Source organism: Bos mutus, chromosome 15 (genome assembly GCF_027580195.1).
Source record: "Bos mutus isolate GX-2022 chromosome 15, NWIPB_WYAK_1.1, whole genome shotgun sequence".
NCBI lineage: Eukaryota > Metazoa > Chordata > Mammalia > Artiodactyla > Bovidae > Bos > Bos mutus.
The window spans coordinates 24,396,826-24,541,004 of NC_091631.1; the positions used below are offsets into that span (position 1 = coordinate 24,396,826).

Below are 144,179 nucleotides of genomic sequence, written 5' to 3' on the forward strand. Positions count from 1 at the left end.
CCCTCCATGGTTATAAAATATTCTCCTGTAGTTCTTATTATATGTTCATATTTTGTATATTTATCTTGACTCTATAATCTACCTGGAATTGATTTTGTATATAAAATGAGATTGAGAGGGTGAAGATATCTAAATATAATTCTTTCAAAATGGATAGCCAGTAGTTTTTAAATACTGTTCACTGAAAGACCATCTTTTTCTCATTGATATGAAATGCCACTTTTATCAAAAGTAAAATTACGGGCATGTTTCTGGACTCTATCTTATACCATGAAAGTGTCTTCTATTCTTGTTCCAGGACTGTGGCTTTTGTTACTGCGACACAGTTTACTTTGACATCTGATAGGGAAGAAGCCCCCTTTCCTTCCCTGACTCTGTTTTCAGTGTTCTTGGCTATTCTTTAACATTTTATATGTACATGAATTTTAGAATTAACTTGTCACAGTTTATAAATGATCCAGTTGGAATTATGGCTCTAATTTCATTTTCTTATGAATTTGTTGAATGGAACAGAACTGACATTTTTATAATATTAAACTTTTACATCTAGCTCCATGGTGTGTCCACAGTGTTCAGGTCTTTTAAAGCTGTCTGAATCTTTCATGTTTATTTCTAGATTTATTTATACCTATATATTCTAGTTTCCTTTTAAATGGTCTTCTCTAGTTGGTACTGCCAGTCTTGTTTTGAGCAATATTTTACTCATCTGAGAGGAACTAATTTGTTCGAGTTACATAAGATTCTGTCATTCTGAGCAATGTGGTAACATTGACTCTAAGTATTGGGTTGGCCAGTGAATTCCTTCAGGTTTTTCCTTAAGATGTTATGGAAAAACACAAACAAACGCTTTGGCCAACATGATAGAAGCAAACATGCTAAAGTCACGAAACACAGGATTGCTCCCACCATTTATTATATATAATCATTTAAGGTTATTTTGGTTCCTGTTGTTAAATCCTATCTGTAAAATGGGAGCATTAATTTTAGCTACATATCTTTTCATTAAAACACTTGGGGGAAAGGTGAGTACATAGTTTTATGGTCTTAAATTCTGGAACTGAAATATACTTGCATGTTACAATCTCCTTGTAAGTTAAAGAAAAGTAAAAATATGTCAGAAACTTTTCCAAAAGTTCATTAGAACCACTGCATAGGTACATTATGAGAGCTTCACGCTGTATAACAGCAATGAGCATCTAGGCTCCACCATCCATAGGATTTTCCAGGCAAGAGTACTGGAGTGGGGTGCCATTGCCTTCTCCGCTAGTCAAAGCACTAAGCACTTTACATGAAAGTGAAAGTCACTCGGTCGTGTCTGACTCTTTGTGAGTCCATGGGCTATGCAGTCCATGGAATTCTCCAGGTCAGAATACTGGAGTGGGTAGCCTTTCCCTTCTCCAGGGGATCTTCCCGACCCAGGGTCTCCCACATTGAACCCAGGTCTCCCACATTGCTGGTGGATTCTTTACCAACTGAGCTCTCAGAAAAGCCCAGCATTTTACATATGTTGTTTAAATCTGCAAGGCAAGTATTATCTACATTTCAAAGATTCCTTCCTTCTTTCCTTTAGCTACACATAGAGTCATTATGAGTATACAGTGAGATATTATTTGAAATATGAATTATATGAATGTAAAGGATTATCAGTAGATAATCTTCATTTCAAAAGATTCCTTCCTTCTTTCCTTTCTTTCAAACTTACTGAACAGTTGCAAGAATAGTAAAAAGAGTATCTGTGTCATCTTAACTCAGATACTCCAAAAGTTAACATTTTACTATATTTAAATTTTCATTTTCCTATATGTATTTAATTTTTAATATCACATTATTTCTCAAACATTGGAGGATAATTTGAAGATAAAATGCCTTCTTACTCTGAAATGCTTCAAGGACCCTCTCCCACAGAACTATGAGGCATCTATTAGAATCAAATAACATTGATCTAATATTACTATTGAAACCCAGGCCCCATTTAAATTTTGCCTGTGGCTCTGTTATTGCTGTAGATTTGGGTGTTGAAAGGACAGGCCATGGTTTTCTCAAAGTAACAAGCCTGAGAACAAGAAGAGAACTTTAAAGATTTTCTCCAGTTTTTCTTCTCACTGCTTTTCAGACCACCTTTGGCCCCAGGCTGCACTGATCTGCATCTTCTACAACCCAGCCAAGACAGTCATCATGCTCTCCAGGGTTTCTCACATTTTCTTGATGAGTCTGGGAATCCATATTTCCTTTTCATGTCTATGGTTTTATCCGGTTTAACACTTGGCAGGGAGCCAGCACCAACCCTTGCTGGTTTTCTACTGACAAAAAACTTGAAAAACTTTTAAACGTAGTCAAATGGCTATCATTTTTGCTTTATACCATCTGGGTTTTCAATGCAGATTGTACGTGCCATTTCCTAGGTTTATTTTCAATATTTTATTCTTTTTAAAAAATGAAGGTCGTGTATCCATCTGTCCACCTGTAATTCATGTTTGTGGATGGTGTAAGATTAGGATAGGGAGGTCTCTATCTTTATTTTTCTAGAAAAATAGTTGTTTTAATCATCACTTAATATATTCATCCTTTTATTTCAGAATTGAGCTGTCATTTTATCATACAATAAATTATTTCACATAGTAGGTTTTATTTTTGGATTCTCTATTCCATTTCACTGGTCTGTTTGACTATTTCAGTACCAATGATGTAATAAATAAAGTAGCTTTGTTGTTAAGCTCTTGACTCATTTGTGACTTAGCTGAATTTATTCTCCAGACAGTCTCATCATCAAAGATGAGTCTCATATCCAGAGTCACTAATGTTGACTGTGGCTCCCTATTTTAATTTAGAAATACTTGCTGAATCACATTTTTATATGCCAAAATATTAAAAATAAAATTTGCCAATAATAATTAGCTTTTGATGAGCCCGGGTCATCTGGTTTGGTTGACTTGTTGATAGGCAAATTGTACCTTTTTCTGACTTTCTTTTTAAATACTACATTGTTTTTCAAAGTTAATTTAAAAGGCTACATTATTAATGGTTGCTGCTAAGGAAAAGAAGGTGGTATCTTAGATTGTCTTATTTAAGAGGTTTGCCAGTTGGATTCTGGTTTAGTTTCTTCAGCAGATAATCCCAGTGGGGATCACCTTGGTGATGATGTCACAGGAAGGCTTCTTCAAACTTGAGATCAGTTATTCCTTTAACTTCTGTTAAGGAGGATACATTATTTATCATCACCAATGCTTCAGTTGTATCCAAGAAAGAGTGCAGAACTTTCCAGGAATCATTAAATGCCAACTTTCACAAGGGTTTCATTTTAATGCTGATTGAACCCCACATTTCAAAGACACTGCCTAAAATTTTGAAAGCAAATTGTATGGGAGATAAACAGAAACCACTAAATAAGGTTTCTTAGCATGTGCATATTTATATTCATTGCATCCTGCTTCCCATCTGGCCTTGACCCATCACTGGTCCAAGAATTAAGTCTCTATGTATGTCTTAACTCTATAAACAACTAGGACTGCAATTTTGCCCAAGCGTATTAAAAAGGAAGTGCTTGATTTATGTCTTAAAAGAAAACCACATATCTATATGAATTGCATCTTCTGTACCCTACTTCCTCACACCCAATTCCTTTTCAAGAAATAAGTTTCTCTATATTGACTTAACTTAGAAAAACTCAGGTGGTAAGATCTGTAATTTTGCATAAATGTATTAAAAGAGAAATCTTGTGATTTATATTTTTAAAATACACAATGAACACTAAGCAGCTGGGTCAGCACAATAATATTTCTTGGAGAAAAACCATAGCAATATTTGAGCTCATCAAGCATCATTGACAGTGATATTTTCTGTATGCTTTCCAGGAAATGCAAAGCTTAGCTCAGTGCCACTACTTACATCATATATAAATAAGCCAAAAACACCCCTTTTGCACTCGTTGTAAATGTTTTCTCATTATATTGATTTCAGCAATTTGACTTTTATAGCCAGCATCCTTCAGCCACATCACAGGATAACTTTTGGAAATGCCACTTTCTCCAAAAAATAAAAGGAAAGGAAAAATTTCCTGTCTTCTATCTACTGAGTGTGAAATTTGGATTATTTTCAAAAGAAAAAAGTTTGTATCCCAAAGTGATACTTTGCTTGTGTCACCCGGGTCCCCTGTATACTGTGTTTTATGAGTGTAACAATGTCCAGGGAAAAAACCTGAATAATTAGTTATGCAGAAAACCCTGTAAAACCCTGTATTACAGCTGTGCTAAATGTTTCCAAGGAAATGTTCAGCTTATAAGGACAATGTATGGTAGACAAGAGGCTGAGGCTTCCTGGGACTGACAGACAGTAGTGGTTGCTGACCTCTGCTAATGCAGATAGGGTAAGGGGACCCTCTCTGTGATACTTTTCTGCTACTGGTATACCAGAGGAAAATAAAGGAAATCATTGAGTAAGGAAAGTGAAACAAGTGCAGATGCTGTCTGACCATCAAAAGTCCCAGATGTCTCTTCAGTAAGGGTTGTAATGCTTCTTCTGCACCACGTGATCCAAACACTGTTGCTTGAAATAGGATCCATGGACCACCTACCACCAGTTCCCTGGGATGTTTGTCAAATATCAACACTCCAAGACCTGGGCCTACTGAATCCAAATGGGTGTGTATTGGGAGTCAGCATTCTAAACAAGCTTCCCAGTGATTTTTACATGCTCCGTGATTTGAGAACTTTGGTACTCATGTCTATTGGACCCTCAAATGACCTTTGTTTGCATCCTTTCACTTTTGTCTCTGAATCAATTCTGGGATAACTTCACAGAAAAAGGAGAGTAAAGCCATTGGTTTTGGATAACTGGAAGCAGTAAGGAGCCAATCTAATTCTACATGAATTTAAAATCTTCACAGTATGGAAAAATAGAAAGAGACCTGAATGGGAAACCAAAATTCATGTTTGAACTCTGGGTCTGTCACTCACTTTGTATGATCATGGAAAGTAATTTATCCTCTTGCATTCTATTTGCTTGTTAATAAGATGATCAGAATTTTCCTGACTTCAGTCAATGAAGTATCACCTTGAAAAGAGTGTCACATATGCTATTAGAAATAGCTTTCTTCTAACGGTTATTAAGTTTAAGTAGGAAAAGGAACTTTACATCATTATCATAAACCCAATTATCACTATAATTAGAAAGTCATAAGTATAAAATATATAACAATTAAAAATTAAAAAGTCTATTCCAGAAACTCTAAAATAATCAAATCTACTTTTAATATTATTGTTACTATACTTGGGGAAGCAGTTAATTAAATGCTATTTAAGAGCATTTTCTCCTTTATAAATCTAAGTACTTATTGGAGTATCAGCAAATGGTTATTTCATTATTTCTGAGAGGAAAAAAAAATGTTTACACTTGAGAAGACAGTTCTGAAAAATCATCCTTGAGTTATTATAAGACAAAATATGACATTTAATGCTACTCAAATATTTAATGAAATGTTTATATTAAGTATACAGCATTTAAGCAAGAAATATTTTCCTTAATAGCATTTGCTAGCTCCATCTGTTTCTTTTTTCAAATCATTAAAACTAGATGGGAATTATAAAAAATAGTAGTTGTAGCAGGCATAAACTTCCAAATCTGTTCACAGAATGCTTTGTGTATCATTTTTTTCAACTTTATTAAGATGTAAGAGACATATAACATTGTGTAAGTTTAAGGTGTATAACCTAACATAAGCAGAAGATATTAAGAAGAGGTGGCAAGAATACACAGAAGAACTACACAAAAAAGATCTTCATGACCCAGATAATCATGATGGTGTGATCACTCACCTAGAGCCAGACCTCCTGGAATGTGAAGTCCAGTGGGCCTTGGGAAGCATCACTATGAACAAAGCTAGTGGAGGTGATGGAATTCCAGTTGAGCTATTTCAAATCCTAAAAGATGATGCTGTGAAAGTGCTGCACTCAATATGCCAGCAAATCTGGAAAACTCAGCAGTGGCCACAGGACTGGAAACAGTCAGTTTTCATTCCAATCCCAAAGAAAGGCAATGCCAAAGAATGTCCAAACTACTGCACAAGTGCACTCATCTCACGCTAGCAAAATAATGCTCAAAATTCTCCAAGCTGGACTTCAACAGTACGTAAGCCATGAGGTTCCAGATGTTCAAGCTGGATATAGAAAAGACAGAGGAACCAGAGATCAAACTGCCAACATCCGCTGGATCATCAAAAAAGCAAGAGAGTTCCAGAAAAACATCTATTTCTGCTTTATTGACTATGCCAAAGCCTTTGACTGTGGGGATCACAATGAATCGTGGAAAATTCTGAAAGAGATGGGCATACCAGACCACCTGACCTGCCTCTTGAGAAACCTGTATGCAGGTCAGGAAGCAACAGTTAGAACTGGACATGGAACAACAGACTGGTTCCAAATAGGAAAAGGAGTACATCAAGGCTGTATATTGTCACCCTGATTATTTAACTTATATGCAGAGTACATCATGGGAAACACTGGGCTGGAAGAAGCACAAGCTGGAATCAAGAGTGCCAGAGTAATATCAATAACCTCAGATATGCAGATGACACCACCCTTATGGCAGAAAGTGAAGAGGAACTAAAAAGCCTCTTGATGAAAGTGAAAGAGGAGAGTGAAAAAGTTGGCTTAAAACACAACATTCAGAAAACTAAGATCATGGCATCCGGTCCCATCACTTCATGAGAAATAGATGGGGAAACAGTGGAAACAGTGTCAGACTTTATTTTTCTGGGCTCCAAAATCACTGCAGATGGTGATTGCAGCCATGAAATTGAAAGACACTTACTCCTTGGGAGGAAAGTTATGACCAACCTAGATAGCATATTAAAAAGCAGAGACATTACTTTGCCAACTAAGGTCCATCTAGACAAGACTATGGTTTTTCCTGTGGTCATGTATGGATGTGAGAGTTGGACTGTGAAGAAAGCTGAGCACTGAAGAATTGATGCTTTTGAACTGTGGTGTTGGAGAAGACTCTTGAGAGTCCCTTGGACTCTAAGGAGATCCAACCCGTTCATTCTAAAGGAGATCAGTCCTGGGTGTTCTTTGGAAGGACTGATGCTAAAGCTGAAACTGCAATACTTTGGCCACCCCATGCGAAGAGTTGACTCATTGGAAAAGACTCTGATGCTGGGAGGGATTGGGGGCAGGAGGAGAAGGGGATGACAGAGGATGAGATGGCTAGATGGCATCACCGGCTCGATGGAGGTGAGTTTGAGTGAATTCTGGGAGTTGGTGATGGACAGGGAGGCCTGGCGTGCTGCGATTCATGGGGTTGCAAAGAGTTGGACACGACTGAGTGACTGAACTGAACTGACCTGAACTGAAGGTGTACAACATGTGGACTTGATACGCTTCTATGTTGCAGTGTGATTACCACCATAGTGTTACCTAATACATCCATCACATCACATAATTGTCATTTATTTTTGTAGTGAGAACATTTATGAACTAACCTTCTAACACCTTTCAAGTATATGATAATAATACAGTACTGTTATCTATACTCAGCCTTCCCTGGTAGATCAGTGGGTAATGAATCTGCCTGTGATGCAGGAGACCCCAATTTGATTCCTGGTTTGGGAAGATCCCCTGGATAAGGGATAGGCTACCCACTCCAGTATTCTTGGGCTTCCCTGCTGGTTCAGATTGTAAAGAATCTGCTTGCAATGATCAAGACCTAGGTTCAATCCCAGGGTTGGGAAGATCCCTGGAGGACTGCATGGCAACCCACTCCAGTATTCTTTCCTGGAGAATCTCCATGGACAGAGGAGCCTGGTGGGCTACAGTTCATGAGGTCACAAAGTGTCAGGCATAACTGGATGACTAAGCACACACATCTATACTCACAACACTGTGCATTAGATCTTCAAAATTTATTCATCTTCTAATTGGAAGTTTATACTCTTTGATTCACATTTCCTCATTTCTTCACCCTCCCAGTCCTTGGTAATGCTCTACTCTCTCAGCATTATTTACCACAGCCAAAATATGGAAATAGTGAGTGTTCGTCAAAAGATGAATGTAGAAAGACACACGCACAAAGGACTGCTATTCAGTAATGAGAAAGAAGAAAATCCTGCCATTGACAACAACGTGAATGGCTCTTGAGTGCATTATGTTAAGTGAAATAAGTCAGATAGAGAAAGCCAAATACTATATGATATGATTTATATGTAGAATCTAAAATAGCCAAATGTTTAGAAATGTCGAATAGAATGAGAGTACCATGTTATTATTATATAGAGAAAATAATTTCTCCTAAGGGCAGACCCTTAATTTCTGTTAAGAGAAACATAAATTTCTGGCATATTTTAAATGGTTCCTTTTCCCTCCCACTGCAGGAAGAGCAGGGGATATTTCTCTGATATTCACTATGAGAACGTATAAATCTCCTGAAGGTAAAACTTGCAAAAATGTGAAGGCCCCCCTGTGATTAGGGCTCCCTAGAGCTTTGCCCTTTTAGACATGTCCAAATTGAGTCTCCAGCAATTTGTCAATTCAGTTCAGTTCAGTCCCTCAATCATGTCTGACTCTTTGCAACCCTGTGGACTACAGCACACCAGGCTTCCCTGTCCATCACCAGCTCCCAAAGCTTGCTCAAACTCATACCCATCAAGTTGGTGATGCCATCAAACCATCTCATCCTCTGTTGTCCCTTTCTCCTCCCACCTTCAATCTTTCCCAGCATCAAGGTCTTTTCCAATGAGTCAGTTCTTCGCATCAGGTGGCCAAAGTATTGGAGTTTCAGCTTCAGCATCAGTCCTCCCAATGAATATTCAGGACTGATTTCCTTTAGGATGGACCGGTTGGATCTCCTTGCAGTCCAAGGGACTCTCAAGAGTTTTCTCCAACACCACAGTTCAAAAGCATCAGTTCTTCAGTGCTCAGCTTTCTTTATAGTCCAACTCTCACATCCATACATGACTACTGGAAAAACCATAGCTTTGACTAGATGAACCTTTGTTGGCAAAGTAATGTCTCTGCTTTTTAATAAGCTATCTAGGTTGGTCATAGCTTTTCTTCCAAGGAGCAAGTGTCTTTTAATTCCATGGCTGCAGTCACCATCTGCAGTGATTTTGGAGCCCCTCCAAATAAAGTCAATGTTTCCCCATCTATTTCCCATGAAGTAGTAGAACCAGATGTCATTATCTTAGTTTTCTGAATGTATAAAGACCAATGTACTTGTCAATTATAAATTAGGTTTCCCTACCCTGGCACTGGTCCTGTGGGAGTTTCTGATAAGTTGTGATTCTCTGTATTTGCTTGTTTGGCACTGGTCCTGTGGGAGCTCTGGTAAGTTATGATTCTCTGTATTTGCTTGTTTGTCTCTAGAGTTTTGGGGCAGTAGTTTGCCCTGTGACCTCACTTGTTTGACAGATCTAGGGAGTGTTATTGGTTTTTCAGTTTGTTCAGCTTTTACTTTGTTAGGATGGAGCAAGGACTTTGAAGTTCCTTGCAAGCTGGTCTGGAAATTTGAAGTTCTCTGCTGGTATGTTTTAAATTGGTGAATGGACTGATCCTGGAAGGAAATTAAAAAGCTTTTGAAGCTAAAATTGGATAAATGCATAGATAACATGTGTTATACAAGTGCAAGACAGAGAATACATGAGCTCTTGCCTGGTGTAAAAACTGAGGTTTTTCTAGATGACTGAGATTCTGGGGAAGTGATGTAGTTTCATCAAAGTTGTAAAGTGGAAAGTACTCGTATGCCCTAGCTTCACTCATGTATTCCACAGATACTGATATACTGGGGATACACAGATGAAAATATCTCTGTCTATAGAGTTTGTAATTTATTGGACACTGTTGGTTGGCTACTCAGCATCTAGACTCATGGCCTTCATCTCTTTCTTCAAAGGTACCACCTTACTTTCCATGTCAGAGCCCTTACTCTTTTTGCTCTGCCTGGTATGCTCTCCTTGCCTCCTTTTCCCCTTCACCTAGATAACTCTCTCTAGAGAGAGACCAGAGAAGATGTTGATGGTTGCCAACATGTCAACTAATCTTCATCTTCATCATGATGTTTTAGTTATTTGCTCTTCTCCACACAACGTGTGCACCAGTGATGGAGACTACTTCCCAGCCAGGGGGCAGATCCTGACTCATTGAAGTTAAACACGGAAGTTCTGTTTTCTTTTGTCAAAAATTAGTTTAAGAGAGTTTATGTGACAGAGTTGTGATTGAGAAGACATGAGAGAAAGCTTGGAGGATGGGTTCTAGGAATGGTTTCTTTGCTTCCAAGAAACAGATGCAGGAAATGTCAGAATTTTTGTTCCCTTCCACATAGTCGTGTCTGAATATGATGCCTGGAACTCTTGCAGCCATTTCAGCAGCTTGAGGCTGACGCACACACATGAAGTAAGGCAGAAGCAAGAGAGCTACAGAGGAGTGGGACTGAGGAAATGTGATGTGGGGAGCCTGCCTCATTCTGGGACTTAAAGTTTTGTGAGATGAAAAATGTCTTTATTGATAGGTTAGCAGTTTCTGTTGATTGAGGTTAAAACTATTATTATTGTATATCATTCTTCATCAAACAGCTCAAAAGTCGATTCCTCAGGAAAGGCTGAACACCACTCCCCTCATATTAGTTCTGTTCTTTTACTTCATGCTTTTGTAGCTTCTTAGACTTTTCATATAGAACATTTATCACAATTTCTAATCATTTACTTCTGTGATTACTTGATCAATGCCTGGTATTACCATTAGACAATTAGCTCTATGAGGACACTTGTGTCTGTCTTGTTCACCACTGTACTACCAGTGCCCTGAATAGTGTCTGGCATGTAGTAGGTACTCATGAATATTACTAGAATAAATAGATGAATATGCAAACATCTATACTGTTCATGGGGTTCTCAAGGCAAGAATACTGAAGTGGTTTGCCATTCCCTTCTCCAGTGGACATGTTTTGTCTTTTTGCCTTTTTGAGAGTGAAAAGGCTGGCTTATAGCTCAACATTCAAAAAACTAAGTTCATGGCATCCAATCCCATCATTTCATGGCAAACAGATGGGGAAACAATAGAAACAGTGACAAACTTAATTTTCTTGGGCTCCAAAATCACTGTGGACAATGACTACAGTTCAGTTCAGTCACTCAGTCGTGTCTGACTCTTTGCGACCCCATGAATTGCAGCATGCCAGGCCTCCTTGTCCATCACCAACACTCGGAGTCCACCCAAACTCATGTCCATCGAGTTGGTGATGCCATCCAGCCATCTCATCCTCTGTCGTCCCCTTCTCCTCCTGCCTCCAATCCTTCCCAGCATCAGGGTATTTTCCAATGAGACAACTCTTCGCATGAGGTGGCCAAAGTAGTGGAGTTTCAGCTTCAGCATCAGTCCTTCCAAAGCACACCCGGGACTGATCTCCTTTCGAATGGACTGGTTGGATCTCCTTGCAGTCCAAGGGACTCTCAAGAGTCTTCTCCAACACCACAGTTCAAAAGCATCAATTCTCCGGTGCTCAGCTTTCTTTATTGTCTCACATCCATACATGACCACTGGAAGAACCATACTTGACTAGATGGACCTTTGTTGGCAAAGTAATGTCTCTGCTTTTGAATATGCTATCTAGGTTGGTCATAACTTTCCTTCCAAGGAGTAAGCATTTTTTAATTTCATGGCTGCAGTCACCATCTGCAGTGATTTTGGAGCCCCCCAAAATAAAGTCTGACACTGTTTCCACTGTTTCCCTATCTATTTCCCATGAAGTGATGGGACCAGATGCCATGATCTTCGTTTTCTGAATGTTGAGCTTTAAGCCAACTTTTTCACTCTCCTCTTTCATTTTCATCAAGGGGTTACATGGAGTAACAGGCAAATTTGGCCTTGGAGTATGGAATGGAGCAGGGCAAAGGCTAATAGAGTTTTGCCAAGAGAACACACTGGTCATAGCAAACACCCTCTTCCAACAACACAAGAGAAGACTCTACACATGGACATCACCAGATGGTCAACGCCAAAATCAGACTGACTATATTCTTTGCAGTCAAAGAGGGAGAAGCTCTATACAGTGGGCAAAAGCAAGACCGGGAGCTGACTGTGGCTCAGATCATGAACTCTTTATTGCCAAATTCAGATTTAAATTGAAGAAAGTAGGGAAAACCACTAGATAATTCAGGTATGACCTAAATCAAATCCCTTATGATTATACAGTGGAAGAGAGAAATAGATTCAAGGGACTAGATCTGATAGACAGAATGCCTAATGAACTATGAACGGAGGTTCGTGACATTGTACAGGAGACAGGGATCAAGACCATCCCCATGGAAAAGAAATGCAAAAAAGCAAAATGGCTGTCTGAGGAGGCCTTACAAATAGCTGGGAAAAGAAGAGAAGTGAAAAGCAAGGAGAAAAGAAAAATATAAGCATCTGAATGCAGAGTTCCAAAGAATAGCAAGGAGAGATAAGAAAGCTTTCCTCAGTGATCAACGCAAAGAAATAGAGGAAAACAACAGAATGGGAAAGACTAGAGATCTCTTCAAGAAAATTAGAGATAACAAGGGAACATTTCATGTAAAGATGGGCTTGATAAAGGACAGAAATTGTGTGGACCTAACAGAAGCAGGAGATATTAAGAAGAGGTGGCAAGAATACAGAGAAGAACTGTACAAAAAGATCCTCACGACCCAGATAATCACAATGGTGTGATCACTCACTTAGAGCCAGACATCCTGGAATGTGAAGTCAAGTGGGCCTTAGAAAGCATCACTATGAACAAAGCTAGTGGAGGTGATGGAATTCCAGTTGAGCTATTTCAAATCCTGAAAGATGATGCTGTGAAAGTGCTGCACTCAATATGCCAGCAAATCTGGAAAACTCAGCAGTGGCCACAGGACTGGAAAAGGTCAGTTTTCATCTCACTTTGCTGACAAGGTCTGTATAGTCAGAGCTGTGGTTTTTTCAGTAGTCATGTATGGATGTGAGAGTTGAACCATAAAGAGGGCTGAGTGCCAAAGAATTGATGCTTTTGAACTGTGGTGTTGAAGAAGACTCTTGAGAATCTCTTGGACTGCAAGGAGATCAAACCAGTCCATTCTAAAGGAAATAAACCCTGAGTATTCATTGTAAGGACTGATGCTGAAGCTCCAATACTTTGGCCATCTGATGGGAAGAGCCGACTCATTGGAAAGATTGAGGGCAGGAGGAAAAGGGGATGACAGAAGATGAGATGGTTGGATGGCAAGACCAACTCAATGGACATGAGTTTGAGCAAACTGTGGGAGACAGTGAAGGGCAGGGAAGCCTGGCATGCTGCAGTTCTTGGAGTTGCAAAGAGTTGGACACGACTTAGTGACTGAGGAACAACAAAACAAACATTTATGTAAAGCTCAATGGGAGCAAGGGGAAAGATTTTTTAAGCCTGACTGGGAGAATCAGGGAAGGAGTCACAAGAGAGGTAAAACTTATACTAAATTTTGAAGGAGGAAGATAAATTTTGCAAGCATATAAGTTGGTAGGGAAGAGCGGTCCAGACAGTGGGGAAGTATGTGCAGAGACACAGAGGTATGTTATAAGCCATTACGTCCAAACGAATCAAACTTTCGTTGCAAGAACTTTTGGTTCAAATCTATTCTCAAAATGATATTTAACAACACAAAAGGGTATTTTTATTTATTAAGTCTCTCCTCTTTCTTAATTTAAATTCCTGGACAGAGAAATTACCCTCTGTGTTCATTAGCTTTGCCATGGATTTCCTCTTTTTGCATAAATCCCCACAAACGAAACTCATTTATTCACCTTTTAATGGTCCATTAGGGGGAGAAATAAAGACCAACGTAGATATCTTGTGACATGTCATTCTGGTGACCTGTGGAGTTATTCCGATTAACCAGCCAAGACGCTAATATTCTACAAGTCAATTCAGAGAAATAGAACAGACCGTAAGAGCCCACACTGCCAAAAGGGGGTAAATTCTAATCCAAGTTACATCAGATCTATTATGAGTTTGGAGGAAAGTCAAATCTTTAGACCATTATATCCAGGAAACCTAGTCATCTTCCGTCGGCACCAGCTGCTGTAGCCCATAATATGTCATGTCCTATATAACACTTCAGAAATTGTTGCAACAGCATCCAATCCTCTGTTCCTTCTTTCCAGGGCAGAAATAATTTTTCAACAGAGAAGGAAACAGCCAGTCTGTAGGATGCTGGTTTGGAATGCCATCTTCTAGGGACAAAATACAGTATGTAAGTGGTCTAGCTGATTTTGAATATAAGCCAGTATTGATTCTTTATGTTCAGGGTGTAACTAATTCCACAAACTAGGCCAATATCATTTGTTTATCATCATACCATGAGGCTTGTAATTTTGGTCACAATCACTAAAGGTCTCCAGGAAAGCAAGTAATGATTTCATCCATTTTCAAATACTTTCCAAATGCAGATCTCCAATCCAGGTCTCTGTCCTGAGCTGTATGTATATGTAGAGCCGATGGCCAAATAGATCAGCTCAAGGGCAATCCAAGTCCAGTCTGTTCAAAACTGTATTCATTCTCTTGCTCACAAACTTGCTTCTGCTTTTGTGGCTTCTCTCCTTAAGCACAGAATCACAGTTAACTCATTTTTCTTAACTAGAAACTCGGCAGGCATTTTGAACATCTTCTTCATTCTTTACATGCAGAGAAGCATCAAGTTCTCTAGATTTAGCCTCCTAAGTATCTCTCCATTTCTTCTCCCAGCATTCTAATTCAGTCCTTCTTAATCTCTCATCCAGCTTCCTACAGTAAGCAGATTTATAACCTCATAAGTAGATTTATAGCTTCTAGCCTTGCTCATTTACAATTTCCTCTACAGTGTAGCCAGATGGATCTTTAAAAATGAATATCTGACTAAGGCACTCTATTGTTAAAAAAACAAAAAGACAAAAAACCTTTAAGTGGCTCCTCATTGCTTTCAAGATAAAATGTCAACTTTTAAATGCAACATTCATTTTGATGTTTCATGACCTGGTCCTTATCTCTGTCTCTGGCATCATATATCTTGTCTCATCCTTGTCTATTCTCTCCCTCTACAACCTCTGTTGTTATAACTAACAATAGTTACCATTTATTGAGTACTTACCCTCACTTAGGAACCATGCTAAATGCTTTACATTTATATTTTCTAAACTTCTCTGATGATGTCTATCACCTGGGATGTTTGCTAAAGATACAGTTCTTGGTTCTTAGCCCAGATCCATCGAATCGTAGCCTTCACAGGATGAGACTGGGAAGTAGTATTACAGGCACACACACAAACATGACTCTAATCGTCTGAGAATTTTGAGAAAATTCTGCTGTCTGTGAACTTTTACTTAATCCACAAATAAATTTAATGAGATAACTATTCTTAGTCTCATTTATATATAGAAATCTGAGGCTTAAGGGAAGAAGTTGTTTGTTCAAAGACACCTAGTTAACTGATTATTATTATTACTCTTTGAATCTAGGCATCCAAACCCAGGCTTTACACCATTCCTGTGCTCTGCTCGTTTTTACTTGTAAATCAGCACATCCACTGTGATCACTCACAATTCTCTGTGCCTCTTCTACCTTTTGAGCTTGAAAGTAATTTTCCTATCTTTGCCAGGAAAACTACTGCTAACCCTTATTAAACTCAGACTGAAGCTTTCATTAACCTCTCCAATCTTGGATGCCTTCCTATGAACCATTCTGTTAATAAAACACATCATCATCTACATCCTTATCTGTTCCCCTACCAGACCATAAGTAGGTTCATCGCAAGTCCTTCTATGTCTTTAGTCTAGCACTGTGCCTGACATATACCTGATATGTGATTAAATATCTGTCAAATGAATAAAAGCATGACAAGTCACATTAGTGTTGCATGTGCCTGGAGTTTAGGTTTTGTAAGTGGATGGACCTAGGGTTACTCAAGAAATGTATTTGTTTTTAGGTATTGATTAAGTACTTTTTTTAGGTATTAGCTGCCCCTTCGATTCAAGCCGTGCCCCTATTGAACGTACCTATTTTCATTCTAGGAGCTCCTTAGAAGAAATGGCATTGAGAACCCAGCCCACTCCATTTGGAGTTTGGAAAAACCAAACATACGTGGTGTACCATAGTAGCTCCATCAAGAACAGATGATTGGGAAAGGGCAATGAACACCCCAGAAAGGGCCAGCATTACAAGGGAAAGAGGAGACTGGGATGGTGATGTGGACTTAATACCAGAGTTCAGAAAACAGAGGGGTGTGCTGACATGGGCCTCAGGCACTTTTCATCCAGATTCTCAGTGCCATCAGCACAGTGTGAGTGTGAAACTCATGGATGGAAGTAATATTTTCATTCAGTTATAAACCAACAGGTAGGGCTCTACAGCAGTGGCAATGATTAAGACTTTCAGAATAAGAGGCTTGATTAGGCCCCAAGCGTATAGACTAAAAATCTATATACTACCAGGATTTCAGCAAATGGAAATGCCAAGACTCCTTTTTTCATGAGACATGGATAAGGACTGGGCACAGTAGGCGTACTCAATGGGCACAACAGCTTTCATGGCTGGTGGTGACACCTGTGTTCCACCACTGGGGACAAGGCAGTGGCCATAGAGGAAGCCAAGACCAGCAGGTAAAGCTGTCCACAGGTGAGCAGACATCATGTTCATTTGTGAGTGTTGCATGCATCTTGGTTCTACTTTTACTAGTTCTTAGTTGAAGGCAAGAAGTGAAGGGAACAGATCAACAGACAGGGGTATGCTATCCTGGCAGTCCTTAGAGTATTTTGGGGCAAGAGCAGCTTTGTAAGGGCAGGCGACTATATTTTCTTTTAATTTGACATATTCTTGGGTTTGATGTCATAATTTAGGTATTACAAGAAAAGCTTAGCTCACCAGGTTGGTGAGGGCTGGAAATTTGGGTCACAGAATTCAGTAATAAAAGTAAACAAAGAGATCTTTAAAAATATGATCCCAATATGCTATGCTTGGGAAAATAGCATTCCCAAGCATGCTAAAGACAGTTATATGCAGTCATGAAAAACAAGACCCTATAGGCAACAGAGCAGAAACATGTTTCATTTGAGACAAGTTTTATTTGAAATGCAAACTTTATTGAAACAAAGCTTTATTCAAAAGAAGCCTTATTTGAAGAGAGAATTTGGTTTAGTGCAAGGTGATTTGAAGGCATTCTGGAGACTTCACAGGTGGGCAAAAGAGAGTTCAGGATGGGGAACACAGGTATACCTGTGGCAGAGGATTCATTTTGATATTTGGCAAAACTAATACAATATTGTAAAGTTTAAAAAAAAAAAAAAAGACAAGTTACTGTTAAAATCTTAAGAACATGATGTAAAGGATTACTACTGTTTAATTCTAGCCTGAATTTCTAGAATTTCTTTCTTTCTCTTAACTTGGTGGATTGCTTACAATGCATACTGTAATATGGCCTTGTGCTTATTCAATAATAAAACTGTTTCCCTCTTTTCTAAAAAAAAAAAAGAAATTAGATCATACATGCATCTGAACAGAAGAGATGCTTTATTTGAAAAAGAGGGAACATGGCTACATCTAAAAAGTTGGCATTGTATATGATTAGAAAGAAAAGAGAACTCTTGTGAGAAAGATGACATGTTCAGTGTTAAAGAGATTAATATATAACTGATATGGCTCATGGTCTGTGAAGACAAATAACCTTGTCATATCTTATAAAATACACTCATTGGACTCTTACTGAGGTTAGCAACAGGAGAGTCAGTTTCTATTCTGGAGACTCTGCCTTAAGATACGTAGCCTTGACATGACCACATCCCAGTCAGCATAAGCCCCTTCTAGATGGCGGGTTATCTCAGTTCCGGCTTCGTAGCTTCGTCGGCCATGAAGTAAGCGCCAGTTATCAAAGGTAATCACATCACCTAGACAAAGGATTTTTTACAGTATGAATATAATCTTACGTGTAAATGATTTGCTGAACTAGAAAATGTGAAATGCAAAAATAGCACTGCCATGTGGTTCACATCAAGAAACAATGTTTACTTCTTTACATAAAATTACATATTCGCTTTTTCATGCAAATCAGACCACTAGATGCTGATTGCTTTAAGCCTTTTGACATCTGAATTACATAGGCTGTCAGGCCCCTGTAGACACTTTTCTAATTCTTAAACTATTATCTCCATAAACTAAAACTTCTGAATTGTTCTTCCTGATTGTTACTTACCTCCTGCTCAGAAGTATTTTCTTTAAATTGAAATATAGTTGATTTACAATGTTATGTTAATTTCTGCTATACAGCAAAGTGATTCAGTTACACATATACATACATCTGTTTTTATATTTTTTTCCATTATGGTTTATCACAGGATATAGAAAAATTCCCTGTGCTATAGGGTAGGACCTTTTTGTTTATATATTCTATATGTAACAGTTTGCATCTGCTAACCCCCAGATCCCACCCCATCTCCCCCCAACCTTGGCAACCACAGTTGTTTTCTGTGTCTAAGAGTCTCTCTCTGTTTCATACACAGGTTCATTTGCGCCATATTTTGGATTCTGCATACAAGTGATATCATATGACCTTTGTCTTTCTCCTTCTGACTTAAGAAATGCTTATTTCTAGTTTAACAGCCTCAGATAATTATAGATAGTGACATTCTTGGTTTGTCTTTTATGTTCTTAGTATTTATGTATGTTATTTCTAAGCCTCATTAAAATCTTGAAGGAAGAGTATTATCTCATCTTTTCATACATAGAAAACTGAAGCTCTGAGAAGTTGAAGTACTTGTCAGAAGGTTTCTGCCATTAAATGGGGAAGCTTGAATTCGAACTCCTGTTTTTTGGGTATTTTTCTCCCATTTCATTTCCATTTTACATGTTACTGTTCTTAAAAATCAATGTGGTGTTGACTGCATAGCAGTGAATTTATGAAGATTCTAGTAGATCCAAAGATCCAAAGATCAATTAAAAAAAAAAAGGCACAAGAGAAAAGTATCTTTTACTTGGCCCAGTCAACAGGAGGGAGAAATTAGGCCTTTTATTTTAGATATCAAAAGCCTTGAATTTCATGTCACTTTATTAAGTAGAGATGGTCCACAGAACCCACAATGCTTTCTGCTTCTTTATCCAAGTGGCTGGAATATTTCAGTACGATTTTGTTTCAGGTAGCAATATGCCTGCCAGATCAGATAAGTGCAGTGAGTAAATATGACTCATGAACTTTAGAGTGAGAGTCATGGGGATGATTTTATCTGTTTACCAAGTTAGAACAACTAAGTATAAGCTTCAGTTTGTATTGATTGGCTATCAGAATAGAAAATGTGTTGTCAGTCTTCATATCAGATATGAGATTTTATTTGGCCTGTAGCTTGTCTTTCAGTATTTATTCTTTAGGTTAGAGGTTATTAAATTTTGATGTGTTTAAGGATTACCTAGGAGCTTATTTAAGAATAAGTATTTTAAAGTCAATTTAGAGCCAGGGTAGGAGCCAGAAGTCTGCTATTTAAGCAAGCTGGCTATACACCAAGACTCTGTTGTAAATTGTTCCACGTGCCTCGTCTGAGAAAAACTGCTCTAGATACTGTGCTCAGTGCTTAAGATTGAAGAAAACCCATTCTTTCAGTTGTTTGAGGAGGTGTGTTCACTGACCTGGATTCATCTTGAAAGTAAACTTGAAATCTTTACAGTTCATGAGGTCAACAAACTCCTTCAGAGCAGCATAGAAAGGCTGAACTCTCTCGACAGGTACATCAAATATCGTGTCTCTAGTTGCATTATTGAAGTTGATACGAACCACTTGATCTTTATCGTCTAATCTGTTTTTCAAAGAGAAGAAGTTAAAATATAGAAGTCATGAAGTATCTATTTACATTTGTAAGGGTCATTTCATCTTGGATGATGTTTCTGAAATACAGTATTAAAGAATCCAAACACATGTACAGAAAATATTAAGGTTATCTGTGATACAAAGTATTTATTGGTTTTTCATTTATTCATTTGGCAAGCGGTTTTGGAAATCTTACCATCAAAGTGCCAGAATGATTCAAATTACTTCAAAATAAATGTTTCTGAGAAATTTAAGTTAAAATGTTTATTTGTTAGGAAAATTAATTCATTCTTCACTCTTTGAAAAAGAGTTGCTTTTACATATTAAAATATGCCTATGTTATAATTCATAGATCAATCAACTTACATGTTTTATCTATTGGGGTTTTAAGTATGATTTTATTGGAGCATTATTGGGAAGAAAGACTTGTTTTTTTAAAAGCTTGAAATAATCTGTTTTAATTCAATCCCTAATTTATAGATGGGGAAACCAAGGCACAGAGAAAGTAGAGTCTAGCTGGAAGTACATTCTTTGGATCTTTCCATCTATATTAGCTATCTTAGTGTACAGGCTTCGAGAAGACTGATACTGTATTTCACTTAATGTTGCATTCCCAGCACTTACATAGAGCCTGGGCATAATAGGCAGTTAATAAATATTTGTTGCATATGTAACTTTGTATATTTTTTAGTACCTTTGGACAGTACCAAGGTCTTTTGAGCACCTTGAGAGATTCTAATATTGTGATCTCTATAGTATTTTTTAGAATGTAAATCAGGATCATGACAATATAACATAATACTGTTTTTAATGTAAGAAATAACAGTTCTAAATTTAAGTTTGTTGGTTATAATTAGCAAGGTATGAGCGTTGTTTAGACACAGAGACAGAGGAAGAAAAAACTTTTTTAGCTTATTAGGAAGACGGACTTTTAGCCAGTTCTAAAATAGCAACCAACTTTATCTTTTCTTTAGGTAGAAAGAGGACAGATAGAGAAAAACTTAAGGTGGGCAAGGATGGTGATGAAGTGCCAAGAATTACTCCTGGGTCAGCTTAGGAGGTGGTAATGTGAGCCAATAGCTGACTGATGGGTCAAATGGAACAGACTCTGGTACATGTTCCAGGGCTTGGTGACACTGATTTGGGGTCTAGATTAAACTTGGCTGGTTCCTCACACAGAGAGAACCAGTGGTATATAAAGTATGGGTACCTGGTCCCCACACTTTGTATTTCAGATTAACAGTCAATCCTGTGAGCCAATGGCAAGTATAATGATAAAAGCTCTGTCTAGTCAAAGCTATGTAGTCTTTTTCCAGTAGTCATGTATGGATGTGAGAGTTGGACCATAAAGAAAGCTGAGTGCCAAAGAATTGATGCTTTTGAACTGTGGTGTTGGAGAAGACTCTTGAGAGTCCCTTGGACAGCAAGGAGATCAAACCAGTCAACCCTAAAGGAAGTCAGTCCTGAATATTCATTGGGAGGACTGATGTTGAAGCTGAAGCTCCAGTACTTTGGTCATCTGATGCGAAGAACTGTCTCATTTGAAAAGACTCTGATGCTGGGAAAGATTGAAGGCAGGAGGAGAAGGGGACGACAGAGGATGAGATGGTTGGATGGTACCACTGACTCAATGGACACGAGTCTGAGCAAGCTGCAGGAGTTGGTGATGGACAGGGAAGCCTGGTGTGCTGCAGTCCATCGGGTTGCAAAGAATTGGACACGGCTGAGCAACTGAACCGAACTGAATGATAAACTCTTAGAAATAGTCATTAACAGCAACTCTTTGCTATTTGAGTAGTGACTGAAAACTACCTGTTGAACCCATATAAGGAAAGAAAGTGTAAGAAAGAAACAGGTGTTCAAAAAAGGCTCTTAGAACTTGAATTTATATATATTGATAAAAATACAAATATGACTGAATAGGCAGTGAAGTGCTCGCCCCTGCTGCCCCATCTTTTCCACATAGATAAAGGATGCGCTATAGCCTGCAGTTTGTAGTTTCATGAACAAAGAATGAAGAAAGGGGTCAGTCAGCAGAAGAGACTGTGGATCTTCAGGTTTGAGTGATACAAACCATAGAGCTTGAGACCTTTTGATTGATGTATTCATATTGCTGGTTTCAGACTCCTTTCACAGTTTCTGAGGACGTTTTGCCTTTTCACTTTATCTTTAAAATTCTAGCCTAACTCCTCCTGACACACATCCCTTCCTCTCACCTTGCATTATTTTCTGTGCATATAACAATAATGGACTTCCCTGGTGGCTCAGATGGCAAAGAATCTGCCTGCAATACAGGAGACCTGGGTTCGATCCCTGGGTTGGGAAGATCCCCTGGAAGAGGGCATGGCAACCCACTCCAGTATCCTTGCCTGGAGAATCCCCATGGACAGAGGAGCCTGGCAGGCTACAGTCCCTGAGGTCACAAAGAATCGGACATGACTGAGAAACTAAGCACACGTAACAATGACAGCCTTTGCGTCATCCTTCGTGTCACTGACAAGGATGTTACATCTTTGAAACTTCCCTTGGGACTCTTCCATCACAGCCACTCTGCTGATTTGTTTCTTTTTCTGCTAACACAGTGTACCATGGGATACTCAATGAAATCAGAATTGTGTATTTCATGGTACATTGTATTAAGCTTTCATTTCTGAGTTCATCTTTTGCTCACATGCTCAGTTGTGTCCGACTCTTTGCGACCCCATGGATTATAGCCTGCCAGGCTCCTCTGTCCTTGGGATTCTTCCACCAAAAGTACTGGAGTGGGTCACCATGTCCTCCTTCAGGGGATCTTGGCAACACAGGGATCGAACTCACATCTCCTGTGTTGCCTGCATTGGCAGGTGGATTCTTTACTAGTAGCGCCACCTGAGTAAGCCCCTAAGAGTTCATACATGTGGGCGAAAATAATCAATTCCTCTCTCTCTCTCTGTGTAGTACAGTCTCTGTTTCTTTTAACCTGGTGTTTACTTTCTATATGAGAAAATAAGTCACAAATTTGTTCTTTACATTCTAAGAAATGACCTGAGGAGAAATAGAAAGTAAATTTAGTTGTGAGATGCAGAGAAGATGTTATTCTGAGGATGGAAGAATGTTAGAGGAGATGTGTGCTTGGCTTCATGAGGATCAACTTAAAATGCAAAATTGGACCTTAGTAAGCAGGATATGCTGTAAGTAAAAAGAGGATGAAAAGTAAGTCTTGATGCAGGATTATATGCTGTTCAGTTCACTTCAGTCACTCATTCATGTCCAATTCTTTGTTACCCCGTGGACTGCAGCACACCAGGCTTCCCTGTCCATCACCAACTCTCAGAGCCTACCCAACTCATGGCCATTGCATCAGTGATGCCGTCCAACCATCTCATCCTCTGTCTTCCCCTTATCCTCCCGCCTTCAATCTTTCCCAGCATCAGGGCTTTTCCAATGAGCCGGTTCTTTGCATCAAGTGGCAAAATATTGGAGTTTCAGCTTCAGCATCAGTCCTTCCAATGAATATTCAGGACTGATTTCCTTTAGGAAGGACTGGTTGGATCTGCTTGCAGTCCAAGGGAATCTCAAGAGCCTTCTGCAACACCACAGTTCAAAAGCATTGATTCTTTGGTGCTCAGCTTTCTTTATAGTCCAATTCTCACATCCATACATGACTACTGGAAAAACCAGAGCTTTGACTAGATGGACCTTGCTGGTAAAGTAATGTCTCTGCTTTTTAACATGCTGTCTAGGTTGGTCATAGCTTTTCTTCCAAGGAGCAAGAGTCTTTTAATTTCATGGTTGCAGTCACCATCTACAGTGATTTTGGAGCCCCCAAAATAAAGTCTCTCACTGTTTCCATTGTTTCCCCACCTATTTGCCATGAAGTGATAAGACTGGATGCCATGATCTTCATTTTCTGAATGTTGGGTTTTAAGCCAATATTTTCACTCTCCTTTTTCACTTTCATCAAGAGGCCCTTTAGTTCTTCTTTGTTTTTTGCCATAAGGGTGTTGTCATCTGCGTATCTGAGGTTATTGATATTTCTCCTGGCAATCTTGATTCCAGTTTGTGCTTCCTTCAGCCCAGCATTTCTCATGATGTACTCTGCATATAAATTAAATAAGCAGGGTGACAATATATAGCCTTGATGTACTCCTTTCTTGATTGGAACCAGTCTGCTGTTCCATGTCCAGTTCTAACTGTTGCTTCCTGACCTGCATACAGGTTTCTCAAGAGGCAGGTCAGGTGGTCTGGTATTCCCATCTCTTTCAGAATTTTCCACTGTTTATTGTGATCCACACAGTAAAAGGCTTTGGCATAGTCAATAAAGCAAAAGTAGATGTGTTTCTGGAACTCTTGCTTTTTTGATGGTCCAGTGGATGTTGGCAATTTGATCTCTGGTTCTTCTGCCTTTTCTAAATCCAGCTTGAACATCTGGAAGTTTACGGTTGACATACTGTTGAAGCCTGGCTTGGAGAATTTTGAGCATTACTTTGCAAGTGTGTGAGATGAGTGCAATTGTGTGGTAGTTTGAACATTCTTTGGCATTACCTTTCTTTGGGATTGGGATGAAAACTGACTTTTCCATTCCTGTGGCCACTGCTGAGTTTTCCAAATTTGCTGGCATATTGAGTGCAGCACTTTCACAGCATCATCTTTTAGGATTTGATATAGCTGAAATTCCATCATCTCCACTAGCTTTGTTCATAGTGATGCTTTCTAAGGCCCACTTGCATTTTGTTCCAGGATGTCTGGCTCTAGGTGAATGATCACACCTTTGTGATTATCTGGATGATGAAGATCTTTTTTGTATAGTTCTCTGTATTCTTGAGGAGAAGGCAATGGCACCCCACTCCAGTACTCTTCCCTGGAAACTCCCATGAATGGAGGAGCCTGGTAGGCTGTGGTCCATGGGGTCGCTAAGAGTAGGACATGACTTCCCTTTCACTTTTCACCCTCATGCATTGGAGAAGGAAATGGCAACCCACTCCAGTGTTCTTGCCTGGAGAATCCCAGGGACGGAGGAGCCTGGTAGGCTGTAGTCCATGGGGTCGCACAGAGTCTGACATGACTGAAGTGACTTAGTAGTGTATTCTTGCCACCTCTTCTTAATATCTTCTGCTTCTGTTAGGTCCATACCATTTCTGCCCTTTATTGTGCCCTTCTTTGTATGAAATGTTCCCTTGGTATCTCTAATTTTCTTGAAGAGATCTCTAGTCTTTCCCATTCTATTGTTTTCCTCTATTTCTTTGCATTGATCACTGAGGAAGGCTTTCTTATCTCTCCTTGCTATTCTTTGGAACTCTGCATTCAAATGGGTATATCTTTCCTTTTCTCCTTTGCCTTTAGCTTCCCTTATCTCAGCTATTTGTAAGGCCTCCTCAGACAACTATTTTGCCTTTTTGCATTTCTTTTTCTTGGGAATCGTCTTGATCCTTGCCCCCTGTACAATGTCTCGAATCTCCATCCATTCCATAGTTCTTCAGGCGCTCTATCAGATCTAATCCCTTGAATCTATTTGTCACTTCCACTGTATAATCGTAAGGGATTTGATTTAGGTCATACCTGAATGGTCTAGTGGTTTTCCCTACTTTCTTCAGTTTAAGTGTGAATTTAACAATAAGGAGTTCATGATCTGAGCCACAGTCAGCTCCCGGTCTTGTTTTTGCTGACTGTATAGAGCTTCTCCATCTTTAAAAGAATATAATCAATCTGATTTCGGTATTGACCATCTGGTGATGTCCATGTGTAGAGTCTTCTCTTGTATTGTTGGAAGAAGGTGTTTGCTATGACTAGTGCGTTCTCTTGGCAAAACTCTGTTAGCCTTTGACCTACTTCGTTTGTACTCCAAGGCCAAATTTGCCTGTTAGTCCAGGTAGCTCTTGACTTTCTACTTTTGCATTCCAGTCCCCTTTAATGAAAAGGACATCTTTTTATATGCTAAGAAAGGGTGAAAACCCCAAAGATGGGGAATAACCAGCTAAATACTAGCTATGCATGCAGGACAAGCATTTAAACATAAACCAGCAACATCTTGAGTGCAAACTAGCAAATGTAAAACCTTATCAGTGATGTCCATAAAAGAGCCCAGTGAAGACTGGGGAATCATCTCCTATAATTCAAGTGTGATGCTGTAGATTCTCTTCATTAGTTAAAATATTATTTCTCATTGAGAGAGATACTATGGTCTTGCCTACCACATCACATGTTATGCAAGAAAATTTTATATCTTAAGAGCATCTTGCAAATTCATTATGATCCTGTCTTGCTTTGGTCATTAGAAACTCAGAGCTGAAATTAAAATCTATCACCAGTAAATAGATTGGATTATGAAAATGATAGCTAGCTAAAATTTATTCTGCTCTTTCTGAGTCAGGCATTGTGACAGGGCTGTCTGTATATTTTCTCTATAATTCCCACTGCAATTGTTATGTGGTAGGTATTAACACTGGCTTCCTAGGTCGCTTAGGTGGAAAAGAATCCACCTGCAGTGCTTGAGACCCTGGTTCAATTCCTGGGTCAGGAATTTTCCCTGGAGAAGGATAGACTACTCACTCCAGTATTATTTGGCTTCCCTGGTGGCTCAGGTGGTAAAGAATCCACCTGCAATGTGGGAGACCTGGGTTCAATCCCTGCATTGGGAAGATCCCCTGGAGGAGGGCATGGCAACCCACTCCAGTATTCTTGCCTGGAGAATCCCCATGGACAGAGGAGCCTGGCAGGCTACAGTTCATTGGGTCTCAAAGAGTCAGACAGCACTGAGTGACTAAGCACAGCACAGCACAAGAATTCATATCACTCCTTCTTTTTCTTTTTACTGACAATTATTCCTTTTTGTGGCTTAGCAAGCATAAGTCATTTGACCAGCAGCACACAGATAACAAGAGAAGGACTTGTGTTCATGTGGCTGGATTTGTAACCACTAGGTTGCACTGCCATAGCTTAATTGACCAATATTATTATTTTTTTAATCACCATTATTGTTTTTGTCCTGGTTTCTTTCTTTATTTTTTATTGTACTGCATGACACTTAACTTTCTCAGCAGCCTCCAAGATCTTTTTGTATTAAATAGGAAATAAGCATCTCAAAAGAGTGAAAAGATTTAACCACTAGGAAAATTAACCCGAACAATCAGGGTACTGAAACCCTTGATTAACTGAAAACTCTGTTTCATCTCCTGTTGTTAAAAACACATTTTAAGTGAATTAATGTTAAAACTTGATACTTTCTAGGGATATCTCTGAGACCTTGATAATGACCATATTCTGGAATTTCATTACAAAAAAAATAACAAAGCCAAATTATGATTCAGATGATGGCTATTTGGTTAACCTCACTCAATAGCCAAGGTTTTTTTTTTTTTTTTCCTCTATTCACTAGCCTTGCAGAATCTGTAATCATATTGTGTCACAACAACATGATAATTTGTAATGGTCTTTTAAATATTTAAAATGATCATGTTAAACCTAGGAATCTTGAGAGTTATTCCTTCCTTTTCCATTCTCGATGACTGACCTCTTGGATAATGTTACTTTGGACCAGGATTTATTTTTTTAAGTCTGTCTTCCTCTCAGACTTTTCATCCAATATTTCAGGGAAATATGCTGATTAAATACACAAAAATATATCCCAAAGAGGACTCTTCTCCACACTGCTGCTGTCCCCACCAGGACCACTTATGTTCGAGGTATCCTCGGCTCTGACCTGAAGTCCCATATGAGCTCCTTAGCTGGACTTCTTATTCCTGCCCTTGTTCTCCTGCACTATATTGAGCACAGCAGCCAGGGTAATCCACTAAAAATGTAAATAACTTTATATGAATATAGATGTCTCTCTTTTGGTCAAAATCTTTCACTAAGAGTGAAAGCCAGTATTCTTATGATGGTTAACGCAGCTTTATATGAACTGACAACCATCTGGCCTCCTTTCTTAACACTCTACCCCACAGAGTGGCTTCTTGTGGTTCCTTGACCACACCAAGCATCTTCTTAGGGTCATCCTAGGATCTTTGCTCTAGCTGTTTCTGGAAACTGCTTATCTTCTGGGCAAACTCCCTTACTCTTAAGTTTTGCTCAAATATCACCTACTCAGTAAAGCTTGTCCTTGAAACACTATTTCAGTTCAGTTCAGTTCAGTCACTCAGTCATGTCCAGCTCTTTGTGACCTCATGGACCACAGCACGCCAGGCTTCCCTGTCCATCACCAACTCCCTGAGTTTACCCAAACTCATGTCCACTGAGTCGGTGATGCCATCCAACTGTCTCATCCTCTGTCATCCCTTTCTCCTCCTGCCCTCAATCTTTGCCAGCATCAGGGTCTTTTCAAATGAGTCAGCTCTTCACAGCAGGTGGCCAAAGTATTGGAGTTCAACTGAAACACTATTTAATGATACAAATTTCATCCTCCCTAAGTCTTTGGCTCTACAGACTCCCCTAACCTGCCTGACTTGTCCTTGTTTCTTAAGCACTTAAAATATCTTAACATTCATTTCAATTTCCTCATTTATTTTAAAAATTTCTAATTCTCCCCTCCCCCATTAGTAAGGAAGCTTCATGAGAACAGGAAACTGTTTTGTTTACCAATGTATCCCATGCACCAACAAGAGTGAATGGCCTCAATAAATATTTGTTGAATGAATAAATGACGATCACGTGTGTATTTAAGAAAGCTGAGTTAGTATATTGGGGATTTGATTATTTATTAAATGAGTTTATTTCATATTATTTGGTTATTTCTCCTAAAAGAAGAATACAAAATCAACTGTAAAATTGAAACACCTCAAAATTCATTAAGGTCAGATTAAATCAAATATGTCCTAGAAAAACAATGTAGGATAACTCTCAAATAAAAGGATATATGCGTGGCCTTTGTAGATACTGTCTTATGAAATAATGCTAAACAAAAAAAGAACACAAAAAGTTCTGTGTAGGGAACATGTGATTTTTTGGCATCAATCTGGGGAGATGTTATTGTTTCTTTCTCTGCCCTGTGGTTCAGTTGAGGCTGACCTTTCTTTGGAGATGAACGTGTGATCCAGGACAGCCAATCAGAATTCTCTGACTTCCTAGCCATGGTGACTCTTCCAGGATAGATTTAAACATTCTGGGCAGCGAGTTTATACCTTTGCTGTAGCTATTGGAAAATAAGTATTTTCTGTGTGCTGTCATTACCAGCTCTAAGACAATGAAAACTTGGAGTTTCTACTGATTGTTTTTAAAAATGAAGCCGACACTTCATTTTTGGATGTGTTGGCTAAGAGGTGAAGGAAAAAATAAAAGGTCAATATCAGATGATACTTTTCAACTGCTAGACTATCCAGTTTGAGTTATAGTCTTTTACTTCTGAAAGGGTCCTGATTAATACAATCACACTGATTATAATTATGCAGAATTTATAGTTTAAAAATGAAGAATACATTAAGTCTTAGTTACTTATATTGACTAAGAACAGAGATTTCATAGAGTTTCATATATTTTTTTTTTTTTTTTTAGTGGTGACAGGGTTCTTTCTTTTCGCCTTCATTCGAGAACTGGGCTAAACAGTTAATATAAAGTAAAGCCGAGAAGTGTATTGGATTTTTCTGTTTAAGCTTTAGGTTAATGAAGCTTTTGCTGTCAACTGTTTTACTGAGAGGAGAAACTTAGAAACAGTACTTACTCTATAATTTTGTGTTTGGATTGTACAGAGAAATCACAGTAATCCACTCCAATGTCTGTAAAGTCCACGAAGGTGGAGGACAGAATCTGGAATGCTCGAGGATTTTTTTCCTTGAGCTTTTGGCATACGTTGAATCCATCTACAATTTCTGACTCACCCCCAGTGACGGTTTGCTTTATGCAGTGCAAAAGCTGAACCTAGAAATAAAAACAGAGAACCATGTTTTAAAATGGTGTGCACCTACATTTTTGACAGCTTTAAAGAATGATTCATAAAGGTAATATACTTTTATATCTATCACTTGTGTCAACAGAGAAAGAGGTTAGGGAAAAAAGTTGCTTGAAATCAAGTTTACTGTTCAAATAGTGTTACAGTTTAAGACAAGGATGCAATCAAATAATGTTTGCAAACAAAAGGCACAGATCATAAAAGCAGTAGGGAGTGAGCACTTACTGTTGGCTTTACAGAAGAAGTGGAATTTAATTTGGGTGAAGTTGAAGGGATAAGATTTTGTATACGTAGACTAGAACAGTGAGAGCAAATCACTTGGCAGTGTTGATGGGTGTGCAAAAACACACACTTCACTGGGTCTCAAAATATCTGGCTTCAGTAGAGGGTTACAACTGGAAATAGTAATCCACTTGGAAAGGTAATTTGGGATCTAATCAGGGGAAGTCTTGAATGTCAGATGAAAGATTGGACTTTCTTGTGCACAGAGAGGAATTGTTAAAGGATTTTGAATATGGAAATAGTGTAGTCAAGACTGAGTTGAAAATTATTAGTCCAGTGGTGTTAACAAGGGATACAATTTTTTAAGGGAGAAACTTATAAGAGAGTAACTACTTGAGAATCGAATGCAGTGAAAGTGAAAGTCACATAGTCGTGTCCAACTCTTTGCGACTCCATGGAGTATACAGTCCGTGGAATTCTCTCCCAGGCCAGAATACTGGAGTGGGCAGCCTTTCCCTTCTTCAGGGGATCTTCCCAACCGGGTTCAAACCCAGGTCTCCTGCATTGCAGGCGGATTCTTTACCAGCTGAGCCACAAGGGAAGGCCAAGTCACAAGGGAGGTAGTTCAAGTATAATGATAAAGGAATGAGGTAGGATGAGGCTATGAGGATGAATAAGCCCCAGAAATACTGGGAATGAGAAACCAAAAGGATGGTAAGTGTTAGTTACTTTTACTAAAATTTAGAGAAAAATGCTTAATATGATTTCTTTTTGGAAAGCTAAATGTGGTGATATTTTAAACAATATTCTTTTGAATGGAGTTATTTTCCTTGGTTATGTGATTCCTTTTAGTAAGTCAGCATGGGTGGGTGATTTTGAATACCTAAATTTAGACTGTGATTTTCTGCATAAAGAAACTAACACTCTTCAGCTGTGAAAACTTCCTTCTTCATGAAATAAAAATAAAAACCAATGGCTGACAATTTTTATACAAAGGAAGAGGCAAATATGATAAAATACACAGACTGGGGGATACCAGTGTAAGTGGGAAAAATATCCATTTAGCTTGGCTAACTCTGAAGATTGCTAGGTCAAGTGCTGCCCATTAGAACTTTCTGTGATGATGGAAATGTTCTTCCATGAGCCCAATGTAGTCATCCCTAGTTCTGTATGTGTATTGTGCACATGAAATGTGGTTAGTTTGAGAAACTTAAATTTAAACTTTATTTAATCTTAATTAGTTTAAATTACAACTTAATCCTGGATGACTAGTGTCTACTGTATTGGATAGTGCAGATCTAAAATAAAAATCCTTTTTTAAAATTTTAACTTTTTAAATTTAATTTTTATTTTATATTGGAGTATAGTTGATTTTACAATGTTGTGTTAATTTCAGGTGTACAGCTAACTGACTCAATTACGCATATACATATATACATTCTTTTTCAGATTCTTTCCCCATGTAGATTATTATAGAACATGATGAATGTTTACAGGTTTTTTTTCCCCCCAAAAGAATATTCTATCTTTTTTACTCTCCCTCTGCCAGCAAGCCACTCCCTCTGCCTGGAATGCCTGCCCCTAGTCTGTGCCTGACTGATCTCAGAACTTCAGAAACAAGTTCACTTCTTCTCTGAACAGCCCCCACTCTGCATGACCCAGCCAGCATTTGGTATCTGTGTTTGTTCAGGAAGCTCTTGCCCTGGTGCTGATTCTGCTGTTTTGGAACAGAATCTCCTCTGGTCCATCTCTTTGTAAACTGTGAGCTCCTGGAGGGCAGAAACAACATTCCCCACTCTCCTTTGACTCCTGCAGAGTGCCTCATCCGTAACAGATATACAATGAATGTGTGTTCAGACAAACCAAATGTGTCAGTCTGAAGAGGCCACATGTGACTTCTCCCAACATGTGGCTGTGAGAAATCCTGCCTCCTTCCAAAACCATACAAAAGTTCTATTTAAAACATAATATACATGTGGTCTTAAATTATGGTGTTGGGCTAGGGGAGAAGGAGGAGACAGAGGATGAGATAGTTGGATGGCAACATTGACTCAATGGACATGAGTTTGAGCAAACTCTGGGAGATAGTGAAGGCCAGGGAAGCCTGGTGTGTTGCAGTCCCTGGGGTCTCAAAGAGTTGAATACGATGGAGTGACTGAACAACAAATGCGTATTTATTCATTCCCTACAACAGTCTTTAGAATTTGATAATTTCATCTCCATTCTGTAGAGGAAGAAACTAGGACTCAGGTGTAAAACTGGCCAGCTGGTAAGAACTCTGCTAATATATGGCAAAACTAGTGTTCAAACCTTGGCCTTTGTGCTTTAAATCCTCAGACAGCAAGTTCCTTTCCTGTGAAGGGAGAAGTCCCTTTACAGCACTGTTACTAATTTAGTATTGTGTGGTGTGTGAGTTGTGTTTTGTAAACTTAAACTTCCATTTTTAGATTGATGACACCTCATTTTCTGTGGAAAAGTTAATGGCACCCCACTCCAGTACTCCTGCCTGGAAAATCCCATGGACGGAGGACCTGGTAGGCTGCAGTCCATGGGGTCGCTGAGGGTTGGACACGACTGAGAGACTTCACTTTCACTTTTCACTTTCATGCATTGGAGAAGGAAATGGCAACCCACTCCAGTGTTCTTCCCTGGAGAATCCCAGGGACGGGGGAGCCTGGTGGGCTGCCGTCTATGGGGTCGCACAGAGTCGGACACGACTAAAGTGACTTAGCAGCAGCAGTAGCAGCAGCAGCATTTTCTGCTATTATGAGAGAACTGACCTAAATGAATAATCGCTTATCCTTAAATTGATGTCTTCTTTTTGAGCTTGAAAATATGTGCATAAACTGGCCAAGTCATTGTAGAAAATCGACTCATTGCCAAGGCAATGAGGGGTGAAGCAGCATGATTAAAAATAAGATGAAATGGAAATATCAACCTCAAGCCTCTCAAACTCCAAGAAGGCAAAGCAATAACATAACTTGGTCTGTGGTAGAATCTGTGTTCTTCAAATCCTTTTTAGACTCTGCCATAATGAAGTCACAGAATATTTTAAATATAAATCTTTAAAACAAAGGTCAACTGATGTCTTTTACATATGGCAAGGGCAACTAATAATCTTCTTTTGTATATGTACATTTTAATGCAATCCTATGAAAGAAAAAAGACGATGGACCCAGACAACACTTTCATTGCACATTCAAAAGGTAAATATATGCCTGGTGTGTATAAAACCCACAAAATTTGATGTCATGTAAGTCATTCAGAACCAAAATATTTTCTTTTTAAATGTTACTTTATGGCAGCATGTGACTTCTGGCCCAGAGACAGTGAATGAAACAACATCTGTGTTTCATTAAAGATATGTCTCCTTATCCTGCCCCATGTGATTGAAACTGATCAAACTGAACTCTCAACAGGTAACTCATTATCCAGATCATTTCATCTGTACTGAAAAGAATATTGGTTTATTCTATTTGCTATAAAAGAACTCAAACTTTGGTTCAAAAACCTTTGAATAATTCCAAAGTAGAAACTTAATAGCACAAGCAGGTACCTGAATTTCAATCATTATTTTACTAGAATCTAGACGTTTCAGGAATCATTTTTTATTTAATAATCTATCAGTTTATTTAGATTTGGACCTTTCACTTGCTGATAGAGATTGGTACAACTTTGTGGCATTTTAAACTTCTTTTTAGCATATTTATTAAGTCTTTATTACATCTAAGGTACTGGGCTAAGTTTTGAAATAATATGAAAGTAAAAGATTCAATTCCTGTATTTCATGTGTTTGTAATGTATGACAATGTCTATAGTCAGCATGTTATAGAAACGGTAATTAGAAAGTCCAACTCATGATCCCTATGATGTGGTAAAAAATTTTGATGGAGGCCTTGTTTCAAGTTCAAGTTCCCTATTACCCTGTGAAAGTATTTAACCATGCTGGGCACCTTCATTTAACATAAAAAGACATGATTGCTTCTATTTACCTTGAAGGAATGCTAAGAGGCATCAAATAAAGCAATATAAGTAAAAATGCTTTGAAAGAATATAAAATACAGAAAGTGTAATATAATATACTATGAAAATGTCAAACTTTACACTTCAGGAATGTTTATGAAGTCATTTGATCACTTTTCTGTAGGCTTTCAATTTTAACCCTGAAGCAAAACATAAATTCATAAAAAATCAGGTAATTTAAAATTTCAAATAGAATCTAGTTTTCTAGTCTAATTTTAAGAACTTTATTCCCTTTGACTTCTCCAACTTGTCTTTGGCAAATGAACTGAGATGATTAGTTTGACTTTTAACCCCCAGGGTTTTAGAAAATTTCTGGGCCACATTTAAAACAAATCACATTGTGTGTCTTCCCCTCAACCCCTTCCTGAAAAGGTGACTATTGAGGGTCATTTCACTGTCGCATTTAGTTCAAAGAAATCATGTGGTATTTTACAATCAACAAAGTAATTTGAAACAGGTGAAGTAAAATACTAGCCTAGCTTAGTTAATACTGATGACGACAATGGGTAACAAAGGCATGGAGAAGTGTGTCCAGTTAATATGATGAAAAACACAGATGGATTTTGATTTCCCCCATTTCACCTTCGTTAGCTAGAGAATTACCCCAAATTTCCACTTTCATTTATCTTTGAAGATACACATTTCTGTGGGGCTATTTCATTTAGTTTGCATTTAGCTCTAAAAATAGGAACAACATCTCTTTTCAAAGATAGTTTTCTGACCATTTATTTCTTGGTTTAGCAAAATGATGCTTTTGTGAAAATGCAGCTGTTTAGTAAAATGGTACTGTTGTAACAAGGTAGTACACGGGGAGGCTTCCAGAAGATCTGGAGGATTTGTGCTCCATGGTGAACATCTCCCTGCTTGATGAAGAATCGGATAGATGGGAGAGTAGATGGTTTCCCAAAACAACCAAAGTTATTCTGCTTCTTGCATTCACACCCTTTTGTGGTATGTATTTGCAGCTTCTCCCGCAAAGGGTGGCCTCTACTTCCTCAACCCTTAAGTCTGGGCTAAAACCTTTGACCAAAAAAGCATGACAACATGGCAGAGATGACATTGTGCTGATTGCTAGCCTGGGTCTCAAGAGGCCTTGTATGTTTCAGCATGCTCTCTGGAGACCCTGCTACCTGCTATGTAGCAGGCATAAGCCTGGGCCAGTCAGGGTGCGGGTGGGGGTGTTGGTGTGTGGGGAAGTGATAGATCAGATGGGGCAGGGACAAGTCATCTCAGCCACCACCTAGGTCCACCAGTCCCTTGCAGACTCAGCAGCAGCAGAACTACTTAGCTGAATATAGCCGAAACTGTAAAACCATAGTCAATGGCTGTGCTTTTAAGCTGGTAAGTTATGGAGTGGTTTTATTTGTTCATTTGTTGTTGTTGTTTTTTTTTTTTTACTGCAGTAGTTAACTGATAGGAATGGTGGCCATGTGACTTTGTGGGAAAAACTCTACATTGTGTTCCCTGGTTTTATTTTCTCTTTCAGGTCTCCAGGGAATGTTAAATGGTCAAAAAGACCTCAAGATATAGTGCTGTGGTAAAATGTCTTGGCAAAGCAGTAAGTGCCAGTAGTTATTTCCAGGGAGAAATGAAGAAATGTAACAAAAAAAAAAAATACATGGAAATCTTCTATCCCTTGTGAACGTGAGGCTGTTCAAGATTTAGGTACAGAGATTTTGTGAGTTTGGATTGTGTTTGGAGAAAGATCTACATTAAGACAAATTAACTAGTGAAACATACAAGTTTTTAGAATACAGAATACTAGTCCTTGGCCTGCCTTGGGGAAAACATGTTGAGGCTCACCTTACCCCAGGTGGATGATGGAGGGCTGGATAATCAGTGTGAAAGCTTAGCTTCCCAGTTGTGTAAGCCACATTGTTTGCATCGATTTTGTCTTGCACTTGCCAGGTATGTCTGTAAAATACAAGAAACATATGTTTAAACAGTCTGTCACTTAGCCAGAGGAAATGTGTTAGAATGAACTTGAGACACGGGAGAAATGGAAACTTCATCTTATGAAATAATTACCATAATGACTATGAGCCAGGAAAAGAGTCTGACCTTTCTTTGTCCAAAGTAGCCTTCTCAGAATCAGCTTCTCATTTCACTTCTCCTCTCCAAAAAAAAGAGTACAGAGTTTATAAAGAGGTGTATATGAGATTGTGGGCTTCCCAGGTGGCTCAGTGGTAAAGAATCCTCCTGCCAAATGGAGGAGACACAAGAGACACGGGTTTGATCCTTGGGTCGGGAAGAGCCCCTGGAGGAGGAAATGACAACCCTCTCCAGTATTCTTGCCTGGAAAATTCCAAGGACAGAGGAGCCTGGCGAGCTACAGTCCATGGGGTCACAAAGAGTTGGACATGACTGAGTGACTGAGCAAGCACACACGCATATGGGATTGTAGGTTATGTTTTTAATAGCTTAATGCATTTCAAAAATGAATTATTGAGGCCAAATTTACAGAATATGAAATGGCCATTTTAAAATGAAAACTTCATTGACATTCAGTGGCATTAGAACATTTACAATGCTGGTAACAAATGCCTCTGTTTATATAGTTTCAAAACATTTCCATCATTCCAAACTAAAACCTACTACCCATTATGCAGTTTCTTTCCACTTTGTCCTCTTCTCAGTCTCTGGCAAATGCCCACCTGCTTTCTATCTCTGTGGATTTAACTACTTTTGTATATTTAATATAAATAGAATCATACATGTGACTCATGTGCCTGGCTTTTTTCACCTAACATAATATTTCTGAGATTCATCTATGTTGTAGCAGGTATCAGCACTTCATTCTTTTTTATGCTTGAATAATGATCTATTGTATGGATATATCACAATGTGTTCATTCATTATTTGATTGACATTTGTGGTGTTTCAACTCTTTGGTTACTGTGAATAGTCCTGGTATGAATATGTGGATTTTCAAGTACATGCATTTATTTGAATAACTATTCTCAATTTGTGGAGGGGTGATATGAAGGAGTAGGTTTATGGGGTTATATCATAATTCTATCTATAAGTTTTTGTTCAGTTCAGTTCAGTCGCTAAGTTGTGTTCAACTCTTTGCCACCCCATGAACCACAGCACGCCAGGCCTCCCTGTCCTTCATCAACTCCCGGAGTTTGCTCAAATTCATGTCCATCGAGTTGGTGATGCTACCCAGCCATCTCATACTCTGTTGAGCCCTTCTCCTCCTGCCCCCAATCCTTTCCAGTGAGTCAACTCTTCGCATCAGGTGGCCAAAGTATTGGAGTTTCAGCTTCAACATCAGTCCTTCTAATGAACACCCAGGACTGATTTCCTTTAGTATGGACTGCTTGGATCTCCTTGCAGTCCAAGGGACTCTCAAGGGTTTTCTCCAACACCACAGTTCAAAAGCATCAATACTTCGGTGCCTAGCTTTCTTCACAGTCCAACTCTCCCATCCATACATGACCACTGGAAAAACCATAGCCTTGACTAGATGGACCTTTGTTGGCAAAATAATGTCTCTGCTTTTTAATAGGCTATTTAGGTTGGTCATAACTTTCCTTCCAAGGAGTAAGCGTCTTTCAATTTCATGGCTGCAATCACCATCTGCAGTGATTTTGGAGCCCCCCCAAAATAAAGTCTGACACTGTTTCCATTGTTTCCCCACCTATTTGCCATGAAGTGATGGGACCACATGCCGTGATCTTAGTTTTCTGAATATTGAGCTTTAAGCCAACTTTTTCACTCTCCTCTTTCACTTTCATCAAGAGGCTTTTTAGTTCCTCTTCACTTTCTGCCATAAGGGTAGTGTCATCTGCATATCTGAGGTTATTGATATTTTTTCCTGGCAATCTTGATTCTAGCTTGTGCTTCTTCCAGCCCAGTGTTTCCCATGATGTACTCTGCATATAAGTTAAATAAGCAGGGTGACAATATACAGCCTTGACGTACTCCTTTTCCTATTTGGAACCACTGTGTTATTCCATGTCCAGTTCTAACTGTTGCTTCCTGACCTGCATACAGGTTTCTCAAGAGGTGGGTCAGGTGGTCTGGTATTCCCATCTCTTTCAGAATTTTCCACAGTTTATTGTGATCCACACAGTCAAAGGCTTTGGCATAGTCAATAAAACAGAAATAGATGTTTTTCTGGAACTCTCTTGCTTTTTCGATGATCCAGCAGATGTTGGCAATTTGATCTCTGGTTCCTCTGCCTTTTCTAAAATCAGCTTGAACATCTGGAAGTTCATGGTTTATGTATTGCTGAAGCCTGGCTTGCAGAATTTTTTTTTTTTTTTGGCTTGGAGAATTTTAAGCATTACTTTATTGGCATGTAAGATGAGTGTAATTGTGCGGTAGTTTGAGCATTCTTTGGCATTGCCTTTCTTTGGGATTGGAATGAAAACTGACCTTTTCCAGTCCTGTGGCCACTGCTGAATTTTCCAAATTTGCTGGCATATTGAGTGCAGCACTTTCACAGCATCATCTTTCAGGATTTGAAATAGCCCAACTGTAATTCCATCACCTCCACTAGCTTTGTTCGTAGTGATGCTTTCTAAGGCCCACTTGACTTCACATTCCAGGATGTCTGGCTCTAGGTGAGTGATCACACCATCATGATTATCTGGGTCGTGAAGATCCTTTTTTGTACAGTTCTACCACCAAATTGTTTTCCACAGCAGCTCAACCATTTTACATTGTCACCAGCAATGTGTGACGGTTCCAGTGTCTCCACATCCTCACTCTACTTGTTTTCTTTCTTTTTTTTAAATTAAGTTATTATAACTATCTTAGGATGTGAAGTGGTAGCTCATGGTTTTGCTTTGTAATATCCTAATGGCTAATGATGTTGAGCAACTTTTCCTTGGAAGATGGAAACAATGGGTAATTGGAAGGAAGCTGTGTCTCAAAATAAACCAAAGTTGGTCACCATATACACATGCCATTTTATTGTTATTACAATGTCCACCTATTATACTATGTTCATGAGTGAGTGACTGAAAGTTGATTAATCTTGTCTGACTCTTTGCGACCCCATGGACTATACTGTCCATGGAATTCTCCAGGCCAGAATACTGGAGTGGGTAACTATTCCCTTTTCCAGGGGATATTCCCAACCCAGGGACTGAACCCTGGTCTCCTGCATTGCAGGTGGGTTCTCTACCAGCCAAGCCACCAGGTAAGCCTTTATGTTTATAGTCATGAAATCATTTTCAATAACTATATATTGAGCAAATGTATTTGATTCCATGTATTGTTTTAGCATTAGAAATATAGCTGGGAACAAAAAGAACAAACAAGTAATTACCAAATCTAATATCAGGTAGAGATAAGTGCTATAAAGAAAATAAAGCAAGTTAAGGAGACAGAGAATGGGGCCAGAAGAACATCGTGGTAGAAATGATGCTTTGGGAAGTACTCTAGAAAGAGCTGAAATTTTTCATAGAGGCCTGAATTAAATAAAGGAAGGAGAATGTGAATTTCTGAGAGAGGTATTTGAGGCAAGGAAATGTGAAATGAAAAGGTTGGGCTTCTTCCCCATTCTCTGAGACTGAGGATGAAATTAGCTATTTTGGTCTTTTTTTGTTTTTTCTCATTTAAATTTAGGGTGGAAAGCCTGGTGTATCTTTCATTAACGATTAAAGAGTCATCTACATGTGGCCATGAACTGGAAAGAAACCTAGTGAAAGGAAAAGAGGGTATATACAGCATGCTGCTGCTCATTTCAAGTATGAGTCAGGCAATCCATTATATCATCATGACTATAGCCAAGAAATACATGTTCTCTATGAAGTTCATGTCATTCCACGGCCCATATATAATACAGATTCAGACTATTGTCAACATCAGCACTCCAAGAATAACCAACATGTAGTAAGGGATTTAAGGATACAAAAAAAGTAATTGTATCGAGTTTTAGAAGACATAAGATCCTCTAAGAAGATGATGCTGTTGACACTGTCAGGAGGAAATGACTTTATTTAGATTTTCTCCCCTAGAGTGATGATGGTTTTGCATTGATCCATCTACATTCTCTTTCCTGATTGCTCCTATGATCAAGGGTAGAGGAACCGAGTTTTTCTGTGGCCAGAGCTGGCTGAGATTCAAGGTGTGAACTTCAGCCAGGGAACAGAGCTTTTCTTTGACACTAACTGGCTTCCACAGAGATGAGGCTTGTGACTTGGCCTCTTCAGAGCAGTTCTCCAGCCCTCTGAGCTAACTGGCAGGGGATAATAAACATTTTTTAGCCCTTAAGTGTCTTAGGCACGGTATGGGATGTATAGCCTAAAAGTCTACACTCACACATAATGATAAATCCCAGGAAAGGAGTTTGCCAGTTCCAAGAATAAAACATTCTCTTAATAGTTATAGCATAAGTCTGGAAAAATCTTAGAAATGTCATTTGATCTACCTTTCGACCTCCTTATAGAAATGAATCACGCCAGGAAGGCTGCTGCTGATTGTCTATGACTCTAAGTTTTCACGTATCCTTTTCAAATCCAAATCTCCAATAAAACACAGCAGAAATAAATGCAAACATGATGCATTGGCCTATGTAAAAAGCATTTTTTAAAAGCCCACTTGTGGGCCTTAGTAAGATTAGGGTGTATTTACAATGCACCTCTCATTAGTGATATAGTCTTCAGATCTAAGTAAGGCAACAACTAAAGCAGATTATCAGGAGTTATGATGCAACAGAAGTGGAGCATCAGATTGTTCTAAAGCTGGGAAGCAGGCTCAGTGTAGCATCTGTATCCAGTGGTATAGACCTGCTTGGCATTGCCCTGGGGCAGGTAATTGTCACTGAATGAATAATACTGTTTTTGCCAAAGTGAAAGTGAAGTTGCTCAATCGTGTCCGACTCTTTGCGACCCCACGGACTGTAGCCTACCAAGCTCCTCTGTCCATGGGATTTTTCCAGGCCAATAGTACTGGAGTGGATTGCCATTTCCTTCTCCAGGGGATCTTCCCGACCCAGGGATCGAACCCAGGTCTCCCGCATTATAGACAGACACTTTACCATCTGAGCCACTGGGGAAGTTTTTGCCAAAGACTACATTAAATAAACCTATGTATTTTCACTGAGCTGTTCATGTCATTCTAAACATTTATTAATAATTAGAACTCTCCCTTATATTTTCCATCTATTCAAGAGTTTGTTAAAAGCTTCTGTACATTAAAATCATGATTTTAAAACAGTATTTCATGGAATTGGTTTGAGTGCTAATTTACTAGATTTACCCTAATCTAAATGACCATTCATAGATACTATGGTATTTCATAATATTAATAGTGTTTTGTGATGAATTTGAATCCTTCAATATGTATGGAATGCTGAAGTTTAGCTTTTGATAGATCTTTTTTCTTTATACTCTTGGTGATGAATTTATACTCTTTTGGTTAGTGGCTCATACTTGGAAGATCAAGCTGAATTCATTTGTAATCTTTGTCTTTTTTGAAGTAGTACTTATATGAAAGGATGTTCTAAACCTGCCACCTAGATTTATTGTCCCTAGCAGCTACAACCTCTTATACTGCAAGTTCTTCTGGTCAGATTAAGAAAGAATGCCCTTTTTGAAACATCATTATATATCCCATTGGGTCAAAAATATAATGGTCATGTATTGTTTTTGTTTTTAAATTTTAACATGGAAAATGCTCTTCTAGCTAAAATAAACTAAAAAGTTGTATAGTTAACCATCCAAAGGAATATCCTATTGCTTATTATTTCTAACTATATTTGTGACATTTCCACATGTGACTTCCTGGATGTAGTCACTCTTTAGACCTCTAGTTACTTATGTTTCCAGTACTATTTTTAGGGACATACTAGTGGCCAGGAACTGAGGATGTAGAATTGGATAGACATGGTACTTGCACTTCATGAAACTGATAGTCTATGGGGAAGACAAATTAGTGTGATTTATCTTCCAAAGTTAACTTACAAGATGTTATGAAAGTAAAGAAATGACCATCAAGTAGAGACATGAAGATCGGGTAGGATTTACCTAGAAGCATAAGGGTCATCTATAAACAAAGCTAGTGGGGGTGATGGAATTACAGTTGAGCTATTTCAAATCCTAAAAGATGATGCTGTGAAAGTGCTGCACTCAATATGCCAGCAAATCTGGAAAACTCAGCAGTGGCCACAGGACTGGAAACGGTCAGTTTTCATTCCAATCCCAAAGAAAGGCAATGCCAAAGAATGCTCAAACTACTGCACAATTGCACTCATCTCACACACTAGTAAAGTAATGCTCAAAATCCTTCAAGCCAAGCTTCAACAATATGTGAACTTCCAGATGTTCAAGCTGGGTTTTAGAAAAGGCAGAGGAACCACAGGTCAAATTGCCAACATTTGCTGGATCATCGAAAAAGCAAGAAAGTTCCAGGAAAACATCTATTTCTGCTTTATTGACTATGCCAAAGCCTTTGACTGTGTGGATCACAATAAACTGGAAAATTCTGAAAGAGATGGGCATACCAGACCACCTGACCTGCCTCTTGAGAAACCTGTATGCAGGTCAGGAAGCAACAGTTAGAACTGGACATGGAACAACAGACTGGTTCCAAATAGGAAAAGGAGTACATCAAGGCTGTATATTGTCACCCTGCTTATTTAACTTATATGCAGAGTACATCATGAGAAATGCTGGGCTGGATGAAGCACAAGCTGAAATCAAGATTGCTGGGAGAAATATCAATAACCTCAGATATGCAGATGACAGAACTAAAGAGCCTCTTGATGAAAGTGAAAGAGGAGAGGGAAAATGTTGGCTTAAAGCTCAACAGTCAAAAAACAAAGATCATGGCATCTGGTCCCATTACTTCATGGCAAATAGATGGAGAAACAGTGGAAACAGTGTCAGACTTTACTTTTTTGGGCTCCAAAATCACTGCAAATAGAGACTGCAGCCATGAAATAAAAAGATGCTTACTCCTTGGAAGGAAAGTTATGACCAACCTAGACAGCATATTAAAAAGCAGAGACATTACTTTGCCAACAAAGGCCCATCTCATCAAGGCTATGGTTTTTCCAGTAGTCATGTATGGATGTGAGAGTTGAACTCTAAAGAAAGCCAAGCACCTAAGAATTGGTGCTTTTGAACTGTGGTGTTGGAAAAGACTCTTGAGAGTCCCTTGGACTGCAAGGAGATCCAACCAGTCCATCCTAAAGAAAATCAGTCCTGGGTGTTCATTAGAAGGACTGATGTTGAAGCTGAAACTCCAATACTTTGGCCACCTGATGTGACGAGCTGACTCATTTGAAAAGACCCTGATGCTGGGAAAGATTGAAGGTGAGAGGAGAAGGGGATGACAGAGGATGAGATGGTTGGATGGGATCACTGACTCAATGGAGATGACTTTGAGTAAACTCCAAGAGTTGGTGATGGACAGGGAGGCCTGGCATGCTGCAGTCTATGGGGTTGCAAAGAGTTGGACATGACTGAGCAATTGAACTGAATTGATAAGGGTCATCACAGCCAGAAAAAAATAGCTTATGAGAAGTGGAGGGAGAGAATATGGTCTATCAGAGGATGAGAGAGAGGATGTCAAGTGGGCTGGACCAAGAGGATTTGCTCCATGGCTGTTCTTGGCTTCCTTTCACATTTCTGATTCTCTTATAGCCCTGCAAAGTCTTACAAAAAAATCTCATTCTATTAGGGTATAGAGATGGGCCCTCCAAAGCCATAATACATGGTACCAGCAATTGTGTAGGAGGAAGCAGAGAGAAGGTTCTAGATATCTGATGGATTTGGAAAATTCCCAAATCACAAACATGTTCACTGGAAAGTGCAGTGGGGCAATTTGCGAATGCCAATTAAGTCTGGGAGAGGTTTTTCACATTCCAGTATGGCTTAATACAGGAGGTCTATGGTAAGGAGTTGGAATAGTCTGGGCCCCATAAACTCTAAAAACTTACCAAACTCCCTTCCATGATAAAGCTCCCTTCCAAGAAAAAGACCCTAAATTGAATATTACAGGGACAAAGGACAAAGATCTGGATGAAAGCAAAAGAGAAGGACTAGGAGAAGGAGAAAAAGAATATTATCAGACATCACTGTGATATCTGGCATAAACCATAAATTACAAAAGATTTCTGAATCATATACCCTTTTAACAGTTAAGAAAACAAAGTTTTTTATAAAAATGAGCAACATAGAAATGATTAAGTTTTAGTTTCATATTTATTTTTTAAAGGGAAAGAATAAATCAAAATAGCACACCCACAGACAATATGTACCAGAAGGATATGACCCCAAAAGATGAGCATAAAATATTATAATTATCCCTATTTCTAATTTGTTTTCTACATATAATTACTTCTGATGAATCCAGAAAACTGATACACTACATGAAAGAATAACTCACATAAGAATTAGAAACTAAAAATGGGGCAGTATACTCAGAAAGGAAAAAAATTAAAATTTTTTTAAAAAAGGAAGGCTAAATTAGAAGAAATGCAAGATCAAATAAGCATAACAAATAATGCCTTTAGATAGCTAGAGGATGAAAGGGAGAAGAATTTAAATGTCAAAAAGAGGGAAGAGATAAGAAGTACTGGAGAAAGTAACAAATTAAGATTTTGATATATGGCAAAACCAATACAATATTGTAAAGTTAAATAAAATAAAATTAAAAAAAATAAAAATTAAAAAAAAAGAGGATAGGCAAAGAAGATTTAATATATACATAATAGATGTCCTCAAAAGAAGAAACCCAAATTAAAAACAGAAAGTTCTAGAAACTACAATTTTAAAAAGGCTTAAAATTAAAAAAGTTATATTTGACACTTTGCATTGAAAGATCGTCAAACACTCTCTGAAAACGTTGCCTCAGAGCAACCAATACCAAGACATAGTCTATAAAATCAGTACTCTTGAAAAAAAAAAAAATCTTCTGAGGGGATCTAGGTAGAAATACCAAATTACTTATAAGGAAAAGAAATTACTAATAAAATCATATGGACATATTAGAGATGTTATAAGCCAAGAATTTTATATTTAGCCAAGCTGATTTTCAAGTATAAAGTTCTTAAGCTGCTTTCAACATGCAAGAATTCAGAGAATATTGTTCCCATGAGTTCTTCCAGAGAAATTTACAAGAGGATGGGCTTCAGGCAACTAAAGTGAATAGAAATACATTGGTGTAGCACTGGTGCTGATGAGCAAATTTATATTTACAAAAAGAATCAATTGTTAGGTAAGGAAAAAAGGTATCAGAAAACTAAAAAGTTGGGAATCCAAACTTTAGTGATAAGGGAGTCACACTGGGGTGATCATACTTTAAACTAGAAAAATATGTAAGTGAATATGGTAGTGAATACCTTAAAATTCAAGGGAGCTATTACATGGGGGGAGAAAAGGAAGGTTTGTGATTGGTTAGGACTTGTGGGTGGGTTGTAGAGTGGCTGCCAGTGTTCTATTTCTTGACCTGGATGGTATTTAAGAGTGTTTGCCTTAGTAATTCATTAAACTATACATTTGTTTTATGTGATTTTTCTCTATCCATATTATATTCTACCATGAGAAGTATTTTTTTTTATCCTCTATTTTTAAAGGTTAATAATACTCTCAGCAATAAAGTTGAAGATGGGCTTGAAGATGGGCTTCCCAGGTGACTTAGTGGTAAAGAATCTTCCTGCCAATGAATGAGATGAGGGTTTGATTCCTGGGTCAGGAGGATTCTGTGGAGGAGGAAATGGCAACCCATTCCCGTATTCTTGACTGAAAAAAAGCCCATGGACAGAGGAGCCTGGCAGGCTGCAGTCCATGGGGTCATGAAGAATTGGACAAATGGCACCCCACTCCAGTACTTTTGCCTAGAAAATCCCATGGACGGAGGAGCCTGGTAGGCTGCAGTCCATGGGGTCGCTAAGAGTCGGACACGACTGAGCGACTTCACTTTCACTTTTCACTTTCATGCATTGGAGAAGGAAATGGCAACCCACTCCAGTGTTCTTGCCTGGAGAATCCCAGGGACGGGGGAGCCTGGTGGGCTGCCGTCTATGGGTCGCACAGAGTCGGACACGACTGAAGCGACTTAGCAGCAGCAGCAGCAGCAGGGGACTGAACACACATAAATGATAGGAAGATGACAACTACCTTTAAAAACATAAGCAGTTACAGCAATTTGCTTCAAAGTTCAAAAGGCCTTCATTATAAAAAACTTAGAATGCAATCCATTGCAAAAAAAAATCTATGAGAATTCCACATTAAGCATATGTAATGGTTTTTTGGGGGGTTGGGGGATGGAAAACTGCTTAATTTATTTCACCAGAGCAAGAACTGGATGATAGTTTAATTAATAATGTGAAAGATTAAAATATAAACTTAATCTTTTCTTGTAACAAGTTATCTGATTCTTTGTCAATTGTCATTTCCCCTTTGCATAAACAGTTGGCTATAATTTGAGCTTAATAGAGAAGAAGGGAAGGAATGAATATTCTGATGCTGTCATTATGGTTTAGTTTGAGGACTTTCCACATAGGGCTGTCAAATTACTTTCCTGCCTCTGGGCTTGCAATACGAGTAGAAGCCACATTTGATAGTCAATGATTATTATGGCACTAGGAACTGAGAAAATGTTAATAACAACAAACCACCCATAGTAGCATGGTGTACAGGCAAGATTGCAGACTACTGAATCAAGTAAAGCTGAGTTAGCAACTGATTGTTCTGCTTCAGTTTCCTTACCTTTAAAATGGGGATAATGATTCTTATCAGAATTGTCAAGATTCAAGATCATGATGTAGAGCACGGAGTTCAATACTTAGCACATAAAAGGTGCTTAATGGAAAATTATTTTCTCACATCTCAGTAACAGCAGCTGCTGGTCTTGACATCATAGAGTATTACCAAGGAGGTAACAGGGATCGGAGGGCTTGTGGAGAAGCAACTGCTTTATTAGGGTAGCTTACAAATTTCCTCAAGTGATTTCTAGAGGAGCATGAGACAGAGAAGTTATTTTTCCTTTCATTCATGAGATGACCTCATACTCAAGTGGTTTTGCTGGCATTAACTGCAAAACCTAATATTACAGAAGGAACTCCAGGGACTAGCTCTTGGCTGATAACATAAACTGGGATTCACAATGGCTGAAACAACTTAGCATGCTGTCCTGCTTAGGAAACCCTAATACTCAGAAGAGTACACATTTTAAATACCCACCCTCCCATCCTCAAATACTGTGCTAAATTTAAAACAACTCACTAAGAAATCTCAGTGCAAAATGTTCACAAAGTAGGATGAAATTACAACTCAATTCAGAACTCAGACAAGATTTCTTTGTTTTCTTCTCAAGTCTGAATTGCTTCTAGATTGGTCTTTTCTAACTCAGAAGCCATTTTTATCCAAGAAGGGCTGTGTGGTTTTCTGAAGCAATTGCTTGGCTAGAAACTTCAGCAAAATGGGTAAACTAGATTTTCCTTTCCCTTCTCAGTCCCACACTTTAGAAAAGAAATGTTTTATAGTAACATGTACATCAAACAAGCAGCTGTTTCAAAGTCAGATTTGGAGGGAGTACTAACAGTAGGAGTAATTTCTAAGGGTCCAGATGCCAAATAATCATATTTTCACTCATACATCCTCAATCTCTAAAACAAGTTAATGTGTGAAATGCTGCTGGGCTGGCTTACAGAAATGCTAGCAGAAATCCAGTGAATGCTGGATGGGAGATATATTTGTTTTCCCCAGAGGCCACTTCAATATTGCTAATTCTTAACTGGCCTGGCTGGTGTATTTGACAAACAGCCCAACAGAAACATTTGCTGTTTGATATTTTTTGATTCATCTGATGAAGCCTGCATGCAAGGCACTCATGCAGATGCAAGTGTCAGCAGTAATAGTAGCATTTTACATTTTTTTCCAGCAACTTTTCATCCAAAGGCCTCGAAGAGCCTGATTGGTATTAAAACACTCCCTTAGAAAAGAGAAACAAGTCCTCACTAGAAGAGAATGATAGAACTCTGGGAAATTACATGAGAAGTTTAGACTAATTTTTCACCTACAAATAGGCGGTGGTGAAGCCATGATTAAGCTCTGTTTCCTCATTGGTCCTGTGGGCAGCTCTCAGGGCAGTAAGGCAATACAGATGGTCTGGGGTGTTCAGTCCTTAATTCTTTCCTAAACTTTTTGAAATGAAGTGTTTCAAAATATTTATATTTTCCCACTACAGTTTGTGACCTTATAAGTTTTATTCAATATTTATATCATGTTCATGCTTGTCTCTACAAGATAAAAATTGGCTACCACCAAAATCCAGAAATTTCTTTTCTTTTCTTTCTTTCTTACCATCTTTATTTTACTCCTGCTGTTACTGTTCCAGAAAAGTGTATTATTAATCTTATTAGTCTAATCCTTGTTGCATGTGTTACTGCATCTTGCTTGTGCTAGAAAATAAAACATTCTTGGAAAGAATAAAGAACTGAACTTCTGGAAAGGAATCTTGCTAGCTAAGGTTGAAATTTGTGTTCTCTTCCGGTTGACTTTCTAGTGAGTTGTTCATGAGGTTAATTTTCTAACTGAGGACTGATAAATGTCGATAATGCTAAAAAAGAATTTTTGATGTCTTGATCAAATGGAATTCCTTAACATCATAGCTTATATTCCCTCTCATTAACATTTCCTGAGAGATAAATGTGTGTGAAGCACCAAGCTAGTTCTAAAGAAAGGTGATGGCCTGATCAGGCCACCATTCCTACCTGAAAGAAGTTCAGTATGACAGTAGCAATGGCAATGAATAAACTTATTGTCAAAGGTTGTCCTGGCTAGTAGTAGCAGCAAGATAACTAGTGAATACATGAGGCTAATGGTAAACACTTTAGAAAATACGATGTTGAATCCTGCCCCCTACCCCATCTCTATCACACACACACGTTAGTTGTCCAATTAACTAGAGAAGGAAGTCTCAGGTTATGTTTTTGCCTTTTTAGGGAAGACCATCTGAACTTCTCAGTGTCGTCATATATTTTAGAGTTTCAAAAGACAATGACCAGCAAACATTACTACAGTCCAACAAGTAGTGTTGTGATATCTTACAACAGAATAGTTCACTTTTTTCCACACTATGCATTATCCGTAACAATGGAATTTCTTACAAGAAACAGGAAAATGCCTAACTAGATGCTATGAATATACAGATATTTCAACTCTCTTTTCTGGATAAGCCATTCAGAATGCAAAACTGGCTCCTAGGAAGTAGAGTAAAGTACTTATTAATATTTTGTTTTCTTCTAATGCCCAGGATTGAGAATGAGGTGCTGGTAGAGCTGAGGCTGGGAAAGGGGTTCTCTCCCCTAGAGTCGCAGAGGCTGCTAGAGCAAGGAAAGATGTAGTGTGAGTGGTGGTTAGAATAGAGGGAGAGAAAGATGAGTAGGCCAAGCAAGAAGGGCACGAAAGACTGAAAAGGAGCCAAAAACAGAGGACTTGGAACAGGTTGTTTGTAGACAGGATTAAGTCAGGGAGATGGAAAAGTGAGGGAGGTGCATGCCAGAAAGAAGGTGAAGCATGAAGGGGGAAAAGCAATCCTAGCAAAGTGAGAAAAGAACTATGGCTGTAGTTGTTCCCTCGCCAGCTTCTTTGGTGGATAAAATGGTTTGCATATATGTTGAGTTAGCTTGTGGTGGGGAGAAGGAGCTGTACGGAATTATACAGTTGTAATTAAATATGTATGTATTAATATCACATCTATTTATACACTGGTAGCATGGCAACCCACTCCAGTGTTCTTGACGGGGGAGCCTAGTGGACTGCCGTCTATGGGGTCACACAGAGTAGGACGTGACTGAAGCGACTTAGCAGCAGCAGCAGCAGCCTGTGCAAATTTGAGGAGCCCTGGCTTCCTTCTGTCCAGTTGGCATATTAATAGCTGAATATTACCCCATTATCACCATGCTTTCAGCAGACCAGGAGAGCACCATCCTTTAGCTCTGTGCTACCTTTTAATTACTGTTGGCATATATTGCCTGTCTTGTTCCCTCATTTGTAATGCCAAAAGTCGAGGACTCCTTGATAGTTTATTCCTTGGTTTTATGGGATATGTATTGTTCTTTGAGCTTCCCTTGTGGCTCAGCTGGTAAAGAATTCACTTGCAATGTGGGAGACCTGGGTTCAATCCCTGGGTTGGGAAGATCCCCTGGAGAAGGGAAAGGCTACCCACTCCAGTACTCTGGACTGGAGAATTCCATGGACTGTATAGTCCATGGGGTCACAAAGAGTCGGACACAACTGAGTAACTTTCACTAATTGTTCTACACTATCTAGATGAAGTCAACTCAACTATTTACATTCATCCACATACAAGAATTGGAGAAGGAAATGTCAACACACTCCAGTATTCTTGCCTGGATGATCCCATGGACAGAGGAGGCTGGCAAGGCTACAGTCAGCCCATGGGATCACAAGAGTTGGGCACAGCTGAGAGACTAAACCACCAGCACCACATACAAGAATCACCAAAGATAATTTTGCATAAGTAGAAACCCAAATCTGGCTCAGAACAAAATGCTGGTGTGGTGTTTTGCACATGGCAAAGTATTCAATTGTTGCATGGATGTGTAGGACAATACCACCAACCAAGACATTCTCTTTCATTGATTATACTTATTTTCAGATTTACTCTATGGGATGCTTCCTTGAATGCTTTATTCTACTTGACAGTGGCAGTGGAGTGTAATTTACAATGACTATTTCCCATTGGTTAAATTATGTCATAAAAGTCATATAATTTCTTCAATAAAGAAAAGATCCAGAAAGCTATTTTTATCCCTTTGGGGTGGGGGTCAGGGACATGGGATGAGGTTTTTGGCCTTAACTTTGTAAAAACTATGTTGCCTCAAGTCAAAAGTTTAAATCCTCCTGAAAATGTTATCTTTTTACATACTGCTCCACATGTATAAATATTTGACAAAACTGACAATGGGAGTTTCTTTACCAAATCTTTTTCTTTAAAGATTTCATCATTAAGGCAGTAAGCTTACTGAGCATTTCACACGGCTGCATGAAAAAATATCATCTAGATGACGCATGGTTAAAAAAATGACAAGTATCTGAGAAAATACACATGTGGAACATGATGTAAGCTTTACCCTCAAAGCTGTTGCCATTTTGATTCAGGTGAATATAATTTTATAATTATGAAATCCTCTAATAATTATTGCATTCATCTACTGCCTTACAGTCCTTTTAAACCTAGGTGAGAATTTATTCATTAAATATTTATTCCTTGCCTACTATATACTGAGACTACACAAAGTTCTGGAATCTACTATTTTTATTTATCCAGCCAATCATATAAGAATGGAGAGAACAGTCAGAACCCCAAATCAGATACTATAATTCTCAGTTTCAATTCAGTTCAGTTCAGTCGCTCAGTCGTGTCCGAACTAGTAACCCTATTTGAAAGGAAAAGTACTAGGTGGGTATTAGTTTCCCAAGGCAAGCAAGTGTGAAATAGTAAGCTATTGTTGTTTTTGGCATGTGAGTAAGAGTAGAAACCAGGCTCTTGAAAAATCTATGGAAAGCAAAGTTTACCTTTAACATTCCCCATTTTCCTTTCTCTGTCCCTCTCATACATTTGGCAGTCCCTCGTCTCCATTATTTATTGCCTTCATTTATTCTTTCCGTTCACTCACCAACCAGTTATTTTTCAAACAAGTGTAAGGCCAGAAGACAAATAAAGATATGAAAGGGAGAGACCCTGTATAAGGCAGCTACGGATTATATTATAAAGTTGTCATGTCCAGGCATTACCACAGTACCAAGAAGAACATGACAAGTTCTGTTTAGTTACATAATTGTGAGAATTCAGAGGTTGTAAAGAACCCAAGCTCTATATCAACTGAGACCTGCCTTTTCTTGAACTACCCTTTCTCTCAACCAGAGGCTTAAGACCTTTGATGCAAATGAGTATCACCTGCTGAATTTTAAAATTCCTGCTACCCAGGCCAAATCCAAGTCTTGTTAAAAAAAAAAAAAAAAAACCTCTGGAGATGGGACTCAGATTTTTTTTTTTTTTGTCTATTCCACCGCAGCCTAGGTTTTTTTTTTGTCCTAAATATCTCTTCTTTTTAAAAATCTCATGTTACCCTAACTTCAATATAGAAAAAGGTTGAAAACAACATTTGTGACAACCCCCTCCCAAAGCAAATAAGCAAACAAAATCTAAGCTACTACAACAATAGCAGCAACAGCAAAACTGTTTTCTGTAAATTCTTGAAGTTGGGGATTAGAAATTACCAAATAAAAAAACAACAAAAAAAGATTTTGGTTATCATTAGTGGAAAAAGAAGTAAAGTAGAAAGAAAGGCATGTCCTGGAGTGTGGTATCGTTGGAGAGTCTTAGGGAAGACATCTGCTGAAGGTGAGATTTAGTAGGCAACCTATTTGGTCAGGGCATCCCAGGTGGCGCTAGTGGTACAAAACCTGCCTGCCAGTGCAGGGGGTATCATAGATGCAGTTTCGATCCCTAGGTTGGGAATATCCCTTGGAGGAGGGCACAACAACCCACTCCAATATTCTTGCCTGGAGAATTCCATGGACAGAGAAGCCTGGCAGGCTACAGTCCACAGGGGACTCACGTGGAGTCGGACACGACCTTGCACACACACAATTTGGTCAGATGCAAAGGAAGTGGAACAGTAGTAGGAAGTCTGATTTGTTTGGACAACAAGCCTTTAGTATTTAGTCCAGTAAATTGCTCAATATGAGATCAGTGGCTGAGTTATTAAGACTTTGACAAACAAAACAAAACACAAGCCATGAATCAGGACTAAGAATCTGACCCTTAGTGTGATGGATGGAGGTGGGAGTTAGGCAAGTATAACAGGGCCCCCAAATTTGGTCACTGTAATGAAATTATGAAATGTGTTGGCATCAATGCAAAAGTCTGGTGTCAGCAAGTAAAAATGAAGTAAAACAACATAGAAAAGTTTGGTTTTGAAGTGGTCTGTTTACCTCCAGTGCCTGAAAGCATCTTTTCCATGTTCTTCCTTCATATTGTTATTGTTAGTGAGGTAGATTAGGAAGCCTAGGGCTTGAACAGACCCAGATTCTAGCTTTGGTTCCTTATTTTCTATCTGTAGGACCTTGGGGGTATAGTTTAATTCTCTGGGCCCCAGTTTCCAAAAGGAACTCAGAGATAACATCTATTTCAAAAAGTTGTGAAAAATAAAGACCAAATAATACAGTCGAAGCTGTTAATAATTTCAAGACTCTTTCTCCTTTGTCTGTTTCAACTGCTGTTATCTCTGAAGTTGCTCTGTTGTGTCTGACTCTTTGCGACCCAGTGGACTGCAGCCTGCCAGGCTACATCCACCATCCATGGGATTTTCCAGATAAGAATACTGGAGTGCAATTCCAGGCAAGAATATTTCCTTCTCTAGGGGATCTTCCCAACCCAGGGATAGAACCTGGGTCTTCCACACTGCAGGCAGACTCTTTACCATCTGAATGCACCCGATCTCATCTGATCTTGGAAGCGAAGCAGGGCCAGGCCTGGTTGCTGCTGCCGCTGCTGCTAAGTTGCTTCAGTCGTGTCCGACTCTGTGTGACCCCATAGACGGCAGCCCACCAGGCTCCCCTATCCTGGGATTCTCCAGGCAAGAACACTGGAGTGGGTTGCCATTTCCTTCTCCAATGCATGAAAGTGAAAAGTGAAAGTGAAGTCGCTCAGTTGTGTCCGACTCCTAGCGACCCCATGGACTGCAGCCCACCAGGCCCCTCCATCCATGGGATTTTCCAGGCAAGAGTAATGGAGTGGGGTGCCATTGCCTTCTCTAAAGGCAGCTTCAATTCTTGCAGATGTAGAGCAGACAAAAATTTTGTACAACAAATTTGCTGATAGTAGTTGTAACTTCCTGGGGTGGGAATGGAGACTAGGTAATTCAAGCTTAAACATGATAGTCTTCTTCCATGAATAAACTTGTTCAAATCACTGGGGACTGAATATTTTTAAAACTTTTAAATTTGTTTTATTTTTGGCTGCTCTGGGTTTCACTGCTGTTCATGAGTTTTTCTGTAGTTACAGTGAGTGGGGGCTACTCTTTGTTGTGATGCATGTGTTTCTCACAGCAGTTTCTTCTCCTGGTGTGGAGCACGGGCCCTAGGGCACACGGGCTTCAGTAGATGAGGCACGTGGCTCCGTAGTTTCAGTTCCCGGGCTCTAGAGTGCAGGCTCAGTGGTTGTGGCACACGGGCTAAGTTACTCCATGGCATGTGGGATCTTCCCGGGCCAGGGATCAAAAAATGTGTCCCCTGCACTGGCATGCAGATTCTCACCCCTGTACCACCAGAGAAGTCTGATTGAAGATTTTTGACCTTCTGATTACCTGCAGATGAGGTCTCGCCCTTGATTAGCTGACCTAGGGGCAAAGTCAAAGACTGGCAGGGCCTTGCAGGTCTGAGGCAGGAGTGGGGACAGAATGTGTGAAACTGGGGTGTGGAATGTGCTCACTTCAGGATTCAGCCTTTATATATATATATATATATATATATATATATAAAATATAATATATCCTGCAGGTTGTTGGCAAGCAGGGGGTTAAGCTCAGTTGTTGCTATATTTGATTTTTCAAGAAAAGTCAGACCCATATTTAATGTAAACTCTCCCAGTTTTTGATGGGAGATGACTAATTTCATTTTCTTTGGCCAACGTTTGGCCAACGTTATGTGGGCCAAACAAAACATATCTGAATACTGCCTGTGTGCTACCAGCCTGCGACCTTTGCGTTTTGGAGGTCCTTTTCGCTTTTAGCGCCCTCTACTCTGAGCCCAAGAATAAGTGTATTCATCTCAAATGACAGGCTTACCCTAATGAATGCCCCCATTTCCAGATAAGTGTTTCCCGTTGTTAGTGTTTTATTATCCATAATTAATGTTACCTTCCAGGCACTTCTTATGCAAACAGCCTTTTGTTCCAAAGTTAAAATCGATTATAATATTTCCTGTTACTTGCTAAAGTGTGTAGATTTAATTTTCTGCTCGTTAGTTTTATCTAACACATCTGCTGGCTGGTTTCACTTCCTCAGGGCCCAACTTAATTTTGCACCAACTCTTGGGAGGTAAAACTTAATCAACTTTCACTTTTGTAAAGCTGAATATTTTTAAAACATGTTGCAGAAATAGTCTTCTATCTCACCTGTTGTGGACTGAATGGTGTCCTCCCCAAATTCATATGATGAAGTGCTGACCTTCAGTGTGACTATATTTGGAGTAAGAGCCTCTAAGGAGGTGATTAAGGTCAAATGAAATTTTTTTTTTTTTTTTTGGACCAGGGATTGAATCCAGGCCCTCTGAAGTGAGAGTGTGGAGTCCTAATCACTGGACAGGGAACTCCAGGTTAAATGAAATCTCAATGGTGGAGCCCTAGTCCAATAGGACTGATATCCTTATAAGAGGAAGAGATACCAAGAGTACAGATACCCAGAGGAAAGGCCATATGAAGATACAGTGACAAAGTGGCCAACTGCAAGGAGGAGAGTGTTCACCAAGAACCACACCTGCCAATGTACGTGTGTGCTCACTCAGTTGGGTCTGACTCTGTGACCCTGTGGAGTGTAGCCCACCAGGCTCCTCTGTCCATGGGATTTCCCAGGCAAGAATTCTGGAGTGGGTTGCCATTTCTTCCTCCAGGGGATCTTCCCAATCCAGGGATCAAACCCAAATCTCCTGCATCTCCTACAGTGGAGGTAGATTTTTTACCATTGCATCACCTGCAAAGCCCATAGCTGCCAAGACCTTGATCTTGGACTTCAGCCTTTAGAACTGGGAGGAAATAAACTTCAGCTGTTTAAGCCACCCAATCTGTGATATTCTGTTGTGGTGGCCTTAACAAACGAACCCTTGACCTTTAACTACCCTATCTTTGGTGTCTGATGTCATTCCAGTCATGCTCAGAGAAATCCCACTTTAGACTCTCATTTTACTTCCTGTTCAAAACAGTGTAGACATTTTTATATCATCAATCAAAAGAGTCCTCTGCCTGAGAAATATATCCAACTCTCTCTGTCATGGCAGAATACCAACTATTTGGTGACTCACCCGTAAAATGTGAGATAAAGGAAACCAATCCTTTTCCCGAGTTTTAAAACTTCTCCTCGTTTGTCAGCTGCTCCTGTGAGTCGCACAATGCCGACCTTCTTGAGGCTGGAGAGCCACCTGTATGCGTGCTCATCATCTTTTAAAACATCTTCAAAATCCAGAGTAGGCAGCTGGAACTCTGAGCCCCAGTACTGACACTCTGTGAATTATGAAAAAGGAGAAACCAGTGTTAAAAACACTGTTTTTAACATACAATGAGAACTTCAGAGAAGGAACTAGTTCATTGAAGCTGACCTTTGATCTATCATGGGACAGACTAAAGTTCAATCATATTAGAAATACCCAAATTACCAGCTCTTCTTCCTTGGAGCCAGGCCAGTGTACTCAGGCTTTCTGCCTGCCACTGTCCAAGACCCATGACTGGTATTCACTATAGCACTTTGTCAAGAGAATGTGTAGCTTGTAGATGGTTCTTGATACATATGTCCTTAGGGCTTCTCTGTCTGGATATTGCTTAGAAATAGCCTTGAAATACTGTGCATTTTTAACAGCCAAGTTAAATTACTCAATTCCAAATAGAAAATGAGAATGATGTGTTAGAACAGCCTATCCCTGGGGGTTGGGGGAGAGGGGGGCAGTGTTTGCCATGGTAGGAACCGCCCCTGCTTTCTCTTATTTCAACTGATAAGAAGCTTTATCTGGGGTCAACTTGTTCATGGGAGTCAGCAAAAGCTGTCCATGGGGAGGAAAAGATGGGCCATGTTGTTTTGCCAGAGCAGGCTGGCTAAAGTGGTAATAATGAGATTAGAATGATTTGGAATATAATCATAATTTTTTTGGGGGGGTGGAGGGTGTAAACACATTATTGGTGTTTCTTGATTCTATTAGCTACCCAATAATTTTTTGATGGTTTATTTTTTCAATAAGCCTGATGGTGGTGTTTGGTGGTAGTGGTTTAGTTGCTAAGTTGTATCTGACTCTGCGACCCCATGGACTGTAGCCCACCAAGCTCTTCTGTCCATGGGATTTCTCAGGCCAGAATACTAGAGTAGCTTGCCATTTCCTTCTCAAAGGGATCTCCCTGACCCAGGGATTGAACCTGGGTCTCCTGCATTGCAGGCGGATTCTTTACCAACTTAGCCACCAGGGAAGCCCTCACTAAGCCTAATATTTTACTATATTGAGAGACATTGTGATAGCAGTAAGTCTTCAGGAACTCATGGTTTATGGAAGATTGGACATGGAAGCTGACCATTAAAACAAAAAATGTTGTAAAGCAACTATAATAAAAATTGATAAAAAAATGAGTAAAAGCAGCAAAATAGTGAAGGTAAGCCACCTACAACAGTATGGATTAGACAGACTCCTAGGTGACAAAGCAAACAAATCACACAATGTGCTGGATGCTACAGTTGAATTACATTCAAGATACTGTGGAGATAACAGATCTTCTGATCCCTTATAAACGCTCCTTCTATGATGCCAGTTATTCTTTTAAACACATGCAGTTTCCCATGTCTGTCCCTCATGCCTCAGCTATTTCTGCTAAAATCAAACAGAGCTGGTTTTTATGGGCCCAGCATGCTTGAGCTGTACCACTCTGCTCTCTAACAAGAGTTGGATTTATGTGAAAGAGCTTCTATTCAAAGAGATCTGCTTGACTTTTGAATATTGGATTTTATGGTTTTTTGCTTTGCCACTCCTATTTGCCCTTTGCATTTATAGTCTCCAGATTGTAATAGTTGATACCCATCATAAAGGTCTGTGAAAAGAAGGTGATCAATGTCATAAATACTGCTTCTTGGCTACCTAGATAGAAAGGTCATTTGGCTTCCCATAAAGAGAAAAGTTTCCTGGGCAAAATATCAGTGTTAAAGACAAAAATGATAAATCACTATCTCCTCTTTCCAAACCTTACACCTAAATGGACTACATCTAGAATCTTAAAAAATATTGAAAACAACTTTAAGCTTATTGAGCTCCAAATGAAAACTGTAAGTCCATAGAGTATTAGAGGTAGATGAGATTTTCATACTGGCTTTAGGATATCCCATCATTATGGGCTCTTATTATTGGATAGAAAGGTCATCTAAACTATGGCTGAATAGTTCTCAGCTCTTGGGCACTGTAATAATCTGGCTAAGGGCAAATTTTTCATTCCTGTATAGACTGCTAGATGTATTAGCTGTGCTCTACATGGTCATCTACAGCAATGTGTGATGTCTTTATTACAAAGAGTTAAGTAATTTATTGATGAGCCTTGTTGTAATATTTAAAAGAAAAATCTCATATCCTATTGAGAGAAAACCAGCCTGGAGAGATAGTAAGGTCTAGACTGCAGTGTTGTCAAGTAGAACTTTCTGAGATGCAGGAACTATTTTCTATCTGTACCATCCAGTACTGTAGCTGCTAACAATATGTGGATATTGAGACCTGGCATATGGATAGTGGAACTGAGGGACTGAGTTTTTTTCTTTATTTAACTTAAACTGACTTAAACTTTGATTTGGGCTTCCTAGGTGGCACCGTGGTAAAGTATCCACCTGCCAATGCAGGAGACACAAAAGACATGGGTCTGGTGCTTGGGTTGGGAAGATCTCCTAGAGTAGGAAATCTCAACCCACTCCAGTATTCTTGCCTGGAAAATTCTATGGACAGAGAAGACTGGTGGGCTACAGTCCATGGACTAGCAAAGAGTCAGACGCAACTGAGCACACACACGCACACTTTAATTTAAATAGCCACATGTAATTGATACTATATGAAATAGGACATGAACAGAATAAAGGACATGGAGCTAAAGAGACTTGGGCTTGAGTCATCATATTGCCTCTTACCAGCTTGTTTCTTTGTCTTTTCTCTGATATTCCATCTCTTAATTTATAAAATAACCATACTAATATTTGCCTTGAAGGTATATGTTAACCATGCAATGAGTTTATGCAAGGAGTCTGGTATAGTGAATAGCACATAGTAGACTAACAACAGAATGGGAAAGACTAGAGATCTCTTCAAGAAAATTAGAGATACCAGGGGGACATTTCATGCAAAGATGGGCTCAATAAAGGACAGAAATTGTATGGACCTAACAGAAGCAGAAGATATTAAGAAGAGGTGGCAAGAATACACAGAAGAACTGTACAAAAAAGATCTTCATGACCCAGATAATCATGATGGTGTGATCACTGACCTAGAGCCAGACATCCTGGAATGTGGAGTCAAATGGGCCTTAGAAAGCATCACTACGAACAAAGCTAGTGGATGTGATGGAATTCCAGTTGAGCTCTTTCAAATCCTGAAAGATGATGCTGTGAAAGTGCTGCACTCAATATGCCAGCAAGTTTGGAAAACTCAGCAGTGGCCACAGGACTGGAAAAGGTCAGTTTTCATTCCAATCCCAAAGAAAGGCAATGCCAAAGAATGCTCAAACTACCGCACAATTGCACTCATCTCACACGCTAGTACAGTAATGCTTAAAATTCTCCAAGCCAGGCTTCAGCAATATGTGAACCATGAACTTCCTGATGTTCAAGCTGGTTTTAGAAAAGGCAGAGGAACCAGAGATCAAATTGCCAATATCTGCTGGATCATGGAAAAAGCAAGAGAGTTCCAGAAAAACATCTATTTCTGCTTTATTGAATATGCCAAAGCCTTTGACTGTGTGGATCACAATAAACAGTGGAAAATTCTGAAAGAGATGGGAATACCAGACCACCTGACCTGCCTCTTGAGAAATTTGTATGCAGGTCACGAAGCAACAGTTAGAACTGGACATGGAACAGCAGACTGGTTCCAAATAGGAAAAGGAGTTCGTCAAGGCTGTATATTGTCACCCTGCTTATTTAACTTCTATGCAGAGTACATCATGAGAAACACTGGACTGGAAGAAACACAAGCTGGAATCGAGATTGCTGGGAGAAATATCAATAACCTCAGATATGCAGATGACACCACCCTTATGGCAGAAAGTGAAGAGGAACTAAAAAGCCTCTTGATGAAAGTGAAAGAGGAGAGTGAAAAAGTTGGCTTAAAGCTCAACATTCAGAAAACTAAGATCATGGCATCTGGTCCCATCACTTCATGGGAAATAGATGGGGAAACAGTGGAAACAGTGTCAGACTTTACTTTTTGGGCTCCAAAATCACTGCAGATGGTGATTGCAGCCATGAAATTAAAAGACGCTTACTCCTTGGAAGGAAAGTTATGACCAACCTAGATAGCATATTAAAAAGCAGAGACATTACTTTGTCAACAAAGGTCCGTCTAGTCAAGGCTATGGTTTTTCCTGTGGTCATGTATGGATGTGAGAGTTGGACTGTGAAGAAGGCTGAGCACTGAAGAATTGATACTTTTGAACTGTGGTGTTGGAGAAGACTCTTGAGAGTCCCTTGGACTGCAAGGAGATCCAAGCAGTCCATTCTGAAGGAGGTCAGCCCTGGGATTTCTTTGGAGGGAATGATGCTGAAGCTGAAACTCCAGTACTTCGGCCACCTCATGCGAAGAGTTGACTCATTGGAAAAGACTGATTCTGGGAGGGATTGGGGGCAGGAGGAGAAGGGGATGACAGAGGAGGAGATGGTTGGATGGCATCACTGACTCAATGGACATGAGTCTGGGTGAACTCCGGGAGTTGGTGATGGACAGGGAGGCCTGGCGTGCTGAGATTCATGGGGTCGCAAAGAGTCGGACACGACTGAGCGACTGAACTGAATTGAACTGCGACTAAGAAAATACATAATATAACAATTGATATTTGCTGAATACTTTCTAGAGTCAGCTGCAGTCCAAGGTGCTCTCCATACATTATTTTTTGAAAATTCATAATAAATATACATCATAGGGTTTATAGGAATACTATGATGGTTTCAGTATTCCCATGCTACAGAGAAGGGAACAGAGAGCTGAGTCTCACAGCTAATGATTTGCAGAGCTAGTTAAGCAAATTCAGGTGACTAATTCCAAAGTCTGTAATTTTAGCAACCACACAGAAAATAAACATCTGATGCCTTGAAACACTGTTGTCACATGCATTTTTAAGTCCCATGTCTGAATGTTTACAGCTTACTCTCACCCTTACATGGAAAATCTACTTTCTGGATGGAAAGTAAAGCAGGGCAAGTTACAATTAGAAACACTTCATCTGGACATGTTCAAGCATGAATGTTTAAAGAGAAACCCTGGCTCCCAGTCAGGACTTTCAATGCAGAAAAAACTTTACAACTAGGTTTCATGGCACAACTCTACAACAGCATTGCTATTCACTGCTTTTGTGAAGTGAACCAAGGCTTAAAAATCAGCTAGCTTCTTTTAAAAAAATTAATGCCAATGTAAGTCAGTGATCCATGCCAGTGGTTTTACTTAAGGCCATTATCACTTTCCAGAGAGTTTTGGTGACTGTGTAGCAAGGAAATGTAATAAATAGAGATGGAAAAAACACTTTCACAAGATGTAAATGTTTTAAAAACTTTTGTATTTTGGAAACTTTGTGGATTCAAGAAGGACTGCTTAGGGTACACACTATATACATCAAAATATATTTATAGCATATTTTAATGAATTTTTTTTTACATGAGTCATTTTCCTGTTATAGAGTAAAACACACATGCTGTCAAACACACATGGACATACAAACACAATATCCAATATTCTTATCTAACTTATAGAAAATGAATATATTCTTTCAGTAAATATGTTACTCTTTACATGTGGAAAGTTAACTATATTCACATAAAGACTAAAGATAAAGCAAGGCTGTTAATATAAGCATCAATCTGTACTATAAATAATTTCACATTCATAGGATTTTACTATCAGGAGCTGGTCACAGTACCTTTCAAGTTCTACCAAGTTTACAGTTCTTCAACTATAGCTCCTATTTTGGTTGGCCTAGGCAGCCACTTTGCAAAAATCAGTGACCAAGGGCCACAGCCCATCATAAAATCTGTGTCCTAATATGAGCTGCTGCTAGACTCGATAATGGCAAGTGTAATTTTCAGGGACAGCACTGTGACTAACCAGTTTCCAAATTCATCATAACATCCTCAATATAAAATACTCTAGTTTTCCAGGAGAAATAAACTTCATCTTAATAAATCCAACCAGTAGGATCATTCTATGATCTATGTGTAGATCCTATGATATCTGAACAGAAACTCTGATGTTGAAAAGGTAATTTAGAAGCATTTTCCCAATCTGCCCCAACCACAAAACCTCACCACCAGGGACCATATGAAAACACATTGGCCTAGAAGAAATCATTGGTCAGGTGAATACATTGAAAGCAAACTTAAATTTCACACTTGGGTCTGGATACATAAATAGTATGGAAAATGACGGAATATTTAAGGCATGAACCACCCTTTCTAATTTAACTTATGGCCTTACTAATAAATACTTCCTTGAACATGTGCTTCACACATCATAAAATTTATGCACAGGCTACATGCTGGCTTTCAAGGAACCATTTGTATAAGGCTTGCTTTTCAGGGTTAAACCTCACATTCCTGAATCCTGACTTGTTTTTCAAAAAAGAAAAAGACACAAAGAAGCTCTTCAGTTGAAGATTCATGAATGCAGTGTGCAGGGTTACAGTGTGTTATTTTATGAATTTAGGACCTTCTGTTCACCTGTACAGAACTGTGCCTGAAACAACTGTCTGAAACAGCTCATCTCATGTGCTAAGGATCAGCTGATGGCTTACTATCTTTTCCTGTAGATATCTTGCAGGGCTTCAGCCAAAAACCAAATCTGACCCCGAGGAGAGGAAAGGCCCCTGAGTGGAAATAGGGCTTTGATTTTCTTTTCTGCACTAAGGACTTGCTGCCCTTTTTGGAAAGGGTATCCTTGTCTCTTGTCTAGTGACTCAACCTGCCTTTCAAGATCTTGGTCATTTGTCGTCTTTTAGATTGAAATCTTCCAGAAGCTGACCCTAAGATGAGGATTTGAATGCAGGCAACTTACTCAGGTGAGAGTTGGACCATGAAGTGCCAAAGAACTGATGCTTTTGAACTGTGGTGCTGGAGAAGATTCTTGACAGTCCCTTGGACAGCAAGGAGATCAAACCAGTCAATCCTAAAGGAAATCAGTCCTGAATATTCATTGGAAGGACTGATGCTGAAGCTCCAATACTTGGCCACCTAATGCAAAGAGCTGACTCATTAGAAAAGACCCTGATGCTGGGAAAAATTGAGGGCTAGAGGAAAAGTGGGCAACAGAGGATGAGATGGTTGGATGGCATCATGAATTCAATGGACATGAGTGTGAGCAACCTCTGGGAGATGGTGAAGGATAGAGAAGCCTGGCGTTCTTCAATCCATGGGGTTGCAAACAGTCAGACATGACTGAGCAAATAAACAACAATTTACTAAGGAGGCACCAATAGGAGGTGGGGAAGTAAGACAGGGAAGCAGGCCTCTGGATGGATTTTTTAAAAAAACTTTTTATTTTATATTGGAGTATAGCCAAATAACAGTGTTGTGATAGTTTCGGGTGAACAGGTTAGGGTTTTGCAGCTGGGACTCAGCACTGCTGGACCTCATGGCAATGCTGTAGACTATACTTCACATTCAGAGTTATCCTACCCAGAGCCAAGGAAGCTGAGATGCACAGGCTACCGACACCCACCACTTATTGGTTGAGAGCTGTTTCTGGGGATTCATTCCTGGGTCTCCTGGCCTTTCCTGTGTGTTGGCCAAGCAGGCTCCCTTAGGCAGAGAGGACCCTCCAGGAGCATGGCAGGCTTGGGATACGAAGCTGTTGGTATGTATGAGAAAAGTGCTGAGGAGCACTGACACAGTCGTGACAGCCTCTGTGATGCCCTCCTTTGGCATCTGCAAGACTGGGCTAGGATGGCTGTCTTCTGTGGTGCCTAGCGCCATACACACCTCGGTCCCAGTGCTCACCTCACTGTGCTGAAAGGATCTTTCATTTACTCTGTATGTGTTTGTTGAAAGGTTTGGCTATGTGAAAGAGAACATGTAGTGAATAAAAATAGATGTGATTGCTGCCCTTGGGAGGGAAAAGGTGAATAAATAAGGAAGCAAAGAAATAAATACATAAAACTAAACATTGTAGCAAGTGCTATGAGCATAACAAATGGGGTATATTGACAAAAAAATCATTGGAAGTGGGATGGAGACCCTATTTAGACATGGCAGATAAGAAAGGTCTAACTGAAAAGATGCTATTTAAGCTGCATCCTGAGGGGTGAGAGAAGTCAGTCATGCAAAGGGCAGAGAAAGTGTCCAAATAGGAAAGACAATAGGAAGAAGGGTGATCTCTTAGCTTACCGGAGGAACTCAAAGTCACTGAGCCTAGGACGCACTAGACAGACGTGGGTGTCATAGGTGAGATATAAAAGCAAGCAAGAGTGGGTTAGGTGGGTCCTCATCTCTCTCTCTCTCACTAAACTGCAAGGTCCTTGCAAACTATAAGGATCTTGTCATTTATCTTTATTTCCTCCTGGCTGTTGCCCTTAACTCTTTCTCCTCCTGGTATACAGCACAGGGCTGGCATTCAATAGATTTTCATAAAACTACTGTGTTCTGTATCCTAAATAAAATATTTGCTTATTTCCTAATGATTAATGGAAATTGGAACCAACTCAAATGAAGACAGTATCTGAGCACCCTTTAGCATTTTAAAAGATAGAGAAATCCATAAAACCTTTCCTGTAGGTGATAATCTCACCAAACTTGAAAAGTCTCCTTGAGAATGTATAAACAAGTTTATAAATTGCTTGCAAGAAGAGAAACTCACTTCTGCTTTGGACTATTAGGTACCTGATATATTATATATGTTCAGCCCTATGACCAGAGAAGGCAATGGCACCCCACTCCAGTACTCTTGCCTGGAAAATCCTATGGACGGAGGAGCCTTGTAGGCTGCAGTCCATGAGGTCGTTAGGAGTCGGACATGACTGAGAGACTTTATTTTCACTTTTATGCATGGGAGAAGGAAATGGCAACCCATTCCAGTATTCTTGCCTGGAGAATCCCAGGGACGGGGGAGCCTGGTGGGCTGCCATCTATGGAGTTGCACAGAGTCGGACATGACTGAAGCGACTTAGCAGCAGCAGCAGCAGCAACCCTATGACAAGAGTGACCATACAGTTGGAAAAAACACAGGAAATTATGAAACAGCACTAAAGGACAGTGTAATAAACATTTACAAAAACAGAAGCTAACACTAAGTGAAGTTGCTCAGTCGTGTCCGACTCTTTACGACCCCAAGGACTGTAGCCTACCAGGCTCCTCTGTCCATGGGATTTTCCAGGCAATAGTACTGGAGTGGATTGCCATTTCCTTCTCCAGGGGAATCTTCCCAACCCAGGGATCGAACCCAGGTCTCCCTCATTGTAGACAGACACTTTACCGCCTGAGCCACCAGGGAAGTCCTAACACACTTACTAGGCACTTTCTAAGCACTTTACATGGAGTGTCGCATGTAATCCTCACAACAACCCCATAATAGAGGTTCTAGTACTGTCTCCATTTTATAGATGAGACAGGCATCAGTATCTTAGGTAAGTGATGCAACATCACACAGCTGATGTTAAGTCAGAGCTAGGATACTACACGAAGAACTAGACTCTGGATATTCACAAAAATTTTGTTGAAGGATAACAAGCACCGAAGGATGTCAAGAAGCAAGATTATTATCTCAGACTTCCTTCGAGTTGGCAGTGCAAACCGAAAATTCAATTTTACCCTCTGCCATTATTTTAACTATCCCCTTTGACATCCTTGAAAAGGTTGTAGAACACCCTCTTGATGGCTTTTCATTGCACAGCACACGTCTCCCTATGGAGCAACCCACTCTGGTTCTAGTCGGCTCCAAATGACACAATCTTCTTCCTTACACAGAGTCACATCTACCTCTGTCACCTTCTTTGAGGCGCTAATGCAGTGCTCCAGAATCACACAGAATATGGCAGTCTTGGAGAAGGTATAAAGACAGTTACTGAACTGAGTTTTTCTTTCCAAGGCTAAATAAATGGCCTCTTTCTCACCCATATTTTTCACGTTTTATGGCTCCCAAGCCCCATACTATCCTCTCTGCTCTCCTCTGGTTGATGCTTTCAAGTTTGCTGATGTCCTATAACAGCCTGGGTGTCTCAAATCAGACCTAATACTACAGGTGTACTCTGGCCATACCTACACAGTGGGCTTGCTACTACATTTTTATTCATGCAGCCTAAATCTAATTAACCTTGTTTTGGCAGTCTCAAGTCTGTTGACTCAGCTTAACTTTTCAGTCTGCCAAAACATGTAAGAATTGCCCCTCAGCCAAGTCTCATTTCCGAAGCTAGTTCACTGAGAATGTACTGAGTACTTATGTAGAAATGAGATGCAGGTCCAGTTTGATAGGGACTTTGTGTCAAAGGTTTGAGGGTGACAGATCTGGATTCAAGTCGGAATTCTCACACTTTCTGTCTGCATGACCTTCAGAAAGTGATATATTCTCTCAGTTCAATTTCTTTCCTGAAAATACAGGGTGGAAATAATCTGTTGGATTGCGGGGAAATTTAAATGAGATGGTCTTGAAAGTACTAGACATAGCGCACCTAACTGCACTTGAACCAGAGCAGCTGAATGTGGCTGGACGAAAACATACCATGATGACGATTTTATTGCATACTCCTTAATCTATAGTTCACTCTATCCCATACTCCCCTAGCTGACTGTTTATCATATTCTCTATCCTCAGTCTTCCCACACATCCTCCTTCTACTCATGCTTAGCTGACAGCTTTGCTTCCTGTTTCAGTAAAAATTAGAAGGACTCAGAAGAGACTTCCATTCACCCCCATCACCACATCGAACACCCTGCCTGTATCTGTGTCCTTATCATCTCTTGATGTGGTATAAATAAGTTTGTAAATTTTGTGATCTCATTCTCTACCAGAATGCAAATTCCTTAAGGACAGAACATTTTTTCTGTTTTCTTCATCACTGTATCCCCAGCACAGAGAACAATTCCTGGTACAATTTTATAATGCATGGAAGATATTCGAAAAATGGTACCTGTTATAAATATTAGTTTTTTCTCTTGATTCCAATTTTCTAGTGGGGTGGACAGTCAAATACACAGACACTGACCCTTGAGTGCCGTAATGGCAACGGCACAGAAAAAGCATGTGTGCAAGCTTAGTTGCTTCAGTCGTGTCTGACTCTTTGCGACCTTATGGCCTGTAGCCCATCAGGCTCCTCTGTCCGTGGGATTCTCCAGTCAAGAATACTGGAGTGGGTTGCCATGCCCTCCTCCAGGGGATCTTTCTCACCCCAGGACTGAAATCGCGTCTCTGCATTGTAGGTGGATTCTTTACCGTTGAGTCACCAGGGAAGCCCAGCATGGAAAGAGAAGCTGGCACAAATTGCTACAAGCACCTAGAAGAGGAGGAGGATGACAAAGGAATCTAATAAAACAGATGCTCTTCAGTCAAATCTTGGCTCCATCACTTTAACTCTTTTGTTTTGGACTACTTAGTTTTATCAATCTCATTTTCCTCATGTGTGAAAAGGTTATAATAATGTTGTCTTTGTAAAGTTGTTGCTAGGATTAAATACAGCAATACATATTAAGCACTGAGCTTAGTGCCTAGCAATGCTTAAAAATATGAAGAAGGAAGATTGGCAAAGGAGTAGGGGAAAGAAGGGAGAAAGAAGGGAGAAAGAGGGTATACGTGTTGGTAATTCAGACAGAGGGTTGGCGTAGGAGATAGTGAGATGTTGATGGATTCTGGATTGTTTGACAATAGAGTTAGGAGATTTTCTTGGTACGTTGGGTGCATGGTATAAGAGATAATGAAGAGTCTAGATTTTTATTAATTTATTTTAATTAGAGGCTAATTACTCTACAATATTGTGGTGGTTTTTGCCATACATAAACATGAATCAGCCATGGGTGTACATGTGTCCCCCCATTCTGAACACCCGTCCCATCTTCCTCCCCACCCCATCCCTCTGGGCTGCCCCAGAGCAGAGCACTGACTTTGAGTGCCCTGCTTTGTGCATTGAACTTGCACTGGTCATCTGGTTTACATATGGTAATATACATATTTCAATGCTATTCTCTCAAATCATCCCACCCTCACCTTCTCCCACATAGTCCAAAAGTCTGTTCTTTACATCTGTGTCTCTTTTTCTCTCTTGCATATAAGGTTGTCATTACCATCATTCCAAATTCCACATATGTGCATTAATATACTGTATGGGTGTTTCTCTTTCTGACTTACTTCACTCTGTATAATAGGCTCCAATTTTATCCACCTCATTAGAACTGACTCAAATGCATTCTTTTTTATAGCTGGTAATACCGCATTGTGTATATGTACCACAACGTTCTTATCCATTCATCAGCCGATGGACATCCAGGTTGCTTCCATGTCCTAGGTCTTGTAAACAGTGCTGCAATGAACACTGGGGTACGTGTGACTCTTTTAATTCTGGTTTCCTCAGTGTATGCCCAGCAGTGGGATTGCTAGGTCATACGGCAGTTCTATTTACAGTTTTTAAGGAGTCTCCATACTGTTCTCCATAGAACAGTGTACTAGTTTACATTCCGACCAACAGCATAAGAGGGTTCCCTTTTCTCCACACCCTATCCAGAATTTATTGTTTGTAGACTTTTTGATGGCTGCCATCCTGACTGGTGTAAGATGGTACCTCATTGTGGTTTTGATTTGCATTTCTATGATAATGAGTGATGTTGAGCATCTTTTCATGTGTTTGTTAGCCATTTGTATCTCTTCTTTGGAGAAATGTCTGTTTAGTTCTTTGACCCACTTTTTAATTAGGTCATTTATTTTTCTGGTATTAAGCTACATGAGCTGCTTGTATATTTTGGAGATTAATTATTTGTCAGTTGTTTCGTTTGCCATTATTTTCTCCCATTTTGAAGGCTGCCTTTTCACCTGGCTTATAGTTTTCTTCCTTGTGCAAAAGCTTTTATGTTTAATTAGGTCCCATGTGTTTATTTTTGTTTTTATTTCCATTAAATAAAAGGTGGGTTATAAAGGATCTTGCTGTGATTTATGTCAGAGAGTGTTCTGCCTATGTTTTCCTCTAAGAGTTTTATAGTTTCTGGTCTTACATATAGATCTTTCATCCATTTTGAGTTTATTTTTGTGTATGGTTTTATAAAGTGTTCTTATTTCATTCTTTTACAGGTGGTTGACCAGTTTTCCCAGCACCACTTGTTAAAGAAATTGTGTTTGCACCATTGTATATTTTTGCCTCATTTGTCAAAGATAAGATGTCCATAGGTGTGTAGCTTTATCTCTGGGCTTTCTATTTTGTTCCATTGATCTATATTTCTGTCCTTGTGCCAGTACCATACTGTCTTGATGATTGTAGCTTTGTAGTATATTCTGAAGTCAGGCAGATTGATTCCTCCAGTTCCATTCTTCTTTCTCAAGATTGCTTTGGCTATTTGAGGTTTCTTTTTTTGTGTTTCCATATAAATTATGAAATTACTTGTTCTAGTTCTGTGAAAAATACCATTGGTAGCTTGATAGGAATTGCATTGAATTATAGATTACTTTGGGTAGTATACTCATTTTCACTATATTGATTCTTCCAATCCACAAACATGGTATATTTCTCCATCTATTTGTGTCATCTTTGATTTCTTTCATTGGTGTTTTATAGTTTTATATATATAGGTCTTTTGTTTCTTTAGGTAAATTTATTCCTGAGTATTTTATTCTTTTCATTGCAATGGTGAATGGGATTTTCCCTTAATTTATCTTTCTGTTTTCTCACTGTTAGCATATAGGAATGCAAGAGGTTTCTGTGTATTAATTTTATATCCTACAACTTTACTATATTCATTGATTAGCTCTAGTAAATTTCTGGTGGTGTCTTTAGGGTTTTCTAGGTAGAGGATCATGTCATCTGCAAACAGTGAGATTTTACTTCTTATTTTCCAATCTGGATTTCTTTTATTTTATTTTTTTTTCTTCTCTGACACCGTGGCTAGGATTTACAAAACTATGTCAAATAGTAGTGGTTGACCCCACTGCCTGACAGATGGAGTTACCATCTGTCAGGGAAGACTGTCTGTGAAGCAGGATTATCTAAGACCATCTACTCCCATCAGAGGATTCATCTTTCCTCTGATCTTCCTCCTTTTTTCTTATTTCTCCAAGTAAATCACTTTATAAATCCCCCTTTTGGCTGTCCATCATGATTATGATTGATCAACCTGTTTTGGGCTAGACACTTCTGTTCCTGTGTGCATGCGTGCTCAGTCATGTCCAACTCTTTGCAACCCCATGGACTGTAACCCACCAGGCTTCTCTGTCCATGGAATTTTCCAGGCATGAATTCTGGAGTGGGTTCCCCTTTTCTGTTCCAGGGCATCTTCCTGACCCAGGGATTGAACCCACATCTTTTATGTCTTCTGCTTTGGCAGGCAGGTTCTTTACCACTGGTGCCACTGGGGAAGCCCAGACACTTCCATCATGCCCTTTTGAAGTTAGAGCTTAGACACTCTGCTTCCTCCTTTATGAGCACATGGTTCTCTTCAGATACCTTCCCCCATCTTCTTTTTTTTTTTTTAATTAATTAATTTATTTTATTTTTATTTTTTTATTTTATTTATTTTTATTTTTATTTATTTTTTTTACCCTATCTTCTTTATTAATATTATCTGTTTTCATATGGTCATGAGACTATATCTAATTTGGGTCTGGAATTTTTTTTTCATCTAAATATTGAGGTTTGTATATGAAATATATCTGCTGAGTGTTGGTGTCTTCATCTCTAATGATACTTAACTAACCAGTAGATGATACATCACTTTTCCCCAAGTTTGCTGATCATCCTAGCTTCAGCAAACATTTTTACAGACCTGATTGGAATTAGGGTCAAAGTTGACCTGTCTTTTCACTGCCTTCCTTAGTTTTATTTAAAGAAAACTATCTGTCAGGTAGAAAAAATTTAGCCCACACTTAAAATCAATGTCTGAATGAGTAAAATCCTTTTCATGGCAATAATTCATTTCTGAGTCACCCTCAAGGATTTAATCAGGATTATAATATTATTCTTCAAGTAAGGGGAACTCATGCATAAGGCATGATCATGATGCTGTTACTCTCTTTGCTTTTATCCTTGCTCAGATGTTCTTTATTATGCCTTTACTATGTCCATGGCTCTTTATGTAGGAGGAGAAGGTGAGGGAAAGGACCTAACAGGATTTGAGTAGCCACAGTGTGCCAGGCACTGAGCTAAGCACAGCACTTACTTTTTTCCACTTATTCTTCACATCCCACAGCTGAGAGGTATTGCCTCTTTTACATATGGAAAAAGTGAGAGTCAGATAATTTATGGCACAAGTCAGGCTCACAGAGCAGAAAGTCAAAACCCCTCTGCTGATTCCAAAGCTGTTCTCCTTTTGTAACACTGTGCTGTTTTACAGGGGAAGCATGTTCTTGGCACACCACCCTCTTTCACTTCCTCTCCTAACAAATTCTAACAAAATTCTTTTGGAAAAATGTATATGCTTCCATTGTTATACCACAGCCTTGCATTTTAGTGTTACCAGTGAAATTATGTCCGTTTTCTGGACTTGCTCGCTTTCTGGTCCATATTTTGTAGTTTGACTTTGTTGTTGTTGTTTAGTGGCTGAGTCATATCTGACTCTTCTGTGACCCCATGGATGGTAGCCCACCAGGCTCCTCTGTCTATGGGATTCTCCAGGCAACAATAGTGGAGTAGGTTGCCATTTCTTTCTTCAGGGGATCTTCCCGACACAAGGAATGAACCCATATCTTCTGCATTGGCAGGTGGGTTCTTTATCACTGAGCCAGTTTGTCTCAGGGATAATTATAAATCTAGGGTGGAACTATTGGTAAAGGGGTCCACTGGGATGTGAGTTCGATCTTGTAGGATGGAGAGGTGAAGTTAGGCCAGGCAGAAGAATAGAGTAAGTGATTGGGGAAACAAGCAGAATATGGACAAAGGTAAGAATCCACACAATCTCTTCATGAAAGTGAAAGTGGAGAGTGAAAAAGTTGGCTTAAAGCTCAACATTCAGAAAACGAAGATCATGGCATCTGGTCCCATCACTTCATGGGAAATAGATGGGGAAACAGTGGAAACAGTGTCAGACTTTATTTTTTTGGACTCCAAAATCACTGCAGATGGTGACTGCATGAAATTCAAAGATGCTTACTCCTTGGAAGAAAATTTATGACCAACCAAGATAACATATTCAAAAGCAGAGACATTACTTTGCCAACAAAGGTCCGTCTAGTCAAGGCTATGGTTTTTACAGTGGTCATGTATGGATGTGAGAGTTGGACTGTGAAGAAAGCTGAGCGCCGAAGAATTGATGCTTTTGAACTGTGGTGTTGGAGAAGACCCTTGAGAGTCCTTTGGACTGCAAGGAGATCCAAGCAGTCCATTCTGAAGGAGATCAGCCCTGGGTGTTCTTTGGAAGGAATGATGCTAAAGCTGAAACTCCAATACTTTGGCCACCTCATGCGAAGAGTTGACTCATTGGAAAAGACTTTGATGCTGGGAGGGATTGGGGGCAGGAGGAGAAGGGGACGACAGAGGATGAGATGGCTGGATGGCATCACTGATTCAATGGACGTGAGTCTCAGTGAACTCTGGGAGTTGGTGATGGACAGGGAGGCCTGGCGTGCTGCGATTCATGGGGTTTCAAAGAGTCGGACACGACTGAGCTACTGAACTGAACTGAAGAATCCACATGCAGAAAACTAAGATCATGGCATCTGGTCCTATCACTTCATGGGAAATAGATGGGGAAACAGTGGAAACAGTGTCAGACTTTATTTTTGGGGGCTCCAAAATCACTGCAGATGGTGACTGCAGCCCTGAAACTAAAAGATGCTTACTCCTTGGAAGAAAAGTTATGACCAACCTAGATAGCATATTCAAAAGCAGAGACATTACTTTGCCAACAAAGGTCCATCTAGTCAAGGCTATGGTTTTTCCAGTAGTCATGTATGGATGTGAGAGTTGGACTGTGAAGAAAGCTGAGCACTGAAGAATTGATGCTTTTGAACTGTGGTGTTGGAGAAGACTCTTGAGAGTCCCTTGGACTGCAAGGAGATCCAACCAGTCCATTCTAAAGGAGATCAGTGTTGGGTGCTCTTTGGAAGGAATGATGCTAAAGCTGAAACTCCAGTACTTTGGCCACCTCATGCAAAGAGTTGACTCATTGGAAAAGACTCTGATGCTGGGAGGGATTGGGGGCAGGAGGAAAAGGGGACAACAGAGGATGAGATGGCTGGATGGTATCACTGACTCGATGGACGTGAGTTTGAGTGAACTCCGGGCGTTGTGATGGACAGGGAGGCCTGGCGTGCTGCAATTCATGGGGTTGCAAAGAGTCAGACACAACTGAGTGACTGGATTGAACTGAACTGAAGAATCCACATGCTTGTGGATGGGGCTCTAGATTGCAGGATGATTAGAAAGTCCCAGGGAAGACTTCGGACTGTATTGTGCTGCAGAGAATCACCAGGGCTGGGGGAGGGAAGATAATGATGGGCATCTGGAGGATAACCCTGCAGGGTTGTGCAAGCTGGGGGTGAACACAGAGGCCATGTTATTTCAGTAACTCAAGTATGAGATAACAAAAGGCTTTGACTAAGTGGTTAGCAAGAAGGACAAATTATACAATCTTTTTCACCTATAGCGTTTTGAATGTCAGTCTTCTCTGGGCAAACAGGCAATGAACATGGAAGCTTGATAGCTGATGGAAAAAAAAATAGGATTGTGCTTTTTTTTTTTCTTTTTCTGTAAACTGATATACTATTTAAGAAGGTCAAGAAGCCTCTCAAGGCTGTTCTCTATAGTTATCAGTATTTACAACTGCTTTCAAGGGAACCTTCTGAAGATGAAGTGAGGTCATATGTAAAGTGAGACATCGTTTTTCACTCAGTGTGGTGCTTTTCAAGGCTGTAAGCTGGTCCCATCTCCATTGTGCAGATAAAGATTTGGGAACAAGAAAGGTTAAGAAAATTGGTCAAGGTCACAGATCAAGCAAGACTTAGGTTCTAGAGTACTTTTAATTCAGTGCTATACTGTTCTTTTGATTCAAAGCAAAGTTACAGATTGGGAAAAATACAGAATTTTGAGCAAAAGGTTAAAGTTAAAGAAATCGTTGAATGGAATAGAGACTAAAAATTATTTAACTAATTTGCTCAGCTAGAAAGTAGGCAAATCAACAGAATGGGTGAACAGCAACATCAAAAGTCTTTCCAAAATCTTTTTTTTTTTCCTTATGGGGATAGAAAAATTTAAGAAGAAATTAAAACTAATTTTTTTCCATGGACATATTGAAAGTTTGGAACTGGAATCTTAAAGAAATTTAAGTATGATGAAGATATCTATTACTCCAAACTATGTTTTTTCCACTGTGTTCTGCCATCTTGAAGAACAAAGTAGAACCAGAAGTGAGAAGTAATAGTTTTTTAATCAGAATCAGTTGTCCTTTTTTTTTTTTTTTTTCCCAGTTGGTGAATCTCCTAATGTGTAGGCACTAGCAGAAATGACATTAAATTTATAACTTATGTGCCTATATGTAGGTTTGGTAAAGTGAAGCCAGCATACAAAACAATACAACTTTACTTCTTGAAATTGCCACAGTTTAGAATTTTCTTAATTTATAAATTCTAAATTTGCCATCCAATTGCCAATGTTACAAAACTTATTCCCACGCTGCAAGAAAAAGTAAGTCTTATTTGTGAGAAATGGAAGTTTTTCACTCATTGGAGAAAGCCCACTTTACTTTTTCCCTGTTTGAAAGAAAAGGGAAATAAAAGAAATAAATTTACTTTAGTGTAACTCTAGATAATTACTTTTCCAAGAATAAAGAAATTAGTATATTTTCCTTAACTTTTGATGTGGTAGGTATACTGAAAAATTATGAAAAGGGAATAGACTATAATAATTCTTCCTCAAAATAGATTTACTTTAGATTCTCAGAAATATCCTCAAACTTTTTCAAGGCTTTTAAAGATATCAACTTTTTGAAGACACGAGCTTTTCAAAGTCCTATTTTGCACTAACATTGGATGATGATATGATAGTTTATTTTATAAAGTTGTTAAATAATAAAAATGATTAAAAATATATAATTAATGTTTCTTACCTAAAAATTTTTAAAAAGTAATAGATGTAGTTCGTAGGACTTCTCCCCACCCTGTATTTTTGTAATGTGTCCAGCTTCAAAACAGACTTTATCTTTAATACTTTAATACATATCTCTGAGTATATGATTATGTGTTTTCTAGCTGGAAGTATGGATGGAGATGAAAAAAACATAAAAGAAAAAGGATCTGACCTAGAGTTTACAAGTAGAACCCCAAACTAGGCAGATGGCTGTGGAAACAACCTCCAGCCTAGGGGCTTCTGTTGGGTATACAATACTGCAGGGTGCTTCTCAGGCTGTGAATCTCCCATCTTGGACTTACTGACTTACAGTCCACAGGGATATTAGAGCCTTCAGATATTATGCCCTCGTTTCTCAAGTGCAATGCAGAAACTGAGTGTGATAACAAATGATATGTGATTCAGAAAAGAACAGGACATATTGAAAGACATTACTATGGCACAGAGAAAAAGGGCAGCAAAATATGCATTTGTAAACTTACAAGCATTTAAGATACCTGTATTTATTTCATCGAAGCCCCAAACACATTTCTCTGAAACTTGGTAGGTTCATTTCACATATGTCAGGCAAAATAGAGACTTTCTTCTTAAACATACGAAGACTTTGGGCCATTCTCCCACCTGTGCACCAGAGTGTGGGCCTGAGTGACTTGTACTAGGTCCTTCTTGGAAAGGCAATATATTTGGCAATGTGACACAGTGGCTTGATTGCTCTGATGCATCTGTTTTAACAGAGCTCTTCTGAAGCCATTCTGACTGGTAGTTCATACAGTTGGAATGTTCTAAGATAGCTTGGAAAAAAAAACCTCCCAGTCCTTTTCATAATTACCAAGTAATAAGTGAAACAGATACCTTCATTCCATCCCCGACTTGCCCTGCTAATTCCCACCTCTGGGGGTTTATGAATGGATGAAGGATGGGGCAACGTTTAGGGATATGGATGAACTATTATGTGGGAATTGGGCATATTTGTTGTGTACATTACTTGTTCATTTTTAAAAAAGATAATAATTTTTGCTTTTGGGGCAAATTTCTATAAAAATAGGCTGTGTACCAAACCAACTCTATTCTTTGCACTATAATAAAAATCTTCATCTTCAGGGACGCATATGGCCCTCTATTAGAAAGGGGGAGCTCTGTTTTTTTTTTTTAACCATATGCAAAATCACCACGGTGAAGTCTCTCAGTTGTGTCCGACTCTTAGCAACCCCAAGGACTGCAGCCTACCAGCCTCCTCCGCCCATGAGATTTTCCAGGCAAGAGTACTGGAGTGGGGTGCCATCGCCTTCTCCTGGTAGGCTGCAGTCCATGGGGTCACTAAGAGTTGGACATGACTGAGCGACTTCACTTTCACTTTTCACTTTTCACTTTCATGCATTGGAGAAGGAAATGGCAACCCACTCCAGTGTTCTTGCCTGGAGAACCCCAGGGACGGTGGAGCCTGATGGGCTACCGTCTTGGGTCGCACAGAGTCGGAAATGACTGAAGCGACTTAGCAGCAGCAGCAGCATAGCTACTTGAGAGTTTTCAGTTCCTCTTGCGGCATATTCCTTTTGAAACAAAGAAGGGAGTCATAGCTATGGACTGCAGAAGGGTTGTAATCTGATAAAGTACACAGGTGAAGTCTTGCTCTGATAGAAGAGGGACATATGGAAATGAAGGGAAATATTCTTTTCTGACTGTGCTGTGTACTTAGTTTCTGGATTGCTGACAAAACTGAGCAGATTGCTTCTATGGAATAAAGATTTTCTTCAAATTAACACCTTTTAAATCTCAATTTGCGATAACAAATATTACTGCTGTCAGAGAGTAATACACAAATATTCCAGTACCAATTCAAGGAGATAGCTAGGAAAACAAGCATTCATTCTGCCACCACATGTTAATAAAAAGAACAGATATTTAGGTTCATATACAAAAGATCACATTATGCACTGATTCTTTTCTATTTTAGTCCTATCAGTTTTATTTTGGGAATTTTGCATCTTAAAGTTAGTCCCCCAAAATGAGTATATAATCATGCCAATTTCTCATGAAAGCTAAAAAGCAATTTCAGAAAAATTCTTCATATTTCCAATGTTTTATTAAAATCTTCACTTATGTCCATCTATTTGGAAACATTCACATGCTAGGCTTGGATTTAAATGGATAAAGATTAGAGGGCCAGACCCTCCTGTCCTCCAGGTTAATATCTATTTTTCTTGAGTACAAATACTATCCCTGTGCTCTCTGCTACTTTCCTAGTTTAAGTTCTTAATGATTCATACAGGATGACTTCTAGATCATACTATGGTTACCCTGCTCCTGAGCATTCCCCACACCAATCCATCCAGCCCAGATGACCATGACCAAGATTTTTCTACATCACAGATCTGATCTCTTCACCCTCTTTAATTTAAGATAAATACAAACCAAGAACCAAAGGGGTACACTGGAAGAGGGAAGGGTAGAATGCATTAAGAACAAAAGGAAGCTAAGGAGACATTCACAATCTCATAGGCACTTGAGAAATTATATGTGTTTGGTAAAAATCATCCTAAATGTAAATGCATCCTAAAAATGAAAATGTAAAATGCATCCTAAAAAAATAGATAAAGCCATCTTCTTCTTAAACTTATAAACAATCATTTCTCTGGCCTTATAAGAAGAGAATCAGCCTGAAAAACTAACAGAAGGAAAAATACTTGACCTTGGTGCTAAGCAAACTTTCTTGCCTTAGGGTTTAGGGTTGAGCCTCTTAGTAGGGCACTTAAGCCACTTCCTTCTTAGTTGCCTAACAATTGTAACTTCATCTATATTAAACTAATTGCAGTTTCCTAAACCAACGTGCTCTATTATACTTCTTTGCTCTTTTCTCTGTTGAGAATTTCCTTACTTTCTATCTTTGTCAAACAAATGGATTCCTCAAAACCCAGTTCAAGTATTACGTCTTATTTGAGTCACATTTTCTTATCTCTTCAGAGTCCTTCTGCATTCTAATAAATCTTCTATGCACGTCTTCATGTACTTAAAATAATGTACTATACTTATTTGTTTCCATGGCTGATGTCCCCTCCTAGGTGGGATAAATCTTCTAGGGAAGAATCCATGTTTTTCTAAAAAAAATTTTAACTGGAATATAATTGCTTTGTAATATTGTACTGGTTTCTCCTGTACAACAATGTGAATCAGCTCTAAGTATATATATATCCTCTCCCTCTTGGGCCTCCCTCTCAACCCTCTAGGTCATCACAGATCACCTAGTTGAGCTCCCTGTGCTATACAGCAGCTTCCCACTAGCTATCTATTTTACACATGGTAGTGTATATATGTCAATGCTACTCTTGCAATTCATCCCACTCTCTACTTCCCACTGAGTCCACAAGTCCTTTCTCTACGTCTGCGTCTCTACTGTTGTTCAGTTGCTCAGTTGTGTTCGACTCTTTTGTGACCCCATGGACTTCAGCACCCCAGGCTTCCCTGTCCTTCACCATCTCCCAGAGATTACTCAAACTCATGTCCATTGAGTTGGTGATGCCATCCAACCATCTCATCCTCTGTCATTACCTTGTCTTCCTGCCTTCAGTGTTTCCCAGCATCAGGGTCTTTTCTAATGAGTCAGCTCTTTGCATCAGGTGGCCAAAGTTTCTATTGCTGTCCTGCAATATGTCTTTTTAAAACTTGTTATTTCCTTACAGTTTTCAGCACAAGATAGGTGCAATTGAATAGAAATGTATGAGAGAATGATTGTTATCCATGTTTCCCAGCTGTGACTGTCCCATGACAAGAGCTTTTTCTGGTGGATGGTCTTTCCATTTCTGAGTGCAACATCTAATGCCAAGGGAAAATCAAGGAAAAGTAATCTGCATCTTGACATCAGATTTTAAAAGTCTTTCTTCACTCTAAGGAAAGAGCAACAGAGGAAACACTGCCCCTGAGTACCAAAAACAAAGCTCTTTCACAAATGTAACTGAGTCTGTTTACTTGTTCTGAGTATGAATGTTTGAAAATATGCAATGGCAGGGAAATAAGGTGCCAAATTCTACAGGCAAAAAGCCACAGAAGCAATATTTCAAAAATGGTCCATTAATTTCTTCTTTTACCTACCAACCACACAGCTTGAGAATATATTTTAAAAATCTGATCTTGTTTTAAACCATTAAAATAGTTTCCATTGTCTAAATAACAGCCAGTTCTCCTTATATGATTTCTGATTGCAGCCTGTCCGTGTGACCTGTTTTTTCCACTGTTGAACTGAAAGTAGTATCATTTCCATCCTGCTACTGCCTGACAGTACTGAGAAATGCAAGCTATAAAACTGCGCTTGTCAAGAAATATTAATGGAGGGGGTGGCCGTATCCTTTTACAATGCTTAAAAGCTTAAGCTGTAATAATAAAAAGTTGGCTTTTATTCCCTGAGATCATCAAAAGAACTTGAAGGAAATGAAAGTAAAATCCAATGGGATTACAAAATTAAGGCAGAGTTAAGGAAAAATATTTTGAGTACCAGAAGAAATCTAAAATAAATAATAAAAAAAAATACACTTGTGATATTGCTATTTGACCCAGACAGTTTCCATTCAGTTATGTAATTGGAGACTCTTTGAAGAATCTAACCGTGAACTCACTGGGGGAAGGCAGGAAAAGCATCTTTCCTTGGATATCCATCTGGATTCCACCAGCTAGCTTGACTAGATAAAGAGGAAAATGGGTTTCTGATGGTTTAGACAGAAAGCACTGGAGCAAAACTTTGTCAGTTGTCAGAATGGTAAGATTAAGGGATGGAGGCCTGTCCTTGAACAGGAAGGGGACCACATCACACCCTATCGATAACCATGGGTCCAGGTGAAGCTGTAGTAGTATCTCCGCACCTAGGACACTGTTGTAAGTCTAGCACTGAAAACCATGCAGAGTCACCATACATGTTTGAGAATTTCAGATCTGAAAGCAGTAAGGTAAAAATCTGTGTCTTGGTATATGACCCAGAATCCCCAGAAGAGATGTGTTACAAAATCTAATAAGGCTGATCAGTGGCCCAAAGGGACAGTGGTCCAATATATCTGGTTAACAGTGGAAAAGAATGTTCAAGGAAACTTACCTTGTTAGTGTATTTGTGCAAGTCAAGATTCTAGTAAATACATTAGAATCAGCTTGTTCTCAAAATCGCCTTTGACCACATCATCTTATGATACAAATCTTCAAAATATGCAGAGAATAAAATTGTAATGGCTTCCCAGGTGACTCAGTGGTAAAGAATCCACCTGCCAGTGCAGGAGCCTCAGGAGATGCAGGTTCAATCCCTGGCTCAAGAAGATCCCCTGGAGCAAGAAATGGCAACCCACTCCAGTATTCTTGCTGGGATAATCTCAGGGACAGAGGAGCCTGGTGGGCTACAGCCCATGACATTGCAAAGAGATGGGCACAACTGAGCATGCACAAAGTATTACTACTTCCCCCTTCTCCCCAGCACTTCTGATTGAGTTGTATTATTGTATATCTCTGAAAAGTCGTATTTAAAAAATAACTTTCTATCTTATTAAGTGCTTATTTGGTATCTCAGATCAAGATTAAAACCTTCTTCATAGAGAACAGATTCATAGTTGCTACAAGGGAGAGGGGATTCGAGGAAAGATGGAGTAGGAGTTTGCGGTTAACAAATTCAAACTATTATATGTAGAATGGATAAGCAAAAGAGCCTACTGGACAGCACAGGGAACTATATCAACATCCTGTGATAAACAATAATGGAAAAGAACATAATAAAAGTGTATTTATATGTCTAACTGAATCATTTTGCTGGACAGCAGAAATTAACACATTGTAAATCAACTGTATTTCAATAAAAAAGAAAAAAGACTGAAAGGAAGGTTTTTGTTTTTTTTTTAAAGAATGAAGTCTTCCTTTTTGACTGAATCTGTCTAGTGGAGATTTTCTGAATATTTCTGTGGTCACAGATTCCCTTGAGACTCATATAAACTCTCCCCAAGCAATTTGCTGTGCACAAGCCTGACACACACACTCACATGCACATTCAATGCTGTGTATACTATTTCATGAGGTTCACGGATCACATAATTTTATCTGTGGACGCCAGTTTAGAAATATCTGCCTTGTTGATCTTGTGTTTTTCTGGCCTCAGACAAAACTGTTAAGGAACAAGTGTGCCTTTGATTCATCCTGCTTCTTTGCAGGGAGACTTATGGAGTGCCTGTGAGTGAAAGTTTTCGTGTTAGATGACAAGGATACAAATTTGCTAAATTTCTTTTCTTTTGAGGTAGAAAATTCCAAGTTCTAGAATGTCTAGACCTGCTCTATGTTTCTTTCTATCTCTACTTGCATGATCTGTGTGGTAAATCATTAAACATTCCACATAAATTACAATAATATTTTAACCAGGGTACAAGGGTTTTAATTTGCTTCTGAGCAAATTTTTTTACCATATGAGGTTTAAAGGTTAAAATCTGAAAACCGTAGCAAGGTTACCTGGCAAAAACAATTCTTTCTGGAGTTTTTCTCTGGCCTGCTGTGAAAAGCATCTTTTCTTCAGCCAATCAGCTCCATATTCACTGCAATGGTCATTTGGCCACATGATATGAACCTTATAACACAGAAAGCAAATATCACATAAACATATATTATACTTCTATGTACTTTGGTTCTCTGCTATTGCTGTTTCTGAAAGTTATTTAAGGTTATCAGAGAATCAAATTAGCTCTTGCTTTTTTTTCCTTCTGTTTTTTAACTTATATACTTACAAGCATAGAATAAACTTTTGGCAAAGGAAGAAACTGAACACCAAGGAGATACACCTGAGGTCTGAAGCCCTTTAAATATTACACAAGAAACAAAACCTGGCTAGATCTGAAGTTCTTGTTTTATATTCTTAAAACCCGTGGTCCCTGAACTTTCTGTGATGACTTGAGGTCAGAGATCAATTAAGATTCCTGCCAAGAATATCAGAAATAGTAATGATGATGTTGAGGTAGATAATAATAGGAGGAATAGCACCATTTTGAGTGCCTACTATACAAGGAGCACTATCAACATAACTCACTTAGTCTTCATACAACTTGTGGGGGAAGCTATAACTAATATTCACATTTTCAGGTGAGGCAAGTAAGAGGAAATAACATGGTTATAATCCCACAGCTAGCAAGCAGTGAACTCTGGCAGTAAAGTCCTTGATTCAAGATGAAGACAGAGGTGGGGTAGATAACCTTGCTGGTCACACTTCCTCTTCTGATAACCATCCTAGCAAATTTGGAAGAGAGAAACAGGCTGGGGCCATGTCTGCTTTGTGGTTTTGAGAGCTGAGCTGTCAGGAATCCCATACGAAGTCTTTTACGTCTACTCACGAATTTGACTAAAAATATTAATCAATACAAGTTTTTGAGTGCTCACTGTATGCCAACCACATGCTAACATTTTACCCACATTATCTCATTCAGTCTTCACATCATCTCTAGGAACAAATCTTGTTAGTATCCTTCATTTCTAGATGAGTAAACTGAGGTAGGGAGCATGCCTTGTATTAGAGAAATAGTTTGATTGTACCTTCAAGGCTGCCACTCACTGAAGGAATAATGAGCAACTTTGTATATTTAATTAAAGATAATAGCAGTAGTAATAAAATAGTAATAATAATAGCAGAAGCTTTCCCTTAGTGAGCATGCTGACTTCGCACCAAGCACTATGCAGTCTTGTTTTTTTTTATACATGGCTCAGTATTAAAGAATCTGCCTCCCAATGCAGGAGACACAAGAGATGTGGATTTGATCCCTGGGTCAGGAAGATACCCTGGAGTAGGAAATGGCAACTTACTCCAGTATTCTTGCCTAGAAAATTCCATGGACAGAGAAGCCTAGTGGGCTATAGTCCATGGGGTTGCTAAGACATGACTAATTGAGCACATCCCTGACTCTGATATATAATATATACATATATTAAATACAATATAATTCATCATTCGAATTATTTGAGTCTAGACCTTTTATTTAAGTTGAGAGAGCAGGGAGAGATAATTTGGAGATAGTTACCTTTTTCCTGTCAAACATCAAGTCTTTGATCCCAACGTACACATCAAGAGCTTCGATAAGAAGTTTCCGTGCTTTTGCCGAATCAAGGTAGCAGTCGGGACACTGACAGTTGTCCCGGAGCCACACAGCCGGGTAGATAGAGTCTGTACCATCCTGCCAGATGATTCGCATCAAGTGAGCTCCATCCAGCACTTCTGCCTTTTGGATGACGCAGCCCATGTTTCTAGTCCTTGGGGATAAACCTTGTCAGCTACCTGCTATGACAAATCAGTGTTAAAAGGACTCTCAGGAGGATCAGGTCTGAACTTGACTTCTAACAATTCAAATGGACTCTGGCTTCTGCTATTTGCTGGGGTTTGTGGTTTCACTTATCTGTGCTGGGACCTTTGTTCTGATGAGAGTATTTCATGAGCTGTAAACAGAAACACAGTGACTAAAAGTAAACAAAATAAATGCTCTGTCATGATCCAGAGAGAAAGAATTCCTTGTTTTCTCATAGCACTTAAAAAAAATAAGTTCAGAACCAATGACACAGGCACTTTTAAGCTTGCATAAAAGCTCTGGAATTTTTTTAAGAGAGAAAAATACTCCACAAATTGAAAGTGTAACTGTCACACCTGTGCTATTTTAACTGATGCCCAAATTCGCTGCTGCTGCTGCTAAGTCACTTCAGTCGTATCCGACTCTGTGTGACCCCATAGACGGCAGCCCACCAGGCTCCCCCGTCCCTGGGATTCTCCAGGCAAGAACACTGGAGTGGGTTGCCATTTCCTTCTCCAATGCATGAAAGTGAAAAGTAAAAGTGAAGTCGCCCAGTCATGTCTGACCCTCAGCGACCCCATGGACTGCAGCCTACCAGGCTCCTCTGTCCATGGGATTTTCCAGGCAAGAGTACTGGAGTGGGCTGCCATTGCCTTCTCCGGCCCAAATTTGCTGGATCCAGCCAAATCAGGAACTTTCAAATCTCAGTTCCTAGACTCATTCTGCCCTCATTACTAGGGATGACTGTCAGGAAGCATTTAACAGGAGGCTTCCTGTGTGCTATTTTGGATCTGTCAGGAATCCTCTGTTCCTTTTTAATTCCTGAATATTCAGGAATTAGAGGAGAGGCAAGCCTCTCCCTGGGCTGAGGAATCCAGGCATATCCTTTGTTAGTTTTTCAACACGGTGATAAGTACCCTCTTCCTTCTTATGAACCATACGATAAAAGTGACTGTTTACAACTCTCTCTCTCTTTAATATGGATCGCCTATGTTTTGTAAGTCTGGAATTTTAATTGTTATCTTTTCTGAGAATAACTACCTTGTAAGACAGTATATATGCCCACACCATGTTGATTAAAACACCTTTGCTCAGTCAGAGCTTTGGTCCCCGTGTCTTGCTTTCTCTCTCTCTCTCAGGCTAATTCTTTGGAGCGCAGGGACCTGTCGTGCTCATTCTCCTGCCTAGGCTTCTAAGACCCTCCTGAGAAGGCGCACTGTGCCTTCACCCCCCTCAAGAGGGTGCCAGGTGCCTTCATGAGCGACACAAGCCCTGTGTCAAGGGCTTTATTGGTTTTCCATGTAAACCAAGGAATATCAGCCTCTTTCTCTCTCTCTTTTACTTTCTTATCATCAACTCCAGACCACCAGGTTCTGGTCCATTAAAGGACCTCAACAAGTGGTGCCCGAACAGGAGCCTGGTACACGTGGCAGATTCGGACAGAGTGACCTCAGTGGCCTATTGGGGCCGGTAAGTACTAAGATATGGGTAAAACGGCTGGAAACCCCATCACTTTTCTACTTTACTTAATCACTTACTTAAATTTCAGGGACCTAATGAAATGTATGCTGATTTTTTAGCTAGATTAGAAACTGCTATTTCCCGTACTGTAATTGGAGAAGAAGCCAGTAGGCAACTAGAGAAATTACTTGCTTATGAAAATGCAAATTAGGAATGTCAAAAAGCTATAGCTCCAATTTGTGAGACAGAGACTATTATTGATTATTTGAAGGCTTGTTGCAATCTAAAATCAGAAACTCAAAAGATGCAAATGCTAGCTGAAACAACGGTTGCTGCCTTAAGAAAGAGAAATGAAGGATGATTTACATGTGGAAATAAGAACCATTTAAAAAGGGATTTCCCTAAAAAAGCTAAAAAAAAAAAAACCCCAAAAATCTGCCCTTGCTGCCATAGAGATATGCATTGGGCCAAAGACTGTAAGTCTAAATTTAACACTGAAGGAAAGCCTATTCCAGAAAACTCCAAGTAGGGACCCCCCAGATCCCCTTCAACAAAAACCAGGGACAAATTTCATCTTTTCCCTGAAACCCTCAACATCTGGCAGTGCTGCCGTTGATACACCAGCTTTGTTTTTAGAGAATATGAGGTTAAAGAGCTCTATTTAAATTCAAATTCACGTGAACTGAAAAGTATTCAATATTAAATATAATGTTTATTTAAATATAAATATAATTTAAATATAATTGTTTGCTCATCTAATTAAGACACGTCTTAAGTCATCAACATTATATAATGCTTTTATTATGCCTAGGTTTAAGGCAAACTAAATTTGTCAACAAAAGGTAACTCTTTATATATTTATATAAATATATAAATGAGATGAAAACTTTTAGATAAACTCTATTAAAAATAATTATATTTTTAATAGAATAATCTATTATTATAATCTAAAATAATCTCTTAAGATTGGGATAACTTAAATTTCTAGAGTTGTACTAAACTAAATAATAAAAGTTTATTAAATAACTAGGTCATTTCCAAATAAAATAAGATTTTAAAACATTAATTACTGAACATTAACTTCCCTTACAAAAAGTTTTTCTTACAGAAAAACTAAGGAGATTTTAAACTATTAATAAATATATTATATAATGTATAATATATATAAATATATATTATAATATGATATAATAAATATATTCACCAATCTATAAAATGCTAATATACAAGACACTCCATAGTTGCTAAAAAAAAAGTAAGATATATGCTGTTAATAAAAAGATATAAGATATGGCAAAAAGGTTTATGACAAATAAAAGAGAAATTATAGGTGGCTAAGGAACTTATAGATACACAACTAGAATTAAAGCATATTGAGAAATCTTGTTCTCCTTAAAACTCTCCTATTTTTGTTATAAAAAAGAAATCTAACAAATGGCGTCTCCTAACAGACCTTAGAAAAGTTAATGCATCTATAAAACCTATGGGTGCAAAAATCCCATCACCTACCACTATTCCTCAAAATTGGCATATTATTATTATTATTGATTTACGAGATTGCTTTTTTAATATACCTTTACACCAATTAGACTGAGAGAGATTCGCTTTCTCTCTCCCTTATCCTAATCGTATTGGACCTCATAAAGGGTACCAATAGACTGTACTGCCACAAGGGATGATGAATTCTCCCACCATGTGTCAGTACTAAGTTGCCAAAACCCTTGAGCCTGTGAAAAAGCAATTTCCTAACTTTCTTGTTGTTCACTATATGGATGATACATTGTTTTCGGCTCCATCTGTCTTAAAAACTCAACACATGGTTGACTGAGGACCCCATGGTTTGTGGTTCTCTAACTGCTCAAAAGGGGTTAATAACACGGTGTGTGACTATGTAACACAAGTGACATAGAAGGTCACTGACACTATGATACAACATTACCATGACAAAGGACTTCTTGGGTGGCTTGATGGTGGATTAGCCCCACCTCGTCCTAGAATCCTCCTCGGTAAACAGAGTGGGCCTGAACAATGGGACATTTGACAACTTGCTGCGATTTCACAGGGACCAGTCATGGTCATAGTAACTATTTCTTTCACTATACTCAGTCATATTTTAAGACTGTGTCCCACTTCCTTTTGTTATAGCCATAGGCAAAATATTACCCACAGCATCAGGTCTGGAACTATAACTCTGGTGATTGTCTTGGTAATTATATTTGTTGTTTATCATTGCCTTTCTATAAGGTTGGTTAATACTAAACAAACTCAATTGGTCAGGACCTTTTTTACAAATATAATAAAATAGGGGGGATTGTCAGGAAGCATTTAACAGGAGGCTTCCTGTGTGCTGTTTTGGATCTGTCAGGAATCCTCTGTTCCTTATTAATTCCTGAATATTCAGGAATTGAGAGGCAAGCCTCTCCCGGGGCTGAGGAATCCAGGTATTTCCTTTGTTAGTTTATCAATACAGTGATAAGTACCCTCTTCCTTCTTATGAACCATACGGTAAAAGTGATTGTTTACAACTCTCTCTCTTTAAAATATGGATCACCTATGTTTTGTAAGTCTGGAATTTTAATCTTTATCTTTGCTGAGAATAACTACCTTGTAAGACAGTATATATGCCCACACCATGTTGATTAAAACACCTTTGCTCCATCAGAGCTTTTTGGTCTTGCTCTCTCTCTCTCTCTGTCTCTCTCTCTCTCAGGCTAATTCTTTGCAGCACAGAGACCCATCGTGCTCATTCTCCTGCCCAGACTGCTAAGACCCTCTCAAGAAGGCGCACTGTGACTTCACCCCCCTCAAAAGGGCGCCAGGTGCCTTCGTGAGCGACACAAGCCCTGTGTCAAAGGGCTTTATTGGTTTTCTGTGTAAACCAAGGAATATCAGCCTCTTTCTCTCGTTTACTGTCTTATCTTTGACTCCGGACCACCAGGTTCTGGTCCATTAAAGGACCTCAACAGATGACTTTCCACAAACTTTTCTTTTCGTGAGCCAGGCTATCTGTATCTTGGTGATCTGGCAAATAGAAGCTTAAATAAGTAAAGAGTTTGTTTTTCTTGAATAAAAAGAAGTCCCAACATGACTGTCCATTACTGGTAATGTGATTTCACAGAATCATGGGGAGCCCAGGCTACTCAGAGACTTTATCCTTCTGCTTGTTGCCTCACGTTTGCAACATGACTGCTCCATCACCAATACCACATCTACATTCCAGGGAGGAAAAAGGAAAAACATCACGTGGCACTTAAGTCTACCTTATTTTCAACTCTTCCCCATCTAGCAACTTCCAGATATATTTTGCTGGCCAGAATTATATCACAATCTAACTTTAGCTGTAAGAGAAGATGGGAAATATAACTGTTTACTAGTCACATGCTTGCTCTGTGGAAATCAATGTTTAATTAGGGAAGATGGAAAATAAGATGGAATCAACATGCATTCAGCAGCGTTGCTCACATCCTTTGAGACTTGCTCATATAGATATCTTCTTTAAATAGGCCATCCTGGGGCCTCTCAGACAACTATCAATGTCACTTATGCCCAGGCTTCCTTATTATTTTTTTTACTTTCATAATTATCTCCTTTATTTTCAAGTCTGGAACTTCCAAGTGATCTTTGTATCCTCCAGTGCAGCAGGCACATAGAAGACATTTAATATTGGAATGAAAATTTTAGCTTGACACATGAGGAGGAAAAACAAGACTCTTTTCTGTATTTAAGTAAGATTGTACCTACTGTGGTAACAACATAACGTACATAACTTGATCAAGGACAGGCAGCTGCCTGTGGGTCAGATGTTTTTACACAGTCCGTGAGGAAAGAATGGTTTTTATATTCTCAAAAGGTATGAAAAAGTAAAACAAGAACATGCAACAGGGAAAGTATATAAAGCTGAAAACATACTATCTTCCCTTTATATGTGTGTGTATATATATACACACACACATATATCTATATGCCAACCTCTGAGCTAGAGAAAAATTGACTACATTTACTCTTTTTCTCCTTACATTTCCAGTATGATTTAAGGATCTGGTTATATTTTCCCAGATTAACTGGAATCATCACTGTCCAGTGAAATATCTACAGCAATTGCCCAGGTAAGCAGCAGGAGAAAGAGGCTGGGAAATACCAGAATACAGGTGATGCCATCTTAAGATCTCCTAAGAAGTAAGACAATTAAGGGGAAAAATCCTTCTTATTAATTTTTAATCATCAAACTCTCATGTGTATTGGTATATATTTGAAACTTAACTCATTGTCAAGAAAGTGCTGATTAATAAGCTTGAAGGGCTTCCCTGTAGTTCATTTGGTAAAGAATCTGCCTGCAATGCAGGAGACCTGGGTTTGATTCCTGAGTTGGGAAGATCCCCTGGGGGAGGAAATGGCAACCTACTCCAGTATTTTTGCCTGGAGAATCTCATGGACAGAGGAGCCTGGCAGGCTGTAATCCATGGGATTGCAAAGAGTTGGACACGACTGAGCAACTACACCACCACCAATGAGCTTGAAAATGTTTTGTTTGAAATGATTTTCATAAAACTTGAAATTTCACACATTAATTCTTAATAGATACATTGTTTGAAGGGTGCATCTTCTCCTATAATAAACACTGCTCTGTACTCACACATGGCTCTGTACCAAGTCCCACTAACTGTTGAAGTGATCACACCTACAGATATGGCTATACCAACAAACACTTGTTCCATTCTAACCTGACGTTTTTTCTTTCTCTCCCTCTTTTTATCTTTATTTTTTTTTTTTTTTTTTCCTTTTCCTACCTAGCAAGTTTGAACTGGAGAGGGAAAGTGCATTTCCAAGTATTAGGGGCACAGGGTTTGACAGGTGGCACTAGTGGTAAAGAATCTGCCAAGAGACTCAGGTTCGACCCCTGGGTTGGAAAGATCTCCTGGAGGAGGAAATGACAACCCACTCCAATATTCTTGCCTGTAAAACTCCAGGAACAGAGGAGCCCGGCGGCCTACAGTCCAGTGTATTGCAAAGAGTTGGACACAACTGAGCAACTGAACACACACGTGTACACAGACTCTTCCCCACCCCACTCCTCTTGGTCAAATGGATGTTCTGGGAAGGTTATCCTGAGAGAGGAGGTCATATCAGGAGGGTGGCTGATGGAGGCTGCCTGAGGCAGCTGCGAGAGAGTGGCAGAACTGGAAAGACCTGGGTGTTGCTAAAGTTAAATTGTTTGGGTATCTGTGAAGGAACTTGACAGGTTATTTCTATGCTTCACAATCCCCTTCCGAACTTCATGACAAATGTGAATGGTAATCCAAACAAAAGGAGGAAGGGATGGGAACAGAGTTTCCCTCTTTAACTTTTCTTGATTTATTTAAAGCTTTATTGGGATAAATGGGATGAAATGGAAAACGGAAAAAAAAAAAAATCAATGGACATTGTACTTGAAAACAAATTTTCTCCTGTAATGTATAGGCTTGTATGTGTGTGTGGCTTGTTAAAGTCTATTTTTCAATTTGACTTGTTAAAACTGAGCTGTGTTCTTATGGCTGGTTCATGTTAATGTTTGGTAGAAACCAACACAATTCTATAAAGCAATTATCCTTCAATAAATAAATAAATATTAAAAAAAAAACCCGAGCTGTGTTGAAACATAATGACCATTTAGTTATTTGATAAGTTGTTGTGTTTCTCTGAAGAAAAAGAAAAACCAAAACATTTGATGCTCATAGCTCTCTATATATATATATATATATATATATATATATGGGCTTCTCTGGAGGCTCAAATGGTAAAGAATCTGCCCACAATGAGGGAGACCCAGGTTGGAACCCTGGGTCAGGAGGATAATCTAGAGAAAGAAATGGCAACCCATTCTAGTATTCTTGCCTGGAAAGTTCCATGGACAGAGGAGACAGGCAGGCTACTACTGTCCCTGAGGCTGCAAAGAGTCAGACACGACTGAACGACTAAGAACTCATGCTCTCCTCCTAGGGACTTTAGAGCTGAGTGTCATGGCAAGCTCTCCTTTCTCTCTCTAAAATATATATATATATATATATATTTCTCAGTGAGACATTTTGCTGTATTAAAATGGTCCTATAAAATGAAAATATTTATTTTATACCTATTTTGCTTCTTATTATTCCCAATTATAATTTAATTCATGAAATATCACTTGAGTTTGGTGGGAGGAAGTCATATTAACGTCCTGAGAAACAGACTTTGGATTGATGTCAGGGGGGCTTACTATCTAATGGGATAGATTTCTTTGCATTTTACCCCATTACTGATGTGTGTGTATGTGTTGTCATTTTCCTTGATAACTCACCATATTTTCCCCCTTCAGAGTTATGGACCTTTGTTTGGGACTCCTGTTTTGCTCAATAAATTGTTTTAGAGATTATCTTACTTCAGTCATGGGTGTGGTTTTTGCCTTCTTTAAAGTTTTACAAACTCAAAATTTCCCAGCTGGCTTGGAAAATCAAGAAAATAGCTCTGAAAGTTATTGTATGTGTTGGTCTTGGGAATAAAATAAACTTAGAACTGGAGTCTGAAAGAAAAATCTATGCTATCATTGGGTTGAGTGGCTTCATCTGATAGCAAGGAAAATGGAAGCTCAGAAATGCTGGGAGTAATCTGTCCCAGCACACACTGGTGGGGGTTACCCCAAACCTGGATTGGCCAAGCTACTGTACTCATATAAAAGTGAACACCTTCTAGTTCTAATCCAAGGGAGTGCAAAAATTCCTCAAATGCTAATTGCAACTAATTTGAATAATAGGTTTTAGATAGGATTCTCAAGAAATTGACAAATATACTGCATAGTTACTATATATAAAATTAAAATTGATGGAGGTTAATAATACACACCAGAGAAGGCTGATTCATCCACCAGATTACTCACCCTTCAAAATAAAAACTGTCATTTTTCAACTGTTTTTGTATAACGGAAGACTAGATAGAGAAGACTCATGTTATCAAATGTCAGAATCTGTTAATGTCTTTTTCCTCTTCCTCAGGTAAGTCATCAGGCCTGCTGTGATAGCACAGGATTTTCTGTGTTTGACCTTCTGTTTTTAGGTTTTAGGATAAAAAAAAAAAAATCAAAATGCAAGAAACAGGCAAATTGCATGGGTAAGTGTATGAGATGTATGTACTAACCATGTATTCAGCACTTTTTATGTGGTAGCTGCTCTACTGATGCTTTCAATTGAATAAACCTTATGTAATCCTCTGGAAAACACTGTGAGATCCCTGCCATCATTCCCTTTTACAGATGATTGGAGATTTAAGAGGTAAAGAAACTGACTTGAAGGCAGAGGAAACGGAACTCATGGCCACTACACTTGACTACCTCATGGAGAATCTATGGTCAAATAATTTTCCAGGCAATAACTTCAATTTAGCAAAAACGTACTTTTAAAATAGCAGCTAACTCTCAAGATTGTTGGTTGTTGGTTTACCTCACCATCCGACATTTCATCATTGAAAGGAGAGGACAGGAAGTTTTCCAGACATTACACCATAAAGGCTTAAAATATTATTATTCTTTTATATATCAACCTTTAAGTCATAAAACTCAATTCATTTCCACTTGGTGAGGTAGAGGTTGACCAGACCACATTGGTAGTACGTGAACCTTAATATAGTTTGAGTATATACATACTCTACTCATTACTTTTGCTACCTAAGTCGTTTGAACTTTTAGAAGTTGTTGCTTTTTTTGCTAACTTGATTTAATAAGTGGCTGAGCTACTTAATAATTCATGAGTGTACTTTCAGGGGAATAATGAATTCTATGAAACCCTTAGTAAAACCGGTCCATTCTCTTGAGTAGGTTTACCCTTCTGCCTGCTCACTTGTTTAAAGTACTACATTTTATGCAAATACTTCCTTCCTAAACTATAAAAAGGAAAAATTTAGCTTCAGTCTGGTGACATCATTACATTCAGATTGAAACAAATTATCAATGCATTTGTTTGCCAAGGTAAAGCAGAGTACTGGTCTATACAGTACTGGGTCTAGATTTTAAGAAGGTCTCTAAATCTTTGAATCAGAATATGTATTCATTATGAGAAATCCTTTGTTTTCAAAGAAAAGCATTTCAAAATTTCCGTCATACTTCCCCTTGAGCTATATTCAGGAAGCAAAATAATTGAAGAGGGATACAATAGCCTTAATTGACCAGTATTCTAGAAAACCATGTTACATTCAGTTTGGGAGCTTAACAAAGGGCCATCATATAATATACAGTCATTTCCTTTGGGCTGGACTGTGGATTGGTCAGTGAACATTTTCAGATTCCAGCCAGAACCCTCCCTCCCCCCATCACCCAGTCTACTTTTTAGACAGTATCCCCTCTGTCCCCTCTGAATGCTTTCTGGATCTGCTTAGGGACTGCAAAGTAATTTGACTATTAGACTAAGCCAAACATAATTGGGAAGGGAAGCTGCCAAGAAGCAATCAAATCCACTGCATTCCAAAATCAAGCCTATTGCAAATGCCTGATGGACCATCCTCATCTCAGCCCACATGGCTGTGAGACTCATGTGACTGTATTTCCAATTGGATGCCCCCTCCCCCGACCCCTAATCCATAGACCTGGATCCACAAGCTCTTCCAAATAAGAAAAAGTTGAACTCAACTATACCTGTTCTCAGATGTGCGTTAGGCCCCAAACCATGCAAAACTTACCAAGGCAAGAAAATGTAGGCTTTACTATTCAATGTCCTTTGCACAAGGAACCTTCGGTGCCTGTCACCACCCAGTTGGATCTGCCTCCAGTGTCCCTGTAGTGCTCTGACTTGTAAGCCTTTCTTTCTGCTCCTGGCAGCTCCACTGCTGCCCTGCCCCCAGACACAGCTGAGGCTTGCAAATGAGGAAGGATGGATGTCCCAATCTGAAGGTGTAACAACTCCTGAGGGGAGCTTGGAGGTGGAAAAAAAAAAAAAGTAAAGAGGTTTTATGGCCTAGAGGAGAAGCAGTTAGAAAGAGAAAATCCTTTAACTCCTACTAGTTCCTGAAGCCACAAAACCCCAGGACTCAGTGCAACTTACATTGCCTTTGTTAGAATCTTTCTAATACATGGAGGGCAGTTCTCAGGTTCTCACCTGTTTTATCTCTTGCTCCTGAGCTGGCAGCAGCAAGTGCAGGAGCTCCTTTACTCTTGTCCCACCTGTTCATGCAACAGCTTTATTGTTGCAACACTCACTTGGAGAAAAAATTATTGAGATGTATGTTCAATAGGGAGGGGCTACCAGCTCCTCACCTGAGCAGAGAGGAGATGGTATCTCTGTGTTCATAGAATCTTCCTTATGAGTCTGTTTGGAGGGAGCCTGACTAGTTTTCGGGGACTGGTAGGAAGATTGGGATGGGTCTCCCTGAGCCTGATGCCCTCCTTTCTCTGCAGCTTTGGCTGAAGTGAACTGCAGTGGCCAGAGAGTGTGGGGCTTTTCTGAAGGCACCTGGTTGCCCAGTGACTTGACTCTCAACACACAGCCCTTAGGGCAACAAAAGGGAAAGCCCAGGGTGGACAGCCTGCCAGGGACCCAGAGCCTGGCTGCCGGGCATTCAGATGGGTCTGAACAGTGCAAAGGGAGGGCTAGTGGGCAAGTCTCAAGTTCTAGTTCTTAACAGGGGCCCAGATTCTATTAAAAGCAAGTCTGCAGGTGGCAAGTAAAGTCCAGGAAAGAGACACATGCCCTCTGCCCTCCTCCCAGCAAACACCACTCTTCCCAGGAAGACACCCAAACAGCCTCAGCCCACAACTTGTTGATTCTTGCCCGAAGGACATCCACACCTGAGATACTCAGAGAGGCAGGAAATAAAGAGCTAACTAGAGACACAGAGAGGGAGAGAGAATGCAGATCCACTCTCTTTGGTCTCCTCTTTGGTTTCCTGCTGAGGACAACCCTTCCTTCCAGAGCTGCAGTGTCCCTTCCATTAATGATGCTCTGTGGACTCTTTCACAGTAAAGTCTAAACCATGTCATTTGTGGTCCCTTCTTTTGCTCTCCCAGGTCTCCAGATCGAATGACTGACATCCAGCATCCAGTGAAAATAATGCAGGTTTTGTTTCCCATGTATGGGAGGAGGGTGTGTGGATGTGGGGGGCACTCAGCAATGTTGCCAGCACTTTAAACCCACAGTGACTGAGGTAATAGGCATGCCAGAAGCAATTAGTTAATTATACTTTAAACGTTTAGGGGGTGGTCCTAAGGTGGTGGAGGAATAAGACGGGGAGACCACTTTCTCCCACACAGATTCATCAAAACAACATTTGAACGCTGAGTAAATTCCACAAAACAACTTCTGAATGCTGGCAGAGGACATCAGGCACCCAGAAAAGCAGCCCATTATCTTCAAAAGGAGGTAGGAAAAAATATAAAAGATAAAAAGAGAGACAAAAGAGGTAGGGACGGAGATCCATCCGGGAAGGGAGTCTTCAAAAAGAGAGAAGTTTCCAAACACCAGGAAACACTCTCACTGGCGAGTCTGTGGTGAGCCTTGGAACCTCAGACGGCAACATAACTGGGAGGAAAAATAAATAAATAATTAAAACCCACAGATTACGTGCCCATCAGTAACTCCGCAGCAGAGAAGCAGCACAGACGTCTGCATCTTCCACTAACAAGCAGGGGCTGGGCAGGGAGGCACAAGCAGCATTGCTTAGACTAAGAACCGGGCCTGAATGCCTTGAGGGTAATCTGAAGGAACTAACTTGAGATAGCAAACAAGACTGTGGGATAGCTACCCCCGAAAAGCCCTAACCTACCACACGGCCAGGCCTGCTCACAGAACAAAGGACTGACTAGAGCTACAAAAAAGAAAGAGAGTTCCAGAAAAACATCTCTTTCTGCTTTGTTGACTATGCCAAAGCCTTTGACTGTGTAGACCACAATAAACTGTGAAAAATTCTGAAAGAGATGGGAATACCAAACCACCTGACCTGCCTCTTGAGAAACCTATATGCAGGTCAGGAAGCAACAGTTTGACATGGAACAACAGACTGGTTCCAAATAGGAAAAGGAGTACATCAAGGCTGTATATTGTCACCCTGCTTATTTAACTTCTATGCAGAGTACATCATGAAAAATGCTGGGCTGGAAGAAGCACAAGCTGGAATCAAGATTTCTGGGAGAAATATCAATAACCTCAGATATGCAGATGACACCACCCTTATGGCAGAAAGTGAAGAGGAACTAAAAAGCCTCTTGATGAAAGTGAAAGTGGACAGTGAGAAGGTTGGCTTAAAGCTCAACATTCAGAAAACAAAGATCATGGCATCTGGTCCCATCACTTCATGGGAAACAGATGTGGAAACAATGGCTGACTATATTTTTGGGCTCCAAAATCACTGCAGATGGTGACTGCAGCCATGAAATTAAAAGACGCTTACTCATTGGAAGGAAGGTTATGACCAACCTAGACAGTATATTGAAAAGCAGAGATATTACTTTGCCAACAAAGGTCCATCTAGTCAAGGCTCTGGTTTTTCCAGTGGTCATGTATGGATGTGAGAGTTGGACTGTGAAGAAAGCTGAGTGTCAAAGAATTGATGCTTTTGAACTGTGGTGTTGGAGAAGACTCTTGAGAGTCCCTTGGACTGCAAGGAGATCCAACCAGTCCATTCTAAAGGAGATCAGTGCTGGGTGTTCTTTGGAAGGACTGATGCTGAAGCGGAAACTCCAATCCTTTGGCCACCTCATGTGAAGAGTTGATTCATTGGAAAAGACCCTGAGGCTGGGAGGGATTGGGGGCAGGAGGAGAAGGGGACGACAGAGGATGAGATGGCTAAATGGCATCACCGACTCGATGGACATGAGTTTGAGTGAACTCTGGGAGTTGGTGATGGACAGGGAGGCCTGGTGTGCTGTGACTCATGGGGTCACAGGGAGTCCGACACGACTGAGCAACTGGACTGAACTGAACTAAAGACACCCCCAGGCCCTCTCACAGAACAAAGGACTGACTAGAGCTATGCGAAAAGCCCTAACCTAAGACAGCACCAGGCTGGCTCACAGAAGAAAGGACTGACTAGAGCTAGCTGGCTGTGGACCAACCCATCCCCCACTGGAGACAGGCAGGCAAAAGCCACCAGAGCTGGAAGGAGGCAATCACAGCCCCAGAGAGGCATCATCTACCAAACTGCAAGCAGGCTTCGTTGCTAACCAAGACTTCTTGGGATTCTGGATGGTCAACATCCACCTGAGAAGGTGCCCTGGTCATACACCCAGAAAACCGAGCAGCAGGGATGGGGGAGGCAATAAGTTGCAGCGACTGCACTCACCAAACACCTGGTCATCTGAGCTGCTCAGACTTTGGAAGGGCACAAAATGCAGGCCCAACCAAATCTGTGCCTTTGTGGAGTACCCGAGTACCTGAACCTGAGTGGCTTAGACCTGGGAAGTGCATACAACCCAGGGCCAGCCTCAGACAGTTCCTGGCAGAGCAACCTAGAGCCTAAGCAGTGTAGACAGGGAAAGCACACACGCTGTGAGTGGGGGCAAACCCAGTGTGGCCGAGACACTGCAAGCACATGCCAGTGTTATTTGTTTGCAGTGTTCCCCCCTCCCCACAGCACAACTGAACTGCTGCTGCTGCTAAGTCTCTTCAGTAGTGTCCGACTCTCTGCGACCCCATAGACAGCAGCCCGCTAGGCTACCCCATCCCTGGGATTCTCCAGGCAAGAACACTGGAGTGGGGTGCCATTTCCTTCCCCAATGCATGAAAGTGAAAAGTGAAAGTGAAGTCACTCAGTCGTGTCTGACTCTTAGTGACCCCATGCACTGCAGCCTACCAGACTCCTCCATCCATGGGATTTTCCAGGCAAGAGTACTGGAGTGGGACTGAACAAGTGAGCCTAAAAAAGTGTCCACCATCGTCCCCTTGTGTCAGGGTGGAAATTAGACACTGAAGAGACCAGCAAACAGAAGAAGCCAAAACAGAGGGAACCACCTTGGAAGTGACAGATGGAGAAGTCTTGAGGCTACTGTAAGAATAATTCTGAAAACCAAAGGCAGGAGGCTTAAGTCCAAATCCTGAAAACATCAGAGAACTCCTGACTCCAGGGAACATTAATCAACAGCTCATCAAACACCTCTATACCTACACTGAAACCAAGCACCACTCAAGGGCCAACAAATTCCAGAGCAAGACATATCACACAAATTCTCCAGCAACACAGGAACATAGCCCTGAGCTTCAATATACAGGCTGCCCAAAGTCACTCCAAACCCATTGACATCTCATAACTCATTACTGGACACTTTATTGAACTCCAGAGACAAGAAATCCAGCTCCATCCACCAGAACACTGACACAAGCTTCCCTAACCAGGAAACCTTGACAAGCCACCCGTCCAAACCCACTCATAGTGAGGAAACTCCACAATAAAGAGAACTCCAAAAACTGCCAGAATACAGAAAGGCCACCCCAAACACAGCAATATAAACAAGATGAAGAGACAGAGGAATACCCAGCAGGTAAAGGAACAGGATAAATGCCTACCAAACCAAACAAGGGAGTAAGAGATAGGGAATCTACCTGATAAAGAATTCCAAACAATGATAGTGAAAATGATCCAAAATCTTGAAATCAAAATGGAATCACAGATAAATAGCCTGGAGACAAGAAGATCGAGAAGATGCAAGAAAGCTTTAACAAGGACCTAGAAGAAATAAAAAAGAGTCAATATATAATGAATAATGCAATAAAGTGCATTATAATGCACAATAAAGTGCACTTATAATGAAAAAATGCAAAAAAAATGAGATAAAAAACACTCTGCAGGGAACCAACAGTAGAATAATGGAGGCAGAAGATAGGGTAACTGAAGTAGAAGATAGAATGATAGAAATAAATGAAACAAAGAGGAAAAAAGAAAAACGAATTAAAAGAAATGAGGACAATCTCAGAGACCTCTTGGACAATGTTAAATGCCCCAACATTTGAATCATAAGAGTCCCAGAAGAAGAAGACAAAAAGAAAGACCATGAGAGAATACTTGAGGAGATAATAGTTGAAAACTTCCCTAAAATGGGGAAGGAAATAATCATCCAAGTCCAAGAAACCCAGAGAGTCCCAAACAGCATAAACCCAAGGCGAAACACCCCAAGACACATATTAATCAAATTAACAAAGATCAAACACAAAGAACAAATATTAACAGCAGCAAGGGAAAAACAACACACAACACACAAGGGAATTCCCATAAGGATAACAGCTGATCTTTCAATAGAAACTCTTCAGGCCAGGAGGGAATGGCAAGACATACTTAAAGTGATGAAAGAAAATAACCTACAGCCCAGATCACTGTGCTGTACAAGGATCTCATTCAAATATGAAAGAGAAATCAAAAGTTTTACAGACAAGCAAAAGCTCAGAGAATTCAGCACCACCAAACCAGCTCTCCAACAAATGCTAAAGGATCTTCTCTAGACAGGAAATACAAAAAAGGTGTATACACTTGAACCCAAAACAATAAAGTAAATGGCAATGGGATTATACTTATCAATAATTACCTTAAACATAAATGGGTTGAATGCCCCAACCAAAAGACAAAGACTGGCTGAATGGATACAAAAACAAGACCCCTATATATGTCTACAAGAGACCCACCTCAAAACAGGGGACACATACAGACTGAAAGTGAAGGGCTGGAAAAATATATTCCATGCAAATAGAGACCAAAAGAAAGCAGGAGTAGCAATACTCATATCAGATAAAATAGACTTTAAAAGGCTGCGAAAAGAAACAAAGAAGGACACTACATAATGATCAAAGGATCAATCCAAGAAGAAGAGATAACAATTATAAATATATATGCACTCAATATAGGAGCACCGCAATATGTAAGACAAACGCTAACAAGCATGAAACGGGAAATTAACAATAACACAATAATAGTGGGAGACTTTAATACCCCACTCACATCTATGGATAGATCAACTAAACAGAAAATTAACAAGGAAACACAAACTTTAAATGATACAGTAGACCAGTTAGACCTAATTGATATCTATAGGACATTTCACCCCAAAACAATGAATTTTACCTTTTTCTCAAGCGCACATAGAACCTTCTCCAGGATAGATCACATCCTGGGCCATAAATCTAGCCTTGGTAAATTCGAAAAAATTGAAATCATCCCAAGCATCTTTTCTGACCACAATGCAGTAAGATTAGATCTCAATTACAGGAGAAAAACTATTAAAAATTCCAACATATGGAGGCTGAACAACACGCTGCTGAATAACCAACAAATCACAGAAGAAATCAAAAAAGAAATCAAAATATGCATAGAAATAAATGAAAATGAAAACACAACAATCCCAAACCTGTGGGATACTGTAAAAGCAGTGCTAAGGGGAAAGCTCATAGCAATACAGGCATACCTCAAGAAACAAGAAAAAAGTCAAATATATAACCTGACTGTACACCTAAAGCAACTAGAAAAGGAAGAAATGAAGAACCCCAGGATTAGTAGAAGGAAAGAAACATTAAAAATTAGGGCAGAAATAAATGCAAAAGAAACAAAAGAGACCATAGCAAAAATCAACAAAGCCAAAAGCTGGTTCTTTGAAAGGATAAATAAAATTGACAAACCATTAGCCAGACTCATCAAGAAACAAAGGGAGAAAAATCAAATCAATAAAATTAGAAATGAAAATGGAGAGATCACAACAGACAACACAGAAATACAAAGGATCATAGGAGACTACTATCAACAATTATATGCTGATAAAATGGACAACGTGGAAGAAATGGACAAATTCTTAGAAAAGTACAACTTTCCAAAACTGAACCAGGAAGAATAGAAAATCTTAACAGACCCATCACAAGCACGGAAGTTGAAACTGTAGTCAGAAATCTTCCAGCAAACAAAAGCCCAGGTCCAGATGGCTTCACAGCTGAATTCTACCACAAATTCAGAGAAGAGCTAACACCTATCCTGCTCAAACTCTTCCAAAAAATTGCAGAGGAAGGTAAACTTCCAAACTCATTCTATGAGGCCACCATCACCCTAATACCAAAACCTGACAAAGATGCCACCAAAAAAGAAAACTACAGGCCAATATCACTGATGAACATAGATGCAAAAATCCTTAACAAAATTCTAGCAATCAGAATCCAACAACACATTAAAAAGATCATACACCATGACCAAGTGGGCTTTATCCCAGGGATGCAAGGATTCTTCAATATCAGCAAATCAATCAATGTAATACATCAGATTAACAAATTGAAAAATAAAAGCCATATAATTATCTCAATAGATGCAGAGACAGCCTTTGACAAAATTCAACATCCTTTTATGATAAAAACTCTCCAGAAAGCAGGAATAGAAGGAACATACCTCAACATAATAAAAGCTATATATGACAAACCCACAGCAAACATTATCCTCAATGGTGAAAAATTGAAAGCATTTCCCCTAAAGTCAGGAACAAGACAAGGGTGCCCACTTTAACCACTACTATTCAACATAATTTTGGAAGTTTTGGCCACAGCAATCAGAGCAGAAAAAGAAATAAAAGGAATCCGAATTGGAAAAGAAGAAGTAAATCTCTCACTGTTTGCAGATGACATGATCTTCTACATAGAAAACCCTAAAGACTCCACCAGAAAATTACTAGAGCTAATCAATGAATATAGTAAAGTTGCAGGTATAAAATCAACACACAGAAATCCCTTGCATTCCTATACACTAATAATGAGAAAACAGAAAGAGAAATTAAAGAAACAATTCCATTCACCATTGCAATGAAAAGAATAAAATACTTAGGAATATATCTACCTAAAGAAACTAAAGACCTATATATAGAAAACTATAAAACACTGGTGAAAGAAATCAAAGAGGACACTAATAGATGGAGAAATATACCACGTTCATGGATTGGAAGAATCAATATAGTGGAAATGAGTATACTACCCAAAGCAATCTATAGATTCAATGCAATCCCTATCAAGCTACCAATGTTATTTTTCACAGAGCTAGAACAAATAATTTCACAATTTGTATGGAAATACAAAAAACCTCGAATAGCCAAAGCAATCTTGAGAAAGAAGAATGGAACTGGAGGAATCAACCTACCTGACTTCAGGCTCTACTACAAAGCCACAGTCATCAAGACAGTATGGTACTGGCACAAAGAAAGAAATATAGATCAATGGAACAAAATAGAAAGCCCAGAGATAAATCCACACACCTATGGACACCTTATCTTTGACAAAGGAGGCAAGAATATACAATGGAGAAAAGACAATTTCTTTAACAAGTGGTGCTGGGAAAACTGGTCAACCACTTGCAAAAGAATGAAACTAGAACACTTTCTAACACCATACACAAAAATAAACTCAAAATGGATTAAAGATCTAAACTTAAGACCAGAAAATATAAATCTGCTTAGGAGAACATAGGCAAAACACTCTCCAACATAAATCACAGCAGGATCCTCTATGACCCACCTCCCAGAATATTGGAAATAAAAGCAAAAATAAACAAATGGGACCTAATTAAAATTAAAAGCTTCCGCACAACAAAGGAAACTATAAGCAAGGTGAAAAGACAGCCTTCAGAATGGGAGAAAATAGTAGCAAATGAAGCAACTGACAAACAACTAATCTCAAAAATATACAAGCAACTCCTGAAGCTCAATTCCAGAAAAATAAACGACCCAAACAAAAAATGGGCCAAAGATCTAAATAGACATTTCTCCAAAGAAGACATACAGATGGCTAACAAACACATGAAAAGATGCTCAACATCACTCATTATCAGAGAAATGCAAATCAAAACCACAATGAGGTACCATTTCATGCCAGTCAGAATGGCTGCGATCCAAAAGTCTACAAGCAATAAATGTTGGAGAGGGTGTGGAGAAAAGGGAACCCTCTTACACTGTTGGTGGAAATGCAAACCAGTACAGCCACTATGGAGAACAATGTGGAGATTCCTTAAAAAACTGGAAATAGACCCAGCAATCCCACTGCTGGGCATATACACTGAGGAAACCAGAATTGAAAGAGACACGTGTACCCCAATGTTCATCGCAGCACTGTTTATAATAGCCAGGACATGGAAGCAACCTAGATCCATCAGCAGATGAATGGATAAGAAAGCTGTGGTACATATACACAACGGAGTATTACTCAGCCATTAAAAAGAATACATTTGAATCAGTTCTAATGAGGTGGATGAAACTGGAACCTATTATGCAGAGTGAAGTAAGCCAGAAAGAAAAACACCAATACAGTATACTAATGCATATATATGGAATTTAGAAAGATGGTAACAATAACCCTGTATGTGAGACAGCAAAAGAGACACAGATGTATAGAACAGTCTTTTGGACTCTGTGGGAGAGGGCGAGGGTGGGATGATTTTGGAGAATGGCATTGAAACATGTATATTATTATATGTGAAATGAATTGCCAGTCCAGGTTCGATGCATGATACAGGATGCTTGGGGCTGGTGCACTGGGATGAGCCAGAGGAATGATATGGGGAGGGAGGTGGGAGGGGGGTTAGGATGGGAAACATGTGTACACCTGTGGCAGATTCATGTCGATGTATGACAAAACCAATACAATATTGTAAGGTAATTAGCCTCCAATTAAAATAAATAAATTTATATAAAAAACAAACATTTAGAGGACATAATAGAAATACACTCCACTAACTTTAATTTCACACTTTGTGCTTTAGTTAACAGTTGCTGGAATAAATTTTGTGAATTCCGTTTTAGCTCTCAGAACGTAGTTTAAAAAAATATGCTGCATGAACATGGGTTCTAATAGAAGAGTAAAAAGAAACAAAACAATAATTAACAAACATGTTAATGCTTAAAGTTTAAAAACCTGCACATAAAGAATTAATTCCCACATTGAAAACAAATAACACAGTAACAAATTCTACTCTTGACTATGAGAAGCCTCTTTAAGAGTGAAATAAATACCAGTGGTTCCCTGAGGGCTCTCTCCTGTCAGAGTTAACCCTTCACAGCCTTAATTGGCTTTTGTATTTGGTCTCTCAGTGTACTATCCAGGAAGTAGCAAACAGGACTAATATTAAGGGTTTCAGATGGAAAAAAATGAGGCTGAAGAGGTTCATGAACTACAGAAGGTCACAAAACTTGCAAGAGGTGACATTAGTACCAGAGCCAGAAATGTTTTCATTTTGCCCATGTGTTTTTTAAGCTTTAGACTGAAGAAAAGTTTATTTTAAAAGTTAATTCCCTGTTAAGTACAGATAATTGATCTTGTCAATGAGTTAGACATTAAAAACACATTGAAACTCAGTTTTTATTCTAAACAGAAATATAATGAATGATGCTTTCCTTTCAGTGAGCATGCATGAATGGAGGATGATCTGGGTTACATGAAAGACCTCTATGATGTTGTCAGATTTGATGAGATTGAGCAAGATCTAACTGAAAGATATGAAGATGGGTAGTGTTTCCAAAGGAGGAAGCCTTTGGAGCCTGGAGACTATAGTGGCAACATGCTTGTCTCATTTTTAGCATCTGGTGATGCTGGAGGTGGGGGATGGCTTGGGCTTAAGAAAATACTGTAAGTGGCAGGACCATTTAGCTTCAGCGAAATCTAGTACCTGTGGGAAGATTCTGCTGCTTATATCATTTCCAATTTTGCTTAAGGAAAAAAATAGCAGGATCTGTACAGGATACTTCCTACACAGTTGATTCTTTTTATTTAAATTTTAGTCATTTCATAAAGGTTTAAAAAAAACAAAATATAATGATATTAAAAAGGCTATATACATAAAGCCTTCTTTATATATATCTATAAAGAAGAAAACCAAAATGGATCATAATCCCATTGCCCTCATATTACTTAGAAAAATATGGAAATATAATAAAAAGCCTTCCTTCTCCTTCTTTTGAATTCCTTTTCCCAAAAGTAATTGCTGTTAATAATATTTTATTTTTAGTCCACACTGATTTACTACCCATATGTATAACCCAGTGGTATGCTGGTAAACATTGAACAACCAGCTCTGTGTGTCCACAAGTTTCTAATTCTCAGGTAAATAACAAAAGTGCTTTCATTATCTAAGATCAAGAGACCTGTGAACAAGGAGCAGGCCCAGCCAGAATCTACAAAAGGACTCAGCCGGTAAATAGAAGGAGCACTCTTATTGAGTAGGAAGCTGTTTTGAGTCCATCCTCAGCCATCGTAACAAATACTGTGATGAAAAATAAATATTGGTAATCATTTTGCAAGCTGAAATCAGTAACTCAGCTCTGAATTTTTAGTCACTTATTCTCCTAGAACTAATTTCCAATTAAATAAGTTATCCATAAACAGTCATTCTTAATCTTATGATGATTAATATCACTATTAATCTTAGAGAGTGGTGATAATATAACCAATTTGATCTTGAAAATAATTTGTTTTAAATATTTGATATTTAAACTATTATATATTCTCTTGTGAAACATAAGTTCCACCAGGGCTTTGGGAATTCTGTATTTAATATCAGTCTTAGGACAAACAGTAAAGGCTTCTATACTGTGCCCTTTCCCATGTTAGCAAGGTAATGCCCCAAATCCTCTAAGCTAGGCTTCAACAGTATGTAAACCAAGAACTTCCAGATGTTCAAGCTGGATTCAGAAAAGGCAGAGGAACCAGAGCTCAAATTGCCAACATCCACTAGATCATAGAAAAAGCAAGAGAATTCCAGAAGTTTCATTGGCTTCATTGTTTCATTGACTATGCTAAAGCCTTTGACTGTGTGGGTCACAACAAACTATGGAAAATTCTGAAAGAGATGGGAATACCAGACCACCTGACCTACCTCCTGAGAAATCCATATTCAGGTCAAGAAACAACAGTTAGAACTGGACATGGAACAACAGACTGGTTCCAAATAGGAAAAGGAGTACGTCAAGGCTGTATATTGTCACCCTGCTTATTTAAACTTATATGCAGAGTACATCATGAGAAACTGGGCTGGAGGAAGCACAAGCTTAAGATTAAGATTGCCAAGAGAAATATCAATAACCTCAGATATGCAGATGACACCACCCTTATGGCAGAAAGTGAAGAACTAAAGAGTCTCTTGATGAAAGTGAAAGAGGAGAGTGAAAAAGTTGGCTTAAAGCTCAACATTTAGAAAACTAAGATTATGTCATCTGGTCACATCACTTCATGACAAATAGATGGGGAAACAGTGGTAACAGTGTCACACTTTATTTTTTTGGGCTCCAAAATCACAGCAGATGGTGATTGTAGCCATGAAATTAAAAGACGCTTACTCCTTGGAGGAAAAGTTACGACCAACCTAAATAGAATATGGAAAAGCAGAGACATCACGTTGTCAGCAAAGGTCTGTCTAGTCAACTATGATTTTTCCAGTGGTCATGTATGGATGTGAGAGTTGGACTATAAAGAAAGCTGAGTGCCGAAGTATTGATGCTTTTGAACTGTGGTGTTGGAGAAGACTCTTGAGAATCCCTTGGACAGCAAGAAAATCCAACCTATCCATCTAAAAGAAAATCAGTTCTGAATATTCATTGGAAGGACTGATGCTGAAGCTGAAATTCCAATACTTTGGGCACCTGATGCGAAGAGCTGACTCATTTGAAATGACCCTGATGCTGGGAAAGATTGAGGGCAGGAGGAGAAGGGGACAACAGAGGATGAGATGGTTGTATGGCATCACTGACTCAATGGACATGGGTTTGGGTGTACTCCGGGAGTTGGTGATGACAGGGAGGCCTGGTGTGCTGTGGTTCATGAGGTCGCAGCGAGTCGGAGATGACTGAGCGACTGAACTGAACTGAACTGAACTGAAATGATCCCATCATGGCCAAGTTCAAACTGCCAATGCAACATTACTAAATATGAATTTGGGAAGAGATGCATACATTTGGCTCCCCTGAGCTGTTAACAGCTGGATCTAGCACAATATTATTTATGTAATAGGGAAGAAGAAATCTGATTTCGTATTAGATGTGTTCCTTTGACTTTAACCCTTGTGCTTTGTGGCCTGTGCTTAGTCATGCTGGTTTTGCACCTTTTGTAAAAGAATGTTGCTTATAACTTGAAATATACCAAATAGCCTACTCTTGGGTTTATGATAATTAAGTGTCCACTCACATAGAGAAAAAAGTTGCAGAACAGAAAACAGCATTTGTTTTGTTGGAGTTTTATAGGAGCATCAGACCTGACCTACATGAACAGCTGCACGAACAAAGGATTGTGACACCAAGAAGTTTGCAACAACAAACTGTGCCTCTGTTCTCACCTTGCCTTTAAAAGCACTTTGCTGAAACCCTTTGAGGAATTCAGGATTTTTTTAAGGCACGAACCACCTGGTCTTCTTGAATGGTCCTACAATAAAACTTTCTCTGCTCCAGACTTCAACTTTGGGCTTTTTTGGCCTCATTGTGCATCAGGCATACAAACTTGTGTTAGGTCACATTTATATTTTAAATATTTAGCCATATGGTATAGGAGCCTCAGTTTGTACTCCCGTTCTTGGACCTTCCCCCTCAAACATTTATGATGCACCCTAGTGCATAAAATAGTGCTGGCATGCAGAAAACCTTAATAAACACCTCCTGGAAAAGAGGGTTTATAGGTACATGACTTTAGATAAGCCATTTATCTATAAATTCATCTGTACTTTATAGAATTCTTGACCAAATGACACAATTCATGTAAAAACATCTAACATGGTTCTTGGCACCTTAGATACAATCAATAAATGGCATTGAAAGAATGAGTAATAGACTTTCAATAAATTTTCATATTTTTTTATTATCATATTTGGAAAAATTCATGTTTTTTAGTTTAAGCTGTTCTTAGGTGTTCGTAATTTTCTACAGTTGTCTCTAGATCAAGACAATTGCCCATTTCTTTGAGGATATTTCTTGGAGAATCCTTTGTGATAAGACATCTCATTTTCATACAGTTCCCAAGGGAACAGTGCTCACACAATGTCACTCATTTTAGAAAGTTTGGTAAAATTCCATTTGGCTACAAGTCTGTTATCTGAGCCTCAGGGAGGAAAGGCTGTGTTTTATGCTTTTACTTTGCTCTCAGCTGTATTTTGTAAACTGGGGTAGTGAAAAGAAAAAGGACTTTGAATTAATAACTAAGATTTAGTCATTGTATATGTTATGCTCAGTGAGGAATTAAAGATGAACACAAAAAATAAGAAAGTGTAAAAGATTCTGCAGTGGCATTCTCCCTCTTATTTGCTTGGCTAATTGAATAAAGCTTAATGATTAGTAATCATTTCTGTGAGCATAGTCCATTGACTGATTATTGATATACTTAGTTAAAGCATTGTTTTTTCTCAATCATTCCAATTAGCAGATATTTTACTTTTCATGAGGGTGTTTTCTTCCTCCCAAAGTATTTCACTTTTGCTCCCGTATGCTCAATGAGCCATTTGTTCTCCCTTCAATATTTTTTTCACCATTAGCTATGTTTTATTTTTTTTTTTTTTTTAGGTGTAATTTTTCTTTATTTTTTTTTTTTTTTAGCCATGTTTTCTTTTCACAATGCCACAAATAACTTATTGTTTTACCTCCCAATTTCTATGAAAAAGTTGAGAGAGCTCTGTTTCTATACATTCAAAACTCTGAGAAAGAAATCACTTGTAAATAGCAAAATTTTTGTCTGAGAACCTTCCTTTATACTATCAAAAACCCACAGTTCTTTCTGCAAAAGATCTCCAAAAAGGGATAACCTAGGATCATATCACAAAGTATTGAAAACTCTTCTGAACAGATGGCTGAATGGAAATGCAGATTGATCCATATGCCCATGAACCTAAAGACAGGGCTCAGGAAAATCATCAGTAAAGGTACAAGTATAATTGCAATTGGGAAGAACCTTAGACATCTTCTGATTTAAAATCTTATTTTATAGATGGTGAATCTGGAATATTTTCAAAGGAAAGAAAAACCAGGTATCATTAAGGTGATATCATCTACGTGTCCACTCTAGAGATTTTCATTCCAGTATTAGTGAGGATTGGTTGAATTATGGTGCATAAATAAATAACTGCAAAAGCTAAATGGCTTAAAGCAACTGAGGGGGTATTTCTTACACATATGACATGTCCATTTTTTGTGGGCAGTGGGATCTGCTCAATGAGCTTGAGAATCAAAACTGAACTTGGGGATTTAGACTGATGAAGTCTCTACAGCCTGGTACATCACCAGATGCTGTGACAGAGTAAGCATTGCTAATTATGCCTGGAAGTTAAAGACTCCCATCTGTAAGTGTCACAAATCACCCCCATTCATTTCATTAGTTAAGCAAGTCAATCATCACACATCCTTTCAAGGAGGCAGATAACTGCAATCCAATCATGTTATTGGGAGGATGAAACTGGAGGTATCTTTGAACTGTCTGAATGTCTGGAAATCCTTATTACTCCTACAGTCACTGACAATTTTCAAATGTGTGAACTCATAGACACAGATAGTAAACATAAAATATACTAAGGCATAGTAAGTCCTTAACAATAAAATGTTTTGAGAATGTAATTATAGGAAATTCATTCTAGGAAACTGGCAAGGAACTGAGTGGCTGAAACAGTTCTTCCAACTCTTACCTGTCTGAATTAGTAAGACCCAAGCAGTTGTAGGATGTGTGTGTGTGTGTGTGTGTGTGTGTGTGTGTGTTAGTCACTCAGTTGTGTCTGACTCTTTGTGGCCACCATAGACTGTAACCCGCCAGGCTCCTCTGTCCATGGAATTCTCCAGGCAAGAATATTGGAGTGGGTTGCCATTCCCTTCTCCAGGGGTTATTTCTGACCCAGGGATCGAACCTGGGTCTCCTGCATTGTAGGCAGATTCTTTACCATCTGAGCTACCAGGGAAGCCCCTAGTTGCAGGATAAATGATATCAAGATATCTAAGGAAAGGGTCAGTTGGAAGGTGAGGAAATATTGAAACATAGGAATTAGAAGAAGAAAGCTGCCATCACCCCTTTAGCACCAACCACATAAGGATTTGGCAGTGACGATGGATGCCTTAGTGTCGGATAGAATATATCCAAAAATATTTGAGACCCACGAATAGTTCTCCTTGCCCATCAAGCCATTTTTATATTAAAATTTGTCTTCCACAATTTTTTTTTCATAGAAAGAGAAAATGGACAGCTTAGGCTAATATGAATAGTTGCCATTTCAAAGTTAAGAGTTCTTGTTCTAATTCAACAAATTGGCTTCTAGTTTACATGCATCAGTGTGGACCTTGCAAGGCAGTATCTCTTGGTGTTATCAACTCTGAGAGACTGACATTTTCTGTGTCTCCAGGGCCAATACTTAAGATAAATCCACCCAGGAGATGCTGCTGAGTAAGACTTTCTCCTCACCAATATCTAAGCTCCTTTCTTGCTCATCCTTTAAAAGAGGTCTTGCTTTCTCCATTGGAAATGTTGTCTTCAAACTATGATGTGCAGGGCGCTAGTTAACTTTCTTTCTCAATATGATCTCTTTTTGGCCAAAAGAAACTATGCCAATAACAGGCATTCCATTGATTGCAAGGCAAGCATCTCTTCATTAAGATTTAGCCTCTTCCAGAGACCTTTTCAAATGCAAATGTCCTTTGAGAGAAGCACTACTTTGTCACTAATGTTTACTGAGCATTTCTTATGGAGCAGACACTTCAATCATTGTTTTCTGTTCCATTTTGTTCCATCTTCACAAAACCCAATGAGGTGGATACTATTATTCTTACTTTATAGGTGAGGAAATTGGAGCTCAGAGAAAGAAGGTTCGTAACTTGCCCAAGTTTATTCAGCAGGTAATCAGCAAGGCTGGAATTGAAATGCAGTTCTGATTTCAAAATCAGAGCTCCCTTCCCTCACTTTGTAGCAATGAAGAGACTAAAAGCAACTGCAATAATCATTTACTCCCTTATTCAACAAGCATGTTTAAGAGCCTGCTATAAACACTTTGAGATGCTCCTCAGGGAGCTATTATTGAGGAACACAGACAAGAAGGAAATAAATTAGTGAGATGATTTCAGTTAGTGGTAAGTGCTGTAAAAAATTTACTAAAGAGGGAAATAGGGTGGAGAGAAACTTGTGTGAAAACATATTAGTTGTGCTGGTCAGGGAAAGCTTTTATTTAAAAAAAAAATTATGCAGAAAATGCTCAAGCTGAGACAAGAATGATGAGACAGCCAGCCTTTGGGGGAGGATGAAAAACATTACAGGCAGACAGAACAGAAGAATGGGAGAGAGTATAAAAAATATTTCAGGCAGGGAGAAGGGCAAAGAAAAATGGTTTGAGAGAGCAGTCAGTGTGGTGCCCTTGAGGAAAAAACAGGTCACTGCAGTTGCCCTTGATCAGGCAGAGAAGGAGAGGAGCGAGGTTAAGCAGATGGGCAGGAATCATTTAGGGCAGAAGATGAGAGGCAAGGAGCAGCATCTGCTCTTGGATGGGAGTGAAAGAAACAAGAAGGAAAAACTGAGGAGTCTTGGGAGACAGAGTTTTACAGAAATATTTCTTTCCAAGGACATCCCTACTTCCTGGGATTCTTAATTTGTATCCCGCCCCCAAGATTCAGTGACATGTATTACAGATTTGGTTTTAGCTATTCAAACCATTGCATTCCTTCAAGCACCTGTTGAACACAAGACACAAGACTATCTATAACCTTGGGTGCAATTAGGTCAAACAGGCATATTACAAATGGCTGTTTGTAATTAAATTTTTTGCATTTAGAAAGATGTGTGACACACTGATGGTGGTTCAGGTGAACACACAGCTGAAAATGGGACTAAGTAAATGGTACCTGTGGATCTGAGGACATAAACTGATAAATATACCTCTCTAAGATTTTCCAGTGGTTCCCAGATTAACTCTGTAATGTGGATCTGAATCCTACATACCTACCTTGAAATTAGGGGGTTTCTTGAAGTCTCCAGGCAAGTGATCTCAAAGATGGAGCATGTTTCTTATCTTTTGCCTAAATTCTAGGAGAGCCAGGGGGATCCAAGGGAACTTGCCTTGCTGTTGTCTCCTGAGTGCAAGCCAGCATACTTCGACAAAGTAACAGATAGTTCTGTTTTCTGATTTGTTGTTTAACAAATGAAGTACTCTCCAGACTGTTTGGATACCTTAACAAAAGACTTAAACATATGTGTGGGAAAACAGATTTAGAATTTGAAAATATACTGTGGAAGATGAATTTAGAGTGTGACTGGAAGAAAATATATACTACACTGAACTGTCTTAAAGAACCTGGTCCGATGTGTGCAATTGTGGACAAATTTGCACTTGAGAAGTATATTAAGTGTCTTTTGTTCCCTTGAAACTAAATCCTAAAATCCACATTCCTTTCTTATCCAGATGTATTTATGAATTTGTATACATCCCTGAATGCCCAGTACCTTTTTTAGGACTTGCTGTCTAAATTGGGAGCACAAGTGACCTTTCCCCCCACAGAAGACCCACTGTTCAAGTGGGCTCAACCAACTATTTACTCTTCCTCTCAGTAACCCCTCAAGATGAATGGAGGTTGCACAATCTCCCAGCAAGGAAACCAGATGGACTAAACAGTCAAGAGAGAGAGTTAACTCAACAATTCGCTGAGGTCTGGGCTGAAGACAACCACCCTACCTGCCCCTCCCTGCCCCAGGCTAGCAAAACAAGTTCCACTGGTAATAGAACTCAAACCCGGTACAATTATGTCAGCACCCGCCTTGGGTCTGCCAGACCTTGCTTAGCCGTTTACTCTTTATGTGACTGAAAAGGACAAGGTGGCTGTGGGAGTGTTGTCCCAGACTATGGGGACATGCGGCAGACCAGTGACTTATCTCTAATCAGCTGGACAATATAGCCCCTGGGGCTGGGATGCTGACGGGCAGTTGCTGCAGTTGCCTTACTGGTCCGGGAGGCAACCAAGCTGACTTTGGGTCAAGATTTGTTCGTAAAAGTCCTGCATGAGGTCAACACTCTCCTGTGAGGGGACCCCCATGAATGGCTGTCAACATCCCGGATTACTCAATACCAGGGACTGTTATGTGAGACCCCCATGTTACTACTGAGCCTTGTCAGGCCCTGAATCTGGCCACTCTGTTTCTTGTGGGAGAAGGTGGGCCCTCACATGATTGCAAGGAAATATGCCAACAGACCTGACTTGAGAGACCAGCCAATCCAGGACCCAGATTGTGTCCTGTCCACCAATGGCACCAGCCTGGCGAAACAAGGACAATGACTGTCAGGATATGCAGTAGTCACGGAAGAAACCGTCGTTGAGGCTAGCTCTCTGCCATCACACTGGTCCGCTCAACAGGCCGAACTATATGCTCTAACCCAGGCCCTCCAGCTGTCAAAAGGTAAAAAGACAAACATTTACACAGACTCCAGGTATGCTTTTGCCACACTACAGGGCTCTGTATAAGGAGAGAGGCCTTTGACAGGTAGTGAAAAAGATATTAAAAATAAGGAAGAAATTAAAACCTTATTAGATGCTGCGTGGGAACCAGAAAGGGTTGCAGTTATACACTGCTGAGAATGTCAAAAAGAGGATACCCCCCCGGGTTCAGGGAACAGATTGGCAGATAAGACCGCTAAACAAGCAGACGAGGCCTTGGGGGTGACAAGTAAAGCCCCTATTAAAGCTCTCATATTGGCGGAGCTACCTGAGCTAACGCTAGACTCTTCAAAATACACTGAAGCCCAAAACCAACTAGCCAAAGCAGAAGGGGCCATCAAGATTGAAAAGGGATGGTGGGAATTGCCAAGTGGCAAATTATTGGTACCAGAGGAGCTGGCACCCACTCTGGTAAGCCAAACATACCAAGCGACCCATCTAGGCCATGATAAACTGGAAGAGCTGATTGGAAAATATTTCTTGGTTTCCCGCCTCTCTTCCCTATGCAGGACAAAATCTCAGAACTGCACTGCCTGCTCACAGGCCAATGCTGCCTCTTGGCACTGACAGAAACCTCCAGGGATTCAGGTAAAAGGCACGCTGCCCTTTGAACACCTGGAAGTGGACTTCACTGAAATGAAACCTCACCGACACTACCATTACCTGCTGGTCATAGTATGTACGTCCTTGGGATGGGTAGAAGCTTTTCCTACCCGGACTGAAAGAGCATCAAAAGTAGCCTGGTGCCTGCTTAGGGAGATAGTTCTCAGATTTGGATTTCCTACCAGCATTGGATCAGACAATGGCCCCGCTTTTGTAGCTGATTTAGTATAACAAGTAAGCAAAACTTTAAACATCAAGTGGAAATTACATACAGCATATAGGCCCCAGAGTTCTGGGATGGTGGAAGGAACCAACCGGACACCTAAAGAGACACTCTCCAAGTGGATCTTAGACACTGACTGTTCCTGGGTGGACTTATTTCCGATGGCTCTGCTCAGACTCAGGATGACCCCACAGTCCCATGGCAAAATTGTGTACAATTGTATACAAAATTCTCTGTACAAAATTGTGTATGGGAGGCCTCCTCCCATAATAAAACAGGTGTCAACAAATTTGCCTCAGGTAAAGGGAGATGAGATTTTACAGCAGATGGAACAACTGGGTAAGGTAATAAATCAGGTGACTAAATTTGTGAAGACATTTAGAAAGGGTGCCATTCCCCCTTGGGGAACAGATTCACGAATTTGTGCCCAGGGATCAGGTGTGGTCAAGGACTGGAAACACGACTCCTTGACCCAACATTGGAAGGGTCCATATACTGTTGTTCTAACCAGCCCTACTGCAAGCGTCACTCCCTGGATCCACCAAATGAGGGTGAAGAGAGCATATCATGCAGACCCGGAGGACGCTGAGTGGACTACACAATAGGACCCCATTGATCCCTGTGAAACCAAGATCATTTTAAAGAAGAAACAGAGTCCAAAAGACTTTCTGGCTTTTTAATGGCTGAGTAATACTCCATTGTGTATATGTACCACAGTTTTCTTATCCATTCATAGGCTGATGGACATCTAGGTTGCTTCCATGTCCTGGCTAGTATAAACACATTTAAAAAAAAAGAAGAAGAAGAAGAAACAGAGACGAAGCTCTACAATCAACTGCTGCTACAAGGACTTGCTGGTATCATCTTGAGACTAATCATAGTTTCAGTACAAAAAGGGACCTGTGCTATAATTAAAGTTGAATGTTGTGTATATATTCCTGATTTATCTGGCTATATATCAGCCACCCTAGATGACATGAAAGGTCAGGTAAAAGTTATGTCTGATAATCTTCCTTTTTGGGCTTTGGTCCTATCTTGGGTGAAAGGTGATGGGTGGAAAACTATATTTACCATTGTTATAGTTGCCTTGATAGTTCTGCTTTGTGGACCCTTTATTTTACAATGTATTATGAACTTTGTAACCCAAAGGTTGATGTTGTTCTCCCAAATTGGAGGTTGGAGAGTCAAGGTGCAATATATCCCTATGAATGATGCTCATACTATGAGTTAAGAGCATCAAGATGGGGGAATGAAGGAAGAAACAGACAGAACAGGCCCCATCTTGAAAGCAGGACTCAATCTTGGGCCGGACTGTGGACTTTGAGCTCTATGCCCAGTATCTATGGCTTACCATAGATATGAAATGACATACCAACTGGAAAACCAGGCCCCCAGATGGAAGAGCCCCAGGGCTTGTACCTAGCCTCTCTGTTGCCTAAAAGAATACCCTAATTATCTGTGTAAACAAATAGAATCATAAATTCTATTACACTTATTGGGGTATGACCACAGGCCTATTGATAATTGTCCATTGTTAACTACCTAGGCTAAAGGCATATGAATCACGGGTTAACTTTGATTGTATCTTTCTTTTCTTTTGTTCAGACTAGTTTCAGGGAATTTGGGGAGGTGGGTTTGGGCACGTACACTTAGGGTATATAAGGTTTTCACAAAAATTGGTCCGGGTCCTTGGCTAAGAGGATATTCTGCCTTGGGCCCACCGGTGTAATAAACTGCACTCCACTATCTGCATTGTCCTTCTGAGTGAGTTTGTTTCCCAGAACGCATGGCTACAAGATTTACAATACTTTTTATTTGTTCTCAGCTTTATAGGGTTCTATAACATTCTTTGTTTTTCTTTCATGATCATTTTTCCAATTAGCTCACAAGACTCTGATGGCATTTTTGGCAGAAAGAGGGTGGCTTCTCACTCACTGCATGATTTGAGCAGTGGGAAAAGAGAGTTAACACACCATTTATATAAAATATTTGGGAAATAATGATCTGTGGGTTCATTATTTGTCTAGCCAAATTTCAATTTCTCAAAGTGCTCTATTTTTTCCTACTTCTGAGAAAGTCATCTTGAATATCAAAAGCCACTAAAAATGCTTCATCCAGACATGTGTACTTGGTTTGCAAATGTAGGAGTAAATTTTAATTTTGAGATGCTTTTAGACAGATAAACTAGCGATATAAAAACATCTCAATGGAAACGTTGTTTTACTCTTTTAACAGATTACTTAAAAGGGTTGGGTTGGCCCATTAATGGCTTTAAAAAAATTGATAAACACAGAGCTCTGAGACAGAAATACAAATGGAAAGCTGGAATTCATTTATTTTATAGTACATTAGCGTTACTTGGTTATTTTCATGAGCCCAGTCATGAATATATATAGAATGAGATTTTAAAAATTTTCATACTTCTTTACTTATTATAAGGATTATTATTATTAATTCCTATACAGTCCATGGAATTCTCCAGGCCAGAATACTGAAATGGGTCGCCTTTCCCTTCTCCAGGAGATCTTCACAACCCAGGGACTGAACCCAGGTCTCCCACATTGACCCATGTCTCCCACATTGCAGGCAGATTCTTTACCAGCTGAGCCATAAGGGAAGCCTGCCTTATCAATATATGATGTTTAAATATTTTTTATTATAACTTACCATATTTGATATGTTACTAAATTAAATAACATTAATGATAAATACCAGCCACAGAATGATTGTGACGTATCACATGAATATACCAATTTATGGATTTCTCAGTGAGTTCGAAAATAAAAGAAATCATTAATAGAGATTATGGCTATATAATTCTGCTAATGAAGATCTTTGTTTCATATTTAAGGAAATGGTTTTATTTGTATCACTTTCTTTTCTTATAAAATTTTACATGATCATAAAATTTTAAATAATATGGAACTACATAAATAAAGTACATGACTAAAGTTCTCTCTTTACTCTCTTGTCCCCAAAGAAATGTGCCATAGAGAATCACGGTAACAGTTTGGAGAATATATTTCCAGATTTTTAATGTTTATATAGACTTACATAAAAGTATGCCTACACACACAGTTAATATACATGTACACATTTGTACATGAGGCATGTATAAGTTCATATGTGTACACAAGAAATGAGGTTATATTACGCTCATAATTCTACAACTTGCTTTTTCACTTGAATTGTAATAAACATTCCCTATGAGCACATGTAGTAATAATGCCTTACTATTTTCAACCACTGATACTGAGATATGAGATTCTGTTTTTCACTTCTCAACTTGATAAAATTGGACAAGATCAAGTCCTGTCTTTAGGAAGAAATGGAGAAACAGATCCTCCTAGGTCCAGTGGGTAGGAACGTAAATAGTGATGATATGAACAGTTTTATCAGTTTTTCAAGGAATTTAGGCAGTATATAACAAAGTTTTAATGGGCAATGCCTTTGGCTAGGAAATTTTCCTTTCATTTTCTAGCATACAGAAATAATTTTCTTATTCACGGTGATATATGCGAAGAGATATTGACTGCAGCATTCTCTGAATTTAAAATTTTAAGAAGGTAAACAATGTAATACCTATCAACATGGTGGAATGGCTACATTAACTTCTATCTATCCTTTTATTTCTCTCATTTTGCCAGTTGGTTGGGCTCCAGCTGTTCTAGACAGGGCTTGGCTGAAGTTTATAAGCTTAGTTCATGTCTTCTCCACGGGTCTCCCATCCTGTTTGGACCAGTGACTTGTTCTTCATCCTCTCTGGACATGAGACTTGTTCTTCTCATGGTAAAAAGCAGAAATGCAAGAGAGCCAGCCAATCCACCTAAATGCTATTTGTGTTTTTGCCAACATTCCATGTGCCAAAGCAAGTCCCATAGTTGAGCCCAACATGAATGCAGGGTTCATGCCATTTTCTTCCAGTCTATGGAGGCAGACAAGGGGGAGGAAGTGACCATTTGCAAGTAATTTAATGAAATATAATAATATAAACTATTTTAAATGAATTGTATAGGCTTCCAGTAAATTTTAGGTACAAAGAAGTCCAGTCTAGTCTAGTTGAATTTAAAACTTCAATGTCACATTCAACTTACTGCTTCTGTTCTACTCTTCTGCATCCGACTTCAGCTTGATTTAGAGCAGGAGCACATGTTATATCTCTTCATTCTCTATTTTCCCTTTCTTATTCTCTCTATTATGGAAAAAGATGGAATAGTACAAGCATCCGTACCTTAGTAGGTCACAGCAATTCTCCGTATCTCTGGGCAGTCAATGAGTCACTGGCTAAGATTGACTGGCTGCTGATACCCCTGTAAGGCAAGCATGCTTATGCCGACTCTTGTGGGATGCAAAAGGGCCCTTTGAGGTTTCCTTACTGCCAACTTTTTATTATGAGATTCTTTCTAGCTTAACTGTTTGGAACCCATTCAGCCTATGCTCCTGGTAGTTTATCTCACAGCTTCTTGATGCTCTTGATATCCCACTGCATGCCCAACCCTTTTGGGTGTGTTACCAGCAAGATATTTCCTGTTCAATTACCATTTGCCATGTTCACTTAACTTTGAAAATTTCACACACCTTTACCAAATCTCACCACTGATGCCTCTTTCTCCTGCTTGCCATCTCTCCTTAGTCCCTTTGCCTTGCTTAAACGGGGAGTTTAGTATGTGCATTGCGTAAGCAAAGGTCCAACCAAGGAATGAGACGACAGTTTTCTGTTGCTGCGGATCTGTCAGGCTCTCAGATTGTTCTCTACGTGCTCTCCTCACTTGCTGTGGGGTAAAGTTAGGAGGCATCATTCTTTTCCTCACGAGACGCTGGAGTTGGGGAGTCAGTGACTCCCTAATCCCATATACCTGTAGCTCTTTGTCTGTTTATTTAGGATGGAGGTGGCAGGGAATAGAGGAAGATGACTCGGGTAGCTGAGACGTGGTTTGGATCTGGCAGAGCCAGATCTATTGCTTCTAAATAAGCCTTGGAGAGAATTTGGCTCCCCTTTGTTTTTTGTTCTTTTTAAAGAAGATGTGGTACATATATACAATTTTATACATATATACAATTCAGCCATAAAAAGGAATGAATATGAGTCAGTTCTAGTGAGGTGTATGATCCTAAAGCCTGTTATACATAGGTGAAGTAGAAGTCTGAAAGAGAAAAATAAATATCATATATTAACACTTAGCAGAGGAGCCTGGAGGGCTACAGTCCAGGGGGCCTCAAAGGGTCGGACATGACTGAGTGACTAAGCACAGCACAGCATATGGAATCCAGAAAACTGGAATTGATGAACCCATTTGCAGGGAAGAAGTGGAGACACAGGTGTAGAAAACAGGCATATGAACATAGTGGCGGAACGTGAGCGTGGGATGAATGGAGAAAGAAGCGTAAACAAATATCTATCATGTGAAAAATAGATAGCTGGTGAGAAGTTGTTCATACAACACAATAAAGCAATTTTCCTATAATTAAAAAATAAATTAAAAAAATAAAGTGTGGGGTACTTGTCATGTTGCCATCTGCATAGGCTCTTAAGAGTCAATTCTAAGGAAATGGTGGAAAAATCCGTTCCATTTCGTATTATTTAGTAAGTGTGAAACTGACATTTCCAGTCAAGAGCAGAATTGCTACTAGGGAAATTGTTCGACCTGCAGGGTATAATTTGAGTGCCCTGGAAAGATCATGTCTTGGATAAAAATGCAGTCTTGAAATTCTAAGTTGGTGGTATCCTAGGGATAAACATTGTTTCCAAAAGGACTAAACCAAGAGAATATTTTAATCCCTTCTATTCTCAGTTCAGTTGTCTGGTACCCTGTGTCCAGGTGGTTCAGAATTGGGTGGCTAGTTGGAACCTTTCTGAGAGGCAAGATGAAAGGATATCATTTAAACTTACCAAGTATAATACCAGCTGTAGCCTTCCCAGAAGAAATGCTCTAATCAAAACAAGGGAATCATCATTCTTTTTGACATCCTGTAAATAACATTATTGACTCTGAGCTGGACTTCTGGCTGCTGATCACGATGGGGAAGAAGAAGGGTATTGGAAATCAGAGAAATCTACATTCTAAGCCAAGTTCAGTGTCTTCATCTGAAAATTGGGAATCATAGTAATGACCTGATAGCATCATTGTAGTTAAATGATATAAAGTATATAAAGGTCTTAGCACACAGTATGTGATTACTAAATGGTGGCTACTATTATTTATAAAAGCATAAAAGCAGATAACTAATTGAGTTGGTACTACGTATAGATGCAGCTTAGAGAATATCCTCTATGGTCTTCTGCTGCTGCTGCTGCTACTGCTGCTAACTCTCTTCAGTCGTGTCTGACTCTGTGCAACCCTATAGACGGCAGCCCACCAGGCTCCCCCGTCCCTGGGATTCTCCAGGCAAGAACACTGGAGTGGGTTGCCATTTCCTTCTCCAATGCAAGAAAGTGAAAAGTGAAAGTGAACTCGCTCAGTCGTGTCCGACTCTTCGAGATCCCATGGACTGCAGCCTACCAGGCTCCTCCGTCCATGGGATTTTCCAGGAAAGAGTACTGGAATGGGTCACCATTACCTTCTCCACTATGGTCTTCTAATATCTGCTATTAGTCATACAGAAACTTTTAATTTTGTTTGAAAAACTCTCTTTTTACAAGTTCCAATTTTGAAAGACCTATAAATAATATTGATGATTCTTTAATATATTAGACTCTAATGGGCTAGCCAAAATTAAAAATAATATGTTGTATTTTATGAAGCAAAGCCCAGGAAAGATGTCTTGGATGACAACCAACATATACTGGTCTACAACATTATGATTGTTTTCATTTTTCATTATTTCCTTCTATTCATGCCAATGCACACACCCAGTACCATACAATAGTCAGTCCCGTTTCTTCCCTATAGTTACCAGTTAAAGAATGGCCAGCTCTATGTATAATGCAGTTGTTTAATAAGCATCCACAGATTCAAGCGTGAAGAGGAAGAACCTCACACAGCTTTGCTTGGGACTTCTTTTATACTCCAGGAAAATGAAGAGCCGATTTGTTGGAAAAGATCTTGCTGCTGGGAAGGATTGAAGGAAAAAGGAGAAGGAAGCAGCAGAGGTAGTTATGTAGCATCACTGACTCAATGGATATGAATTTGAGGAAACTCCAAGAGATAGTGGAGGACAGAGGAGTCTGGTGTGCTGCAGCCTGTGGAGTTGCAAAGAGTCAGATACAGCTTAGTGACTGAACAACAACAACAACAGCAAGAATGAATACACTAGTTCAGGGAACACATGTGCTCCAGCATCACAGAACTTCTGGCTCATGGCTTGCTATTATGTGATTTTCCAAAATGATTTTTGATCTTTGGCATTCGTCTTCAAGGGAAGCAACCCACTACATTGGAAAGATTGGAAAGAGCATGAAATCTGGAGCCTGTGGTGGAAGTCACCGGCTGTCACCCCAGATTCACTCTTCCCACGTTTTCTAGCATCTCCTCACAGTTAAGTGTGCCCATGTGACTTCATTTTTGCTAATGCAGTTTGATTAGGAATAATGACTATCCTCCTAAAGCTGGCTTACATGACTTCTCCAGTGTGTTCTTCAGTGTTCTTTCTAGTACATAATGATGAAGACTTAAAAGGTTATAATAGATCCACAAGACAGAAGAAATTTAGATCACTGATGACCATATAAAGGAGAGTTGCCCCACTGACTCAAATGATGCTCCTGGGACACCTATGTGAATGGGAGGCTTCTATTGTGTTAAGCCACTGAAAGTTTGGGGGTTAGTATCATTGCAGCTTAATCAAGGAGAAGGCAATGGCACCCAACTCCAGTACTCTTGCCTGGAAAATCCCATGGATGGAGGAGCCTGGTGGGCTGCAGTCCGTGGGGTCACGAAGAGTCGGACACGACTGAGTGACTTCATTTTCACTTTTCATTTTCATGCATTGGAGAAGGAAATGGCAACCTACTCCAGCGTTCTTGCCTGGAGAATCCCAGGGACGAGGAAGCCTGGTGGGCTGCCGTCTATGGGGTCGCACAGAGTCGGACATGACTGAAGTAACTTAGCAGCAGCAGCAGCAGCTTAATCAAACTAATATATAATCAGATAGACTTAAGCCTTAAATCTTACCTTTTATTAGATATTTAGTGTTGGGCTCTTCACTTATCCTATCTTATCCTCTTACTTTGTGTGAAATTTAGATACAAAATAGGTCCACTAAAAATTCTTACTAGAATTTAGAAAAGGTAGGTAAAGCTATAAAACCATTTTTTCCTATCTATTTTGGACCTGGGAGCACAGGATGAGATTAATCATAGTCTTTAGCTATGAAGCACTCTCCTCACTGGCTCATGAATGATTGCATTTGTTTTGTTGTTTGTTTATAATTATTTATTTATTTCCAATAATACCAGAAACACTTGAGGACTCACTATTTAATATAAGAACTAGAATATAGCTTAAAACTACCTTTTACTCACACGTTATGGATAGATTACAGTTATTTGGCATAAACAAATGTCAGGCCAGAGGAGAAGACTCTGGTTCTTAGGTTGTGGGCTTTTAATCTGTATGTTTAAGGATGTTCCAGCTCCTCTGCCAATGTGATCAGATTCCAGAATAAAATGGCAAAGTAATTTAGCAAAACTTTTAGTCCAGCCCTACCTTGCTAGTTAGTAGAGGGTACCATTAGCCTTTCCCTTGCAGGGGTGAGGAGGTAAGGGTCCCAGTCTATCAGTTGCAGCTGTATGATGATATGATGAGTGATAGAATTTGCCTCTTGGCATGAGTACTCATGTTTACAGAAGCACGAGTCTATCACAGGGCATTTCAGGGTGCTGGGCTCTAAGCCTGGCAAAAATGGGATTGATGTCACCCTAAGAATTTGACTGGGCTTCCCTTGTGGCTCAGCTGGTAAATAATCTGCCTGCAATGCGGGAGACCTGGTTTCGATCCTTGGGTTGGGAAGATACCGCAGAGAAGGGAAAGGCTACCCACTCCAGTATTCTGGCCTGGAGAATTCCATGGACTGCATAGTCCATGGGGTTGCAAAGAGTCAGACATGACTCTTGACTTTCACTTCCACTTTCACTTTATGTTTTTGACTAATGCTTGTTTCTATGAAGCTTTGCAGGAAGCCAGCTCTTTTTGGGGGAGATAAGCCTACAGTGAATTGGTCTTAAAGAGTTAATATGTACCTCTCAAACCTATTATCTAAATTATTCTCAACATTTGGCACTAGTCAAAAATCATTACTCTTATTATTATTTTGCCAATTAAATGGATCTAAATGGCATCTTTGTGCGGGGAGCTGCCCGTGAGAACGGGGTCCTTTGTCCGAAGGACACAGCTCTGGGAGCTGCCTCAGTCCTTGAGGGTTTGCTTGCAAACATAGCTCTCTGTCCCGCCACCCCAGAGATTAGGCGCTTATTTACTGCAGGCACCTGGAGTTCTGTGCAAACTTCTCACGCACAGAGAAATGCTATCTGGTGTAAGAAATAATAACAGGGAGCCATTCCCATGCTCTCAAGATTTCTTGTGACTGTTTGTAAGATGTATAGGCTAACCAAGAAAAAATGTCAACTGTTTTGTCTCTCTCACGCTTTTCTGTATAAATATGAGATGTTGAATAAAGTTGGTGTCAGACTGCGTCCCTTTGTGGTGACGTGTCTGAACCTCTCGACCCCATCTTTGTAGTCTCTTGCTTTAGTTTCTTTCTTAGCCCCGCCGTGCACGTTCTCGGGACCTGATCGACTTTGCCGGCTGGCTCCGGCATCTTTGTACTGTAATTTGTATTTTCCAGGTATTTGATGATACTGAATCTTTCTCTGTATGTATAGGGCAACAATGTATAGCCTCAAAAGGTATGCTTATGCCTTTAACTACTTATTAGTGTGCAATTTGCCCTTTCCTTATGATTTCCCACAGTTCTTTATATGTTTTTATTTCCTTTTTATTGGTTGTACATGTTGAAAATATCTTTTTCCAGTTCACAACATGTATTTTCACTTTCTTTAATGTCTCCTGATTAACAAGTGGTCTTAATTTTAATATAGTAAAATTCATCCATTTTTTTTTTCAGTTACAACAACACATTTTATGTTTTAAGAAATTCTCTCTACCTTGAGGTCAGAAAGACATTCACTTGTATTTCCCACTAAAATCTTTACTTTTGACATGTAGTTCTCTAATCCATCTGGAATTGATTTTTGTGGGGCAGGCAGAAATCCAATTTTATTTTTGGCCATATGGATAACCAATTTGCGAAGGTCTTTCTATTACATCATTTGTACTTTAGGGATTTGAGTTTGACATTTTACCTGGGTTAACATCTTGCATGATATAGAAGGGGCCTCATTATTTCTTCCCGTAGACAAAGTCTCCCCATCATAACTAAGCAGGAAAAGGTTCTGTCTTCACCATGGCTAAGTTTTATTTTATTTTTAGTGAGGCTGATTAAACTTTTTGTTTCTTAAGTTTTTCTTAGTGTCGATATTATTTGATTTGCTTTGCTCTAAATCATAGCTTTAAGTTCTTTCAGGTTGACTTTCAGAACCAGGCCATATATTATTGCTGCCAAATCCTTTCTCCCGGATCACAATCAGTGAAGAAAGATGAATCATGTGTTCATTGAGGGTGTCATCTCCCTCCATTGAGATTTCATCCAGGATATTCAAGGGTCACTTTGAAGAAAGAATACGTTTGAGTGTTCTGCAAAGTTGGGGAAAGACACACTGGTTAGAGAGTGAAAAGCTGCTGAGATGGTATGGTCCGTATGGTGTATGTATATCCAGTACACGTATGGGGTGGTGTTTAGTGAGTTCTGTGGACTCACTGATGGAATTCAGATCTCTGTGGTCAGCAAGATCTGGTGGTTTCCAATGATAGTTCTCTCTCTCTCTCTCTCTCTCTCTCGAGGTTCATTCTCAAGAAAAAGTAAAAATACTACTTGACTAAGTTAGCATATAGTCTCATTTTGGTAAACTTTTGAGCCACATAAATATGGATTGCCTTTAAAAAAAATCAAAGTCTATCCTTATTATTTTAAAAAGTATCTTATTGAATAAGTGTCTTACAAAGAAGTATTTTCCACAAGCATAACTTCAATCTCTCATTTTTATTTAACAGACTTTTGCACAACTGCCGAGTAGCATTGATCTAATGCTAGGATAAGGGAGGTGCTATAGAAAATCAGAAACAGAGAGAGAAAATCTTTTTTTTTTTTTCCTGAGCTTCAGGACAACAAAAACCAATTTGTGCTATTATCTGTAATTCAGCATGCATTTAGCATACTGAATGTTTTCAGCATACATTCCTCCATCTTTTTCTGCAAATCAGTGCTGCCATTGGGTCAGAGTCTGCAGTGAAACCAGAGCCCTGAACTGCACTGCAGTCTGTTACAGCCACTTCATGATGACACACCACCTACAAACACAGGCAGTTTCTTTGGAATAACATTTTACTGGGAAATCCTTGCCAGAAATCCTAGTCATGTAGTGTAGCACGTAATTTATCTAAGAAGGGTTTAAATAAAGAGTTGCTGAAATCTTATCTGTCAAGATTCCAGAATATAATCTTGTGAGCACAGTTTTCTGAATGGTGGTCAAATATTCTAGTTTTATAGTTGCTGTGGGTCAGAGAAAGGCCTATTCAATTCATTTCAACTTGATTTGACTTGATTCAATTCAATGCAGTTCAATTCAGCTGCAGTTGAACATACAATAGTTCCATTATGTGGACTTTATTGAGAACCTAATATGTACAACTCAGTGTGCTGGGGAATGTGAAGAGAAACTGTTTTGCTGTATTCATTTTACATGAGGAGACTGAAAGCTCCTTGGTAGCAGCAATAAAAATTCCTCTATTTACTTTAAGCAAAAGGATTTAATGAAAGGGTTCAGAGGGTCACAGAACATACAGTATTATCTTGCCATTTACAACACCCATATAAGCAAATATAGAGAAGGAAATGGCAACCCACTCCTGTATTCTTGCCTAGGACATCCCATGGAGAAAGGCGCCTGGCAGGCTACGGTCCATGGGGTTGTGAAGAGTCAGATATGATTTAGCGACTAAACAACAACAACATAAGCAAATAGCCATATAAACAAAATTCATACAACCATGAGTAACTTAAAAGTACACTTATCATTAAACAATTGCCTTTATTTCCAGATATTCATTTTTATATGATATACAGCAAAATAAACAAAAAAAGTTTATAAAAGCAGCTCTGACTATATGGATCCTTGTTTACACATTTTAGAATCTAGATTAAAATTTTTGAGAAAACATGGGTAAAGGGTTAGTCTTTTATTATTTTCTTCTATGAAGAATCTGTTGATTTGTTCTGTGTATTAAGCATTACGTTGGTTTATCTCGTAGCTAAAGAAAGAAAGAAAGTGGAGTTGCTCAGTCGTGTTCGACTCTTTGCGACCCCATGGACTGTCACCTACCAGTCTCTTCCATCCATGGGATTTTCCAGGCAAGACTACTGGAGTGGGCTGCCATTTCCTTCTCCACGGGATCTTCTCAACCCAGGGATTGAACTTAGGTCTCCTGCATTGCAGGCAGGTGCTTTACCATCTGAGCCACCAGGGAAGCCTTGTAGCTAATGAGGTAGTTAAATACGAACAATTGAGTACAATGTTGAAATATTCAATGTGCTTGAGTTCGTTGTTTTGATAAATCTCATAGCTGGCCATGCAGTCATGTCAGAGAAACCTGACTGCTAGTGCTAAAGATTACCTAGCCGGGATCTCAAACTCAAGATTTTTATTGAAAATATCCTCAAATGCAATAAAAAGGGAGCAAGGAGACCAGGCTCAGGAATGATGTAATATAATGTAACATGTAATATAATATAGTATAATACAATATGTTAAACATTATATACTGTGTATATATATTATATAAAATGCATATATAATACATGTATCAATCCAGAGGTCTAAAAACACAGGATGGTTGAACCATTTAGCAACTGTCCCCAGCCGGAAATAACATGCTATATGCTGGTAATATAGTAGATACTGCCACTCTATCTTCCCCTGTGATAAGAATGATTGCTCCTTAAAGTCCCCAAAGCATCTGATTTGTTGAGATTTGGTCACAGAGCAATCCTAGCTAAGCCAGAGTCTGGGCTAGAATTAGAGGTGGGCACTTGCAAGCCAGGAATTACCCTTCCACTAACTTCAAAAACAATGGAGGAAGGTGATTTCCCTGAAAGAAATTGGGTACTAATTAGAAAAGGGATGACTAGGAACTCTTGCCTGGAATATCCCATGGATGGAGGAGCCTGGTAGGCTGCAGTCCATGGGGTCACTAAGAGTCGGATACGACTGAGCAACTTCACTTTCACTTACCACTTTCATGCATTGGAGAAGGAAATGACAACCCACTCCAGTGTTCTTGCCTGGAGAATCCCAGGGACGGGGGAGCCTGGTGGGCTGCCGTCTATGGGGTTGCACAGAGTCGGACACGACTGAAGTGACTTAGCAGCAGCAGCAGGAACTTCCTAGTGCAAGTAAGATAGGCATTTTCATGTTGCATAGAGGATGAGGAGCAGGAAGGGACCCTCAAATTTGGAGGTGAATTAGATCATTATTGTTGCTGATAGATGGGGCAACAAGGAAGTGCCCTCAAAAAACACACAGAAAATGAAGTAATATGGCCACATGAGGATTAAACTATAACACGAACACTTGAGGTTTGATCCGTCAGGGATAGACAAAGCTACATGAAGGGGAAAGAGTGCCTTTCAGGCTGGTAAGACAGGACTGAAACCTGATTGAGGGCATTACCTTATCTAAGAAAAGAATGTGTCATTCAGAAGAGATGTTGCCCAGCAGAGAGAAGCAGAGAGACACAAGCCAGAGGAGGGAGTGCTCTGATTAGATGGTATAAACATCCATTTCTCACTGGCAGATGCGTTCTTATCCTGGAAGCAGACACACTGGTGTCATTATACATTCCAATCACCAAAGCTGACTACAACATACCCAGTGCTTTGCTGATCAACGATACTTCCTGATAAATTCTACAGGGAAAGAATGTGCAATAGGAAGAGATTGTCCAAAAGTTCTATTTCTTTTTTTTTTTTTAAAGAAAGGAAAAAAAAAATATTGGTTGCATTGGGTCTTAGTTGCAGCTTGGGCTTCTCTCTAGTTGTGGCATGTGGTCTACAAAGCATGTGTGGGCTCAGGAGTCATGGTGTATGGGCTTTAGTTACCCTGTGGTTTGTGGGAACCTAATTTCCCAACCAGGGATGGAACCTGCATCTCCTGCATTGCAAGGCGGATTCTTAGACACGGGGCTACCAGGGATATCTTCCCAAACCAAACTTTAAACAAAGATCAAACAGTGATATAAAGAAAAATTTAAAATTAGAAACTCAAGATGCATACATATAAATGTAGATATAGATGCAGATATGCATGTGGGTTTCCCTGGTAGCTCAGCTGGTAAAGAATCCACCTGCAATGCAGGATACCCTGGTTCGATTCCAGGGTTGGGAAGATCTAGGCTACCCACTCCAGTATTCATGGGCTTCCCAGCAGCTCAGATAGTAAAGAATCTGCTTGCAAAGAGGAAGACCTGGGTTTGATCCCTGGGTTGGGAAGATCCCCTGGAGGAGGACATGGCAACCTCTCTCCAGTATTCTTGCCTGGAGAATCCCCATGGGTAGAGGAGCCTGGCGGGCTATAGCCCATGGGTTCGCAAAGAGTCAGACAAAACTGAGTGACTAAGCACATGCATGCATATGTGTGTGTATAAAATTAACATTTATAAAATGTGTTTAAGGAAGAAAGTAGAATTATTTAATTCTATCACACATTCTATATATATTTCACATGCATAGCAAAATTGACACCAACTCCATTATTTCCTGTTTTCATTTTTTCTTTTTCTCTTTCTGATTTTCCTTATCTTCATGTTTTGGCTTTGAAGGAAAGTTCAGCTGTTTACCTTCACCACCTCACTCACAGCCCTGAAACCATGTCTACTGCACTCTCACTTTTGGTTTCTGCAGCTCCAGAGCTCTTCTGATTTCTCCTTTCCCAGCAAGAAAACGTTTTTCTCAAGAAGAAGGAGAAAAAGGATCTTTCCATGTTTCTCCCCCACTGAATCTATTCTTTAAGAACTCATCCGTTTCTCTTTTCCCATAAAGATTCCCAAATGGACTCTGTGCTTAGGAAACAAAAAACACTCCTCAAAGTCTCCTCACTTTTAGAAAGAACTATTTCCTCAAATTGAGTAGGCAGAATTTTCCCTTTAATTTAGAATTCTAGCAGAGTAGCAGAGCAAATTCCAAATCTTTTTTAAAGCAGTTTTGTAAAATTAATTTTTTTTATAATTCAGGAGATTACTTATTTATTTAATAGCTGGATCCTCAGAAGGTTGCTCTAAAAATATTTTGAAAAAGTTTTTATGCCCTGCCACCATGGGAAGTTTAAAGTGATAATGACACTTATAATGATTAACTGGACAGTAACTAGAAAGAAAATAGCCCCTTTCCCTACTCTCCTTCTGGACAAACCATGTGAAGATTTTATCAAAATAAGTCTTCTCATTCCTGATGTCCCTCTCCAGGTCTTATTACAGTTATAGCAACATCTACTTCTGTTATCTATCATAGTTGCAACTGTCTATCTATTGACTTAATCCGCAGTGTTTACTGACCTTCTGCTCAGTCAGGCATTGTTTTAGGCACAGAGTTTACAGCAGAAAACAGCATAGACAAGGTCCCTGCTATCACAGTTTTCTCCTGTTGCAGGAGACAGACAACAAAAAAAATAAATGGAATAATTTTAGTGATAAGAGCTATAAAGAAAATAGAAAATACAACAGGGAAATGTGATAGAAAAAGAATGTGGTAGAGGCCTATCTTAGATATGATGTGTTTAAGTTAGCTATTGCTATGTAACAAGTGACCTCCATGCTTACTGGCTTAAAAATAACGACAGTTTAAATTTTTCACAATTCTTTGGGTTGACTGGGTTAAGCTGAATGATTTTTCTGTTCCACATTCTGTGATGAGATCATTTGCACAACTGCATTCAGCTGGGAGCTCAGATGGCCCCGTCATGTTCGTTATGGCTTCTCACCTTCCCTGGTCTCTCTCCACGTGGGCTCCTTCATGCAACTGTCTAACCCAACCTTAGTTGCTGGCTTCCAGGGTACAAGGATGGAAGCTGCTCTTGGCCTTTTAAACTGTGGGTCCAAAACTAGCAAGTGTCACTTGCACCACATTCTATTGATCAAAGCAAGTCCCCAGCATCCAGATTCAAAGGAAGGAACGTAAGATGACACCTTCTGATGAAGGAAGGAGTAAAGTGTACATGATCCGTCGCCCTTCATGTCTGACTCTTTGTGACCCCATGGACTGTAGCCCACCAGGCTATTCTGTACATGGGATTCTCCAGGCAAGAAAACTGGAGTGGGTTGCCATGAGTAGATGCATTCACTTGAGTTTGTGAGCAGACAGTAACTTGTGTATGGAGAAGAAAGAGCCCCATTTTCCAGGCAGATATCTAATGTTTAATCTAATGATTTGATGGATTACACAAACTTCCCAGGGGTATAAGGTAACTTCGAGAGGATATTTGGATATAAGCAATCATAGGGCAACATAAATGAAGATTCTGCATCAGTTCTTCATTTTCAACTCTAGAGCTCCTCTTTCTTATAAGTAAAGGTCTTTCAGGTTGAAGATTCATACCTACAATTCTTTATTTTAGGACAAGTTGATTCTACCCTGCCATCAGTTAGGTTTACAATGATGACTAGCCAACATCCAGCAATGATTATGTGTCCTCCATGTCAAAACCACCAAGTGAAAAACGAAAGTGCCAATCAACCAGATGTTTCATCTACACCATACCAAGCTATTACTTAGAAAAATCAACATCCCTCATTCCCTTTAATTGTCTTGCCAGAGTATAGGGGAAGCCCTCATCAATGTAAAGGCCAGAAGTCCAGCCTTTTTGTCCAGCCCAGCCAAGGAGATAAAATTAGCCTGTTGATAGATGCTTTCAGTCTTCAGCCAGATGCTGGGGCATTGTAACTGTGATACTATATAAAATATGTGAATTCACATCAGGCACCCTGAAACTCTCTGTCACTGTGCTCTAATACATCAGACTGCTGCTGCTACTGCTGCTAAGTCACTTCAGTAGTGTCCGACTCTGTGCGACCCCATAGACGGCAGCCCACCAGGCTCCCCGTCCCTGGGATTCTCCAGGCAAGAACACTGGAGTGGATTGCCATTTCCTTCTCCAATGCATGAAAGTGAAAAGTGAAAGTGAAGTGGCTCAGTCGTGTCCGACTCTTAGCGACCTCATGGACTGCAGCCTACCAGGCTCCTCCATCCATGGGATTTTCCAGGCAAGAGTACTGGAGTGGGATGCCATTACCTTCTCCGAATACATCAGACAAATCTTTCTAATACAAATCTTTAAAAAAAATTTGTATTTTATTCTTGCTTTGAATTCTATAATACACCAATTACATCTGGGAAGAATTTTAATTTGATATTCAGGATCCTCAGTCTAACTAACATTTCTCTCTTGTCCTCTTGCCCCCCTTATGTCTTACATTTATAGACCAGGGTTTTTCTACCTTGGCACTACTGGCATTGTGGGCCAGAGGACTCTGTCGTGGTGGTCATCCTGTGCACTATAGGATGCTGATCAGCATCCCTGGTCTCTATGCCTTTCCTTTCATGTCAGGCTCTATCCCCCAATGCATGTAGTTCTTCCTCCTTCATAACCTGTTTGTTGGGAAGTGGAGTGGATCATGTCAGTGCAGTTTTTTCCTTTTTACCAGGAGCCAGGAGGGAGAGAGGAGGAAAGAAGAGGCTAAACATGTAAGGGATAGGAGAATGAGTATGGACTGGGGTGTTAATCATCCCAGTCCCATTGTGTTAAGGGGACAAAGACTGCTTGCTCTTTGTTCTTTTATGCATACATGCTAAGTCACTTCACTTGTGTCTGACTCTTTGAGACCCTATGGACTGCAGACTGCCAGGCTCCTCTGTCCATGGAATTCTCCAGGCAAGGATACTGGAGTGGGTTGCCACTTCCTAACCCAGGGATCAAACTCGTGTCTCCTGCATTAGCAGGCAGATTCTCCAGGCAAGAATACTGGTGTGGATTACCACGCTCTCCTCCAGGGATCTTTCCAATCCAGGAACGAAATCTGTATCTCCTACACTGGCAGGTGGATTCTTTACGAGTAGCACCCCCTGGGAAGTCCCTTTGTGCTTTTACACCTAATGCAATAGTGTAACATACATGCCACACCATCTACCAACCCTGAGGTGCTTTCATATTCAGTCGTGTCTGACTCTTTGTGACCCCATGGACGATAACCTGCCAGTCTCCTCTGTCCATGGAATTCTCCAGGCAGGAATACTGGAGTGGGTTGCCACTTCCTACTCCAAGGGCTCTTCCTAACCCAGGGATCAAACTCATGTCTCCTGCATTAGCAGGCGGATTCTTTACCACTAAGCCACTTGGAAATCCCATATATCAAATTAGAGTCTCTTATTTGATCCTCTTCAATATCCTAGGAGATAAGGACCATAGTATCCATGTATAGAGAAGAAAACAGGCCCAGGAATTTAATCATTTGCCACAGACAGCCCTGGTGATAAAGGAAGAGCTATGACTCAACGCAAAGCAGTCTGCCTAAAGAGCCTCTCCTTAACACTCTGTTGAAGTTTGTGTGATTTAAAAGATATTATCTTTAAGATGGTTTGCTTTGGTTTCATTTTCCTGTTATTAAGAGATGGATCACATGGGAGAAAAAGCCAGCTGAATTCCCATCTTCCCTGTGTATTTCAATTCCAGGGCTTTCATTTGCCTTTAATGGCTTTCTCAGGTCCTTCTCTTGAGAGTGAGACCTTCCAGGCCTGAGCTCAGCCCAAACATAAAACTTTGGGAAAGGATTTAGGAAAGTCTGGTCAGCTGTTTCTGTAGGTGGAGAGGGGCTGGGGAGGGATAAGATAGAAAGTTCCTTCTCTTCCATCCCCCAAATATCTTAGTGTTAGAACTTTCAAATTAGCATATGGTCACACTTTTATGGGAAAGTCCAGAATTAGTTAAAAAGACTTGAATCCTCATCCCCTTCTTGAGCAAAGCCATGAGCATGAAGTACCCTGCTTATCACATAGTTGGTGAACTAGTGACAGATAAGCTGAAGATGCTTTGCACGGAAAGCTCATCAGCCATAGTCACTTTGGGGTAATCATTGGGCTTCTCCTCTTCATTCTTCCTTTGACCTTCTCCTAAACAGAGTCTTCTCCAAATTTGCAATTCTTTTCTATACAGCTCCCTTATTCATGATGAATTTATGCAAAGATCCAACCCAGGGTTTGGATTCATTCATTCATTCATTCAGATATAATTGTTGAATTCCTATGAAGTACTAGATATAGTACTTATAATTTTATGTGTGTTATTTCATGCATGTTATTCATGAATAAATGAAATATCATCATCACTGATGCATGTAAAAGGAACCCAAGCTGTGATCAGGATAAGTAATCTGTCTTTAGACATTTGTGTTGTGAGTGCAGAACTGAGATTCAAGCTAGAGGTTTGTCGGTTTGCAAAGCCCATGATTTTAACCACTGTGAATAGCTGCTTCCTGGTAATAAGGTAAAGTGAGGAGACCCTGGTTCTCATGTTACAGAAGGAGGGGTTGGAGGAATTGGGTCTATGGAGCCTGACTAAAGGAGCTGCCAGGTCTTTGATTAACTTGAAGTAGAAAAGGGATAAATGAGTCTGTGAGTCTCTCAGTGGTAGAAATCCCACTGGGAGAGATTTCAGTTCAAAATACGGAAGGACTTTCTAAGAGTTGGAACTCTCTGACAATTGAATGCATTCCTCCAGAGACAAGGGAGCACCCTATAATTCAAGCAGTGCAAGTCAGGGCTGGGCTGTCAGATTAAGGCAGCTGAGGACTGACCAGGTGAGCGGATAAGCTCGGCCTCCCTGGGTCATGATTCTGTGATGTCCTGGCCTTAATACCTTGAGCTTATGTGACCCGGAATAACATTTCTTCACTTGTTTATACTTCAGATTCTCCATTTGTGAAGATTGTTTCTATCTCTGATATTCTCAGATTATGTAGCTCTCGGACAAAAACTATGATGGGGATGCAAATACAAGTGCAGTTTTATTACTATTTTAGCCTGACAGAGGTTAACATAATGTTGAAATCTGGGGTTTCATGATCAGGTTGGTTGGCTCAGTCCTGAAAGCTTGAGCCTGAAGTCAAGGTCTTCTCCTGCCAATCTTCTCTAACATTTCTTTCTCACTTAAATCTAAAGTTTGTTTTATGTAGCTCAGTGTATATGCAGATGACACCACCCTTATGGCAGAAAGTGAAGAGGAACTAAAAAGCCTCTTGATGAAAGTGAAAGAGGAGAGTGAAAAAGTTGGCTTAAAGCTCAACATTCAGAAAACGAAGATCATGGCATCCGGTCCCATCACTTCATGGGAAATAGATGGGGAAACAGTGGAAACAGTGTCAGACTTTATTTTTCTGGGCTCCAAAATCACTGCAGACGGTGACTGCAGCCATGAAATTAAAAGACGCTTACTCCTTGGAAAGAAAGTTATGACCAATCTAGATAGCATATTCAAAAGCAGAGACATTAGTTTGCCAACAAAGGTCCGTCTAGTCAGGGCTATGGTTTTTCCTGTGGTCATGTATGGGTGTGAGAGTTGGACTGTGAAGAAAGCTGAGCACTGAAGAATTGATGCTTTTGAAGTGTTGTGTTGGAGAAGACTCTTGAGAGTCCCTTGGACTGCAAGGAGATCCAAGCAGTCCATTCTGAAGGAGATCAGCCCTGGGATTTCTTTGGAAGGAATGATACTAAAGCTGAAACTCCAGTACTTTGGCCACCTCATGCGCAGAGTTGACTCATTTGAAAAGACTCTGATGCTGGGAGGGATTGGGGCAGGAGGAGAAGGGGACGACAGAGGATGAGATGGCTGGATGGCATCACTGACTCGATGGGCATGGGTCTGGGTGAACTCCGGGAGTTGGTGATGGACAGGGAGGCCTGGTGTGCTGCGATTCATGGGGTCACGAACAGTCGGACATGACTGAGTGACTGAATTGAACTGAACTGAACTGTATCACTGAGGAAGAACTGTCTCCAAATACTCCTGAACTCTTGATTTAAAGACTGTCTGATCCCTTCACAGTTAGCACTTCTGTAGAGGGTAGGATGGGCCAGGTCAGGAGAGGCTGGTAGCCAGAGAGAGGACTCTGGCAAGAGTGCAGATCAGGGAGGAGGCCAGAAGAAGGGTTGGCATAGGTATCTGGTGATACTCTAGAAAGGTCATGGAACAGTTTACAGGCAAGACTTGTGAAGGACTGTTGCAAAGTTTACCTGCGTTAAATAAATGTGATACACTCAAAATAGTGTGCTAGGTATATAATAAGTGTAAAAACATTGTCTATTGCTTTATTTTTATTATTATCATTATTATTACAACTATTATGCTCTAAATCTAGTAAAGCAATTGCACATAGTAGGTATTCAACAAATGCTTGTTGAATGAACAGAAAAATGAGTGAATAAGTCCTTTGAAAAATAGTGAATGGTAAGCAAAGTGGTGGCTTCATGTTTTGGTTATGGTCGTATTTTTACAGAGGAAATGGGAGAACCCTGCAAAGCCAAACATCCCGTTAATATTATGTCATGATTGTGAACTGTCAGTCCAGACTTTTCACTGTGATTCTTTTTATGGCAAAACTCTTGGAAATTAGAGAGGCTATGGAAAATGTGATTATGGGATAAGTATTTATCATTAATATGGCCTTTGCCAATTTCTAGGCCTGAATGAGTTTTTGTTTGAGCCAAACAGTTAAAAATTGTTCTATTTCCGAAGTTTCCCAAGTGAACACAATGCCTCTAATTAGAAACAAAATGCTGCTTATTTATTTCTTAGATTTATTGCTAAGTATATGCACAGATTAGTGTTCACTGGGCCAAACTATCTGCTTTTACACTGAACAGGGTGAAGATCCAAGTCTTCTCTGAGCGTGTGCTGCAAGGATCACCACGCCCTCTCCTGAATCTTGTGCATCTGAGCCAGCGCCTCTTCCTTTGCAGTCCAGGTAGAGACTGCACAGGGGAGAAGCAGGCAAGGTAGAGAATTACTCAGTGCAGAAATTTACACTTCAGGAGGTCTGTCAAGCTACATGCAAATGTCCCCAAGTTCTCTTAGTGAAGCCCGCACATGTCTGAGCTGACACAAGGTTTGGATCCAATCTACCAGCTCTGGCAAACTCATGACTTGGAGACTATAGAGTACTGCCAGGCAGTCAAGTTCAGGAAATCATACAGCCAGAGCATGGGGTTACATAAAGAAGAGCATGCTGTCACCCTAATCCTTTCCATAGTGAGATCACCACAAATGAGTTCTGGCCTTAGTCTTATATGTCTGAAAACTGGACTTTTCAGGGTACCCAGGACCAAATATGTAGGTAGTGCTCAATAAATGGGCTTCTCAGGTAGCTCAGTGGTAAAGAATCTACCTGCTACGGCAGGAGACAAAAGAGATGTGGGTTCAACCCCTCTGTTAGGAAGATCCCCTGGAGGAGAAAATGGCAAACTACTCTAGTATTTTTTGCCTGGAAAATGCCATGGACATAGGAACCTGGTGGGCTACAGTCCATGGGGTTGCAAAGAGTTGGACACTGAACGACTGAGAGTGCACATTCAATAAATATTAGGAATTACTGTTCTTATTCTCTCTCACTTCGTAGCCCTGTTGCCAAGCTTTGAGAGCTCTTTTACCGTAGCTGCCCATGTATCGCAATCCCTGAGTTTCTTTCATGTGCATCACCCCCACACTCAAGGCAGAAAGCAAAAGCACTGTTAACACTTGAAAGGAAGGGTAAGCAAGTTACTAACTGTTATTTCCTGTTGTAGCTTTCACTCCCTTGTCCCAAATGAGGAGTGTTTGTGAAATAAACACATATGTGCATAGGAGTTTCTCTTATATGAATGGAAACAAACATGGGTATGGCTTCTGAGATGCCTAGAATGGGGAGGTCAGTACATATGACACACACATACAACATCTAAGGCTTATTTGAAATACATTTTTTTCATTTTAACCTAAGAATACACAAGGTGTCCCCCTTTTTTTTTATTGGAGTATAGTTGCTTTACAATGTTGTGTTAGTTTCTGCTGTACAACAAAGTAAATCATCTATCAGGTCAGTTCAGTAGCTCAGTCATGTCCAACTCTCTGTGACCCCATGGACTGCAGCACACCGGGCTTCCCTGTCCATCACCAACTCCTGGAGCCTACTCAAACTCCTGTCCATTGCATTGGTGATGTCATCCAGCCATCTCATCCTCTGTCATCCCCTTTTCCTCCCACCTTCAATCTTTCCCAGCATCAGGATCTTTTCCAATGAGTCGGTTCTTGAATCAGGTGGCTGAAGTATTGGAGTTTCAGCTTCAGCATCAGTCCTTCCAATGAATATTCAGGACTGATTTCCTTTAGGATTGACTGGTTTGATCTCCTTGAAGTCCAAAGGACTCTCAAGAGTCTTCTCCAACACCACAGTTCAAAAGCATCAATTCCTCAGCGCCAAGCTTTCTTTATAGTCCAACTCTCATATCCATACATGACTACTGGAAAAACCATAGGTTTGACTAGCTAGACCTTTGCTGGCAAAGTAATGTCTCTGCTTTTTAATGTACTGTCTAGGTTGGTCATAGTATTTCTTCCAAGGAGCAAGTGTCTTTTAATTTGATGGCTGCAGTCACCATCTGCAGTGATTTTGGAGCCCCCCAAAATAAAGCCTCTCACTGTTTCCATTTTTTCCCCATCTATTTGCCATGAAGTGATGGGACCAGATGCCAGGATCTTAGTTTGCTGAATGTCAAGTTTTAAGCCAACTTTTTCACTCTCCTCTTTCACTTTCATCAAGAGGCTCTTTATTTTTTCTTTGCTTTCTGCCATCAAGGTGGTGTCATCTGTGCATCTGAGGTTATTGATATTTCTCCCAGCAATCTTGATTCCAGCCTGTGCTTCATCCAGTCTGGCATTTCACATGATGTACTCTGCATAGAAGTTAAATAAGCAGGGTGACAATATACAGCCTTGCCATACTCCTTTCCTGATTTGGATCCAGTCTGTTGTTCCATGTCCAGTTCTAACTGTTGCTTCCTGACCTGCATACAGATTTCTCAGGAGACAGGTCAGGTGGTCTGGTATTCCCATCTCTTGAAGAATTTTCCACAGTTTGTTGCTATCCACACAGTCAAAGGCTTTGGCATAGTCAATAAAGCAGATGTTTTTCTGGAACTCTCTTGCTTTTTTAATGATCCAGCAGATGTTGGCAATTTGATCTCTGGTTCCTCTGCCTTTTCTAAATCCAGGTTGAACATCCTAAAAGATGACGCTGTGAAAGTGCTGCACTCAATATGCCAGCAAATCTGGAAAACTCAGCAGTGGCCACAGGACTGGAAAAGGTCAGTTTTCATTCCAGTCCCAAAGAAAGGCAATGCCAAAGAATGTTCAAACTACCGTACAACTGCACTCATCTCACACGCTAGCAAAGTAATGCTCAAAATTCTCCAAGCCAGGTTTCAACAGTACTTTAATTAGCCATACGTATACATACATTCCCTCTCTTTTGTATTGCCTTCCCATTTAGGTCACCACAGAGCATTGAGTTCCCCCATACCACAGGGTAGAGTTCACTGTACTGTATAGCCAGTTCTCATTAGTTATCTATTTTACATGTAATAGCGTATATATGCCAATCCCAATATCTCAATTCATTCATCAACAGATGAATGGATAAAGAAGATGTAGGGACTTCCTGATGGCTCAGTTGGTAAAGAAACCACCTGCAATACAGGAGACCCTGGTTCAATTCCTGGGTTGGAAAGATCCACTGGACAAAGGATAGGCTACCCACTCCAGTATTCTTGGGCTTCCCTGGTGGCTCAGCTGGTAAAGAATCCTCCTGAAATGTGGGAGACCTGAGTTCAATCCCTGGATTGGAAAGATTCCCTGGAGAAGGGAACAGCTACCCACTCCAGTATTCTGGCTTGGAGAATTCCAAGGACTATACAGTCCATGGGATTGCAAAGAGTCGTACAACTGAGTGACTTTCACTCAGACTCAGATTCAGTGCATATATACAATGGAATATTACTCGGCCATAAAAAGGAATGAAATCGTACCATTTGCAGAGATGTGGATGGACCTAGAGACTGTCATACAGAGTGAAGTCAGAAAGAGAAAAGTAAATATTGCATATTAATGCATATATGTGGAATCTATATTTGTAAAGGTATCCCTTTTAAAGGGGGGTCTTTCATGAGCTTTTCATGGCAAGACTTACTTTTGCTCAGTATTATAGTAAGTCTTCTCCACACATTGGTTTATCAAATCCAAGAACGCTGCAAACTACATGCCACAATTCCCACTGTACAGCAGAGGAAATTGAGGCTCCTAGAAGTTAAATGTTTTGCTTATGTTCTACATCTACTAAATTGCAGAGTCATGATGTGAATCAGAATTCTGCCTCTACTTCCCATGCTCCTAATAACAAAAGGAGAGAGAGAGATGGAGAGCAAAGGAAGCAACAGGAACGAGCTTGGCTAAAGCCAGGGGGAGGGGAAACCAGGGCAGCAGATAACTGACACTTGAAGGGTAAGCAAAAATATACCTCAGAGCAGAGCGAACCCACCAGGTTTTCTGCCCTTTATAATTTCATCTGTAGTGGAATCATGTGGAAAATGTTAGTGGTTGACTCAGTGGGACTGCCAGCAAAGGATACATTTTGAAAGTTGTGCAGAGCACCCGCATTTAGGGCTGAGCAAAGATCAAAGCAAAAAAAAAAAAAAAAGATGTTCAGGAAACACATTTCCTTAACTCCTGCAGCAGGAAACTTTTCACAACTGGAAAACGCAAGCCATCACTGCCAGCCCCAAAGCATGGAGGCTTTACCTCATTAATCACAGCTGTCAGGTACCACTCTGTAAACAGCAAGCTATTGATATATAAAATGTCTTGTTTTTCGTGGAAAAGAAAAAAAGAAGATGGTCAAATGTACAAGCCATCCAAGTAAATGCTGTTTAAGTCAAAATAGGATGCTCTGTGCCCTTATCAAATACAAGGCAATGCAATATTCTGAGGTCATCCAAAAGCCTCAAGAGAAAAGAATCAGAGGAAGGCAGTGCTAAAATCAAGCCCAAAGTGGGAGGGAGAGAAAAAATGGAGGCAGGAGCCGGGAAATAGGACCAATGCAGAAGAAGTTCGCAAATAATGACACACATTCTTATGGGACAAAAACAATAATGAGATGTATTGGGAGAATCAAGGTCATTTCCTGCCATTTTTACCAAAACCACCTTGGACCAAGCTTTCTTCATCTGCCATCAGCATGACCTTGTAGCAACCAAGTGGCTTTCCTGCTTCCATTCTTACTGCCCTGTATATAATCTTTTTTGTGTAAGTCAGATAATACCATTCTTCCCCTTAGACTTCCAAGTTCCAACTCTTTGTGACCCATGGACTATACAGTCCATGGGATTCTCCAGGCCAGAATACTAGAGTGGGTAGCCTTTCCCTATTCCAGGGGATCTTCCCAACCCAGGGATCAAACTGGGCATCAAACTTCCCAACTTAGGCATTGCACATGGATTCTTTAGCAGCTGAGCCACAAGAGAAGCACAATTGAAATTTGAATACTATTTAAATGGAAATTTGATAACTGAAATGAATTATATCCAATATTATTAATATTTCAATAGTATATATCTTATATTAATTAATACCTAAATATATCCTCTCCTTAGACTTCCAGTGCATTAAAATTATAATAACACTCAAATTTCCTAAGATAACCATTTAGTTCTTATATTACCTAGCCTCAGTTCTCATCTCTGACCCAGTTTTTAATTTCCTCTGATTTACTCTGCTATAATTCCACTGGCTTCCTCCCTCCCCCTCCATCTTCTCAAATTTATAAAATTATCTCTGCTTGAAGGGTTTTGTAGGAATACTCTTTCCTGTAATATTTACATTCTTGGCCTTCTACTCAAAATCTAAGGCTCAGTTCAAATAACCTCTACTTACTCGGATCTTCCTTAGTCATCTTAACCAAAATACTATATACAGTTCACTGTTTAACATTTATATGTATATATTGCATATATATGTATTTATTTTATTTATACATATATTTGCATTTAGTTTATTTATCTCTTCCCTCAACAAAGAGGTCCTAATGAATTCATTATATCTGCATATGTAAATATAAGATCAAGAAGGGCACAGATTTTATCTGATTGCTGTCTCCTCAATAGCACCAAATACATTGTAGGCATCCAATAATTGTATTTTGAGTGAATGAATAGATGAGTGAAAGGCAGTCCTGCAGGCTAAGTGGTGCCTGCATCAGGAGTTTTTATATATGGATTCATCCTGACTGCATAACATTTCTGGCTATGAATACTGGGCTACCATTTCCAAATGGTGAACCACCATAACTTGTCCGGGGCAATTCAGCATCTATAACTTGGGTGAAGAGAGAATGTGCTAATACTTGTGGAAGTGCTTGGCAAACATCCTATTTAGCAAGAAGCTAGGTGTTCTTAGGGAGAGAATCACAGGTGACACAAGTGTAAGGAGAGACTTTGGGGTTGTTTAGTCACTAAATCGTGTCTGACTCTTCTGCGACCCCCATGGACTGTAGCCCACCAGGCTCCTCTGTTCAAGGGACTTCCCAGGCAAGAATAATGGAGTGGGTTGCCATTTCCTTCTTCAGGGGTTCTTCCCCTTCTCCAATCTCTTTCCAGGGATTGAACCCACATCTCCTGCAATAGCAGGCGGATTCTTTACCAATGAGCCTCCTGGGAAGCCCCAGGGAGATACTTGGCCCAGCATAAAATCAAGCAGAGAAAAAAGTTCTTTGAGAAAATTGGGTTTGCCTTTTTCAATTAAGGAAATCATAAAAGGAAAATGTTCATTTCACAGACCACATGTCATAGATCCTGGAAGAGGCTGAGAGTTAAGAAGTCATGTGTCCAGTCTCCTGCCTCCAGAAAGGAAAAGCCTCATTAGTGGTTAGGATGGCAGCAGAGGAATCAGATTGCCTGCGTTTGAATCTTGACTCCACTCCTGTCTAGCTGTAAGACCTTAACCTCTTGGTGCCTCAGTGTCGTTATCAAGAAAGTTCAGAAACTATAACATCCACCTGAAATGTTATATAAAATAATGTATGGAAAACACTTTGAGCTGTGCCTGTTCAATTATCTTCATTTTGCAAACAAAGAGACTGAATTTCAGGACATTTAAGGGACTTCTTCAAAGGTGCACAGCTAATACACGATGGGGCTAGACGTGAGTCCAAAACTTCTACCTCCCAAGTGCTGTGGACAGAGTGAAACATTTTAAAAGCATTTATGCAATTGAGCATATTTAACACCTGAACTCGGAGAAGGCGATGGCACCCCACTCCAGTACTCTTGCCTGGAAAATCCCATGGACAGAGGAGCCTGGTAGGCTGCAGTCCATTGGGTCGCTAAGTGTCAGACATGACTGACCGACTTCCCTTCCACTTTTCACTTTCATGCATTGGAGAAGGAAACGGCAACCCACTCCAGTGTTCTTGCCTGGAGAATCCCAGGGACGGGGGAGCCTGGTGGGCTGCCGTCTATGGGATCGCACAGAATCGGACATGACTGTAGTGACTTAGCAGCAGCAACACCTGAACTAGACATTGGCCACAAAGTAATGTATTATTCTGATATCATTTTTTTCTAAAAATATACCTAGATATATGTGAAAAATACTAAAAGAATGCAAACCAAAATGCAAATCTTGGGTGTATGGAAGGGGGAGTTTGAGAATTATAAACAATCCTATTTTCTTTGTGTTTGCTGTTTGCCCTGCTATTAGAATGCAGCAGGTATGGCCTATATAACTAGAAAAAAAGTTATTTAAAAAGCAAAGTAATAATAATAATAACATAAATTATTAAATAAAATTAACAAAGTAAGTTAAATAAATTAATTTAAATTAAATCAAATAAATAAAAATAGCATATCTCTTGAATGTGTGATTATATAAAATTCTTATCTTATTTACACTGTTTGACATTTTCCAGACTATTCTAGTTTATACTTTCATTGAGCTTTCACAGAACCTTGTACACGTGCCAATGTCCTGTGTGCCACACTCAAATTCTCTTTTAGGCGTCAGTTTCCTTAAATGTCTATATACAAGTTGTCCGTCTTTATCTGCAGTTGACTGGTTTCCAGGGCCCTTGTGGATACTCAAATCCAGGGATATTCAAGTCCCTTATATATAATGGCTTATTATTTGCATATAGCCTATGCACATTCTCCCATATACTTTAAATCATCTCTAAATTATTTATAATGTCTGCATGTGTGCTCAGTCATGTCTGACTCTTTGGGGCCCTATGCACTGTAGCCTACCAGGCTCCTCTATCCACGGAATTTTCCTGGCAAGAATGCTGGAGTGGCCTGGGGATCTTCCTGACCCAGGAATTGAACTCATGTCTCTTGTGTCTCCTGCATTGGCAGGTGGATTCTTTACATGAGGATGTGTGTCCCATCCCTCGTCAGGAAGATCCCCTGGAGTAGCAAGTGGCAACCCACTTCAGTATTATTTCCTGGAAAATTCCATGGACAGAAGAGCCTGGCGGGCTACGGTCCATGGGGTTGCAAAGAGTCGGACATGACTGAGCATACACTCACCTGCTGTATTACTTATAATCTCTGCTACTGCTAAGTGACTTCAGTCGTGTCCGACTCTGTGCGACCCCATAGACGGCAGCCCACCAGGCTCTGCCGTCCCTGGGATTCTCCAGGCAAGAACACTGGAGTGGGTTGCCATTTCCTCTCTAATACAATGTAAATGCTATGGAAATAGTTGCCAGTGTATTACTTTTGCTTTTTCCTTTTTGGAACTTTTTGGAATTTTTATTTTTTCCTTTTTGAATATTTTCACTCTGAGATTGGTTGAATCCATGGATGTAGAACCCACAAACTCAGAAGGCTGAGTATACTATTTCTATCCTAGTTACCTCATATGGTTGCATTTTGACAATGTCTGATGAATAACATATCCTTGAGGATTCTGACTCTGGAAATAGTACTCCTAAGGACCACCCTGATTCCAAAATTATGAAGATGATTTGAAAAATCTCCTTCTCTAT

The 144,179-nt window shown here is 39.6% G+C and overlaps 1 protein-coding gene across 1 annotated transcript; it reads right to left on the reverse strand.

Moving 5' to 3' along the window:
• Positions 1–17,124: 17,124 nt before the first annotated feature.
• On the reverse strand, positions 17,125–83,385 carry BBOX1 (gamma-butyrobetaine hydroxylase 1). Its single transcript, XM_005890664.2, has 7 exons — positions 83,057–83,385; positions 81,504–81,618; positions 55,895–56,093; positions 35,690–35,795; positions 29,409–29,605; positions 19,600–19,766; positions 17,125–17,870 (listed from the first exon to the last, which is right to left on the reverse strand). Exons 1-7 carry the CDS (start codon positions 83,273–83,275, stop codon positions 17,710–17,712), a joined length of 1,164 nt encoding a protein of 387 aa, XP_005890726.1. The 5' UTR covers positions 83,276–83,385; the 3' UTR covers positions 17,125–17,709.
• Positions 83,386–144,179: the final 60,794 nt, after the last annotated feature.

Excerpts from the sequence above, each read along its gene's own strand:
- BBOX1 (XM_005890664.2), bottom strand. The coding sequence starts at position 83,275 with ATGGGCTGCGTCATCCAAAAGGCAGAAGTGCTGGATGGAGCTCACTTG. Across the intron at positions 56,094-81,503 it reads GAAAGAATTGTTTTTGCCAG|AGTGTCAGTACTGGGGCTCA; the intron begins GTAACCTTGCTA and ends CATAATTCACAG. Across the intron at positions 17,871-19,599 it reads TACTTTCAAGATGAATCCAG|GTGATGTGATTACCTTTGAT; the intron begins GTCAGTGAACAC and ends TCCTTTGTCTAG.